Raw genomic sequence first — 144,179 nt, forward strand, 5'->3', positions numbered from 1 at the left:
ATATGTAGTTAGAAAAATAATTTAACATAATGTTTGCTGTATGATCAAGAAAAAGAATTGTAAAAGAAAAATCTCATGAAAAATTGTTTGCAAATGAGTGCATTTTTAATCAAAAATTAAACTTGCATATGAATTAAATACATTTTTAACAAATAGAAAACTATACAGTATTTTCTCAGCAAAAATACTCCCTTTTATAATTGAATATGTCCGAATACAAAATTTCTTTTGAACCAGTTTTATAAATCCCTTATCAATTTCTTTGAGAATTGAAATGGAAAATAACTATCCTTCTTAATAGTTTTCTATTGCTTAACCATGGCTGACCTATTTAATTCTGCGATGTCAGCAGGTCACGTGACATTAGTGATATGGCCTTGTATTTATGGTGGTCATGATATATGCAAACACACACCTTTACATGTTTATTCCATTTACATACAATGTAATATGCAAACTTACATGACAGCACCAAAAATGAACAAGTGTACTCAATTTCTCCTTAAAAACAAAACAACTCTTTTTTCACCTGGAACGTTCTTGTATTTCTGCTGTGTTCCAAAGAATGGCAACACTGATATATAAAAATATAACAATATATCTTTATTCTCAGTGGCAGTTATGGGTGGTTGTTTATTAGGAGAGAGATGTACACACGGGAATTCGACTGATTGATTCATTCTTGAGCCCAAATCAACCAACAGCAATATCCTCTTTGGTCGTTATTATATAAGCATTTGTGAGCCTGAAATGCCCCTTCTAGAATGGTATCGTCACGTAGCCACATTTCAAAGGCGTTTTATTAGGCCATTGTTATTTCACTGAATTGACCTGACTTTGATTACACCTGTGTAACCTTTTGCCCAAACTATTTCAAACATCATGCTTTTACATTTTCTGTACATTTTGGTACATCTGATAATTATTTCGTTGTTCCTTATATTTGTTGCCAGGTGTATGCTTTTATCAAAATGATTTCCCGCTACACATGGCCTAGATATCCATATCCCTCCATCGCTTGTGCCCAGTCTAAATTAATAAAACAAATGAGAAATTTTCTATCAGCTATGTTCATGGCACCAAAACACACATGTTTGCAAAAAACTGAGTGAATAACGAACTCAACTGATGAAAATAATTTAATAAAACAAAGATTAAGAATAAAAGAAATGAAATTAAAAAAAAAATATGCTACTAATATGGCTTTTGTAACCGGACAAAACTAACATTTTCTTCTGACTGTTTACAATGAAAAAACAAAAACAAAGATTCAATAAATAACTCTTACCAAAGGCAATAAATGTAGTTTAAGGTTAAAATAAAAAAAATAAAAACAGTTTGGATTTTTTTTTTTATTGGTTCATAAATTTGGACAAATACTGCAAAGAAATTTTAAAATTTGACTTTATTCCAAAAAACAAAAATGATAAAACTTATTTCATTAATTTTTCTGTCAGAAAATAAATAATTGTTTTTTTTGTTTTTTTTTTTTAATAAAAAGGAACATATAGTGTGTGTGTGTGTGTGTGTGTGTGTGTGTGTGTGTGTGTTTCTTGCTTTAAATGTTGTTTCATTATTTTTTTTTTCTGTTAAAATGTCTCGTTTTGATTTTGATGCCGGATTGTTCCCATCGGTTTATATAATTCTTCATCAGCAAAAGTCAATTTTGTCCAACTCAAAAGCTGAACGACCAGTGCCCCAAAAATTGGACAAAAACTGATATATATATATATTTTTTTTTTATTACTCCGCTTATTGTCCTCTTCTTGGGATGTTATTATCACCATTTCAACTAATGTACCCTCTGGCATTCTTCAAGAGTGCTTTGTCTCAGTCTGGTATCTTTACAGAATTGTGAGATGAACCGTTCATTTATACTACAGAGGTAAAATGTTCTTGTTCTGTCAGCCATAATCAGGTATATAGAATTCTTAAGTAACTTTTATTTTTATCCTTAGTTAGTATCACCTGTATTCATTACTTCACATGACAATGTTTGAATTCTCAAATGTAAAAAATAAGACGCCCCCTACCTTTTCAAACATTACAATTTTTTATTTTAAATACTGGTTATACTAATGTTCACATTTTTCAGTGTCTGATTTTTAATATTGGTGACCCTGAATGCAGTATCTTTAACAATCCAATGAAATACAAAAGTAAAAATCACCAAAAACGAATGACAACTCCATTTATAAAAGACTTTTGTTAAACATTTTGATTTAAAAAAAAAGTTCTTAAGAAACTATGGATCCATACTTTTTTGAATCTGTTACTACAGTTGGCGTCGTCTCGACGAGGTGTTTTTTGTCTTCTTCTATTTCTATAATACCATCAGCCCAAGGAGCTTTTTCAGCTTTGGTAAAACAAAAAAATACCAAAAACCCAAACGCGTTAAATCCACTGGCCAAAAAGAAAACTTTTTTCCACTGATCCAAGGTTTCCTAAGGAAGAAAAAAAAAAAAAAAGAAAAAAAAACATGTATAAGACAGAACATATAGAATCGTTATATTCAGTTTAATGCTTGTTTTGCATCTTAGACGACTTTTAGAAATTGATTTATAAACTAACCTTTCTCTAGCTAGGACTTTATATTCCTTTTTATTTTTCATGGAGCATGCTCCAGACAAAGCATGAACCCACTTAATGTAAGGAGCTAAAAAGAATGAAAGATGATTACCACAATTGGTCTTAGTCTTGAAAAGACTAAGGCTACAAGTAGGAGGAAAACAGGCAGCAGGAAGAGAGTTCCACAAGTCTGAAGTTCTTAGAAAGAAGCTACTGGAATAGAAAGCTGTATTACGATGAAGTATCAAAACAATGAATTGATGAAAACCACTAGAACAGTGAGTCAAACGAGCCAGAACAAAGGAAGCAGATCAGCCAATTCTAAAGAACATATGCCAAAACAATTTTTATATAGAAAATACAGACTAGCAACATAACATCTGTGAGAGACAGATTGCAGGGAAGAAGAAGAAAGGGTGGGTGGGGGTGGGGGGGGGCAATCAACTTGCAGATATGTTTCTTCACCTTATAAAGAACCTTCGAATGGTACAAGAGATTCACCAGCTCGAATATAACAACATTACTCCATACAAGGTCTGATAGTAGATTTGTAGCAATAGAGAATTGCCTCGGGTGTGAGAAAGTGTTTAGAGCGATAGAGAGGACCGATTCTATGTGAAGCAGAAAGAGCAATGGATCTAATGTATGAACTCCAGAGGTTTAGAGTCAATTTATCAGGAGCAGAGCAATCCATGAGAATCTCATGAACCAAAGTGACTGATGATTGAAAAACACGAGCTGAATCTTAAAATCCTTTATCTCCCAAGTCCATTTTCATCACTCTCTCCCATATTTTCTTTGTTTTAACCCCCGCAAACTAAACTTGCTATTTAAGTGTTCTTTTTCATTTTTTCAACGTGACCATACCATCAAAGCCTCCTGTTTTGCACACACCTATACTGTCCAGATTTAATCTTCTTTTGAGGTCATTCAAACTAATTCTGTCTTTAAAACTCATATTATACATCTATTGTATAATTCTCATATCATTTCTCTCCATGCAACGCATGTCCTCAACCCTCATTAGCCATGCTTCATTTCCATGCATCATCACATAGTATACACATACCTGATACTCTTCTCTTGATCAACAGTGGTAACGGTCTGCTAGTTAGTAATGACTAGTTCTCTGAACTTACTCCATCCACTCTTAACTCTTGCCAGTTGTGATACTATCAACCTTACCCTCCCTTCACCGCCCCCCACCCCCCAAAAAAAATTAGGGGAGAAAGAGAAAAAAAATTATAACAACAAAAAAGAGAAAATAACTTTATCAGATGAACAAAGGTATAGGAAATAGGGTTGGTGGAAAGAGCAATGGATAGGAAGTTGTTCACCAAGGAAGACAAAAGAAAATTAAGGTAGGATTGTTGATCAACGTGTGACGATTTGGGACAAAAAAGATCAATATGTTTGAAGTTAGTTTTAGAATTGGCAATGAGTTTTGTGATAGTTGGGAGCGGTTTGCAGACAGTCTTTGGTTTGCAATGGTCGAACACAGAGTTGAGGATAGTTATTAGTTGGAGACAGTTGAATGCAGATTGTGGCTTGTAGCACATTGCAATAAATTGATCATAAATTGACTGACAACTCGGCCTTGACAGAAAACTAAGATATGAACACTAGTGCTTAGGGTGCAGCTTCTCATGGTGGCATCATGCATGCACCCAAAGCCCAACTGACATCCACAGAATGTGTTTTCTATATTTTCTTTTGAGCTGTTTTATTTTTTTATATACCTGTGAACTCCTGCACATCCCCTCAGTACTGGCAATTTGAGAAACAACCACAAATTAAACTATGGAAACAACGTTGGGGGTGGCAGTTGGGGAGCTTCTTCATTCTTTAAATGTGACCATACCACCAAAGTCTCCTGTTTTGCACACACCTATTCTGTCCAAATTTAATCTTCCTCTGAGGTCATTCAAACTCATCCCGACTTTAGGACTCATGCTATACATCTATCGTATGAAGGTGACCCATGAATCACTAAATGCTGAGGGGGGAACAATAGATAGGAAATATCATACAAAGGTACAATGAAATAGGAAGTAGCAAACAATAAATCTGTAGGTATTTTTAGATTAAGCCTTTTAGATTTGACAATGACAATAGAAGCCTACAGAACAGATTACAAGGGAAGGGCAGCTTCCGGGTGGCGACTTCAGATACTGATGCAGAGAAGACAGTGAGTTAACATTGAGCTGCCGGTTGCAGCAGATGGGAGTTGATAGCCATGCGTATGGACAGTTTTTAGAGCTGACTGCAAAACAGAGATAGAGACGAATTACGACTGACAGACGAGCCTAGCCTTGGTAGTACGCGGGGGTTGGACTATAGTTTCACACACAGCCAGATTCCAACCAATATGTATGTGAAGCATTGGTGTTTGTGTTTTTCCTGTTTGTTTTACTCTATTCTTTTTAGTTTGTGGACCCACGTATGTTCCCGTCGATAGTCGCCAGCGAGAAAATGACGATCCGGCCATAAGAAGAATAGTTAAATGAAAAATTCACAACACACGACGTTGGGAGTCGGCGATCTGTTGGAGGTCATGCACGTGTGAGCACAGTATCAGTCTCATATCAATCACTTCTCTCCATGCAACACATGTCCTCAACCCTCATTGGAAACGATACCGTGGCTAAAATAAAGTAAATAGAAACTACATGAAAAAAAGAAAGTTTAAACGTTGGATTAGATGACAACAACTGCTGTCATTATATATAACCACAGGAAGAGTAGATTATATGACATTTACACATACCTCTACATTTGTGATGTACCCTGTCACAATGGGTGCAAGCACTCCAGAAAAGTTTGATAGACAATTAGCAATTCCATAAATTACACCTGCAAGAGATAAAGAATTAACATTTAAAATGATGAATCTAATACAGAAAATTATCTTGTCAGATTTAAAATGTTGGATCTGAGCAACATTTAAACTGACGTATCTAGCGTTAACCAATTTTCATTTGTTATTGTTGTGCCATGTTATTGGCACTATAGTAACATACGTTGCTACAGTTTAGTTTTAAATTATTTAGTCTCTACAATCTGAAAGAAAATCCAATTCCCCTAAAAATGTCACTCTGGTTTGGGATGGAAATAAAAATTATCTTTGTAGAGAAGGATTTGATGACCAGCGAGATGTTTGTTCACATTATATTTGAACTTCTACATGTCAGTACAATCAAAAAAACAGAACACAGGGCAGGAATTCCAAAGTCTAGCAGTTCATAGGGAAGAAACTATTAGTGGAAGGCATTTCGGCATCTAGGAATCTCTAGGATAGGTTGAAGAATGATACCGAGTGTGAACCACCAAGATGCTCTCAAAGAACCCGCAAGAGACCAGGTTGATGAAAGGACTATATTCTCTATGACTAAATAGGTTAACTAGGGAAAATATAGTATAAAAAATTTCCATCGACACCAAAACCAACAGTATAGGCCATTGTTGAGGCGACTTGTCCCCTGTTGACTGAGGTATAACTTTGGTCCTGTGCAGTTTTAGAAGGTTCACCCTCACAGGCTTTGCTTTCTCCCTTTGAGAAGGCATTAGTTTATTGCTAATTGCCTGAAGCGCCCCTAACCGGGAATGCCGACACAGCTTCCCCTCCTGGCATCAGAGTGCTTTTCCTCTAGGATGCTGGCTTTTCAAATGCCACTTTTTGATCCTTGTGTCACATCATCCTGGGGTGGGAGGGAGATAAATAAACCAAGCTCACCCTTTGTTTTTGTTATTTAGAATTCAACGTAATTAAAGAAAAAACAAAAATACAGAAAGATCTTTATCATATATGTATCTGTCGCGGAATGAATATGTCATATTCCAAAAATCACGTAAATTGATCAAGTAGTTTAATTTTTAACAAAGAAAATCAAATTTTATGAGTATCTGAGAAGTAACTGCCTCGTCTGCCACTATGAAAATAGTATTAAGAAGCAAAGGTAGATAACTCAACAATAACTCATAATTACTAGATTTATGTTGTAATATTGACGAATTCCCATTGATCGATTAAAAATGATTTTCTTTATAAAAATAAAACTACTTGATCAATTTATACGATTTTTGGAATGTGACATTTCCGTGACGTGACAGGTACGTACATCATAAAGATTTTTCTATAGTTTTGCTTTTTTAATTAGGTTGAATTCTAAATAAGGACCCGTTACGTTTTGTTACAGATAGAACAGACGACATTCATTTAGTATTAAAGTATGTGTAAGCACAAGTATCAAGAAAGTAAAATGAAGTGAACTTACAACACAACATCAAAAAGAATATACAATAAAAGGACATGTTACCCACCACTCGTGGTGGTTTCTACCATACATGAGCAGTTTCGAATCAAAGTCGGAGTCTCTTTATATCCAACCATATGAAATCCTGTCTAGCATGGTGAAATTCATTTTTTCTCTTCCAGTAATCTGGGCCTCTCTGCCCAAAGAGAAATAACCCTTTAGCAGCTGGTGCCATTCTATCTTGTTCCCTCTACACGCTTACCTTTAAGTTTATTCTCGATTCTCAGTTGTTTTACACCATAATCTGTTTGAGGTTATACTAAATCAGAAGATGTAAAGTTTATATGTGTGTCTTTGGTAGTCTCTGAGTTTTAGTTGAACAAATGGAAAATACAACTTCCTTCTATAATATAAATCTCACCTATCTGTTTAAATGTATGTATGTATGTATGTATGTATGAGCCACCAGACTACTCATCGGCACAGTGAGCCACATAGCAGTTTTGAGTTGCCAGAGTTAACCTGTGTCAACTGTGGGTACATGTACAAAACGGCAGGCGGTTTGAAACGGCATTTGATCCTACATAAAAAAGAACATCAAGAACGTGCTGCTAGTGGTGCACATGTCTGTACAATGTGTGCCAAGGAATGCCAGAGTTTGGCAGAGTTTAAACGCCACATTCATGCGGCCCATCACTGAATGTCTTTGTGTTTCTATATACCTTTTTTTTTTTTGTGCTATATCGAGTGATGGCACTGTTTGAAAGTGAATTTGCTGCCATCATGCACGTATGTATGTATGTCTGCATAAAACTTTCGACAGAGGCAACGGATTTTCACGAGATTGGTATCGTTTTGAAGCTCGACCCTTTGGACAACAAATATAAAAAAATTGGCTAAAATATTAATTCCTTCACCCTCAACTGGGCACTTTTGTACAAGGAAGGGTCGCTTTTTTGCCAATATTTTTGAAAGACATCCCCTCTTGGCAATTGACTGGCCTTAATTTAAACCTTCGCCACTTCTGGTTTGGCGATGGACGCAACAGCAAAGACGTCACGTTTTTTTTTTTCACATTCATTTCCTCCTTTGCAGTACAGGTTTGAGCCTGCCTGCATCCCTACTACCACTTTTTTTTTTTTTTTTTGCTCAACACACACCTCCAAACACCCAGACAATAAGGGGGCATCCAAGCTTGTTTTATATAAAAGATAATCAAACAGCATGATGGTTGAACTGTTGCAGTTATTGGTGATCATAGTCTTGCAAATCTCTCGATCAGTTCCTTTTGACACTAGAGCCCCCTATTTACTGGCTTCTCACGAGGTCAATGTTATGTAAGAGAGTGCAGACACACTTATGGCAGCAGCAGCAGCAGCAGCAGCAGCCAACATATGCAAATACCAAAAGCCAGCTATGTGCGAGGTGACGTCACGGCGAGGAAAAAGGAAAGAAAAATATTCTAATAAAAAAAAGAAAAACATGAACCTTTGAGCTTAAAGAGGAAACGTGGACTGAGAGCAATAGGAAAAGACACATCCAAAACATGGTCAGACAAAGATGCATGTTCAATGCGGCAGAGTCTTGTTAAGCACATTGAAGTACGAGAAGGCTTTTGAACACGAGACAAGACGTTATTCTGCAAAGTACCTGTAAATAAATGTCTGTTATTTCACTGAAAAAAAGAAAAGAGTGAGTCGAATTCTTTCCTTGTCTTTGTTACCTTGTGACAGTGTCTACATGTTCACATGTGTGTAACAGTTCAGTTAGACACAAGATTGTTTTTTTTATCTGGGAAATATCCCAAAACAATCACTCTGGATAGGATAAAAATCATCCCACTCAAGAAAGATTTCTCCTCCTCTGACGAAGGACAGAACAGATACTACACTTTGATTCTAGATTTACCTTGACTTCTTGAATAAAAGAAGTATTTCTTTCTGACTCTCCACAATCATTAATTCGGTCTATAATGATTTTAAACAAATAAATGTTATGGTAATTTTTAATTAATTATTATTTTTTTTTTTTTTTACTGTAACCTGTTTGAAGTTATACTAAATCAGAATATATGAAGTTTGTATGTGTATCTTTGGTAGTTTCAGAGTTTTAGCCGAGCAGATAAAAAAGACAACTTTCTTTTATATAATAGACGAATTATACAAATACATATAGGTGAAAATAAATTTCACCACAAACCTTCTTCCACAACCTGTCACCGATTTAGCAAGACAATTATTACATGCGTGCATTTTTTTGTTTTGGGACTTTTGAGATAAGAATTGATAATTTACATTGTTTGCATTATTTGGACCACCACTCTCATCTTAGATGCTATTCTCACAATGTTTCGGTCAATGTAACCTTCAGGTGCATCTTGTTGAACTCTGCAGTCTTTATTTAGAATGTCTACCTGGACCTGTGGCACAGCAGATAAAGTACTAAGCTATAATCTGTTCTAAGTGTCTGTCTTTTAGAGATTGATGGTTCAATCCTCAGTATAGGTACGATACTAAAAGTATAATTAAGAATTCCTTAAAACTTTTTGGTAAACGGAACACACACACACACACACACACACGCACACACACATATATATATATATATATATATATATATGTATAGTCATCGACATACAGTCCTGTTTTGTTGTATCACAACTCATCAATGTCGCTAGGCTAGCACCTCTCCCATTGTGTTGATAGTCAGCAGTTCTACCGATCGACCCACGGGAGCAGTGCCCACAAATAACCTCGCCAAATGTCTATTTTTAAACAAACATTCGTCCACCAATTTTATAGTGATCAAACCGCTTATTTATAAACAAACAGCGAGCCTCGCATTTTTCAGCCAATTAAATAGCGGGTGAGATTATTTATGAAAGTGCTCTACCCAAAGAGGGGGGCTCAAAATATATTTGTAGTCATCGACATACAGTCCTGTTTCGTTGTATCATAACTCATCAGTGGCGCTAGACTAAATTAAAAAAATATATATGTGTATATATAAAAATATATATATATATATATATATATATATATATATATATATATATATATATATGTCACTATAGGGATATTGTCACTATAGGGATATTGGACCCAATATATAGTAATAATTTAAAAAGTTAAAAAAAAAAAATGACTCATGCGCCACCACCGAGACTCGAAACCAAAACGTTTAGCTTACAATTTCCTTTTTCCTTTGACGTTAATGACTGTACTATACTATGAACACATGCTTACTGCAAAACTAAAAATCAAAACATGATCCAATAGTTATTACATAATGCACATTCGTTATGCCGTCGTTCGACTTTCACCTGGTAAATTTAATTATTTTAATTTTCACTTTTGCACCGATTTTCCCCTGCTAAAACTCAGATATAAAATTTTGTATAGGTTCGAATACCATATATATTAAATTTCATATCTGTAGACCAAAAACTGACAGAGGAGTTTGATAGGAAAAATATTTTAAACAAAAATATATCTGCATACATAAATATATGTAGAAAAAGTTTTGTGTTAATTATAAGCTTTTTACACAAATATTATGCAGGTATAAATTAGGTAGAATATCTGCATAAATATAATTAAACGTAATAGTTAAGTGAAGATAATCATCCCATATGAAAACTGAAAAAAAAAACTAATGAGAAATCCCATAAGAAAACTGAAAAAACTAATAGGGAATTAAATTAATTGAAATGAATGTTTAAAAGAATATGCAAATTAGCTAGATCTTTTGCAGATGAATGCAATTCTACGACCCAGATATAAGACGGTTGTATTTTCTTTTTAAATAAATAGTAGAAAGGATTTTCAATATGAATATCAATACACAAAAAAAAAAAAAAAAAATTATAGGAGTATAGATAGATAGAGATTTACAATTATTTTACCTGAATATTTTGGCGCAATATCGATAATGGTAACCGACATTCCTGCTTCTGATAATCCTCCAAAAGTGCGACTCATAATAAACATCGCGGCTACTAATTTGCTTCGGCAACCAAGAAACGTGACCATTACAAAAATCAAACTTTCCGGAAGGATACCTTAAAAGAAAAAAGAAGAGAGAAAGAAAAACAGAAATTTTGTTGAAAAAGATTTAATAAATTATAAAACAATCATCGGCAATCATACAGTATATGCAACAAACCAGAAATCGAGAACAAACAAAATGTACAACAAGTAACTTTTACCAAGCGCATTAGAATTTAGTTTTCTACCGACCTATATAGATTTAAAGTGTAGAAACTGATAGTAAGATTTACTATCTCTGGATATGTAATCGTTACTTTAACTAAGCCAAACAAAAGTCAATTAAGGATGGTACCGATTTATTGTTTAAGATAATTGCTAAATTTCAGGTTTAAAATACAGGGTGGAATGATAAATATTGTCGCCCTATTAAAAACGACATGATTCCATTTCCATTTGATGAAGTTTTCTTTTTTTTTGTTGTTGCAGACCATCTACTAGTTGGCCAGTTGTGTACAAATACCAAGAGCGATAGGAGCCTTCTATCATGTCTGAAAGTGACACAATGTTGAACAAGCGAGATCAGAGATGCGCCACTGTACAACTCATGTTCTCTACCAATTCAAATTATGACAACAGGACCATTACCAGCACCCTCAAAATGCAAATTCGGATGGTTCAACGCTTGAGGACACAGCTCAATGCATCGGATGACTCATGATTATGGTTTTTGTTGTAGTTTCAAGTGAGGGCCACATCATGCCACCTCACATCTTCGAAGTCAGCTTGAAAGTCAATGTTATTTAATAATGTGTTCTTAAGTGAGTGTTCATATTGTGGAGATAGTGCAGATAGTGCAGATAGAGACAGGTCTTATATATAAAGAGACAGGGTACATGTTAATACAAGAGAGCCAAGAACATGTAATACACAATGAGAGGAAGATATTTAGATATATAGATAGATAGACCGAGATATAGTTTGACATTTATACTTTTGACAGTTCTGTGAATGGGAATGTTTCTATAACATTGACACATATGTTTCTTAACCTATTTGTGAGATGATGATTTTCACAAAGTTCTTATAATATAAATTGACAATAACTTTTCTGTTGAATAACATAACAAAAAGACGCAGATACAAAAGATGAAGTTGTTTGTTTATTCCATTTCGACCGGTCAATGGCTTTGCATCAAGGAATTCAAGTCTTTACATGATTCTTTCTTCTTCTAACCTCCGCTTTCAAGGTTCCATGTCAGCTCTGTCTCTGATTCCTCTCTTCTCCCCCGACTGACTGAGTCCCCGACTGACTGACCAAAGCTCTCTATATTGAGACCCATGACGTCACTGCATGACCAACACGTGCATATCAGACACATGGCATGACATGCCTCCGTGTTTAAGCATGCATTGTTACTCACATGTTTCAACTCCGATTTCTCTAACCTACTTTACAAATATGTTTAATATTTTCTATTGTTCTGATTTAGATTCCTTATTTTAATTTCATTTCATTAACAGAAACAAAATTCATCATTACATTCCTTTCTCTATAAACAGATATCTAACTATTTTATGTGAACTAAACAATGGTAATTCTACATTCCATTTTCAATAACATTCTGTATTTCAATAGCATTATGTATTCTGTATTTATTTTAACTTATGATCGGAATTCTCAATTCCAAATCTAACTTTGCAAGTTTGAATCCTCGACTATCCTATCTCTTATTTACTCACTTACAAGAACAGGTGGCTGTTCTTTAACATCAACACCAAAATGTATCTGGATGTGCTGAAGAGTGTGGTGATCCCCTGGTGCAATCAGTTGGCTGCTGGCAGATCCTGGGTGTGGCAGCAGGACTTGGCGCCAGCCCATGTTGAAAGAAACCCAGGCTTGGCTTTAGAAGAAGTGCTTCGACTTTGTACCCTTCTCTCACTGCCCCCTTCCCCTCCTGCCTCGACCTGAACCCCCTGGACGACTTCATTTCGTCATACGTCGAGAACATCACCAACATGACCTCCCACAAAACCAAAGCCAACCTCATTGCCGCCTTATGCCGAGTATTCACCGAGCTCCCGCTGTTGCTTGTGGAAAAGGCGTACTTCCAGTTCCAGACCTGTATTGAGGCAGTGATTGGGGTTGAAGGTGGCTACATTGAATAGATGTCAGCACTACTACATAATCAAGTTACCTGAATTGATTTTTTCAATAAAAGTTTTAAAATAAAGCTGTAGTGTTGTTTTCTTTAGGGCGACAATTTTATAATTCTAGCCTGTATAGTAAAAAAAAAAAAAAGGATTACCTTATCATTGTGAGGAGACTGCCAGTCGAGCTAAAGGTAAGTGGTAAGACAAATAATTAAAAAAAAATTTTTTTTATGAAGTAGAAAGCCAACAATAACAGATAGGTCGGCTATATTGGATTCTAAATTATCCAAAAGCAGATATTACCAAAATCTTGAAAAAAGAAAAATTTTTTAGCCATTTTAGAACTTTAAAACTTTGTAGATCGATAGAAAATTAAATTATATTGCATTTAGTAAACCTTTTTTTGGTATATATCTCTCTATATATATTTTTTTGATTTCTGGTCTGTTAACTATACTGCATGATCATCTAATTGTCTTTCTACCTCAATGGAAAAATTTTTTTGTCTTCTTCCATTTACCTAACAGGTAGAATTTCTATGAACAGAGTTTCTTTGCGAAGGTTTCCTGTCTGTGAAACACATTACCATGAGATTGCTTCTCTGCAGGCAACAACATAATCGTCTTCAAATCAAATGTTCATAAATATCGTCCCCATAAGTGATTTTACTTAGTTCATTCCATTAATCAAAAGATTCTTGAAGTTTAATTCATTGCTTTGATAAATTTTGGCTGACAACCATTCCATCTCATTAACCCTTATCCTTGTGTTGCTTCTGGTCTTAATTAGTGGTTACCCATGACAACAGTGTAAAAAATGACTTATTTATTCTACTTTCTTTTAACTCCATTTTAATCACTTCCTCTCATGTTTTCCTTGACCTTCTTCTGTGAACTACAAAAGGTAACAAAAATTGATACAAAATCGAGATTTCATTCTGAATAGCTAGTTTATTAAAATTATCAGTCTTTGTTTCTTTACAAAAAAAATGGAATAATAATTCTTTGTTTCTTTACAAAAAAAAAAATGGAATAATAATTCTTTCACTAACATACATTTCCCAAGCTTTGACGTTCATTTTCATTGGATAATCAATAAATATAATTACTCAATGAAATCGCTCTGTTTGCTAATAACGGTGTCTGAATTCACTGGGTAAGACTCTAATATCGTTTCATAGAATATGTAATCGATGAGAGTGATTGGAATTCTATATTTATTGTAAAACAAAGACTTAAGAGAAAGAGAGATAAATAAAGACTTAACCAGAGATAGGTTACTTTAGAACTCAATTTTTTAAAGCTGTTCAACACATCCTGGCATATAAAACAGACATTAAACCAATGATGATTATAATATACTATTTTTTTTCGTCTATATAATAAAGTAAATCTTTAGAATTGTTCCTTACTGAAAGAATTATCACTACAAAATCAATATTTCATTCTGAATAGTTAATTAATTACAAACATGATTGACAAAACTAAAATGGAATCACAATCGACTTTATTGATTCCATATTACAGAAAGAAGAATATAATATATTATATTGCTCACTTGAAAACCGTTTCTTATCACTTTCAATGAAAGTCTTACCTATGGCTGTCATAAATTTGCGAGTTGTATTGATCCTCACCCCCTTGTTTATCATCCAGTCAGCAATGACTCCTCCAAGCACTGTGGTTATAATGCCAGTAACGATCGGCAAAGATGTGTACATACTATTCTGCAAAGGAATCAGAAAAGAAAAATTAAAAAGAAAAGAAAAAAATACTCTCAATGCAGTGGTGTTTCTTGTTATTAGAAAATGCATATGTGTGCATAAGGGGAACTTGGGGATGGAGTGAGATTAGAGAGTGTATGTGGGGAGGATAAACTTGAAATGTATGCAATAAGCATTTTTTTAAATTGCACTTCCCTGTGTTAAAGATAAAATGAATGATTTTTTTTTTAATTCATAATCTTTTTTAAGATTATGAAGTTAAATAATTTTTGCATAGTTTTTTAAATGTGTGTGGTTTGAAAATAATTTAAAAAAGATTTGTTTAAATTGTTTTTGCAATGCATATTGCCATAGAGATATAAGAGGCTACAGTGATATGAGCTAGATTGATAGGGAATAATTTGGATGGGGAATAAGGTGCTTGTTCACATTACATTTAAATTTCTGCATGTTGGTACGGTCTGGAAAACATGGACCAAGGAGGGAATTCCAAAGACCAGTGGTCCCAGGAAAGATGATATTAGAGTAGGAAAATCTTCCAGAATCTAACGACCTCTGCAATATAAAGGTGTGTTTTTATTGTTACTTGGATGGGTTTTGGGAAATTATGGTGAGGAGATATAAATGCTGTAAATTTGTCTGAGCACATTTCATGGAAAAACAAGCACAGAGATACAACACTGTGATGCAACCGAGGAATGACCTTGGCAGACAGTGTGGGAAAACCTATTAGGTTAGAAATTAATTTTTTCACTTGGTCCAAAACGTAGTGGTTAATGGTTGGTGCACCAGCCTAGATTTTGAAAATTGTTATGTTCAGGATGGTGGAGTTGGAGTCAGAGTAAATTCATTGGTTTAGGAGGTGAAGCTGAAGTGGGATCTTATAAAATTTTAACATGTATGGGGGGGGGCATTTGAACCACTGACTCCATTGTTTTCTGTCATGTATCACTTTTTTCGGTGCTATTTGAATAAGTTTGACTACTATTCTCATCTTGGTTGCTATTTTTCAAGACATCTCACCTGATGTATCATTCGACTTTCTTCAGGTGCATTGTTTTTTTAAGTTAGAAATATTCATGTCGCAACTGGGAACTTATGGGGAATTTGAAACTGAACCGCTTATTTACAGTTTAAGTTTTTATGCCCCTCAAAAATGCACGTTTTTTTTTATGTCCAGCAAAGGCTTTGTTTGCCGGGGTCCTCAGGGAGTTACTACATTTTAGAACTTTTTATATACTCCCTAGATTATAATATCTACGATTTGCGAAGGGACATCGTCTCTAGATTTATTTTGATCAACTTTTATAAAATTTACGCTATTCCATGCTCTCGCGTGTTTGTTTGTGTTTTTCGTATAAAAGCGAAATTGAATTGAAAGCTTCCCGACCTTTTGTGACGGGATGTCTAGAAAGCAATTAGCTTTGATCAATGTGGGGAAAACCCTTCATATCAGATAATTGCTATTCATTTGGACACTCCCTTTATTGTGGGGAGTTGGTTTTCCCCAACATCATGGACGAAACAAATAAATGATACGGCAGAAAGCTGAACTGGCCTTCGGCCAACGTTTGTTTCTGCAAGTCAACATTTTCATTGACATCGCTAAATGTAAATCCTTTCCACTTCCTATGGCTTATCCCCTCCACAAAATGGGTATATTTTTAATCGGTGTAACCCCAGAGAAATAATACATAAAATTTAGAAAAAAAGAATTCATTATTGGGTCAATGGCCATTTACATTATTTAATGTTATGAAGACGTCTTTGACTGTGATCATGAAAGGAAAAGTAACTTTTATTTTTTTCACAGAGTTATTTCCCTTCTGCCGACTTAAGTTCTGTGTGTATATGTCCAGAAAGAGGAATTAGCTAAACGAAGAAGAAAAAGGGTTGGAGGGGGAAAATGAGCTAAGTAAAAAGAGAGAAGGATAGAAGTTCCAGTCAGTGGCCCTGTTAGTCTTAAATAAAAGACAGAATACTTATTTGTTTTTCTTAAAACTTAAAATTTGAAACAGTGTTAATTTTTTTTCCCACACAATTTGTGTAGCAGTTAATGAATAACTAATAAAAATTAATTCTGAAAATAATTTTTTAATTTTTTTTTTTTTTCTTGACAGGTGATAAAACGGATATTTTTCTAACTGGTATGTATTTGAAAAAAAAAAACAAAAACAAAAAATAAAAACGTAACATAGATACATAAATATAATCTATTTATATTTATATATCTATAATAAAAGTGTGTGTGTGTGTGTCTGTCTGTCTGTCAGTCTGTCTGTGTACATTTCCGGACACAATAACTCTGTAAATTTTTAGTCTACAGACGTGAAATTTGATATACAGGGTACTGAGATTTGGGAAAGTCTTTTTAATACGTTTTCGGCCAGAAATTTGGCTAAGGGGTCAAAGTTCAACGATTTGACCTTTAAGAACTCTACCAAACTCCTCCGACAATTTTGGGTTTAAACACTTGAAATTTTAGATATAGGTTCCTTGGATATGAATCTAACTTAAAAATTTTATTTGAGCCCAAAATAAATAAATGTTAAGGGGTCATAATAGGGGTCAAAGTTTTTAAAAATTTGACCGCTTCAGTCTCTACCAAATTACTCGGACAATTTCTGGTCTAAACATTTGAAATTTTACATAAAGGGTATTCAAAGATGGGGCAAACTTTTAAATCAGTTTGGGTCGAAAATTTTTAGTTACCAATATATAAATGTATGTATCTATATATGTTTGCATGTCTGCCTAAAACTTTCGACAGAGGCGACGGATTTTACAAGATCAGTATTGTTTTGAACTTCGACCCTTCAGACGACAAATATCAAAAAATTGGCTAAAAGCTTTAATATCTTCACTTTCAACTGGGCACTTTTCTACAGGGGGGGGTCGCTTTTTTCACCGATATTTTTGAAAGTCATCCTCTCCTTTCTATTGTCTAGCCTTAATTTAAACATAAGTCACTTCCAGTTTGGTGGTGGTTGTAACAGCAAAGACGTCAGATTTTTTCCCCGTTCTTTTCTGCCTTCACGGTATGGATTTGAGCCTGCCTTCCTACTACCACTTTTTTTTTTTTGCTCAACAGACACATCCAAACACCCGGGCAACGCCGGGATGAAATGCTAGTCTCTAATAAAAGTGTGCATGTGTGTGTGTGTGTGTGTGTGTGTGTGTGTGTGTGTGTGTACATTTCCGGACACGATAACTCTGTCAATTTTCAGTCTACAGATTCGAAATTTGATATACAGGGTAGTGAGATTTGGGAAAATCTTTTAAATCCGTTTTCGGTCAGAAATTTGGCTGTTAAGGGGTCAAAGTTCAACGATTTGACCTTTGAGAACTCTACCAAACTCGTCCGACAATTTTGAGTATAAACAATTGAAATTTTAGATATAGGTTCCTTGGACATGGATCTAATTTAATAACTTGATTTGAGCCCAAAACAATCAATGTTAAGGGGTCATAATAGGGGTCAAAGTTAAAAAAAATTGACCTCTACAGTCAAATTACTCAGACAATTTCTGAACTTTGAAAATTTGAGCTACCAATATATAAATGTCTGTATGTATGTTTGCATGTCTGCCTAAAACTTTTGATAGAGGCGACGGATTTTCACAAGATCAGTATCGTTTTGAAGCTCAACCCTTCAGACGAGAAATACCGAAAAATTGGCTAAAAACATTAATTTCTTAACTCTCAACTCGGCTCTTTTCAACAGGGAGGGGGTCGCTTTTTTCGCTGATATTTTCAAAAGTTATCCCCTCTTTTCGATTTTCTAGCCTTAATTTAAACCTATGTCACTTCCGGTTTGGTGGTGTTCGTAGCATTAAAGACGTCATATTTTTTCCTGTTCTTTTCCTCCTTCACGATACGGGTTCGAGCCTGCCTTCCTACTACTACTTTTTTTTTTTTGCTCAACACACACCTCCAAATACCCGGGCAACGCCGGGCTGAAATGCTAGTATATCTATAAAAGTGAAAGTGTGTGTATGTCTCTGTGTTGTGTGTGTGTGTGTCCGTCTGTCTGTGTACATTTTCCTACCCAATATCTCTGTCAATTTTGAGTCTACAGACTCGAAATTTGATATACAGGGTACTGAGATTTGGGAAAATCTTTGTAATCGGTTTTCAGTTAGAAATTTGGCGATTAAGGCGTCAAAGTTCAACGATTTGACCTTTGAGAACTCTACCAAACTCCTCCGCCAATTTTTAGTCTAAACACTTGAAATTTTAGATATAGGTTACTTGGACATGGATCTAACTTAATAACTTGATTTGAGCCCAAAACAGTAAATGTTAAGGAGACATAATAGGGGTCAAAGTTAAAAAATTGACCGGTTTTTTTTTTCTTTGCACAACACACACCTCCAAAAACCCGGGCAACGCCGGGCTGAAATGCTAGTATATATATAAAAGTATAGTATATATATAAAAGTGAAAAGTGTGTGTGTCTGTCTGTGTACACTTTCCTACCAAATAACTCTGTCAATTTTCGGTCTATAGACTCGAGATTTGACATAAGGGGTATTGAGATTTGGAAAAATCTTTTTAATCAGCTTTCAGCCAAAAATTTGGCAGTCATGGGGTCAAAGTCCAACGATTTGACCTTTGAGAACTCTACCAAACTCCTCTGCCAATTTGGGTCTAAACACTTTAAATTTTAGGTATAGGTTACTTGGACATGGATCTAACTTTATAATTTGATTTGAACCAAAATAATAAATGTTAGGGGGTCATAATTGGGGTCAAAGTTTAAAAAAAAAAATTACCTGTGTGGTCTCTACGAAATTACTCAGCCAATTTTTGGTCTAAACATTTGAAATTTTACATAAACTGTATTCAGACATAGGGCAAGCGATGTAATCGTTTCTTTGCTGAAAATTTGGCTTCCAAGGGGTTAAAGTTCAAAAGATTTTACCTTTGTGGTCTCTAGCAAACTATTAAGCCAATTTTGGTTCTAAACATTTGAAATTTTACATAAAGGGTAATCAGACATGCAGCAAGCTTTTTAATCAATTTTGGGCGAAAATTTGGCTCCTTTGCCAATTTTGGGTCTAACCACTTAAAATTTTAGATGTAGGTTACTTGGACATGGGTCAAACATTTTAATTTGAGCCCAAAACAATAAATGTTAAGAGGTCAAAATTGGGGTCAAAGTTTAAAAAAAATGTCTCTATGGTAGTTAAGGAAGCCTATCATATAGAAAGGCATTACCATACATATTCACACTTTTTAATATATGCATATGCACATAAAGTTATGAACAGTACATAGGGCCCGAGCAAAGCCTGGCAGAACTGCTAGTTCCGAATAAAAGGTAATAAACAAAACGCAAAAGAAAATAATAATAAAACGGGTGTAATCACTACTTTCACAGTTGTAAAGATTATATAGAAATAGTTAAAACGGGTACTTGTGCAGAATTTGAATTAGACATAACTAACCGTCTGCTCAGTCTTGCTCAGAAAATGTCGTCAGGCACTCGAGTTTCACTGTAATCTGATATAAGATGCTGATCAATGCGTGGTGAGGAGCAGAAGATCTTTGGGGAAAATATTAGAAAAAAAGGAAAAATAAACGGGATCAGCTGGAAGCTTCTTGACAGTTATCTTTTTAAGTTTATGTGGAGACAAAAATTTGGTAATGATTCTTTTGTCTCCATCTTAAATCATCTATCAGAAAGCTACCCAGTTTTGTTCGCAAAGTTTCTTCCACATCCGCTGTCTCTTCTTACCCTTGGTTCTGGATATGATCTTAAACTATATCCAGTGGTGAGGCCTCAGCTTGCGGGCATTGGGGAGTGTGGAGCCACCCTTTAATTGCTATTGCTCCCAGGTCCACTCTGACCCGGATTGGTAGTACCTGTTAGGGTCCCAATTATGGGTTAAATAGAAACCGACTTGAAAACAACAAATATATTCTATTAAAAAATTTTTCTTCAAAATCACTGCATTCGGCATTAAATAACCTGAAAAGGGTTGTTATGCCATAAAACAGAAAACCAACTAACCATCTTCTTACCCTACTTTGACATCGTTTGATGTGGCTGTACAAAAGTCTACCTAATCCTAAGGGAATATCCCGGCTGTCTTAATTTAATTTAATTTTAAAAAAATCGGTTGCCCAGCCCCACCTGGCATGAAAAAATGTTAACGAAAAAAAAAAAATAACAAAAAAAAGTTTTACATTAGTTACGAAAACAAAGAAAAAAATGCAAAAAAATATTGCATGAAAAACACATAAAAAAATGCTTTTCTGAAAAAAATTATGAAAAAAACCAAAAAAAAATTTGGTTTTCTTAGTTTTGTTCAATTTTGTTTTATCAAATCAAATTGGTTGAAAAAAATACAACTTGAAGCGAGCTGGTCGCCAGACAAAATGACGAACAACTCCCATAAAATAATTTTGTAGAAAAATTAATAAAAATAAATATTCAGACTTGGTACATTAAAGGAAGTGTAAATTTATTTAACATTTCTCGGCGTTCCATTACACTCATATGCTTGTGTCCATTGAAAACAAAGAAATCCTTATGAACTGGGTAAATGTTCCTTTTGAGTGTAAAATAATTAGGAGAGAAAAGAGAAATTAATGTTTTTCTTTGTGAATGCATTTCGTGTAAAATGTGGAGCAAAGAGATAAAGAAAATATTTTTTTTTGTTTCGTTTAGAAGAAATTATCATAATGTCTTTGGTTCGGGCACGTGTGAAAAAAGGCCGCAGCGGTGAAAAGCATGTCTTACCTCATGAAGTCCAGTGGAAAGAAAGAGGAAGAGAAACACCTCAAATTTTGCGCCACAGTTTTTTTTGTTCTCTTTTTTTAGAACTCTCCGGAAACGGTGACATATCAAAAAGTCCCTGTCAAATTTTAGTTCTGGGGTAGGCGCTACAAACTTGTATTTTTTGTTGTCAAAAAATTTGTTACAGGAATAAAACAGAAATTGTTACGGTAGTTTGTTGTTTCTTATATATATATATATATATATATATATACTTGATGATGATTTTTATTATATTTAAATGTTTTCTTCAGTATTTTCCTTGAGTTACACTCTGATAATCGACAACGCTCAGCAAAAGCCGACAGTTAACGTCATGTTCCGAGCAAAGCTGAGCGGCCATTTAATTACGTCTGGTTCAAACTCTGCACAAGTACCTTAAAACGTGTACAAATAATGCAATTTTAGACATCTTTACTAACTGGCATTACGTCGAAGTCTTGTTACTGGTATTTTTGTAGTGTTATCCATGTTAATATGTAGAAACCTAATATGTTGTAGCAGAGTATGTCGCAAGGAACATAAGACAAGTCATAACTCAACTCCTTTTTTTTTGTAACAACAACATTTATTTCTGAGTATTTTTCTAAATAAAACATGATTTCGAAGTAACTCATCTTCTCTGACACCTGTTTGAACTTAAAAAAAAAGGGACATGCTTATGATTAAAAGTTGGCAGTTGTATATTTTTAACAAGATTAAACAAAGCAAACAATTTCTTACTCCAATCCATAATTTCACTCAGGTCAACTTCTAGATCAGTTGCATATTTCAACTGATCCAACATACATACTTAGAGAAGCAATATCAGAATTGCTATACAACTTATCCTGAATGTAAAAAAATATAATGTTAAAAATATGAAAAGTATCCTTACATCTTTCATATCAAGGCCGAGAATTACCTCCATATAAGTTGGCATGAATGTAAACAGAACGTAATACAGCCAACTATTGCAAAATAGTAGCACACACAGTGACCAAAGGGAGATAGATTTCAGAATCGAACTCCATGGGATTTTCATATTCTGAAAAAAAAGAAAAATAAATAAATAAAAACATGATTATTGAAAGAAAATGAATATTAATAATGTTTTGCTAGGCTTTGTTTAATTCAAATAAAGATTACAATGAAGGTTGCACATTCAAGTCATGTCGGGGTCACCATTTTTTAAGAACTAATCTTCACATGGACTGTAAGACAAACTTAAGAATCATCAAACGAAAGGAAAACAAAGACCTACTAACAACAACTTCTGTATTTATTTATGTGGCATGCACTATTGAGTGTAAGTTGCCAAAAGTTAAAATAGAATCACAATGAAGGAAGTAATAAAGCACGAAAGTTTGGCTGCCATCTTTCTTAAAGTTATTATTTCTTACAATAGTAAATAAATTTGTTTGATTGTCAAATGGACAAAGGCAGAAGAAAAGATGTATTTCTTTGCTGGTTTTAGGAATCTCTCTGGTGCTGCTATCTAAATTCCAAGTAGTTCTTTAAAACTTCTTGCATCTTGATTGGTTGAAAGAAACTGCTAATCTGAGCTTTTTCCAAGTGAGAGTGAATACAGAGTGGTACAATAAAAATATTGCCCTAGAAAAGATGACATGATTCCATTTCCGTTCGATAAAAACCGATTTTCTTTTTTTTTGTTGCAGACCATCTACTAGTTGTGTACAAATCCTAAGAGCAATAAGAGCCTTCTATCATGTTTGAAAGTGACACAATGTACATTGAGCGAGATCAGAGATGCACCTCTGTACAACTCATGCTCTTTACCTATCCAAATTATGATAACAGGACCATTGTCAGCACCATCGAAATGCATTTCTTGATTGCCACGAAAAGGATGTGCCCAGGCTGATGAAAACAAAGTTTCCGGCCACGGTTATGGTTCTTTGGTGTGGTTTCAAGAGAGGGCCATATCATACAACCTCACATCTTTGAAGTCGGCTTGAAAGTCAACACCAAAGTGTACTTGCACGTGCTGATGAGTATGGTGATCTCCTGGTGCAATCAGGTGACTGCTGGCAGACCCTGGGTGTGGCAGCAGGACTCAGCGCCAGTCCACAAGTCCAAAGAGACCCAGGCTTGGCTTCAGAAAGAGTGCTACTGGCCTCTCTCCTCCTCTGACCTGAACCTGCTGGACTACTTTGTTTGGTCATGAGTCGAGAACATCATCAGCATAACCTCCCACAACAAAGCCAGTTCTGATTGCTGCCATCTAGCAAGTATTTGCCGAGATCCTGCCAGCGTTTGTTGAAAAGCCATGCTCTCAATTCTGGCCTAGTATTGAGATGGTGATTGAGGCTGAAGGCGGCTACATTGAATAGATGTCAGCTCAAGTTACCTGAATTTATTTTTTCAATAAAAGTTTTAAAATAAAGCTGTAGTGTTGTTTTATTTAGGGTAACACTTTTATCGTACCACCCATAAGACTGCATTAGTGTTTAGAAGAACCAAATCGATTCATAGGCAGAAATTTAAATTTAATGCGAACAAACATCTTGCTGCACAACTCCCCACTTTGGATGCCTCTGATAAATCTGGCTCTCAATCACTGTAGAATATTATATCTTAGTGGCAATGTGCCTTGCTTGAGGTAAATTGAAGTAAAACTCCAGATGATATTATGGGCAAAGTGGGAGATATTTTTTATTTTTGTCCTTTAGTCCTCACATTCCATGAACGACGTTTCTAACAAAGGCTGAAAAACTGCTGTTTTCTGGGTCGTAATCTGACCCAATTGGCACTTACTTATCGTTGACTAGTTTTGAATTTAAAATATTTTCTTAAGTTTCTTAGTGGCTTCATGTTTTGCCTGGAGCGATTTTTACAAAAAAAAAAAAAAAAGGAAAAAGATGAGCTTACCTTTTCATGATCGTTTGCTGAGCTTAATGAGTTTTGTATATAATTTAATTCGGCTCTTGATATTCGTGGATGATCAGCCGGTGAGTTATAAACTATTATCATCCATAAAATGAACCACACAAAACCGAAGCCACCTAGGATAGAATAGTGAAATGAAATCAATTTTATCAACATTCAATACAGATGCAAATCAATGTAGCGACTACTCTCTATAATAATGAAAAAGTGTGTTTATTTGTGTGTGTGTGTGTGTGTGTGTGTGCGTGTGTGTGTGTGTAGTAGTTTGTAAATAATAGGTAAATTAACTTGTGGAGAAAGGGACAGATGACACAGATTAGAAATACTTTATTAAATCACATGAAATGGTTAGCCTTATTTATCTGGAGGAGAAAAACTAGATCCAATATCAAAAATATTTTTGTTCATATGTTTTGAGGGAGGTGGTGTTTGATCAACACTGCTGGGAAACCATGATTTAACATACTGTTTTGTTTTTAAATTCCTGAAACAGTGTTTCATGGTAAACAACTGATGACCCTTTTACAAACATTGGTACTATTTTTTGTTCATACAAGTAAAACTATTCAGCGATGGAGGAAATTAATTGACTTATGGACAAAATAATTTTCCAACAGAGGACATTAAAAAAAACAACTTTTTTTTTAATTTTTAATTTTTTTATATAGGTTTTAAAGAAACTTCCAAAGACTATATATATATATATATATATATATATATATATATATATATATATATATATATATATATATATATATATATATATATAGTAATTTATAAAATATATATGGCGATTAAGCTACACTGAATATTCTGCATTTCATCCAACTATAGGATTCGTCAGGCTTATGCGCGAATTCTGTCGTTGCTTCTTGTTTTTATATATGTTGAGGATTTCTAGTTGGCCAATCAGCTTTCTAGTATCCACCGCACCCCTTCCTATCAGCCAATGGGCATGCATTTTATCAAACAAAGGATCTGTTTTAGAACTAGGTTAGTGGTTTTAGGTGGCCGTTCTCCTTTTTTTTTTTTTATACATATAAATATACCTATGTGTACACAATAATGTACACATATATATATATATATATATATATATATATATATATATATATATATATATATATATATACATATATGTGTGTGATCGTTTATGTATATTCATGTTTATTTAATTTATTTATTTGTTTGTTTTCTATTGTTATTGTTAGTTTTAAAGCTATTTTGTATCGCTATCCTAGAGTAAGTTTTATTTTGTGAACACAGTTGTTTGCTATTTCCCGCCTACAGTTTAATAGATTTTGAGGTTCTTTAAAGTACAGGATAGAAAATTTTTCATGGAGGCATAATTTACATGAAAAATTTTCTATCCTGTACTTTAAAGAACCTCAAAATCTATTAAACTGTAGGCGGGAAATAGCAAACAACTGTGTTCACAAAATAAAACTTACTCTAGGATAGCGATACAAAATAGCTTTAAAACTAACAATAACAATAGAAAACAAACAAATAAATAAATTAAATAAACATGAATATACATAAACGATCACACACATATATGTATATATATATATATATATATATATATATGTATGTATATATATGTATATATATGTGTATTATTGTGTACACATAGGTATATTCATATGTATATAAAAAAAAAAAAAAGGAGAACGGCCACCTAAAACCACTAACCTAGTTCTAAAACAGATCCTTTGTTTGATAAAATGCATGCCCATTGGCTGATAGGAAGGGGCGCGGTGGATACTAGAAAGCTGATTGGCCAACTAGAAATCCTCAACATATATAAAAACAAGAAGCAACGACAGAATTCGCGCATAAGCCTGACGAATCCTATAGTTGGATGAAACGCAGAATATTCAGTGTAGCTTAATCGCCATATATATTTTATAAATTAGTAACTAGCTCTACCTATGTATTGAGCACTTTTGAAATAAATACTTAAAGTTTACGCATAAATCTATACTTTCGTATATTAAATTTATGTGAATAAATGAAGTAGTTATATATATATATATATATATATATATATATATATATATACTTCAGAATGAAATTATTCAACAATCAGCTTATATGGACACCTGTGATTATAAGATTTACAAATATTACTGGCAGTAATATTCTATAAGTATTATTCCATCTAAATAATTTTTTAAATTCATTGAATCACTAATATATATATATATATATATATATATATATATATATATATATATATATGGCATAATCGCATTGACACACTGGTTCTTGTCGGAATAAACACTCCCAACCTCCTCATGTTAAGAACAGGTTTAGGAATAAACAGCCCCAACATCTCCATGTTACGAACGGCTTTCAGAATAAACACCCTCAACCTCTCTATGTTACGAATAGCCTTTGAAATACACACCCCATTTTCTTTTCATGGGGGAAGGGAATATTTGCTTTGTCATCTGCTTCGGTTACATGCATGCCCATTATTAACTAGCAAGTTGTGAAAACAAAGTGGGTGCCAGGGATTCCATTATCTTTTACGTTGGATATCATATCTAGTAAACAACTTATTAGACCCAAAGTTAATTGTGATATTCATTGTCAGCATACCTGAAAACCTATAAAAGTCAACGTTTACAATCCAAAAACCGCCAGGAAACTGAAACCAACCAATGAAAGGTTAACACAAAAGCAATCATTCAAACATAAACAGAAGTTCTCTTGCCCATGATTTTTAAACGAAATTCAATAAATATGAATTTGCACAAAAGCAATAAATTTTATAAAGTTTATATTCATTGTCCCCATGCTGGTAGAAGTGCCAAGCGGCAGTTGCCAAGTCATTACAATATTGTAAGTATAATTCTATTCTTTCTACATCATATTCTGAAATCATCCTACACCAGAATTTTACATTATTAATATTTAATAATCATATTACTATAAGTTATCCTTAGAATGATAAAAAAGAGAGATAGGTCTAACAAAAAATTATAGTCTGCAATAAGTGGTTTATCTATCAAACAAAATGCTGCTATCCTTGGGAACCAAACCTTTGATTCGATCCTAAATTCTTTCTTTCCATTTAAAATGTGATATGAAAATCCAGCACTTCTACAATACTGCATGGTAACCACGTTTTTGGTTTTCAATTTGTAGAATATTATTATGAGGACACATTTATTTAATGATCAGTCTGCAGCACTTTTCTCAAATCACCTCCTTTTCATTGACACTGGTTCAATAACATTGAATAGAGATCTTCAATTGCACAAATTGCCATGTGGCCAGATGGTAAATTGAGTTGGGGATCTGATGATTAAGGTTTGCCTAGATATTGCAAAAGATTTCTGCAATATTGTGTGGCTTTGTGAAAGAGCAATCTTGACCCCTAGAAGTGATGCTGATGATCAATTATAATCTTTTACAAGACTTATCAATCCATTGATTGTATTATTAATGAAGGTCAGACAGTAGAATTTCCTGTAAAATTCACTACAGCCACCTGAAATGCAACCTCACAAACTGATTTTGAAGGAAGGAGCTCCAGTTATATTATTAAAAAATCTTGATCCATCTAAACTGTGTAATGGCACACGGTTAGCAATAAATTATATAAAAACTAATGTTCTGGAAGCCATTATAATGACTGGGAATTTTAAAGATGAAACTGTGTTAATTCCTTAGATTATCATTATTCCTTCTGATATGCCATTTCAGTTCAGGTGTTTACAATTCCCTATAAAAATTAGTATTAAGCTCAAAGACAAAGCCTCAAAGTTGTTGGACTTAATCTTCAGACACCTTGTTTTTCTCCTGGCTAGTTGTATGTTGGTTGCTCACGCATTAGAAATCCTGAAAAACTCTACATTTGCACACCTGTCAGAAGTCACACCCGAAATGTTGTTTATGTAGAGATTCTTTAAAATTAATGCTACAGGTACATTTACCAGTGTTCAAATATGCACTGCTTGAAACTAAATTTTAATTCTTTCATTAACAGAATAGATTACTAATGTCATCTTTATATATCTATAATATAAAGCTGAACATCTGTCTGTGTGTCTGGTCACGAATAGGCTCCTATATGGTTAACTATTATAGAAAACTGATCATATATAATGATAGAAGATGTATCGAGACACAGGAATGGGTATGTTTGATCTGGCATAATGATGATTCATTAAAATTATGGGGTCTGCGTACGCACCTGGCCTCCATAGAATGGAAATAGGCACAAACTTTAATAAAGACTTTTCATATCTATCTGTGTAAGTATACTTTGATAATTATGTTTCAGTTTGAAGAAATATGGTATAATAAAATTATGGGGTGTTCGTTCGCACCTGACCTCCATAGAATGGAAATATGTCACAAAGTTTAACAAGGTTTTTTTAATATAGATCCACAGAATATTGTGATAAGTGTTTCAGTGTGAACAGGTATGGTATAATAAATTATGGGGTTTATCTATTTTATTTTTACTTTCATCATATTTTGCTTTGGTTTTGATACCCCCAAATTCGAAGCTATCTTTTTACAACCCTTCTTTTTCATAACCTATCATACTTTCATAAATCAGAGTCCATTTTCTGTAGGCTGTTTTTGAACCTAGTCAACGACGGGTACTTTTGCTATATATATATATATATATATATATATATATATATATATATATATATATATATATATATATATATATATATATATAAAATAATAGTTGCAATTCTTACATCATATTTTGAAAGAAGGACAAAAAGATAACAGATTAAACTAGAAAAGAGGATTGGGGCTGCTGACTTGACCCCTATAAAATAAAACGCACCTACTTCTCCTACCTCATGGGAGATGAACGAAAAGGAGCCATTAGAAATTAATGTTCTGTTTAATCAATAAGATAATTTTATATGAGGACAGAATATTAAAAAATATCAAATACAGCCTGGCAATGCCGGATACCTCAGCTAGTAATAATAATAAAACACTTCCTCCTACGCATTTATGAACTAAGAAATCCTCATATATGATTTAGTTTCTCATACATCATAGCTTTGACCTTCTTTGCCCTGGCTGACAACCATTTCTACTTATGATCACTTTCTTTCTGACTCATCTGAAGTTTGGCGCAGGCCCAGGCTATACTGTAACGCTATATTATCCTAAATGTAATTTTATTAAATCTATTTATAAACAAAGATAAATGTGTGTTTTATATTTGCCAAAGTAAAAAATTGAAAATGTGAAAAAAACAAAACAAAAAGAAAAACAAAAAAAAAAACAAAAAAAAAAAACCAGACTATTCATTTTATTGAATTAGTTTGGAATTATTTTGGAGATGAGTAAATTGTATATTTTTTAATTAATTATTTGGACTATTATCCTCATCTGCTAGTTGTTGTTTTCACAACGTTTCGGCCAATTATTCCTCTGGTCTTCATCAGGTTAACCGCAATGGGATAGTCGAATCCTCCAACTATATCCATAGCAATTGCTCCCTTCAATAGCTGTTGTTTTCTCTATCCACTGTGCACTGTTGTCATCTCTATCCACTGCCCGTGGTGCAGAGGATACAGATACAGAATATCTATGATTCCAGGTGAGCATTGTCTAGAGATAGCGGTTTCAATCTCACCCAAAGCCGGTCGTGGTGAGATGACAACAGCTATTGAAGACAGCAATTGCTGTGGATGTAGTTGGAGGATTCGGCATTCGTATCCCATCGTGGTTAACCTGATGAAGGCCGGAGGAATAATTGGCCGAAACGTCATGAAAACAACAATTAGGAGATGAGGATAATATTCTAAATAATCAAATAAAATGAAACTATTCATCTATTTATTTTCATTTTTTAAATGCGTCTATAATTTTCATTTTTTTTTACTATTGAGTCACCACTTATGAAGCCCATAAGCCAATCAAGGATAAGAGCTCACGAGAGGAATAGATTGTCCCTATTTACTTGCTTCCCAATGAGAGTAGAGTTAGATGCAAGATTTGTTTTTAATGTAGTGGAAAATTCAGCTACCCCCTCTTTCAAAAAAAATATGCATTCTGGATTGAGGCAAAATAAAAATTATTCCAGTAAAAATGGATTTTCCCTTCACAGACTGAGAACATAAAAGATGAAGTGTAATATCAGAACAGATATTACACTTTGCTCCTAGCCAGACTGATAAAGAATATTATGATGAGATGGAAATTATGAATGAGAATGGTTTCTGACAAGTATCTGTTGACATTGGATACAAAATTGACCATGTTGTAGTCTGCATGAAAGCAGTCTTGTGGCAATGGGTCACATAGATGGGGAGTTTTTGGAAAGAAACTCTGATCATGAAACGATTCGTAATGGAACGATAAAGGAAAGTTTCTTTTATCTCTTGCGGCATATTATTGATCAGAAAGCAAATAATCATTGCTGGCATATACATCTTTTAGGCTTTCATAAATCTCAAACATTTTAATTTCAATAGTAGCAAAAGAATAGTTTCATTACTCGAAAATAAAAGACAACAGAAATCCACAAAAAATGTCAGAACAATATTTAGTGCTTTTCTAGTTTCGCTTCGATATTTAAAACTGCTCATAAAAGAAAATCATCAAAATGGCATAAAAGTTGATTATGTACTTACGTGTTAGATTACTACAAAATAAATTAGTACACCAAAAAATGACGCAAATTCATTTGTTTAAAAAACAAAATCAAATTTTATTGGTGAAGTCTCTCATCAGCCATTTTTGCCTTTATTAAGGTCAAAGGACATAATTCAAGCTTTAATACAAGAGTCAACAAGGAGCCCCTACCCCATGTTAAGTATGGCTTCCTAAATTTGCACCGGAATGATTTTAGTTTATTTTTTTTTACAAACAAATAATACTGAATGAATCTGTGTACATTTTGGTGTACATATTTTTTTTTAACCAAACAGGTATGTACTTAAAGTTTTCGTGCAATTATATTTTTTTAATATTGAAGTAAAAATGGAGAAGTAATCAATATTTTCTGCTTCAGTGATAGTCATGCTAAACTTTCTTCTTTTTCTTCTTTTTTGGTTTAACATCTATTTTATATACCTACATCTATTTTTGTATTGAACGGCTTTTAAATGCTGACTTCCAACACGAACCTATCTTTGCCCAGGTCTTTATTTATCCCTCTTTCTCTCAAGTTCATCTTTATTACTTGCTTTCATGTTTTATTTTGCCTATACCTGCGAACTGAGCCTGCTACTTCAACTGTTCTGTGAGTATATCTACTAATCCCAGAACTTTCATCCATTCTTTCAATGTGACGATACCATTGAAGTTTATTCTTCTGACGACAGATCTCCCTATACTGTCCAAATACAATCTTCCATTGTATCATTTTAATATCATTTCTCTTCATGCAGCACATGTCCTCAACCCTCGCTGGCCAGGTTTCACTTCCATACATCATCATACCATACATGTGTCTGCTAGACATATCTAAGGCAGTTGCTGAAACTTTAGAGAATGACCTTCAATCGGTAGAGGAATGGGGACATAACTGGATGCTAGCATTTAATGCTACTAAGACTAAGCTTCTTTCCTTTAAGAATTGCAAGAAAACTTCTCAACCACAGATGGCCATGACTAATAATATGCTACCTGAAAGCTCTTCGCACACTCTACAGCTTAACATTCACAGGTATTATGAATTGGAACAAATACATTGAAGACATTGTTAAGGCTTAAGTTGATGTTCCTTCCACTGACAAAACACAAATACACAGACTACCGCAGAAAGACTGACAATTTGTCCGCCAACATAAAAATGTAATACAAATTTAAAAAAATGTATTGGAAAGAAATTAAGTTTTAATTCATAAAGTACATTTAAAATTTTTGAAAAATTTACATGTTATTATTAACTTTTGTTCTTACTAGCAGTTCAGCCCGGCTTTGCTCGGGCCCTATGTACTGTTGATAACTTGCCCTACGTGTGAATACACTTTATATAAGATTTCAAATGTTTAAATAAACAATTTTTTAAAATTGTCTGAGTAATTTCGTAGAGACATCTGAGGTCAATTTTTTATAACTTGGACCCCAATTTTGACCCATTAACATTTATTGTTTTGGGCTCAAATCAAAATAAAAAAGTTGTACCCATGCCCAAGTTACCTACACCCAAAATTTCAAGTGTTTTGACCCAAAATTGGCGGAGAAATTTGGTAGAATCTGCAAAGGTCAACTCTTTCAACTTTGACCTTTTGGCAGCCAAATATTTTCCCCAAAACTGATTAATTTATATGTTTAGACCCAAAATTGGCTGAGTACTTTGCTAGACACTGCAAAGGTCAAATCCTTTGAACTTTGACCCCTTGGCAGCTCAGATCTTCAACCCAAACTGATTAAAAAGTTTGCCCTATCTCTGAATACCCTTTATGTAAAATTTCAAATGTTTAGACCAGAAATTGGCTGAGTAATTTAGTAGAGACCGCAGAGGTCAAATTATTTTTAAAATTTAACCAAAATTTTAAGCCCAATTTTAACCACTTAACATTTACTCCTGATCTGAAATGGAACACGTACATCAGGTGTGTTGCCAGGGACGCTGGGAAAATGGTGGGTTCCTTCTACCGCTCCAGAAGATATCTTACTACTGATGCAATTTTCTATGTGTATAAAAGCCAAGTACGTCCAAGGATGGAGTACTGCTGCCACATCTGGACAGGAGTTGCTAAAAATAGCCTATCCTGCCTTGACAAAGTACAAAATAGACTTTGTGGTTTATTGGGGAATGCCCTTTTCTCTTCCCTGCAACCTCTCTCCCACAGAAGAGACGTTGTGAGCCTGTCTTTGTTTTGTCGTTATTTCCATAGCAGGTGATCATCTGAGCTCCAATCCCTCGTCCCTCCTCGCCAATCTTTCACGAGAAACACCTGTCTGGCTGAAACTACTGTGAATAATTTTCCCCACTCTTTATCTGTGCCTAAATCCAAATGTAGATTCCATGACCAAAGCTTCTTTCTTAGAACTGCACGCCAGTGGAACTCTCTGCCGCTTGCCTGTTTCCCACCTGACTACAACTTGGACCTCTTCAAGTCCAACATAAACAAACTCCTGACAAACCGCCTCCTTAAGTAAGACACTCTATCAAAACCCCCAATACTAATGACTACTACAATACTATCTCACTGATTACTGTACACGCAATAACCCTTATCCCTGAGTGGCCTTCGGGCCTTGATAAGTGGTGACCCCATGTAAAAAAAAAACAACAAAAAAAGCATTTATTTTTGGGGGCTCAAATCAAATTAAAACGTTTGATCCATGGCCAAGTAATATACATTTAAAATTTCAAGTGTTTAAGACCCAAAATTGACGAAGGAGTTTGGTAGAATTTTCAAAGGTCAAATCGTTGAACTTTAACCCCTTGACAGCCAAATTTCTGGGCGAAAACCAATTAAAAAGATTTTCCCAAATCTCAATACTACTTATGTCAAATCTCGAGTTTCTAGACTGAAAACTGACAGAGTTATTTGGTAGGGAAATGTACACACACACACACACACTTTCACTTTTATAGATGCACTAGCAGTTCAGCCCAGCTTTGCTTGGGCCCTATGTACTGCCCATAACTTTAGGTGCATATGTATATATCAAAAAGTGTGCATATGTACGGTAATGCCTTTCTATATAATAGGCTTCCTTAACTACTATAGAGAAAAATTGGTAATGACCTCAGATGTCAAACTTTTAAAAAAACTTTCATCCCAATTTTGACCCCTTAACATTTATTGTTTTAGGCTCAAATCAAATTAAAATGTTTGACCCATGTCCAAGTAACCTACATCTAAAATTTCAAGTGGTTAGACACAAAATTGGTGGAGGAGTTTGGTAAAATCTGCAAAGGTCAACTTTTTCAACCTTGACCTCTTGTCAACAAAACATTCGCCCAAAAACTGATTAAAAAGCTTGCTGCATGTCTGAATACCCTTTATGTATAATTTTAAATATTTAGACTCAAAATTGGCTTAATAGTTCACTAGAGACCGCAAAGGTCAAATCTTTTGAACTTTGACCTCTTGGCAGCCAATTTTCCTTCAAAAACCGATTAAAAAGCTTGCCCTATGTCTGACTACACTTTATGTAAAATTTCAAATATTTAGACCAAGTATTGGCTAAGTAATTTGGTAGAGACCGCAGAGGTCAATTTTTTTTTTTAACTTTGACTCTAAATTTAACCCCTTAGCATTTATTGTTTTGAGCCCAATACAAATTATAATGTTTGGTCCATATCCAAAAACCTATATCTAAAATTCCAAGTGTTTAGACCCAGAATTGGCTGAGGAGTTTGGCACAATTCTCAAAGGTCAAATCGTTGAACTTTGACCCCTTAACAGCCAAATTTCTGTTCGAAATCTGATCCAAAAGATTTTTCCAAATCTCAATTCCCATTATGTCAAATTTCGAGTCTGCAGACCGAAAATTGACAGAGTTATTGTGTAGGAAAATGTACACAGACAGACAGACATTTTCACTTTTATAGATATGTAGAAAGATTTAAACATATATTTTTTTATGTAAAAGAAAAAAAATAAGTAGATTCTTTTACTATGTAAAAACTCATAAGTTATTATTATCGTTATTGTAGATGAAAGTCTCCAGCAAAAATTCCCCTCTAAACAAAAGTGGGATTCTACTTTTTATAGGCAATTACGAGGGGCGCGCAATAAGTAATGCCCCTGACCCACTTCCCATAGCAGTAGAGCAACGAAACTTGCCACAGTTTTAGTCTTTCTCTACATAGGAACCACCCAGAGTTATGCATTTCTCCCATCGTTTGATGCAGCTATGGAGACCGTTTTTGTAGAACACCCCAGGTTGGTTCTCCAACCACGACGTGACTTCAGAAATCAAGGCTGCATCATCTGGTAAACGCTTTCCTTTCAAAAACAACTTCATAGCTGGGAAGAGGTGAAAGTCAGAAGGTGCAAGGTCAGGAGAGTTATTGCACGCCCCTCGTATGTATGTACGCCATGAAAAAGTTGGCGGGAAGAAAAATATAAATTCCTTCACAAGTTAGAGTTTCACATGTAAATTTAATGTAAAATGAGCCCCCGCCTCCCTCCCATTTCTGAATCATTGTAGTGTTTTAAGGCAGTTAATAAAATAAATGTTATCAAGATAAATTCTGTGTTTGTAGTTTTTTTTTTTAGTGGAGGGAGGAAGAGTATCAACTTTTAAAAGTGATTATGTGTGGTTTTATGATTTTTCCAGTGGGGTTAGTGGTAAAAAGTTGGGCATGTTTTACTATAGACAACAAACATAGTAAAGAAACATCTATATAACAAATAAAAGTTTTTTTTGTGTGTTTTAACTTATTTTTAAGCGTTTATTTTATTCAAAACAAAAGTAGTACCAAATTGCTAAGTCAGAAAGAAGACTAGCTGGCCAACATTGAGACGGTCATTTGAGAAGTCTTAATAATTGCTCTAAATTTGAAAACTAAAACAAAATACTGATAGAAATCCACCCAATAAATACCACTGTGTCTTTGGTAATATTTATTTGTCATATAGTTGGGTTTTTTTAACTACTTTTTCGGTTTGTTGTCTATAGTGAAACATACCCCCCTCTCCTAAATTAAATTTATATACCAAACTGATTTTATTTTCTGCTAATTTTTTCAGGGTGTTCACACATAAACACCTAAATAGTAGAACCTCATTTTGAAAGGGGTGATTAAGTTAAGGGTGTTATTATGTGCCATCCTATTTACTTTTCTCCCCGCAGACACAAGGTTGAGTTTTAATGCACAGAATCCAGAGCTCCAAGAAGGGACACACTAGATTTAAAGAAAAATTGAAATTACCCCAGTTTAGAAGGATTTTCCCTTCACTGAGCGAGGGCAAAAAAGATAATGTGTAGCATCAGAACAGATACTATACTCTGAATTATTTATTTACTAAATAATATCGCATATAACATGGAACAAGGTAATCCAAACAATGGAAAAGTGGGTATCATTGGTCATCCTCTATCTATCTTACTTTTAGCTAAAATCATTTCATTCATCACAATAACAAAATTTAAAATATTGCCAATATGTTAAAAATTTAATTGATATATATTAGTGATGGGACGATTCCAATATTTTTCCAGATTCTGATACAATTACCGATTCCGTACTAAATTCCTGATTCCGATTCTTTATAAATCTCTAAATATTTTACTATAAAATTGTTACTTTGTCCTGATTACTATAAAAACACATCTTAATGTGCATGTATTTTCTCAAACTTCAAAAAAAAACAAAAAAAAAACACTTGTGAGGGGGATATCTAGAGATTTTAGTCTTACTGGAAGTTTAAATCAATAAATATTTATTATTTTATTATTACTACCAGCAGTGGAAGATGATTTATAAAAAAACAAAATCAAATAAAATAGATAATTAAAGGAATCGGTTTTGGCATCGGAAAATAGGCTCAAATTTTCCAGATTCGGATACCCCAAAAAGCTCCGATTTTTTCCGATTCATCGTCCCAACACTAATATATATATATATATATATATATATATATATATATATATATATATATATATATATATATATATATATATATATACTTTCGGATTCAGAGTAATATATTCCAGAGGGAAAGTAGCCACTGAAGTTTTAATGAGGTTGAATAAAGAGTGCTCAATACTGAAATAGGGCAAGATATACTTTTTATTTGTTTTGACATAAACATTAATATGTTGTTAGGTTGTTATGCATGTTTTGGTCAGCTAGTTACTAGTAACTAAAGACCTCTTCAGACGATATAGCTTATACAAAAGCTGAATCAGTAATGAAATATATATATATATATATATATATATATATATATATATATATATATATATATATATGTATATATATATATATATTCATGAAATTTTTTTAATCCAGAAAAAAATATTTTTCGTAAGATGTTCGAGAAATATCAATAAATTGTTTGTCATCAATAATAAATTAATTCAATGTCAGATATCCAAGCAATGTCTCAAAATTTCATAAAATATATCCGCCTCCATTAAAAAAAAAAAAACCCTCAGGGTTGAGAAAAAAATACATAACGGTTGACTCAACTTCTTTTGGGTAGAATTATTTGGGGTTATGGATTAAATTCTCTGGTGGCAGATTCGTAGGAAAGACCCTTATATCACGGTTATAAATGCATAAATTTTAATCATATGAAATAAAATTGATTTATCTCCAAGTTTCCCAATGTGTATTGTTTAATTTTATTTTTTTATAAATTATCAGTAAAATACAAAAAAAATGAACATATCCATTTTTTTATAAATTTTATTCCAGTGCAAATTATATACATACTAACAGGCTGCCCAGTATTGCTTGGTTGTAAAATACGCTTAAATATGATGTTTTAATTCATGCAAATTGCATATTTATTATTATAGAGCAAATTCTCTGTTGATTATTATATTGTGCCCAATATATATAGTAATGATTTCAAACATTAAAAAGACTTTAGTGCCATCAGCTGGAATTAAAATCAAAAGATTCAGCGATCCAGTCTTAATTTTTTTTTTTTTTACAAGGTAGTCACCACTTATCAAGCCCTGGAAGCCACTCTGGGATAAGGGTTATTGCGTGTACAGTAATCAATGGGATAATATCGTAGTAATTGGAGGTTTGATAAAGTGTCTTACTTAAGGGGGTGGTTCATCAAGAATTTGCTTATGTTGGACTTGAAGACATCCAGGTTGTAGTCAGATGGGAAACAGGCAAACAGAACAGAGTTCCACAGGCGTGCACTTCTAAGAAAGAAGCTTTATTCATAGAATCTACGTTTTGGTTTTGGCACAGATAAATAGTGCGGAAAATTTTTGACAGTGGTTTCAGCTAGATGGGTGTTTATCATGCAAGTGGTTTCAGCTAGACGGGTGTTTATCATGAAAGATTTATCATGAGAGATTGGAGCTCAGACGAACACTTGCCATGGAAGTAACGATAAAACAGAAGCAGGCTCACAACGTCTCTCCTGTGGGAGAGAGGTTGCAGGGAAGAGAAAAGGGTATCCCCCACTAAGCCATGAAGCCTATTTTGTATTCTGTCAAGGCAGGATAGGTTGTTTTTAGCAGCTCCTGCCGAGATGTGGCAGCAATACTCCATCCTTGGACATACTTGGCTTTTATATAGATAAAGAATTGCATCATTAGTGAGATATCTTCTAGAGCGGTAGAAGGATCCTACCATTTTTCCAGCGATCTTGGCAACTGACTTGATGTACGTGTTCCATTTCAGGTCAGGAGTAAAGGTCAAACCCAGAAGCTTATCAAAACATAGAGCTTCCCTTACACGAGAGCCATCCATTTTAATTAATGCGGGATGGGGATCAGAGCGTTGATGATGTAAAGATAGAAGCTTGGTTTTAAATGCATTAAAAGTTACCAGCCACCTCTTGCCCCACTGTATCATGCGCTCAAGATCAGAGGAGAGAAAATCAGAGAGAACTTTGCCATATACGGCCTTTACGGTCTTAATCATTATTTAGTGCTTCAGCTTTCATCACTACATTCTTAGCTATCATCAGAAGGATGAAAAAAGACTAAAACTTAAGCGAGTTCATACTAAAAATTTATGTGTGCTCAAAAGTTACTCTTGACAAGATCAACTGCTTTTTTTTTTCTTCAAATTTTGATCCCTAGTAGCTATTTCTACAGGCTAAAAACCAAATTGAAAGTGTTCTCGAGGTCCAAATGCTCTATATATCAAGTTTCAAGTCTGTAGACCAAATATTCAAAAAGGAGTTTGGTAGAGAAGTTTCGCACACACACACAGACAAGGTCACTTTTACATATATATATATATATATATATATATATATATATATATATATATATATATATATATATATAGATAGATAGATAGATAGATAGATAGATATAAAATAGGTTCATGTACTAGAACATTTTCATCCTAAATTCTATGCAATTATGCACAATGTAGAAACTATACATAAAAAGAATTAAGCATAATAGTTAAATGAAACCAATTATCTGATAAGAAATCATAAAAAGTGAATAATTAATTAATGAGTGCTCGTTTTAAAAAAGAATTTGCAAATTAGTTAAAATAATAAAAGTTGCTTGCATATCCATAACTGAGTAAATTAAGAAGTTCGTTTTAATAATTTTTAAATAGAAAAAGTAGGCTGTTAATATTAATGTCAGAGCGAGAAAAAAACTCCACTTTAAAGTGGCATAAAAAAGTTGCGAGTCGATTTTTAAAAGAATTTACTTACTAAATATAGCCCACATTACCCACCTTTTCACTTAGTAGCTATGTTCCAAAAATTCACAATGATCAGTGAAGTAGTTTAGGAGTGAATGTTTTACATAGAAATATATAAACAAATACACAAACCTAACTTTATATAAACTATTCCATGGAATAAGAAAAATATTTAATCAATAAATATGTTTTGGTAATGCTGATATTTTTCTGGATAGTGAAAAAATTAGTTTTTTAGACGGAAAAACCAAGAACACACAACAAATATGAGTTTATTAACATTTCTATGAAAATAGTGTCCATTGTATTTTAAATATAGAACTGGCTCAAAAGAAGAGATAAATTAATAAGTACTAATAAATACTCAAAAAGTAATATTGTGCTACATAGTTCAATACAAATAATACAATAACATTGTAAGACAACCTTTAATTTACGTCTTCAGTTCAGCACTTCTTAGCAGACAATGTCCTTCATTTTTGCCCTGTTTCTTCTGAATGTTCCTTTTTTATGTAACATTGGACTGACTTCTTTTTTCAGGGAAGAACCCCTGCACATCGAAATTACTACGAGTTTGTTTCTCACACCATTGCAACAATGATCATAGATTATTATAATGGTATTCGAAAACGAGACTACATCAAAGGGAGATCACTCTCATATTCTTGTCTAGCATTGCCAGGTTAGCCTCTTTCAAGCCAAATTTTGCAAATTTGGCCTTTTTTAAAAAGCAATTTGGCCTTCAAAAATTGCATTTCAAAGTTTAACGTACAGATTAACTAAGAAAGGAGCAAGTAGAATATTATACAGATAAAGAAACAAAAAAAAAGTAAAGAGTCTGCTGCCTTTACTTACCAAACACATAAAAAGGGGCACTCCAACCACCTAGGTAATCATGTTCAATGAAGACGGCTGTTAAGAAAGTTGCAACTATGGCTCCACCTGAACCTCCTGGAAAAAGAAAAGCAAATTAAATGTACTAAACTTTAGCTTTAGTTTTTTTTGTTTTTGTAACAGAAAAATGATTCAAAAAGAGATGCCAAAAGAAATAAGTCTATCGTAAAGACAATAAAAATTATTCAGTTTTGAATATTAAAGACTAGCGGGGGTACCCGGCGTTGCCTGGGTGTGTGTAGGTGGTATAGTAAGGACCCCCCACCCCACGAAAAGTGCTAGTAGCGGGGGAGGGGGCAAAACAACAGTAGGCAGCCCGGATGGAGAGGTGTTGTTAAAAAAAAGTGGTAGTAGGCAGGCAGGCTTGAACCCATAACGCGAAGGCGGAAAAAAGAACGTAACATCTTGACTGATGCGTCCATGGTGCAAGTGGAAGTCGACAGCGTTGAAATTAAACGTAGTTAATCCAACAGAGATGATGACTTGCGAAAATGTTGATGAAAAAAACGATCCCTCCTTGTAAAAAACTGCCCAGTTGAGGGTGAAGAAATGAATGTTTTTGGATAATTTTTCGATATTTGTTGCCCAAAGGATTGAACTTCAAAACGATATGTATCTTGTGAGGATCTATCACGTGCGTCGAAAGTTTTTGGCAGACATACAAACACACACACACACATTTTACCTTTATATAATAGACTAGCGGGGGTACCCGGTGTTGCTCGGGTGTTTGGAGATGTGTGTTGGTGGTGGTGGTGGGGGAGGAAGATTAAAAAAAAAAAAAAAATGTTGGCCGGGTGTTTGGAGGTGTAAAAGAAAAAAAAGTTTAGTAGAAAAGTAGGCTTGAACCTCGAACCTTTGACGCGGAGGTGGAAAGGAAATGGAAAAAAAAACCCTACGACCTAACCATCTCGACCACGGGAACAGATGAATTGATAAGTGTGTTAAGTTGACGTTTATAAACCGAAATTAGCAGGTGCGACAACGTCAAGTTGCGTGATGTTTGACCTAGTTTTGCGCTGGAAGCCAGCTTCTGTTTTCCCCGCTATGTGGCGATCAAAAACTATCTCGAAAATAGCTTGTAAAAGTCGGGTAAATTAAAGCAAAGTAAAAAAAAAACACAAAAAAAAACTAACGTAAGGCAAACGAACGATGTTAAATGTAAAAATCTGAAAAACAAAAACAAAAAAGAAAACAGAAAAACGAACGTTAAAACTTATCTGAAAAATAAAGTGGGGGGGGGTACCCGGCGTTGCCCGAGTGTTTGTAGGTGTGTGTGGTTGTTAATGAAAACCTAACAAACCCGAGCGGTGGGGGTGGGGGTAATCAAAACATCGAAAAAAAACACAACAGAAACTAACGTAAGGCAAACGAACGATGTTAAATGTAAAAATCGATAAAACAAAAAAGAAAACAGAAAAACGAACGTTAAAACCAAAACAAAAAAACATGTGAACCGGTCGTCATCACGAGAGGACGGTTTTTGTTGACCCCCCCCCTGTAGAAAATTGTCGATTTCGGGGTGAAAAAATTAACGTTTTTGGCCAATTTTTTGGGCAAAGGATGGAGCTTCAATATGATACCAAGTTTGTCAATTTTTGTTCTGTCTGTCGAAAGTTTTTAGCCGACACACAAACACACATACATACATACATACACACACACATTTTTGCTTTTATATATATAGACTAGCGGGGGTGCCCAGCATTGCCCAGGTGTTTGGAGGCGTGTGTGTTGGGGGGGGGAGATCAAAACAAAATGGGCGAAGTAATAACCCTGTTTAAAATAAAAAAAACGTTGCCCAGGTGTTTGGAGGTGCAAAAGAAAAAAGTTTTGGTAAGGAGGTAGGCTTGAACCTGAAACCTTAGGCTAAGGTGGAAAAAACAGTCTGACACCTTACTCGGATGCTAAAGAGACGGAGAACTGAGAAATTACGACGTCAAACATTAAAAAAAACACAGCAGGTGGTTAAACTAATGTCAACATTTTCTAGATCAAATATCACGCCATAGTTGTAGTAGTAGTAGAAAAGGAAAATAAAGGAACGATTTTTTTTTGCTACCCTGTAAAAAAGAGAATCATTGAGGGTTGAAGGAATTAATGTTTTTAGCCAGTTTTTCAATATTTGTCATCCGAAGGTTTGAGCGAAAATCTATCGCCTGTGTAGAAAATTTTTGTGAGACATACAAACACAGATTTTGGCTTTTATATATATATAGACTAACGGGGGTGCTCGGCATTGCCCAGGTGTTTGGAGGTGCGTGTTGAGAAAAAAAAAGTTGTAGTAGTAGGCAGTCTCAAATCCTTGACGCGAAGGCGTAAAAGAAAGTGAAAGAAAACGTGACATTTTACCGATCGGCCACAAAGGGGAAGGATTCAAAAGCAATCTAATTTAACATTGAAAGAGTTGACATGCAGAAAGTGAAAGTTAAGTGAATGAGTTCACGCAGGCGAAGAAATAAAATCACACACTTAAGTTTGGCTGTAAGCCAGTTAAGCTTTTAGCTTTCCACCGTCTCCCCCAAAGAGGGGGGAGCTCTGGCAGCCTCCTAATGAATAGCAATTGTCTGATATAAAGGGTATTTCCCCACAGTGATCAAAGCTGATTGCCTTTCAAGACATGCTGGCCATGAAGGCCAGCGAATGGGTATTTATTTGCTTCCAAACTGAGCAAATTAGGTACAAGGCCATTTTTTAATGTGGAGAGGGAAAGGGGAGAGGGGGACCAGCTCCCCCGAGAGGAGGAAAGGAGGAGGTGGTAGTGATTTCTCTCTGTATATAGGGTTGCACCTACATGGACCAGAAACTGATTGCCACAAGGGCAATGGCCTTTCAGTGCAGCATCTGCCGAAACAGATACTACACTTTGAGAAATTAAATTTTTTTTATTCATAAGAAAAAATACAAATGGGAAAATGAACAAAAAATTTAGGCACGCCCAGGCCACAAAGGCCAACGAATGGCTTTTATTTCGATTCAGTTTTGCTTTTATATGAAAAAGTCGAAAAAACATGTGAGAGGGCGGAATAGCATGAATTTTATAAAAGTTCATCAAAATAAATGCCAACATGACGTCCCTTCGCAAATCGTAGATATTATAATCTAGGGAGTATATAAAAAGTTCTAAGAAATAGTATCCCCCATCAGTTGTCTACTACTTGTTGTTTACTATATATATATATATATATATATAGTAATGTGATTGATAATTTAAAATTCATATATACATATATATATATATATATATATATATATATATATATATATATATATTATTATTATTATTATTATTATTATATATATATATATTATATATTATTATAATATATATATATATATATATTATTATTATTATTATTATTATTATTATTATTATATTTGATAACTAAAACGTTGCTATCGTTTTTACCTGTGCCAATGATAGTAGTGAAGGTACTTCTTTCTCCAACAGGGACCCATTTCCCTATCAATGACATCAAGCCTGGAAACACACTTCCCTAGAAAAAGAAAATTAATGATACATTGTAGAAAGGTAAAAGGATGTTTGTGTAGATTGGTGATCTTTTAAACCAACACATTTCAGGTGAAAACATTATTAAATACTTACATGTCATGTTAAAATTAGTATAAATAACAAAAAATATGAAAAATAATCCAGAAGATGTGCTAGTTCATCCATATTTATGTTCTGAGATTTTATCTTTTCTGTTTAAAAATGGCAGACCCTTAATTTACGTTAATGTAAAGCAAGGGAGATAAGTCAAATTGTCATAGTTAATTGCTTGCACAACCCTTCTTCGATAAAACTCAATTCAATAAATTCTATTTTTACTTGTAATTATTTTTCTACTGGATCATTTGTCGTAATTTTTCTAATTTATTACTCATTTCAACTATGAATCAGAAAAATCTTTAGAAAAAGTTAAATTGTTAAACATGACCTTTTTTTAACATGACACGTACGATAATCATATTTCCACCTGAAATTCGATAGTTTAAAAGTCACAATCTACATAAGCACCGGTAAAACTATTTGCTTTTCTACTGAAAACGACCCCACAAATCGAACTCGTGACCTCCAGATACAATTGACATAGACTATCTTTTAATACTAAATATACTAAAACTAATACTAAAACCGTATCAAGTGATAATTTTGTGATTATTCAATGCCAGCTGACAAATTTGTAATCTGTTATGGTTTAGAAATTGATGTACGAGGTGAAGAAGCATAGGAAAGTTACCGAGCTAATATAAGCTACTTCTGTTCTTTCTTTTGTATAACTTACTCTTTCTTCTTTCCTTTTCATTTCTTTCCTGGAAGTTTGGCATTGGATTTTTACATCGAGATGCGATTCGTATGAATGCTAAAAAGCAAATGTCTTGAATTGCTACACTCTTTTTTGTCTGCTTTGTTGGTATTCGCTCTTTCCATCACTTCAAAAGCAAGTAAGTTTTCACAGGAATGTGTGAACTCAAACTATTTTCACAACATTTTAGAAAAGTAAAAGTATTTTCTTTTCTACTGAAAACTCTTCCCAAATCGAACTCATGACCTCCAGATAGAATTCACTTAGAATATCTCTAAACAGATACTAAAATCTTATCATGTATAAAATTTTGTGATTATTTCAATGCCATCTGACAAATTTGTGATTAATTTATAGTATGCTGAGAATTTCCATGGCTATTCTTTGTGCATTATATGTATTTATTTTCAAATTGAAAATTGTGGACCAAACATCTAAAACACGTGAAGGTGCTTCAGGAGTTAGTCCTTAGATCTTTATTATTCCTGATATTTATAAATGACCTCCTTGATAAAATTTTGTCCGAGATGGGTATATTTGCTGATGACACCATGCTCTATAATAGGCATGAGGGGAAAAACGAATGTACACATATACAAGGTAATTGCAGAAACCTTAGAAAACGATCTTCAGTCTGCAGTGGAATAGAGAAGTAAATAGATCGTAACATTTAATGCTACTAAGACTAAGCTTCTTTCCTTTAACAACTACAAAAAAATCTTCTCAACCACCAATTGTCATGACAAATAACACCCTACCTGAGAGCTCAACTCCTTGACTTAACATTCACAGGCAACATACTTTGCAACAAATGCATTAAGGACAGTATCGAGGCTGCTGCAAAGAAGGTGGGCTCCCTCTACCATGCTAGAAAATTTCTCACACCTGACAGTATACTATATCTCTACAAAGTCACCATTCGCCCATGCATGGAGTATTGTTGCCACGTCTGGGCTGGTGCATCTACCACTAGTCTCTCACTTTTAGACAGGGTCCAAAAAGGAGTCTCAAATCTAATAGGTCCCACATTATTGGCCAACCTCCAAGCTCCAACCTCTATCCCAATGCCACAATGTTGCATCCCTGTGCCTGTTTTACAAGTACTTAAACGGAATGTGCTCTGATGAACTCATAGCACTTGTGTTCCCTCGGCATACATACTCCTTACTAACCCAACAAGCAGCAAAATTCCACCCCTTCACTGTTGAGGCCCCTAAATGCCGAAAAGCTGTTTACGCTAATAGTTTTTCCCTTAGACTGCTAGACTTTGGAATTCCCTCCTTGTTTCCTAATTCCTTGATTGCAGAAGTTTAAATGCAATTTAAATGCAATGTGAACAGACATCTTGCTACTCCCCACAGTTCCCTGTTAGACATGATCCCAAATAGTTGCCACTTGCTTCCAAGTGACAATAGGTCTTGTTGGGGTGAAAAAGAGTTTTAAAAAAGAATAGTGGGCATTTCAATTCTGGATAAGTTGAATGTTCATCACATGGAAATGGGAATTTATAATGCAAACATAATCAGGTGACTTCTTTAACTTGTGGCGCAGCTACTGGTTTCAGATATTTTTATGACAGTTACATCTTTGAAAAGTCCCAAGGATACCGCTAACAATGAATGTTATGAATGGGTCACCAGTTAGCAAGTGTTAAATTTAATGAGATTTCGTGAATAAAAGTGAGAAACCATGAGTCTTCTGTTTTCTGTCAATTTTTGGCATCTTTTCTTCCTTCAAATCCATTTGCAAGCATTAAAAAAAAAAAAACGTAAAAATTGAATAGGTACTCACATTACATGTTGTCTAGCAGATGACAAATAATCTGAGACAGATTTAGGTGAAATAGTTTAAATTACACTATTCATCTGGTGCTCTGTGATTGGACAGTTCACTCAATATAGTTATTTTATTTTATTCTTTTTGTAGGAAGTGTTTTCGATGCTATTTATTTTTTGAGGTACTAATTATTTATGTATTTATTTTTTGTAGAGTTAACAAAATATTTTTTCTAAGAAAGTTTTTTTTGCATCATTAAAAAACTCATCTTCTGAATATATTCACCCTGACAAAGCTTCGCCCCCCCCCCTCCCCCATTTGAATACTGTTTGAAATGATGCGCAAATGGTTTGAAAACTGAAAATGGAGAATTAGCCCACCCAAGTTGTTCTCTATAAATCTGGCCCATATCACATTAACCTCTTACACTTCAGTGGCATTATGCTTTGTTTGGGAGAACAAAACGAGAATTAAATGAATTGATGTTGTTTATAACATGTGGGTTTCCATTTATAAAGAGTGAAAACGAAGATGCTACATGGTCACATGTGGAGTCCTGATAAAGCCACTAGATAATAATAGTAGAGTATACAACATAATATCTTTGAGAAATGTGACAAAGTTTCAGTTACAGACAGATATCAAAGTTATATTATAATAAAATATCGTTTTTTTTTTCTTTTGTTGAGGTTTTATTTTTTGATTGAGATTTTTATGAAGAGAAATATATTTATGAACAAAAAAGTGAAAGAAAGAAGCAGGCAAACATCATTTGAAAAGCAAAAAAACAATTGAAAAACAAAACAAAAAAAACAGTTGGAAGGTAAAAAAAAAGTACACTAGACCTGAGTGATACCCATGAGACCACGGATGATGACAGTCAAGACGAAACTGGTTTCTGCAGCTACCGGAGTCACGAGGCTCAAAACGGCACTGGTAAGAAGACCACAAGCAACAGCATTTTTTCCACCCCACTTTTGAACAATCATACCCCAAGGAACTTGAGCAAAGAAGTAACCCATAAAAAAAGCAGACAACACTACTCCTTGCTGTCCAGGTGTCCAGTCGATATCCCCAGAACTCTGAAATGAGAAAGACATCCAAGAATATAATCTATAAACAAACCTCACTTTACATTAACTTTATATACGAAACTGAGCCCTCACTCTAAATTTAAAAATATTTTTTTGTTTGTTTTTCTTTTACTTTCTGCAAAATGTTTTCAAGGTGTTTAGATGTAATCACCTAATAAGATAGAATCTCATTTTCTTCTTTCTTTTTTATGTGTGTGTGTGTGGGGGGGATATGATTCAGTGAATTTTTAATCTACAAATGTACCAAAAATATCTTTATTGTTGTGGTCTTATGCTTTTATTTTTTTTTTAGATTAAGAAAAAAACATAAGACTGTAGTAATAGGCAAAACAAATAAATAAATAAATAAATAAATAATAACGAAAACAAAATTGCTTCAGTCAAAAACATTCAAAAGAAGTCATAATACCATTTGTAAAACTTGTTTGTTCATAAACTGAAACTAATTTACATGAAAAAGAAAAAACAAGATGCAACTGATTAATTCGGTATTGATCACAAAATGTGACATTTTACATTTACTTTTTTTAGAGATCACATCAGAGACGCCTCATGGGAGAATATCTTTTCTCTTCCTGCGGAACAGTGCGCAAATGAGACCACGGAATGGTTCAAAGCAGTAATTGAAGCACATGTTCCCATGGTGAAGTTCTATAACAAACCCCATTCTCCCCAATGGATTAGTTCTACTTGCGCAGCTGCCATTGCTCAGAGGCAACATGCATACTGCAGATTTATCTGGCATAAGTCCTGTACAAACAAACAAAAGTTTATAGAAGCTAGAAGTAATTGTAAGAAAGAAGTAGTGACAACTCAGAGAGACTGTTGTAGTGCGCTTATGCTGTGTTTCATATTTCTATACAATGGCCATTATTTTTAATTCCCTTGTAAATAAAAGACGATTCGTCGTCTTTAAACTGACTTCAGTTTTTTTTGTCATCCTTCCATTTGCTTTGCTGTTACCTTCCTTTGTATTGTGTCTAATATTTTAGTTGTACGGTCAGTTGGTTTAATAACCGGTTGTTTCCCTCTGCAACAAGTGGTGACCTGACATGATCATAAGACACATGCAAAAGGAGGCGGTCAGCGTGGAAGATGACGATAAAGCCCACATCATCCTTGGATGCAGGCCACAGCTGTTTGAAGATCATATTTCATTTAGGCTTGACCAACCAACGTCTATCAAGCATTTTAACCAACTCAACCCAGAACCAACACCGAGCTTTAACTTCATACGAAATGTAAAAAGTTAAGCTCTGCAAACATCAACAATATCCTTCAAGGCCTACCAACCCTCTCCAACAACTGAGTCAACAAACAAACCCTCACGGACATTCATCAAACACGTAAAGTCCACAGACATCACGACCGACCACTATGGAAGAAGTCCCACCAGTTCCAAAGAGTTAAGCTGCAATATGCACATTTAAAAGCTCAACTGGCCATTTGACTGATCAACACAAACGACGCACACCAATATCAGTACAGACCCACTTGTACTTGGCACTGCAACTCACTTGCAAACCATGTATAACTGACTTCGACCAGAGTGTACCACCAATCTTGACAATTATCTCCACAACACGGACCATACGATGAACAAGTGAAGACCCATTTGCACTCATTCAGCACTTTCAACCTCATCACTTAGACTCTGCATATGCACTTTCAGACTAAAAATGCAATCATGCAGGCCCACTTGCACTCATTCATCGCTTTCAACCTACCAAAAAAAAATTGCACAGATCCACTTGGATTCATTGATCATTTTCAACCAACCATGCCGAGATACGTACACCACCAAACTCTCATGAACTTTGAAGACCCACTTGTCCTCATCATTCTGACGAGCCTTGCAGATATATTCAAAGACATCCACAGAGGCCTTTGACATTGTTTCTTTTGGTAATTGATAATGATCAGTTATCCAGGGAGAGTGCCTTGTCGCGGTGTGCTTATGCCGTGTTTCATATTTCTACTACGACGGCCATTTTTTTTAGTGGTAAACAATCTCACAGACACCGCCTAGTAGTGAAACAAGTGGAACTACTGATCTGTGCTAAAAATAGCAACATTCACTTTTCTTATTTCGAACCGAAGAGAAAAAAACAACTAAATTCAACCCTTTCTCCATTAAATAAAAAAGCAGAGACTTTGATTCCAAGCTGAATTGAACATAAACACAATCAATTTACATGTGGAACTCTTTTGATTGTATTCAATTCGGTGGAGAATTAATTCTATTCATTTGTTTGGTTTTGACTGGGAGCATGCTTGTTGTAACAATACTTTCTCATAAATACAGCTTGTTAGCGGCCAACCTGGCAACTAGGCAAGGGAGCAGAGAGCCTCCCGAGATGACTTGTCAGGGCTACTTTTTTTCACAGTGATTCAACAAACTACAACTGCCTGTTTGCTTCCTGAGACTACTCTTCTTCAACCAGCTCACTCCAGCGCCTCCTGCAGCCTTCCAACACTTGGTGCCTCCAGCAGCCTCCCACGCCAGCTGTACCTTCCTGCAGCCTTCCAGTGCCTGCTGCAGCTTCCTCCATCCTACCACACCTTCCTACAGCCTTCCAACACCACTTGCAGCCCTCAGTAGTTTCCCAGTGCCGGTTGACAGGCCACAAATCTCCAGGTTTTTCAAATTCGTCCATTTTTTCTTATTCCTTTTTGTAAATAAAAGGCGATTCGTTGCCTTTAAACTGACTTCAGTTTTTGTAATTCTTTTTTGTCTTTGCTGTTACCTTCCTTTGTATTATGTTTAATATTTTAGTTGTACGGTCAATTGGTTTAATAACCTACTGCAACAAGACTATACCGACACCACTAGGAAACGCATTGAAGCACAGAAATTAGGAAATCATGATTTCTGGAAAATCTACAAAAGTGTAGTAAATAATGGACAATCAACAATTCCCCCCACTATCCAACAATCATGAGGTTGTTTGCACGGCAACCAAGAAAGCTAACATACTTGCCTGCCAATTTGCCTCAAACTCTAACTTGGACCCAGCAAACCATTCACTCCCTGATTTTCCTTTGCAGACAGAAACCACAATAGATGATCTGAAAAACACCCCTTCTCAAGTACATATCATAAAAACCTAGACACCTCAAAAGCATGTGGACCTGATCTCATCCCGGCTGTACTATTAAAAAAATGCTCTGTTGAGGTTGCTCGAGTTCTCTCCTAACTCATTAACAAATGCTTTAATGAATCTTGCTTTCCTGTCTGCTGGAAAACTGGTACCAAGTTACAAGAAATCTGTCGAAAGAACTGACCCAATAAATTATCTCCTCATTAGCCTCCTCCCTCTTTTCTGATCCTGGATATGACCTTAAACTATATCCAGTGGTGAGGCCCCAGCTTGCGGGCTTTGGGGAGTGTGGAGCTACCCTTTAATTGCTATTGCTCCCAGGTCCACTCTGACCCGGAGTGGTAGTACCTGTTAGGGTCCCAACTATGGGTTAAATAGATACCGATTTGAAAACAAAAAATATATTGTATTAAAAAAATTTTCTTCAAAATCTTTGGATTCAGCATTAAATAACCTGAAAAGGGTTGATATGCTGTAAAACAAAACCAACCAACCAACCAATCCTCCCTCTTTTCGCCAAAATATTGGAGTCCATAATTAATCAATCTCTAGTCCACCACCTTACAGTTGCTAAACTTCTGTCCGGCCATCAATGTGGATTTAGGCAAGCCTGTTCTACTGCAGATATTTTAACTATAATCTATGAAGGTATATACCATGCACTAGATAAGGTAGGAGAGGGAAGTGCAGTAGCTGTAGATATATCTAAGGCTTTTGATAGGGTATGGCACGATGGTCTTCTCATGAAAATCAAATCCTATGGTATTACTGGACGAATACTAAATATAATTAAATCTTTCTGAAATAAGAGAAGAGTCCAGGTTGTTCTTGATGGTCGTATGTCTAAACAATGTGATATAAATGCGGGTGTACTTCAGGGATCGATCCTTGGACTTTTATTATTCCTGATGTTCATGACTTCCCTGATAAAATTGTCTCTGAGATGAGTATATTTGCTGATGATGCCATGCTCTATAACAGGCACAAGGGGAAAACAATTGAACATATATCTAAGGAAATGACAGAAACACAAGAGGAAGACCTTCAATCTGTAGTGAAATAGGGACAAAAATGGATGGCCACATTTAACGCTGCCAAGACGAAGCTTGTTTCCTTCAATAATTCCAATGTTTCTACAATTGAATGAAAACACCCCTACACTTGTTTTAGAGGAACTAGTCCCCCCCCCCTCTTCACACACACACACATTAGAAACGACCTTGGATCACAGTTACCTTCGTAGGGAAGCAAATAACTTTATGATATTATAAAACAGAACACACATTCTATAGACCAATTCAAGAACACACACACACACACACACACACACACACACACACACACACACACACACACACACACCCTACCCTATGCACCCAGTTGACCAAGAACCAACGTGCCTTCACCTCCACTCAAGTAAGAGTAAAAAAGAAAAATTGAGAAAAAACAAAGAAAGATAAGTAGAAACACAAGAAGAGAGAAAGAGAGAGAGAGAGAGAGAGAGAGAGAGAGAGAGAGAGAGAGAGAGAGAGAGAGAGAGAAACATAAAACAGCAGTGACCACAGTCCGTCCCCAACGAACCAGTAATAAAATTTGAACATACGAATGAAGAGTTACACATGTTTCCACAGCTTGCAAACATTTCAAATGAACTACGAAAATGCTCTTTTACATTTTAAACACATCTTAAGTATATTCTAAATATTTTACATTTTAAATACTTTCTGAAGAGGACGCTTCACAGAACGTCTGAAACGCGTTAAAAACTATTTCAATGATTTAAAAACATTATTACAATGATCTAAACATAATTTTCAATGAAAAACCAAAACACGGAATAATAAAATAATGTTAAAAAATACACATTGTTGGTGACCCCCCTCATTTATATATATATATATATATATATATATATATATATATATATATGTATGTATGTATATATATATATATATATATATATATATATATATATATATATATATATATTACATGTATTGTGTTCTTACTTGCATCAGTATCGTTAGACGCAGTATCGGTATTGTAATATTTCAGAATTTCTTTTGTCAGACATGTGTTTGACTTTCAAACGTATAGTTTATTCCAGAATTAAATCTTAATTTGATTGCGTTTAGTGTTGCACCTTTGCATTGTATTGCCTTCTATGAATTTAAATTTTTTTTATAGACACACTAAACAATGCTTCAAGCAAATTTCATTAACCTCTTGTTTCAGTTTATAAAATACAAGTGCAATCAAATAATAAAGATTAGCTGAAACTGTGTAAATTATACAGTACAAGTATACATCCTCTGTAAAAAATGACGGGTATTAAATTATTCTTCTCCAGTGTTTGCACTAATATTCATATTCATATAAAATAAAATCTGAATCAGTAAAGTTTAAAAAAAAGATGTCTGAAAGAAAGAAAGAAAAAAAAAAAACGTCTCACACACGAAAATTTAATAAAACAAAAAAAGAAAAAACAAGTGAATAATGCATGATCCCCTGCACAGTGAACGAGGCATAAAAAAAAATGACTAAGTTCAGCATTGCCTCCCCCTCCCATTTAGACCCAAAAGTCCCCAGGGGACATCAATTCCTGGTGAAAATGAACAAACAGTTCAGTTTTAGGCCTTAAGATTTGTAAATTTAAGTTCTGCACCATGCAAAAAAAAAAAAAAAGAAATGGTTAAGTCCATCATTTATCCCCAAAAGTTCCCAAGGCCTTAACATATTTATATTTGAGTTCAGCACCCTGCAAAACTGCTAAATAGATATACACAGAAAATTTTGGACAAATATGGTAAAATAGTCCCAAAAATGGAGTGTTTTTATTAGCCCTTAAAGAGCCCCTGGGGCACACCCAAGAGTTATTGCGAAGTATAGACAAACAAAATTATATCGAAATCAGTTAGTTACAACTTTTCAGAAAGATTTTAAAAAATCTAAGGCATCAATTTTATTTTTAATAAGCAAAAAATACCAATTTTAGCCATTCTAACCCGAAAGGCACCCCTAGGGGGGCAACCAGAGTTTTTTGTGGAAAATCCGTTCTGTTACTCTTTTTACTTATATCATGTTTAATGCTTGTACAAAATTTCAAAAAATTCCAAGAGAAAAGTGCGAACGGACGAACAGACAAGGGTGAATTTACAGGTTCACCCTCTTTTTGTCGGGGGACCAAAAACCATATCAATCAGTGTAGAAAGGAGAAAAGAAAAAAAAAAGTTTCATTATGGAAATAGAGTGAAGAATTTCTTTCCGAATTAAGTTCAAATATTGACTTACTATTTGCTTTCATCCTACCTCACTAACTTTTGTGTGACAGGAAGGATATTTATATAGATACAATTGAATACATGTTGGTTTTTAGTATTGAGCAAAGAATTTGAAATTAATGCATTAAAATTTGTTTAGTACATCACCCATTTCTTTAAAACAAAAAGATAAAGTTTCATCATCATCATCATCATCATCATCATCATCATCATCATCTGGCATTAAATTACTTGTAAAACAGGCACAGAGATGCACCATTGTGACGATGGGGCAGACGTTGGAGCTTGACTGATAGTGCAGAGAACTCATCATTTAAACTCCTCAGCCTAACACACAGGCAACATGAACTGGAATAAATACCTTAAGATAATAGCCAAAACTGCTGCAAAAAAGGTGGGCTCCCTCTACCGAGCTAGAAAATTAATCACATCTGACAGTATCCTACATCTCTACTACAAAGCCACAGTTCGCCTATGCATGGAGTAGTGTTGCCAAATCTGGGCTGGTGTATCTACCACTAGTCTCTCACTCTTAGACAGGATCCAAAAAGGAGTCTCAAATTTAATAGGTCCCACATTATCGGCCAAGCTCCAAGCTCCATCCTAATGCCACAATGTTGCATTCCTGTGCCTGTTTTACAAATGGAATGTGCTCTGATGAACTCATAGCACTTGTACCCCCTCGACATACATACTCCAGACTAACGTGACAAGCAGCAAAATCTCACCCCTTCACCGTTAAGTTCCCTAGATGCCAGAAAGCCTTCTACTCTAATAGTTTTTTCTCTTGGTCTGCTAGACTTTGGAATTCACTACATGTTTCTTGTTTCTCTTACAGTACTAAAATGCAGAAGTTTAAATGTAATGTGAACAGGAATCTCGCTGTCCAACTCCCCACAGTCCCCTGTAGAAATAATCCTAAATAGTATTCCACCTCCGCCCATGTCTAAGTGGCACTATGCCTTGTTTGAGGTGGAAAAGAATTATAAAAAAAAAGAGGAACAAAAAATAATTATCTTCATTATATTTGGTTTAATGTCTATTTTACATGCTGGCATGTGTTGGACGGCTTTAAGAAATTGACTGCCAAACTAAGCTATCTCTGGTCAGGTCTTTATCTATCCTTCTTTCCCATTTTTATCACTTTCTCCCATATTTTCCTTGGCCTTCATGTGTGAACTGAAACTACTTTCTCTACTGTTCTACATTTATTCATATAAAAGCTCTCATCCATTCTTTCAACATGACCATACCACTGGAAGCTACCTTCTGTATACATTTTCCTATACTATCTAGATTTAGTCTTCCCCAGAGGTCATCAGAACTAAGCCTGTCTTTAAGAGTCACATTACATATCCATCGTATCATTCTCATATCATTTCTCTCCATGCAACACATATCCTCAACTATCACTGGCCAGGTTTCACTTCCATACATCATCGCACTGCATACACAAGTTTGATAGACTCACTTCTTTCTGCTTTCCTTGTCCTTCCCTTGTGAACCGAACCTGCTACCTTAACCTATTGACCCAAGAACTCATCAATTCTTTCAATGTTACCATACTATCTGTTCTGTACAACATGTCTCCCTATACTGTCCAGATTTACTCTTTCTCTGAAGTCATCAGAACTAAGCTTGTCTTTAAGACTCAGATTACACATCCATCATATCATTCTCATATCATTTCTCTCCATGCAACGCATATCCTCAACCATCACTGGCCAGTTTTTGCTTTGATAATCAGACTGCATATATATTCCTGATATTTTTTATAATGAGGTAATAATGCTTACATTTAACTTGCCTTTTCGCCTGAAGATCCTAGAAATTATATTTACATTAAATCTTTGAGACCTTTGCTTTGTAACCAAAAAGAAAAACTTTTAGGACTTAACGTGGTTTCTAATTGATTATTTTTCCAGTTTTTTTTTTATTCTCCCTCACCATATTCTTCATATTTCATATATTTTTTTAATTGTAATTCTAACTTCAATTTAATTTTATTGAACGAGGTTTAAAACTGGTTCTGGCCTTTTATTTTTAAAAATAAATTTGGTCTTTATATAGCTTTAAGTAAATTCAATACTTCCCCAAAAAATATTTACCATTTAATAGAACCATATTATTATGCAATTTGTGATGCATCTTAAAATTAGAAAAAAAAAAATATCAAGAAAGTACAACGATGTTGAACAAACCTACCAGAGAAACATTGTTATTTGAACTGTTATTGTAAGGACTTTGACAAAAACTGTGAAAATCCTTAGAGTCATTGGACTTGAAATTCTCTGCATATGTTTGGTTAACCATGGCAACTATGGCGAGAGTGAGATCGACACGGAGCATATAAGCAATAGCACCAGTGAGCCATCCGAGGATCAAAATGTTGTAACGCACTGGGAAACAAACTGAAAAGACACATGAAGTAAAATAAAGAACATAGATATACAAATGTGTTAAAATGTTTTTGATTGCGAACCAGGGTATAACCCCAATGATTCCAACGATCTTACTTATAACTTATGGTTAGGATAACTAACCAATCAGATGCCTCAAAACTTTATTATAAAAAATATTGAATTTTGGATTCAATTCAGTTTACTCTCAACTTCTGTCTTGAAATGACTGAATCGTGACTGCATTGATTCTTCGCTACCATCAACACTCGAAATCGTAACTGCATCGATTCTTCCCTGCAATCTTTTTTACTAAGAATTACTCAATGCTCGAGATCGTGACTGCACTGATTCTTCGCTGATTTGATTTACTATTGCCATCTTTGTTCAACATAATGTCTCAACATTTGACAAAATGTTTCTAACAAAAGTATCATCCTATATGAGTATGTGATCTTCATTGAAAATACAACAAAAGACCGTCACATTTTGAGACAACTTTGTTTTCACGATGTGCAGGACTTTGTATGGCTAGCCACTTGTCATTCTGCATTATGGCTCTGGTCATGAGAAGAACCAAAGATTACCTGGCTTGACTATGTGTTTGACTGCATTTCTTAACTTAAGCCGGTTCTCTTGGAACTTGACGGTGAGTAATTGTCCTTGATACTCTTGTATGAGGAGTAACAAAGATCTTAATTCAGTGCTTTCTTGAAAATCGCCACTCTGACTTTCATCTCTATGGCCAAGATCCGCATTGCTTTACTTAGATCTTGCCACACCATTCTTTTTTCTTTTGCAACTTTCTGACGAATTTCATAGTGCAGACAGTGAAAACGCCTGCTATGACCCTGTTCCTGCTAGCCACTGATTCCATATCTCCATCACAATTTTCCACCTAACATCTCACAGTCTTTAAGGTATTTAAAGAGAACTGAGTAGTAGCTTAGGGGATGGAATGGTGGCTAAGTGGTTAATGACACGGACTGACAAACCTAGGTGTGTCATGTTGCAGCTTCAACAAATTTCGTTGTACGATGATCTTTACTGTTAACCACTATGTCCACATCTCCGCCACAATTCTCCAGATCACATCTAATAGCCTTCAAGATATTCAAGAAACGCTGAGCTTCAGCTAAGATTTTACAAATTTTTAATCTTTGTTAATATCCTTCAAAAACATATAACCGGATGTACTTCCTTGGATAAAATTGTGAATACAGAGTACTACCTTCCGTGGTAAATGTCATGTCCATTGAGGACAAAAAAATCTTTTCAACAGTATTATTTTTAATAACTAATTAAAGGATGTCTGGTGTGTATTAGTCCAAATAAATTGTGTTTTTTTTTACTTTCTTTTTTTTTGTGCGCAGGTCACAAAATAACTTTAAACATTTTCTTTATTAAATTGGGCATCACAGTGAAAAATGACAGAAATCGACAGCACCCTCTTTTCACTGACGACGAGCACCATTTCTTCTTTTACTTTGTTTCCTCAGCTTCTAACAATACGTCACGCTTCAATATAGCACGTGCCTACAGCTTGCCTTCCTCCAAAAACGAACTTTTACATACTTTAAACGGCTGCTTATATACAGCCCAAGAGTGTCTAATACGATCGACGATGACATTTCAGCAAGAATTCAGCCTTAATTTGCGTGACCATTGAAGATAAAATCACCTGGGCGTCACTATTTTGTTTTTTTTCTATAATTCAGCAGCCAAATCGTGGCTGCCAAGAGAAGAAGGCTAGTTAGCTAACGCATGACGTAGCAGCATCTAGGCAAAAGAGATAACTTTAGGGCAAATGTGCATTTAGCTGCTATTTTTACAGGCTAAAAATCGAATCAAAAATGTGTTACAGGTCCAAGTACTTTACATATCAAATTTTAACTCTGTAAACCAACTATTCAGAGAAGAGTTTGATAGAGACTTTTCGCACACACAGAGATAAGGTATATTAGCAGGGAGATTCAATGTTCTCTGGGAATGAATGATGATCAGTGAATATTTAATGCTCCCATATTTTTATTGTCATCGAAATCGGTAAAATCGCCCATTTTGCAATCAAATCGATTGATTGTCTGCTTTAGTTTGTGACCCACCGTGATGCAATACATTGAGCAGAAAAGGCCATAATTTGATGGAGCACAGTCGGGACTGTAGGCTGAATGTGGCAGAGCTTTAATGCTGTCCAGCTTTTTAAAGTTGTTTTCTGGTGGTGTGACGGCTTGGCATTGTCCTGCTGCATCAATGCATGCTTTTGGTTGATCAGAGTCGGGTATTGTTGTTTCAACTTTTCATAAACCCGCTCCAGTTGCTCACAGTAAAGTTCAGCACTGATAGCACAACCATTCGGAACCAACTCAAAATGCACAATTCCCTCAAAGTTCCACCAAACGCACAACATGACTTTCTTGCCGAATTGATCCCATTTTGGAATCGACAGTGTCTCTTGTACTTTCTGGAACCTATCGCTTTTCTCCATTGGGCTGAACCAGGTAGACCCATTTCTCATTTGATGTCACAATGCGCTTCCAACTCTTCCAATGGATTCCTTCGGCTAACATTCACATTTGCGGTGACTTCAATGTCCATAATGTGGAATGGCTGACCCACTCAAATAAAACTGATGATGAGGGGAGGTTCTGTCATGATTTTGCCACTGCCTATGACCTCACTCAGATTGTTCATGAACCCACCCGTGTGCTCGATACTACCGATCAGTATGCAAGCCTTCTAGACCTTTTCCTCACAACTTCCTCTGAGCTATGTTCATGTTCCGTTCTATCTCCTCTGGGATACTCCGACCACTCCGTTGTAGCAGTTAAGATAAAAGTGAAATGTAATAAGTCTTCAGACATACCTCTCCACTGTACTGTATATCGATACTCTATGGCTGACTGGGATAGTTTCCGTACATTCATATCTGATCTACCTCTGCATTCCATGTTTAAAAAGGGTGTGTCCTCTATAGTATCAGACCTGACCGAATGGTTAATTGTAGGCATAGACTGATTCATACCATCCAAAAAATTCCAACAAAAACCTAACAGCCAGCCATGGTTCTCTCCAGAATGTGTTGCTGCTATCGCGCACAGAAATGACTTTTTCCATAACTACCAATGTAATAGATGCACTGAGACTAAAGCTGCTTTCAGGACTGCCAGCAACCACTGTAAAAGAGTAATAAAAAATGCAAAAGAGCTATATGCCCAGTCTGTTAAATCCAAAGTAGCTGAGCAGCGGCTTGGTTCCCACCAGTTTTGGCAAATATTAAACAGGATCCTGAGCAGAAGCGTGTATTCTATCGCAACCATCATCAATGGACTTGAGGTCATCTCGTCAGCATCAGACAAGGCCAAACTATTTGCCAAGAACATTGCAGCTAATTCTACCCTACACGATGAAGGTCATCAACTCCTCATATTTCCTCCTATAACAGACAACACGCTATGCAACATACAAATATCTGTGTGTGAGGTCGCCAAGCTAATCAAGAACCTTGATTCCAGTAAAGCAACTGGCCCTGACGGCATTCCAGTTATAGTGCTGAAAAATCTCCAACCAGAACTTGCCCCCATACTTACAAAACTGTTTAAAGGTTGCCTTAAGAAGTGCTTTCCAACACCCTGGAAAATCTCATCAGTATGCCCTGCATTTAAGAATATGGTTATATCTCATAGGATTAGTGAATCTCTTGACAAAGGCTTCCTTTCCAGGGCAATTGCTCTTGACATATCGAAGGCCTTTGATAAGGTATGGCATAAGGGCCTACTTCACAAGATTTCCAGCTACGGTATCACTGGTAATGTTTTCTCAATCATTAAATCATTTCTCTCTGATAGGTTCATAAGAGTAGTGGTTGATGGGTAGAAATCAGAGGCCCACAGTATTTATGCTGGAATCCCTCAGGAATCCATCCTGGGCCCAACTCTCTTTCTTCTTGATCTATATCAATGATCTCCCAAAACATATACTTAAATCATTCGTTGACATCTATGCTGATGACACGACCATCTATGACAACACATCAAAGGCCGTAAATGACAAGGTTCTCTCTAATTCTCTCTCTTCTGATCTTGAGTGCATGGTACAGTGGGGGAAGACATGGCTGGTTACTTTTAATGCATCCAAAACCAAGCTTCTATCTTTACATCATCAACGCTCTGATCCCCATCTGGCATTAATTGAAATGGATGGCTCTCGTCTTGGAGAGGCTCAATGTTTTGACAAGCTTTTGGGTTTGATCTTTACTCCTAATCTGAAATGGAACATGTACATCAGGTCTGTTGCCAAGGACGCTGGGAAAATGGTGGGATCCTTCTACCACTCCAGAAGATATCTCACTAATGATGCAATTCTCTATCTGTATAAAAGCCAAGTACGTCCAAGGATGGAGTACTGCTGCCACATCTGGGCAGGAGCTGCTAAAAACAACCTATCCTGCCTTGACAGAGTACAAAATGAAGGCCACGACAAAATAGACTTCGTAGCTTGTGGGGGATGCCCTTTTCTCTTCCCTGCAGCCTCTCTCCCACAGAAGAGACGTTGCGAGCCTGTCTTTGTTTTATCGTTATTTCGATGGCAAGTGCTCGTCTGAGCTCCAATCTCTGGTCCCCCTCGCCAGTCTTTCACGAGAAACACTCGTCTGGCTGAAACTAATGTTAATAATTTTCCCCACTCTTTATTTGTGACTAAATCCAAACGTAGATTCCATGAGCAGAGCTTCTTTCTCAAAAGTGCACGACTATGGAACTCTTTTCCCACCTGACTACAACCTGGATGTCTTCAAGTCCAACATAAATAAATTCCTGACAAACCGCCCTCTTAAGTAAGACACTCTATAAAATCTCCAATACTAATAATTACTACAATAGTATCTCATTGATTACTGTACACGCAATAACCTTATCCCTGAGTGGCTTCCGGGCCTTGATAAGTGGTGACCTCCATGTAAAAATATATATATATATATATGGGAAAATATCCTTATTCAGTTATATTTCACTCTTTATTCAAACCAATCCTGTTATTTATAAAGCTCGATGTATGTAGCGCAGAAATGATCATATGTCAATTTTTTAATATTTTCATCCCTAATTCATCAGAAGAATAAGAACTCATTAACTTTTAAAAGAAAAAAAATTTGGCATGATTTTTCTGCTTTAAGTAAGCATGCCCAAATTTGGAATATAGAATTTTGTTTTATATATATATATATATATATATTATGATTTGCATTGACCATGGAAGCGTGTTTTGCCAATGTTGTCCCACTTCATATCTAGTCTATTACTTTTAATCTCTTTTCCATTTGAACTCTATATTTAAAAAAAAAGGCTTCATGTCACTCTCTATAAAAGAACTGTTAATTCCATAGATTGGATACTACTCCCACACTACACTACAGGATTCTTCAACACAAACTTTTCATCCCTTCTCTAACCCCAGATATTTTTTTAAAGAGATTCCAAAGGATATCACTAATTGCCCCACCTATTGCGAACTTTGTTCGGCTTTTTCTGGCGCATGACGTCAACAGTTCAGGTTTTGCTGCTGTCTGACGAAACATGGTCATCAGCCAATCAAAACGCTTAGTGCCTAGTTTCAACTCGATGCGCATGTGCGCGCGTCGAGCAGCAGACGAGAATTTCAATATGGGTGTTCGAGATGGAGGCGACTAGGAATCTCCAGCGCAAATGTGGGTTGCAATCATGCCACACAATTGTGGACTGGAAGAATTTCCTGCGAGATAAATGCTGGGATTTCTCTCTCAGGAATCCCCGGCAGATAAGAGGCCCAGGAGGCCATACGGTCGAAATCGACGAGTCTGTCTTCTTCAACCGCCGGAAACACAACGTCGACAGATGTCTAACACCAGTCTGGGTCTTCAGTGGATACGCCAACCCTGCTGAAAAGGAGAGTATTTTGGTCAACGTACCAAATAGGAATGCCAAACTCCTCCTTCCACTAATAAGAAAATACATTCTGCCGGGGACCACGGTTGTATCAGACTGTTGGAGGGCTTACAGCAAAGTGGGAGAAGAAAGGTATCACCATTTAATGGTGAACCACCACAGCCTTAATTTTGTAGATCCCATAACACAGGCAACAACAAATCATGTAGAGCGTTGAAGGAAGCAAACTGCAATAAACGAGAATGTGGAACCAACCGGGAGTTTTTGAACACATATCTTTTAGAGTTAATGTGAAGACAAAAGTTTGGTAGGCAGCCGTTTGACTCCATATTAACCCACATCGCCGAAAGCTACCCAGTTGGTAAGGAGCTTCCTATCACATTCGCTATTTCATCTACGTCCACTTTGTCGCCTGATGCCCTCCAAAAGTTTGAGGAAAATATATCCTCCTGAGAAAATATGTTCCTGGCAAAAAAAAAAGAAGAAAATCCTGGTTTATAAAAAAGTTTTGTTCCTTTTCTTTTTCTTACAATTTTTACTTTTTTTTTTTTTTACGTAAATAGTTGAAAAAAAAACAAAAAGCAAAAACGTTTCATAATAAAAACAAATTATTATTTGTTTAAACAATAAAAAAAAATCATCCTACAAATATCATTTTTGTTGGTTATTTTACGTAAATAGTTGAAAAAAAAAACGTTTCATTAAAAAAAATAATTACTATTATTTGTTTACAAAAAATGTCAGAAAACAATTTCAAACAATAATACTAATAATAAAAAAAGCATAAATGAACGGTAGGTTTTTGCTTTTTATTTATTTATTTTTGGATGTTTCTACATTTACAGTTTCATTTTACAGTTATTTTGTAGCGTTGTTTTTATTTTATCGGCAACGCTCGGGTTTATTCAGCTGTTGACGTCATGTGCCGAACAAAGCCGAGTAAATGCTGAGTTACGTCTGGCTTGTTAAATGCACAAGTACCAAATTTTGATCTTTCTTTCAATTTTTCTTTCTCGACTATTTTCAAAAATTGAGCTAACAAGTAAAAATAGATACTTATCTATACTTACCTTTTGCTAACGTTTTTTTTTTCCTTTGAAGAGAAGAGCCTATCTTTGAAACTCCATGGAATAAGGAACCCTTAGCTTTATTTTGTATTCCTTGTTTTGAATAAGATATTGTAAATTCAATTCTAGAATGTCTTAACTTTTCTACTTTATATATATATATATATATATATATATATATATATATATATATATATATATATATATACCGCGTTTCATTCCCGTTAGAATTTGTCAGGCTTATGCAAAGAGTTGTGGTTACCTTGCATTTTTATATACGTGCATGCTATTGAATTTTTAGTTCGCCAATCAGTTTCCTAGTTTCCACTGCACTCATCCTAATCAGCCAATGGGCAGGCACTTTCAGGACAAAGATACAGTTGACCTTAGGCTCACCCCTTCCTTTGTGTGTGTTTTTCATGGAAAGAGTAGATATCTAAGTAACTGACCTATTTTCAACCTAGGTGTAGTTGGATATTTTTAAAAAAAAGGTGCTAATGCAGAGAGTGATCCGCGCTATTTTTTAAATCGTATTTCCACATTTAATTAAAGTTTTATGATATGTTTTTTTTATTGAATTGTAAGGTTAAAGTACAGAATAGGTACAAAACACCCTCCCCTCACCATGTTAAGAATGTTTTTTTAAATAACGTTATTATTTCAGCACGGATCACTCTCTGCATGAGTACCAAAAAAAAACAAAAAACGATGATGACATTAGATAATTGATTTTTTTCTATAATTCAGATATTTTAGTTTATATATATATATATATATATATATATATATATGAATATTTATTTTATTTTATTTTTTATTTTATTTTATTACCAGGCCACGATATTTGTGACCCCCGACCCCCGAATAACAAGAAATGTTATGTAGATATGACTTCCTTAGATTTCCAAACCTGATATTATGACCATAAAACTATGTTCAAAAACAAAAAACACCAAATGTAAATAGCACAAGCTAACCAATACTGGGAACTCAAAGAAAGCGGACGTTCGCCGATAGTCGAATAGAAAATAGTAAGACAAGCAAGCACATGTAGGGACCTAGACGATCCATGTAGATTATGCCTGAATGAAAAATTTGCTATTCTATACTTTAAAGAACCCTAACATCTATTAAACTGTAGGAGAGAAATAGCGAACAACTGTGTGCACAAAATAAACTTTACTCTAGGATACAAAATAATTTTAAAATTGACAATAACAATAGAAAATAAATAAATAAAACAAAACAAAAAATAAAATGAAATAAAATAAACATTCATATACATAAATATATATATATATATATATATATATATATATATATATATATATATATACATATATATATATACATATATATATATAAACTAAAATAATATCTGAATTATAGAAAAAAAATCACATATCTAACGTCGTCGTCATTTTTAAAAAAATATCCAACTACACCTATGTTGAAAATAGGTCAGTTACTTAGATATCCACTCTTCCCATGAAAAGCACACACACAAAGGAATGGGTGAACCTAAGGTCAACTGTACGGTCCTGGATATGACCTCCTTAAACTATATCCGATGATGAGGCCCCAACTTACGGGCTTTGGGGAGTGTGGAGACACCCTTTAATTGCCATTGCTCCCAGGTCCACTTTGACCCGGAGTGGTAGTAACTGTTAGGGTCCCAACTATGGGTTAAATAGAAACCAACTTAAAAAAAAAACAAATATACTCTATTAAAAAATCTTTCTTCAAAATCTTTGGGTCGGCATTAAATAACCTGAAAAGGGTTGATATGCCATAAAACAAAAACAACCAACTAAGGTCAACTGTACCTTTGCCCTGAAAGTGCCCGCCCATTGGCTGATTAGGATGGGTACGGTGAGAACTAGGAAACTTATTGACTAACTAATAATTCAATAGAATGCATGTATATAAAAACATGTGTATATAAAAACGCGAGGTAACTACAATGCTTTGCATAAGCCTGACGAATTTTTATGAGAATGAAACGTGGAATATTTTGTGTAGCTTAATTGCCATATGTATTTTATGACTTACTACCTAGCTCTACCTATGTATTGAGCACTGTTGAAGTAAATACTGAAAATTTGCACATAAAATTATATTTTCATATATTAATTTATGTGATTAAATGAAGTAGTCATATATATATATATATATATATAGAGAGAGAGAGAGAGAGAGAGAGAGAGAGAGAGAGAGAGAGAGAGAGAGAGAGAAAGGAATTAAATAATAATGAAATAATCTTTAAAAGGAGATTTATCAAAATATAATAATATTTATATATATAGTGTTACTGTCTGTCTGTCCGCTGATGCAAGAGATAACAAAACCTAATACCAAGATAAAATACAACACTTTCCAAGTAAATTTACCATTTTGCTTTAGGATGTTTTGCAATAATACTGTGAGATTTGTGTTTGTCCCAGAACACAAAAGACAATAATTTATTTTATCTATCTCTCGAATATTATAGAAATGATAGGATAATAATACAAATATGAGGTTCAGGGCTGGGAGTTGTGTACTCCTACTACAAACTCTGAATCCCTATTTACCATTTTTATTCTCCTGATTTCAATTTCTGTAGTTTTCATTTTTTGAATTATAAAGCAAATAGCAAAACGATTTGAAACAAATTAAAATGTTTATGGATGTCTGGCGCGAACGTAGACTGCACACTATTACTGTAAATGTATATATTAAACAGAAAATGCTACAAAAGTAATACTAAAATTGGATTCACTGTTAAATCTTATTTGAAAACACTTTGCGTTTGATAATTGTATAGAGCTTTGTTTTGCCCCAGAGAGAGAGAGAGAGAGAGAGAGAGAGAGAGAGAGAGAGAGAGAGAGAGAGAGAGAGAGAGAGAGAGTTATTTACAGATACCCACCCCATTTCTACATGCCCCCCTCCCAATCAATAATAGATAGATCTTTTAGTATTTTTCTTTTTTCTTTTTCTTTGCTATTTACCCCTCCCCTCTAATGTAGGATCTGCACTGCAGCTTTCCAACCAAATCTATTTGCTTTGCATCAGTTATACTATGAGTAATGAGTTGTACCATCTGTTTCATGGTTCTTATTTATCTATTTACAAGCAGGGAGACCCGATATTGCCGAGATTGAATGATGATCAAAAAATGTTTCACGCTCCCATCATAGTTCAATTGTGCTTTAAATAGAAACATTCATTTTGAACATACCCCATTATATGAAAGAACCTACTGTTGATTTAATATGCCAGGCTTTTCGGCTTGTGTGTTAATAAAACTTCTCAAATGCGCTTGTGATATTAGGCTGTGTATGGTGTTATTTTTTATCAAATTCACCTGTTCCTTCTTTCATCAGATTATTTCGATTAGCGATTAGCGATACTTATTAAAGACATTCTGATACAATATTTATCAAAGAACTCTGCCAGGCACATAAAGTACTTTCGTGTGAAATTTCATAAAAATAGGCCCAGCTGTTTTCGAGATCATAGGGAACACACACACATACACACACACACACACACACACACAAAGTTCTTTTTATATAATAGGCAGATAGATAAATAAATAGATAGATAGACAGATAATTACATGTTACAAGTCATCCAATGCAATTTATGGACTAGATAACTAGTTGTATTGTGGCATTTGCAATAAAAGATAAAACTGACAAAATGATAGCTTGTTTATTATTTAATGAAATATTTGCAAGATATCGGGTGAGATAATGGACATGAGAATGTAAGTTTAATAATAAGCCATATATTTGATAGCTTGAACATAACCTATATAGCTACCCCACCGTACCCTTCACAGGGTAATGCAAAGATAGAAAGATTTCAAACTATTTTCAAAAGATATGTTAGTGAAACCATAAGAAAGGAAAAATAAAAATTAGGACTTGGTTTCGAAGCAGGCACTGTTTACAATCAGATATTCAATCACTTACTTCAAGGTATTTTTTTTTTTATAAAGGAGTCACCACTTACCAAAGTCCGGAGGCCACTCGAGGATAAGGGTTAATGAGTGTACAGTAGTCAATGGGAAAATGTTGTAGCAATTGTTAATAGTGGAAATTGGGTAAATTGGATTTCTTAAGGGGATGGCTAATCAAGAACTTGTTCACATTTGACTTGAAGACGACCATATTGTAGCCAGTTGGAAAGCAGGAAAACGGAAGAGAGTTCCACAGGCATGCAGTTTTAAGAAAGAAGCTTTGTTCATGGAATCTACGTTTAAATTTAGGCACAGATAAAAATGGGGAAAATTATTGATAATAGTTTCAGCTAGACGAGTGTTTTTTGTGAAAGTCAGGCCAGGGGGAACCATAGATTGGAGCTCAGACGAGCACTTGCCATGAAAATAACGATAAAGTAAAGACAGGCTCACAACATCTCTTCTGTGGGAAAGAGGTTGAAGGGAAGAGAAAAGAGCATTCCCCACTTCATACATAATGTACCTTTATCCATAAACAATCTTTTAAAACTAAGATATAAATACATGGCGGGAAGATCATAAAATATTAATTGAACAGCAACCTAAGTTTTCTTTTGTGCAGACAAAAATAGAATACATAAAAATCAGAAGAAAAAAATCAGAGCAATAGCAGTACAGTTAAGTGTGTCAAACTGCACACCTGTGGAACTCTGTTCTATTTTCCTGCTTTCCAACTGGCTACAATATGGTTGTCTTCAAGTCCAACGTGTACAAATTCTTGATGAGCCATTCCCTTAAGTAATCCACCTTACCAAATTTCCACTACTAACCATGACTGACATGTTCCCCTTGATCATTGTACACTCATTAACTCTTATCCTTGAGTGGTCTCCGGGCCTTGATAAGTGGTGACTCCTTTGTAAAAAAAAAATAAAAAGGTCCATCAGAGACAGGATAAATGAGTTAAAAAAAAATGAATGCCTTACAGTAGGAGGGGCATAGAGTGAAACTCACTCGAGCGTCTGCCATGAAAATAACGATAGAGCAGAGATAGGCCCGCAATGTCTTTTCTATGAGAAATAAGTAGCTGGGAGGAGAAAAGAACATCGTCCACTAGATTTCGAAATCAGTTTTGTATCCCTAGATGTGGCAAAAATACTCCATCTGAGGACGTATTTGGCTTGGAAATAGGCTTAAAACCAGAATAGGTAGGGTCGAGAGTAGTAAAGAGTATGATGTGGAACAATTATCTATGAGGTATGAAATAGAAATACCCTGTGAAGGTAGCTAAGGATAATGGTTGGTGGCAGGTCCAAAATAGTGGGGAGGAGAGATGTGATTCTTGTACAACCTGGGAGAATGCATAATAAGAACCTTCATTAAGATCAGCCTGTGCACTAATCTGCTGATTCAGAGTTTTTGGTACAAAGTTGTGCCTAAGCATATAAGACGTTTCGAAAGGAACGGTTACATACTACATGTAGACATGATGGTGGTAATTTCTCCCTTAAATTATTTCATCTTTGATATTGTAATTGTTGGCTATTTAAAAAAAAAAAAAAAATGCTGATGATTTTATTCTTGTCATTTACAAGATGGAAGTCTGATAGTGATTTGAAGATAAAAATATATAAAATTTGTTTATAAGATAAAAATATATAAAAGTTGTTTATATAAATTCAAGATGGATGACAAACTCATCTTGAGAGAAAAATATTAGATAAAAAACAAATACTTTCTTGTTTTACCTAAAGTTTGAAATATTGTGTTCCCTTTTCCCTTTTCAGTGCATTTTAAAAAGTTTTCATTAATTACTGACTGTTCAACAGATCTTGGTTGCTTGTATCACTAGCATGACGCCACTTTTCCAGTAAACAGGCATTTTGAACGAAGGACCTGATACACTCTTAGGTATGTGTTGGGACTTGAGCTTAGTGGATAGTTCCTTTTGTTATCTTTTAAATGGAACAGTAATGGAGTATATGAGGACACACACCTGGGATCTTTCAGTTCTCTTGTTCAATTGCTCTCCTGTTATTTTTGCAGGATATTTTGGTGGTGTTTTATGACTAGGACTTGGACAACAGCATATTCTTTTCATTGTTTTGACTCTCGAGTATATATCTGACACAGTCAGACACAGTAAATAAACCAAGAACCACATCACTCTATATAAAAACATATAAGATATCAACGAATATATACTCAAGAGTCAAAAGAATGAAAAAAAATATTCTGTTGTCCTAGCCCTAGTTATGACATTCACCCTAAATGGGTTGAACTGAATATTAAATTCACAGGCAGTTCCCAGTCGCCTGTAATATTTGGTGCATTTTTAGTCAAAAATCAGTATCTTCAAACAGCCTGATCTTGTAGTGATAGTAATGTTACTATGCCAGATATGGTGACAGCTTGATTATAAGAAAAGCTTTTAGGTGGTTCATAGGAAATATTTTTGAGAATTCACACTAAAAAAGTGGTGGATATATGAAATTGAAAAATATATGCTGAGTCAGATTAAGGGAAAGTGTGGAGTTTTTTTTTTTTTTTTTTTTTTTAATGGAAATTGCTCCAGACAATGCATGAAGTCACTTGATATAAAGTGGTAAAAAAAAAAAACTGCTACTTCAAAGTCAAAAACCTGGCCAACGATTAGTGTTGGATGGATAGTTTCTAACCCAGAAAACAGCAATCCTTCCCTCCTTTGTCACAAACATCGCCCATGGAATGTGAAGACTAAAGGCTCGAATAAGGGAAATGAGTTACGAGGCTGATGAGAGTCAACTCAAGGCCCCAAAGTTAGTTTGAGTATGGATGAGATCTACAAAGTATTCTTACTTAAAAAGCGATAAAGATGTGAGTTTTTTTTTTTTTGGTGGGGGGGGGGGGATCAATCAGTTGGGCTTGGAAAAATTTTAAGGGTGACCCTACATATTAACTTTATTAAACCATTTTCTGTTTTGAACGTCATTACACGTCATAGGAAGTAGACGATGTTGGTTAATTTGGCATCCGCCTTATTATGTTTTACGCTTTCTTGTTTATTTAACTTTATTTTAGCACAATTTTTATACAAAATATTGTTTTTAAATATAATAAATAAGAATACCCGCAAACTGATTTTTTTTTTAATATTCATTATTTCTGCAAAAATGTATCTGTAAATTATTTAAAATATAAATCTAATATATAAACGGCTATATGTCTGTCTGTTGGTCTGTCTCCATATTTTCAAACTCTATCTCCTCCGAAACTAAAAGTCGTAGATCAGTGCTAAGGGCCTCAAATGATTGGATTTCTAAGGACCATTCTTTTATGTGTCTTTAGCTGGTTAAAATTGCTTTTAAGGGTTCAAAAATGGGTCAAAATTGAAAAAAAAAATCGTTAAACATTTTGTACATTCATCTTAGTTTATTTTTAATTTTTAATCACTTCATGTGCGTGTTACGTTGGTACAGTGGTAACGTCACCAGTTTCGGTTTCGATTCTAGCTGATGGAATCTAAGTACTTTTTTTTACTTTTGAAATCACGACTTTATAATAATATATACAAAATCTGGACTAATTAAAATATCATATTAAAGCGTATTTTACGCCCGGGCAAAGCCCCCACTCCCTAGTATGTAAATAAACATATTTATTTTTTTAAGAATGTGTAAATAAACATATTTGAAAAAAAATGTGCAAATAAACATATTCATTTGAAAAAAAAAAATGTGTAAATAAACATATTTGAAAAAAAAATGTGTAAATAAACATATTCATTTGAAAAAAAATGTGTAAATAAACATTTTTGAAAAAAATGTGCAAAAAAACATATTCATTTGAAAAAAATGTGTAAATAAATATTTTTGAAAAAAACGTGCAAATAAACATATTCATTTGAAAAAAATATATAAATAAACATATTTATTTGAAAAAAAAAATGCGTAAATAAGCATATTTGAAAAAAAAAATGTAAATAAACATATTTATTTGAAAAAAATGTGTAAATAAGCATATTTGAAAAAAAATGTGTAAATAAATATATTCATTTGAAAAAAATATATAAATAAACATATTTATTTGAAAAAAAAATGTGTAAATAAACATATTTGAAAAAAAATGTAAATAAACATATTTATTTGAAAAAAATGTGTAAATAAGCATATTTGAAAAAAAATGTGTAAATAAACATATTTGAAAAAATATGTAAATAAATATATTCATTTGAAAAAAATACATAAATAAACATATTTATTTGAAAAAAATGTGTAAATAAACATATTTGAAAAAATATGTAAATAAATATATTCATTTGAAAAAAATACATAAATAAACATATTTATTTGAAAAAAATGTGTAAATAAACATATTTGAAAAAATATGTAAATAAATATATTCATTTGAAAAAAATATATAAATAAACATATTTATTTGAAAAAAATGTGTAAATAAACATATTTGAAAAAATATATATATAAATAAACATATTTATTTGAAAAAAAAAATGTGTAAATAAGCATATTTGAAAAAAAATGTGTAAATAAACATATTTGAAAAAATATGTAAATAAATATATTTATTTGAGAAAAGTGTGTAAATAAACATATTTATTTGAAAAAAAAATGTGTAAATAAACATATTTGAAAAAAAAAATGTGTAAATAAACATATTTGAAAAAAGAAAAATTGTAAATAAACATATTTATTTGAAAAAAAAATCAGTTTATGAATTTTCTCATTTACTATATTTAAAAACAATATTTTTTTATTAAAAAAAATCCTGAACAAAAATCAAACAAAACAAACAAGAGAGCATGGAACGTACTTGGGCGGGGTCGCTGAATTAACTAACACTATCTACTTCCTATGACGTGTCAAGATGTTCGAAACAGGACATGGCTCGGTGAAAGTCAATATGTGAGTTTACCTTCTTAAGTTAGTTTGACTATGCAGAAGAATTTTGTTAAAATATGGCCAGAGTGATTATAGAATGATAATTATTCAAAGCCATCTCTGCCTATTGTCTATTTATGAAAAAGATCGGACGAAAAGAAGATATATAGTGTTCATGAAATAATGGCAAAAAGAGAAAATGTTAACTAATTTACATATTACTCTGCAAAAGGTCATTTCATTAATTCATTATTTTTTAGTATTTTTAAATTCAATACACATATACATTATAAAATTCGATACACGCGTACATTATAAATTTTTTAAATTCAATGCACACATACATTATAAAATTAAATTTTACCGTAATGCATTTCATAAATGATTACATTCATAAATAAATACATACGTAAACAAATCGACTATTTTATTCTTTTGTTAAATTGTAAATTAAAAAAGCTCCTACACCAAAACGCTCACACACACACACACACGCACACACAGTGCAACTAAGAAAACAAGACAACCTGTATCTCGCCCCCTCACCCCGATACGCACACATCATCACTGCTAATTAATTTCTTTACAATAATAAATTCCATCATAATATATTTTAATTGTGAATAAAAATTTGTATTTTGTGTGAAAGCATATTTCCGGTCTACTCAGGTCAATTTACAAGGGGCGTGCAATAAGTAATGTCCCTGACTCACTTTCATTTGTCTGATCTAGCTGAAATTTTGCATGTGCAATGATTTATATGTCCACAGGTTATGTGGCAAATTACAGCTCTAAACTAATTGTGGTTTCTGTTTTACAGGTGTTTGAACTGAGTCAGGTGTGAAATGGAGCCTGTTGAATGTCGAGCAGTGATCCGGTTTTTGTATTTGAAAGGACGCACACCACAGGAGACTTTTGATGAAATGAAAGAAACTTAAGATGATAATGCCCCATCATATGACTTTGTAAAATACTGCCATCGTGAATTCAAACATGGCCGGAAGTCTGTGGTAACAGCTCCCAGACCTGGTCGCCCCCCCCTTCTGCTATTAATGAGGCATCTCTCCGTCAAGTTGAGACTGCCATTTTAGAAGATCGACGCATTACTATTCGCCAAATAGCCCAAGATGTCAAGATTAGTACAGGGTCTGTGGAAACTATCATTCATGACGATTTACATATGCATAAGATGTCTGCCAGATGGATTCCCAGGTTGCTCGCACCATTCCAGAAGCGAGAACGCGTTGAGTGCTCAAGGATGAATTTCAAGATGTGTCAAGTAGATGAGTTAAAGTTTTTCAAAAGATTGATTACACAGGATGAAACCTGGGTCCATCACTATGATCTAGAGACCAAATCCCAGTCAATGCAGTGAAAGCACTTGGACTCACCACCTCCAAAGAAGGCAAGGGTGCAGCCCTCCGCTGGCAAGGTTATGCTTACAGTCTTCTAGGACCAGGACGGAGTAGTGATGACAGATTTCCTGGCAAAGGGTACAACAATTACAGGGGCCTGTTATGCTTCACTTTTGAGGAAATTAAGGGAAGCTATCAAAATCAAGAGGCGGGGCAAGATCAGCAAAGGTACCCTCCTCCTGCAGGATAATGCTCCAGTCCACAACTCGCATGTCGCCAGATCAGAAGCACGGGTGTATGGTTATGAAATCCTCCCCCATCCTCCCTACTCTCCTGACCTTGCACCAGCCATGAAGTTGTTTTTGAAAGGAAAGCGTTTCCCAGATGATGCAGCCTTGATTTCTGAAGTCACGTCGTGGTTGGAAGACCAACCTGGAGTGTTCTACAAAAACGATCTCCAGAGCTGCATCAAACGATGGAAGAAATGCATAACTCTGGGTGGTTCCTATGTAGAGAAAGACTAATAACTGTGCCAAGTTTCGTTGCTCTACTGCTATTGGAAGTTGGTCAGGGGCATTACTTATTGCACGCCCCTCATACTTTCTATTTATTTATTTATTTTTTTTATTACATTTTCACCCCAAACAAAGCGCATTGCCACTTTGGTGTAGGGGGCTACTATCAGGGGCAGCAACTACTGGGGCACTATGTTGGGATTTGGGCAGCAAGATTTGGTTCACGTTGCACTTGAACTTCTGCATGTCAGTACAGTTAGGGAAGCAGGAACCTAGAATGGAATTCCAGAGTCTAGCGGTTCTGGGGAAGAAACTACTGGAGTAGAAAGATCTTTTACATCTAGGGATCTCTACTGTGTGGGGGTAGGATTTAGCTGCCTGTCGGGTTTGTCGAGGGTGTCTACATCGTGGGGGCACAAGTGTCTGCAGTTCGTCAGAGCATTCACCATTAAAATACTTGTAGAACAGGCAGAGGGATGCAACGTTTCGTCGATGGGACAGAGGCTGAAGCTTAGATGACAGTTCAGGGCCTATCAGATTGGCGACTCTTTTTTGAACCTTGTCAAGGAGCGAGAGACTAGTAGCAGATGCACCAGCCCAAATGTGACAACAATACTCCATACATGGGCGAATAGTGGCCTTATAGAGGTACAGGATACTTTCAGGTGTCAGTAGTTTTCTAGCACGGTAGAGAGAGCCTACCTTTTTCGCAGCGGCCCTGGCAATGTTTTCAATATAATTGTTCCAACTCATGTTTCCTGTGAACGTTAGGCCAAGCAGTTTGAAAGATGTACTCTCAGACAGGGAGTCACTGGCCATTGCTATTGGTGGCAGAGCTTTTTGTGGACTGTTATCATCATCTTCATAGTTGTTTTTTTTCACCACGTTTCGACCAACTCATCCTCTGGCCTTTTTCAGGTGATTAACCACTACAGGATAAGAATGCCGAGTCTTGTGTCTTATCCTCAGTAATTACTGCCTTCCATAGTTGTTGTCTTACCACGTTTTGGCCAACTAATCCTCTGGCCTGCTTGGGTAGGATTGAAACTGTCATCTTCAGAAAATGCTCACCTGGAACTGTAGAGACTCAATGCCTCTATTCAATGCGCCACAAGCCCGCACCACAGTTAATCGCCTGAAGAAGGTCAGCAGATGAAGTTGAGCGAAACGTGGTGAAACAACAACAACAATAACAACAACAACAACTATGAAGATGAGGATAACAGTTCGCAAAAAGAATGAATGCACAAATTATGATTCCTCATCTCAAAGGATTCAAAAATAAATAAATAAAAATAAATAATTATTACTTCTGGTGGTTTCAATACAGTTCTACATTATAAATCACCCCCCACCCCTCACCTCACATACACACACACGTATGCATACTGTGCCCAAGCAAACAAGTCAGTGAGTAAGTTTTTTTTCCTTTTGTTTCTTTTTTATTCAATTTTCACCCCAAACAAGGCACAGTGCCACTTTGAAATAGGGGGCTACTATCGGGGACATAAGTTGCAGGAATATTATGAAGGGAGATGAGCAGCAAGATGTCTTTTTGCATTACACTTGAACTTCTGCATGTCAGTACAATTGGGAAAGCAGAATCCCGGAAGGGAGTTCCAAAGTCTAGCAGTTCTGAGGAAGAAACTATTGGAGTAGAAGGCTTTCTTACACCGAGGGATTTCTACTATGAAGGGATGGGAGTTAGCTGCTTGTCGTTTTTTTGGGGGGGTATTTACGTCAAGGGGGTACGTGCTTGTAGTTTGTCAGAGCATTCACCATTAAAATACTCGTGGAACAGGCAGAGGGATGCAACATTTAGTCGATGGGAGAGAGACTGAAGCTTAGATGACAGTTTAGGAACTATCAGGTTGGTGACTCTCTTTTGAACTCTGTCCTGGAGTGAAAGACTGGTAGCAGATGCCCCAGCCCAAATGTGACAACAGTATCCCATACATGGGCGAATGACGGCCTTGTAGAGATACAGGATACTTTCAGGCGTAAGTAGCTTTCTAGCTTGGTGGAGAGAGCCCACCTTCTTCGCAGCAGCCTTGGCAATGCTCTCAATGTATCTATTCCAGTTCATGTTCCCTGTAAACGTTCGGCCGAGGAGTTTAAAGGGCGTACTTTCAGGTAATGTGTTTTTGGCCATAGCTATTGGTGGTAACATTTTGGGTGAAAAGAGTCTTTCTAATCCTTCTAGTCAGTTTATATCTGGGATTGAAATTCTTGGTTTATTTAATTTTCCCGAGCAATGCCTGGATATGGGTCCCACCAGTATACATTCATTATTATACCAATATACATTCATTATTATACCAGTATACATTCATTATTATACCAGTATACATTCATTATTATACCAGTATACATTCATTATTATACCAGTATACATTCATTATTATACCAATATACATTCATTATTATACCAATATACATTCAATATTATACCAGTATACATTCATTATTATACCAAAGCTGAATTAATCAACGATTTGTATTATTTGTATTAGTGGACAACTGTTCTCATCTTGAATGTTATTTTCACAACATTTCAGTCGATGTAACCTCTGACCTTCTTCAGGTGTATCTTGTTGAACTTGGGAATGTTTCTGTCGAACTCAGGAATTTGTACGGATTTTCGAATGGAACCCTTTATTTACTTCAATGGGGTAGCATACTCTCGTTCCATCAGCCATGACTGGATAGAGGTCCTAAGTAATCCACAATTGTATTTTTTTTCGGTCGCCCACGCTGAGAATTGAACCTTCAATCTTCAGAAGAATATCGCTTTCACAATTGATTTTTTCAAGTACTCTAACTACTTGCGGACAGTTCTAGTACATCCGCAACTATCTACAAGGACCCGTGGCACAGTGGTTGGAAAAAATCAATAAAGGTTTCCGTTCAAAATTCTGTTCAAATTCTCGAGTTTGACAGAATACACTTCAAGAAGGTCAGAGGTTACATCGACCGAAACGTTGTGAAAATGATACTCAAGTTGTTCGAAGAATCCAAATACGAATAATCAATCCTCATCTAAAAAATTCAGAAACATTTTCAACGTTTGTTTCCTGAAGGCTTTTTCTCCTATATTTGTTAATTGCACAAAATACATATTAAAAACATATTAAAATATTCCTGGGTGCTGGAATTGAGTTATGTGTGAAAATTGTTTAATTGTCCTGATTAACCCTAATTTCAAATTTACTTATCAAGTCACTCATCTCGTAGTAACTTTTCGTCTATTAGTCTCATTCTCTCTCGCAATAGGTAGTGTGACCCCCCCCCCGTCTTTTCTTTTATTTTAAGCATTTTTTATTATTCTCGCTCTCGTCACACACATACTCTTTCTTTCTTTCTCTCTCTCTCTCTCTCTCTCTTTATCTATCTATCTGTCTATCTATCTACTTATTGAAAGTAACAAAACAAAAAATTGAAATAGTGCGTTACAAACAATAAAGAATATCATCACAATTATTAATGCTATTTAAACCTTAGTTGAAGAGAGAGAGAGAGAGAGAGAGAGAGAGAGAGAGAGAGAGAGAGAGAGAGAGAGAGAGAGAGAGAGAGAGGTGGGGACGAAGAGACTAATTTATGATTTTGTCTTTTAATTTTATTTGAAAATTTACCTGGCTTTTTTTTTTCTTTCTTTTTTTTTTTTTTTCATTACAGTCAGGGTAATTTTTGGCATCATTCTGATAACCGAGATATGTTGTCTTGCCTACCGAAAGTTTGAAACAAAATCTAATTTTTAAATAAAAAAATAAAAAAATGAGAGAACAGTTTCAGAAAGTTCAAATCATGCAGGTCGGCAAAAAATTAAATTTTAACGCGTTTGGAAAAATTTGTTTGTTGTATGTTTTTTTGTTTTTTTGTTTTTTAAATTTATTGATTGCTGTTTTCTCGGTTGTTAACTATACTACACTTTCACCATTATTTTTTACTGTAAAAAAAATAATAAATAAAAAAATAAATAAATATATAATTACCTTTTCGTTGCCAAACTCTGTCCTCAATGGAATTGGAATGAGAAACAGCTGAAAGTTCATCATGTTTTTCGGTCAAATCTGGATCCATTTTTATGTCCTTTTGTTTTTATCACAATTAAAATGGTGGTTAGAGTTGATTATTTTAAATAATGTAATTCCGCAATTTTTTTTTATTTTGTTTTATTTTTTTCTGCCTCACATTAATTCATAAAATATCTCTCGCGGACAAATCTGAAAAGAAGGGGCAATAATTGACTTTACAGGGAATAAATAGAACCGAGATCCTTCGGGTTATAGAGGCCATATATATATATACTTTTTTTCTGTGCGCTTTAAGTTTGTTTTACGTTTCTTCCTTTTTTTTGTTGTTGTTGTTTTGTTTTTAAGATCATGAAAACTGAAAAAAATTCAGTAAGACAAACAACAAGTGCGACGAATGCACTTTAAACAAAGAGACATGCTCTTTATATTATTTTTTAAATATATATATATATATATATATATATATATATATATATATATATATATATATATATATATAGAGAGAGAGAGAGAGAGAGAGAGAGAGAGAGAGAGAGAGAGAGAATAATAGCTTATTTACTTTGATGTTGTTGCTATTATTAGATGAAATGAGCGCAAGTCGATATTATTGTTGTGCGTAAGAATATCTCCAATCATTCGATTCTTCAGTGACATTATAGTTTAAGTCACACGAATAATGACATAATAACAAACTCGTACACAATTATATTACAACTTTTTTCATCAGACTCTCTCCTCTCTTACGGTCTCTTGCTCTCTTTCACTTTCTCCCCCCCCTCTCTCTCTCTCTCTGACATTGTCTGTCTGTGTGTCTAATTACTTCTAAAGTGCAATATCAAAGCTCCCTCACTCTCTCTTACCGTCATGTAGTTTTTTTATTCTAAATAATATCAAATATTCCCCCCCCTCTCTCTCTCTCTCTCTCTCTCTCTCTCTCTCTCTCTCTCTCTCTATATATATATATATATATATATATATATATATATATATATATATATATATATATATATATATATATACCTCGTCCCTATTGGTTATGTGTTTGTGTGTCTATTTTTTTCTTCTCCTTTTCCTCCTATCCTATTTATTTCCATTTTGGTGAAAAGCACTTATTTCTTAGTTTCTGTTTGATCTTTTCTTCGCTTTTATTTTATACGACCATTGGGGGTGGGGGTGGGGCGGTTTTACCCGGTCGTAAAATACGCTTAAACATATTTTAATAAGTGCAGCTGCAGCTTTCGTATTTATTATTACAGAGCCAATTCTCTATGGAATATTATATTGTACCTAATATATAGTACTGATTTGAAAAGATTGCAAGAAAATGACTTGGGTGCCATCAGCTAGAATCAAGACCAAAACATCCAGCGGTCCAGCAGCTGTGTTCCCTACCATTTGAGCTAACCCGACAGATGGATAAGAAAGATGTAAAATGAAACCACTTCAAGCTATGAATGAATTTGCCCATGCGCAAAAGTAATAGAAATATGTCTGCAAGTTGAAATGAATATTCTGCATTTCAACTTGCCGACATATTTCTGTACGCGTTATTCATCCATCCAAATAAAGATTTTACTTGGTTTAAACAATCCTTAGTGTAAGATTACTATTTCCTGTTTATTTCAATGTTATATGACCAATAGTTTAAGAGTTTATTGGTTAAATAGTTTCATACAGACAAGCATACATCTTCTGTTTTCTTTTTATATATGTACTATTCAGCCCGGTTTTGCTCGGGCCACTGTTCATAACTTTATGTGCAAATATATATATATATATATATATATATATATATATATATATATATATATATATTAAAAAGTTTGACTCATGTCCAGGTAACCTACATCTAAAATTTCAAGTGTTTAGACCCAAAGTTGGTGGAGGATTTTGGTAGAGTCTGCAATTTGACCTCTTGACAGCCAAATTTTCACCAACCGCATTGATCTATTAATAAAGTGGCACACTGAGGACAACCTTATATTACTAAATACTAGCGGGATCTATGGAAATTCCACAGTGGACTTATTCATATGTAATTTTTTTTTTTTTTTTTTTTTTTTACAAGGGTGTCACCACTTATCAAGGCCCAGAGGCCACTCGAGGATAAGGGTTAATAGGTATACATTAGTCATTGTGATTTTAGCATAGTAAACAGTGGGAATTTTGTAACTTGGATTACTTAGGGAGACGATTTAATTAGAACTTGTTCACATTGGACTTTTTCTTTTTTTTTTTCATAGGTATCAACTCATTATCAAGGCCAAGAGGCCACTCAAGGATAAGGGTTAAAGAGTGTACAGTAGAAATTGGACAATATAATAATCATTAGTAATGAAAATTTGTTAAATTTGATAACTTATATGGAACGGCTCATCAAGAACTTATTTACGTTAGACTTGAACACAACCATATTGTAGTCAGCCGGAAAGCAGGAAAACGGAAGACAATTCCACAGGCGTGCAGTTCTAATAAAAAAGCTTTGTTCATGGAATCTACGTTTAGGTTTAGGCACAGATAAAGAGTGGGGGGAATTATTGATAGTGTTTACAGCTAGACGAGTGTTTCTTGTGAAAGTTTGGCGAGAGGGGACCATAGATTGAAGCTCAGTCGAACACTTTCCATGAAAATAACGATACATCAGAGACAAACTCGCAACATCTCTTCTGTGAGATAGAGGTTGCAAGGAAGAGAAAAGGACATCTCCTACGAGGCTACGAAGTCTATTTTGAACTCTATCAAGGCAGGACAAGTCCTTTCTAGCAGCTCCTGCCCAGATGTGGCAACAGTATTCCATCCTTGGACGTACCTGGCTCTTATATAGATAGAGAATTGCATCAGCAGTGAGATATCTACTGGATCGATAGAAAGATCCCACCATTTTTCCAGCGGCCTTGGCAACAGATTTGATGTACGTGTTCCATTTAAGATCAGGAGTAATGGTCAAGCTCAGAAGCTTGTCAAAACTTGTGGCCTCCTGAAGACGAGAGCCATTCATTTCAATTGATGCCAGATGTGGATCAGAATGTTGATGATGTAAAGAGAGAAGCTTGGTTTTAGATGCATTAAAAGTAACCAGCCACTCCTTTCCCCATTGTACTACATGCTCAAGATCAGAGGAGAGAGAATTGGAGAGAACTTGGTCGTTTACTGTCTTAGATGTGCTACCATAGATGGTAGTGTCGTCAGCATAAATGTCTACAAATGATGTAAGGATGTGATTTGGAAGATCATTAATGTAGATCAGGAAAAGAGTTGGGCCCAGGATATTGATATCAATATATTGATGTTGGCATTCTGTAGATATTCAGCATAAATGCAGATGTTCTGATATTATTGTACCTATTTACAATGCCTCCCCACAGGACAGAGTTCGACACCAGGGTCGTTTTTTAATGTGGAGAAAAGGAACAAAAATAAAAATTGTTTCAGTCGTGAAGGATTTCTCCTCCATTGACAGAGAACAAGAAATTGAAGTGCAGCATTTGAAAAACGGATACTACACTTTGACCTTGACCCAAAGGCCAATTGAAATTATTGTAGCTATTTCGTTAAAACTGCAAAAGTATTTATCCAAGCTAGCAGGGATTTCAAAATAAAAAAAATATATCTATATTATTTGGGTTCGTAAGCTTGAATGGAAACCGAATCCCAAAGTTAAGAATATATATATATATATATATATATATATATATATATATATATATATATATATATATATATATATATATATAAGTTCCTTCAACTATAATCGAAACAAAAACTTATGAAGACTCCTCGATAAAATTATTTATAAAAAAAAAAAATAGATTACTAACGAGTCATCAGCTAAAATGGAAACCGAAACCAAAATTTATGAAGAATTCTTGATAAAATTATTAAAAAACAAATTAGATTGTTGGAATGCTATTAGCCATAATTGAAACCGAAACCAAAATTTATGAGGAATTCTTGGTAAAATTATTTATAAAAAAAATAGATGACTGAAGTGTCATCAGCTATAATCGAAACCAAAACCAAAACTTATGAAGAATTCTTGGTAAAATTATTTATTACAAAAAATGGAAATACATAACAATTAAACGACCCGGATGTAAGCGTGACACAGAAAATAACACACGCGATTGTATTAATATATAGATAAAATAGCAAATTTCATTACTACTCTATCTATTTTAAATATAAACAACTCTATTTCTTCTAAATAAATATTAGGCTATTTATTTCTTTAAATTATTTGAATATCATAATAGTGGATAAAAATTGATTTATAATAATGATTCTGATGGTGCTTATTTCAATCAATAAATGTTTGTTTGAGCCGAGATATGAATTTAAAAGTCAAAAACAGAAAGAATTTTCTTGTCATATATGCATTAAAATTGCTTGATAGAAAATTGGAAAAAAATACTTATTCAATGCTCAGTCCTTTAGAGCAGTTTAATTTTTAAACTGCTGCAAATGACTGAGCATTGAGTAAGTGAATATCGGAATGCTTGCTTTTCAGGACTGTCGTCTGACTATTCATATTACTTTAATCATTCTTCAGAATGTTTGAATAAATTACCGAAAATTATTTCATCTCTTCTTTGAGAAAGATTAGTTATCTATTTGTGTTATCACATTTTGAAAGCCAGTGTTTATGAATCATTAGTGGTTCGCAAAAATGGTTACTCATGTTCTGTTTAAAAATTAATTCATATATTGGTATTTGGAAGGAGTATTTATATATTAGTATAAAAAAAAAAGCAATATTTTCTTCCTTCGGCCGATATTGCGGTGTTTCTCACTTCATCAAAGTTTTGTTCATTTTCAAGTCCAGCATGATTAAACTAAGCAGCAAAAATTATTTTTTAAAAATTTCCAAAGTTGTATTTATTTTGTTTATAATAAACTTTTACGCTAATTCTTATAAAAAAATTATAGTTTTTTTATTTGTGTTTTTAAACAAATTCCTTTTATTGTAGATATTTTTTCTGTAGTTAAATCATTCTTTTTTATTCCACACAAGAAAAACGCTGGGACACAGATTCTACTAGTTTAAAATAAAGTGAAAAACATTTACTTATATTACAGACTAACAACAAATAAAAACACATCAATAAAGTTCAAATTCGTTCAACGTGATATACGATATCCAAAACAGTTTGTCAATTTAAATATTTCCAAGTTATTGTCTAGTGTTTCTTGCAGGAAGTAATACTTTCTTTTCTTCCAACTGAAACAAAAAATAAATTCTCACATGACAGTATATTCAATATAGTTCGTCATTTCAAAGTTATTAACGTCAAATAAAATATTGATAGAAACTATATTCGATTTTATAACAGTTTTAAAATGTTTATGCCGTGCCACTAGCAAGCTGACCTCCTAAAAACGTATCTTTAATTAAGATTTGTGTCGATTTAACTGCGAAGTGATTCCTATGAACGCTCAAAGGCTATAATTGCTTGCACTCTTTCCTTCTCTGCTTCGTTGGAATTCGCCTTTCTCCCAACTTCCCAAAGCAAGAAAATTTTTACATAGACTTGTGAATTCAAAGGTATTTTCAACCAATGGAAATATTTCCAAACCCCAAAAAGGTAACACATTTATGTGAACATAATAAGCCAGTGCGAGGTTGGAAACTCCTATAAAGCAGAGGAGACAAACAACCAAAACTGGAGGGACTTCACCAGCCGGCTGAAATTAATCAAAGAGGTCGGGAATGGTAAAAGAAAAAGAACTCAATGACTCACAGTCCAGCTTCATCAATGCATGCACATCTCTACATGCACTAACGAGAAAAAGGTGAACGAACATATGTATACAATGCCACGCTGCCAAACACTTACACATGCATATTCACTATGTGGACATATTGACTTGTAACTACTATTCATTCAACTTTTTTTACCCAGACAAGTGTTGCACTATGAACATTTACTAACATGAAAATAACTTTTATGTTTTTACATCTTGTATATCATCTTGTATAAAAATGTTTTCTTATCAAATTTTGTTTTCTCAATTTCTCTTTTACAAAATTCTGTTCATGTTTTACTGAATGGTGACTTTTATCATTTCAATCTTTTATTTTTATTATGCATATATGTTCCATATATATATATATATATATATATATATATATATATATATATATATATATATATATAGTTATATCTTTTGAAAAAAGGATTTCAGTAGAGTGCTGTATAATAAGAAAATAAAAGATTTCAGTCGAGTGCTGTATTATTCCGAAAATAAGAGCGTATTATTTATATTTTTATTTTCAGAAAGTTTAGATGAAATAAGTCATCAGTACCGGATATAAGGAAATGTATTCATAGCAAAAGACTTTATTGGTTTGGTCACATTAAAAGAATGGTTCTAAGTGCATGTTTCTTTTTTTTTTTTTTTTATGTAGAACAGTTGAGATAGCAGTGTCAGTTGGCAGTGCAAGGTAGGTACATAAACTTATTAAACGCCACAGAGCCATGAGTATCAGATGTGACACAAGAAGCCATCTGGACGGATCTAGGTTAGTATCTGTTCTGAACGGTCTTAGGAAGGTATCCTAGTAGGTAAGGAAGCTGGTTATTGGTTAAATACTTCAGTCGATCGCCTATGACACCATAACCGGGAAATGCCAAAGAGGAAATTTTGCATCCATCCATATTCCCTCCTTTTCAGTCGGGGGTTGGATTCTCTGCTATAAACAGTGCCTGTTTTTAACTTTGCTGTGGTGCAAGGTAGGTTTTTAGTTCTCCCCCACTGCATGTACCTACCTTGCACTGCAGAAAGTTAAAAACAAAGGTGATTTATAGCGGCTAATCCAGCCTCCCACTGTCAAGGAAGACATGGTAGGAAGTAATAAGTATTGCTTTAATAGTAATAGGGATAAATAAAGATCTGGTTAGAGATAGATTAGTTTAGAACATTTAACACATGCCAGCATGTAAAATGGATGGTTAAACAGCAAAAATGATTTTTAAAAAACTTCCAAAGTTGTATTTATTTTGTCTATAATAAATTTTGGCTAAAATTAATATTTGTCATAAGAATTTATAAACTTACATTTCGAGTTGCAAGAAAACAATGATAAAAGAAATCTGTTAATCAGTTGGCCATTTTGAAAATCCATTAATAATAGATTTCACCATAATGTGTTTTACTAATTACTTCGTGGTTATCGAAATTTGAATGCATCTTCTGGCTTGAATTATGGTTTAAAGTCAAAAGTCAAGTATTATGGTTCATTTGTGCTGTACTTGAATTTTTACACACGCCTCTGTTGTAATAAAGAACCAATATATCATTGTCCCTATTTACTTGCCTCACCACGAGGGCAGAGTTGGAAACCAATTTGGGTCTTAATGTGTGGAAAAAAGGGACACTCTGGATTGAGATAAATATAAATTTTGTCTCAGTCGGGAAGGATTGTTCTTTCACTGACTGAAGACAGAAAAGACGAAATGTAGTATCAAGATAGATATTAAATTTTTCTCCAAATGAAAAGGCTAAGGCTGATCACAAAGGCTATCTTTTCTCAATGAAACGGGTCAATTAAAACAAGGACAATTGAATTCTTTCTTATTTTTTTATTTTTTTTTATGTTTATTTTTCTTCCTTGTTTTTTCTTCCTTCCTTTTCTTCTTATTGTTTTCTATTTTTCACTTTTTTCTTCCTTTTCTTTTTACTGTTTGTTTTTGTTGTAATATAGCTTTACAGTTTGTTTATTCATTAATGGAGTTGTGGACCAAATCTTACTCTAATGGAAGTAATATAACATGATGTTACTAAATATGATACTTTACATGCATCTCCACCAGGGCTGGATGTGACACAATTCTGCACTGAATCTAAGATATGCCTACTTTTAGATGTTCATGTCTTTGTGGCATTTAGTAAATTTGTGTATCTTGCCTAGGGATTCTTATCCTCAAGTCTCCAAAATCAATAAAGATTAGACCATTCCTGTAATGACCTAGTCCCCGTTGATTGCGGTGCAATGCTTGTTCTGAGCAGTTCTAGGAAGTCCACCCTCCCAGGCTTTACCTTCTCTCTGAGAAGTGGTTAGTTTATTGCTAATCGCCTATGCCACTGTCAAGGCACATTTTGCAGATCAGAGTGTCCCTCCTTTGGGGGAGGAGTGCTGACTTCTCAATTCCACTTTCTGACCCTGGTGTCTAAGGTCTTGCAGTGGGAGAGAACTAAAAACCTACCTTGCACCACAGCAAAGTTAAAAACAGGCACTGTTTATAGTAGGGAATCCAACCTCCGACTGAAAAGGAGGGACTATGGATGGATGCAAAATTTTACTCTTTGGCATTTCCCGGTTATGGTGTCATAGGCGATCGACTGAAGTATTTAACCAATAACCAGCTTCCTTACCTACTAGGATAGCTTCCTAAAACTGTTCAGAACAGATACTAACCTCGATCCGTCCAGATGGCTTCTTGTGTCACATCTGATACTCATGGCTCTGTGGCGTTTAATAAGTTTATGTACCTACCTTGCACTGCAGAAAGTTAAAAACAAAGGTGATTTATAGCGTCGAATCCAGCCTCCCACTGAAAAGGAGACACTATGGATGAATGCACATCTGACACAAGAGGTCATCTGGATAGATCAAAGTTAGTATCTGCTTTGAACGGTCTTAGGAAGCCATCCTGATAAGTATTACACTCTCCTTCAATTATATTTATATCAAGTTATATTTATTTCATCAGATCAACATCTGGTCCACAACTCGAGTAATGAGTAAATAAACGGAAAAACTTGTGTATAATGACTTCTGGTCAGAAGTAGTGTTCATGTTTATACTTGATTGTTGTGATGTAATATATAACAAGCATAAATGGTTCCGCTCGAAATAATCATCATTAATATCGTCATGATCATTATCATCATCATCATCATCATCATCATCATTAGGGAGGTGATGGTGACTAAATGATTAAATGACACAAACTGACAACCTAGGAGTGCTGAGGTTTGAATCCTGTTTGTTCCACAGAAGTACTTTCACTTAGGGATGTTGATAACCTTCACACAATCGCATCCCATGAGTACCCAATGTCTTTGTAGAAAGAATCCCAACTAGAAAGATATCGGGAAAATGAATGTCAACAAAAATCATCTGATTCATATGAAAGGAATGTTGTTGTTGTTGTTGTTGTTGTTGTTGTTGTTGTTCTTCTTCTTCTTCTTCTTCTTCTTCAACAACAACAACAACCATCATCATCATCCGCTTAACGCCATTTGACATACTGGTATGCATTCGATGGCTAAGAAATTTTCTTCGAAAGTAACGTATCTTTGACCAGATTTACATTTATACCTCTTTCATTTTTATCACTTCCTTGCATGTTTTCCTTGATCTTCCCCTCTAAACTGGACCTGCTACCTCAACTGTTTTATGTCTACTAACCCAAGAACTCTCATCCATTCCTTCAATGTGGCAATGCCATCAGAGTCTTCTGCATCAAACACATATCACTATACTATCCAGATTTAACCTTCATCTGAGTTCATCAGCACTAAGCCTGTCTCACATTCACACTCACATTACACGTCCATTGCATCATTTTCATATCATTTCTCCATACAACGCATGTCTTCAACCCTCACTGGTTAGGTTTCATTTCCATACATCATCACACTGAATGCATATGTTGGTCAACATAACATAACAAATAAGTGAACTTGTAGCAATTATACAGAAATGAGACGAGCTTCTATATCTTAGTAGTATGTAACGAAAGGAAAAAACAAAACCTTTTTTTTTTTATAATAACAACGAAAGAGTTTCTACAATTACCTAAACCATTTGGGTTAGGTGGAAGACAGTTGGGTATTGTCTAAATGGAAAAAGGAAATATTGAAATTGGGGGGGGGGCTGTCGAAGGTCTGTCAGCAGTTATCTTAAAGCAAAGATAATCAATGCTTGAGTAATCCAATGGACAGAGACATCAGTCCTTGTTGGTTTCAGAATTCTCTCTGCTGACCGACCCTGATTCCCAAAGGAGGTGAAGTAGTTTGTATCATCGATGTTTACACTTTGGTGTTTAAAATTAAAATGCTTAAACTCGTTTCTGCATAACCGAATTCGTATAGACCTGAATTAATAAAAACAAATAATGATATTTTGGGCTAATCAGAGGACTTCCTGAATTTAATCAAAATGGCCTTTCTGAAAGCCACCTCAATCGTTTAAAAAATAGATTTTTCTTACAAGTTGAAACCAGTTGATCCAAAACCCCCAGACCAGGGTCATCAGCGCCCCTCCCTTGGGCCCTGAGTGTGCTGCAATGCCTCAACTCACACCAACATTAGCGAACATACAAACACACAGCTCATTGACTCATTATCATCTGCCAATATGTATAAACTTACTCGTTGAAACATTCCCAATCTTTCTCATTGAACTTTCCTTCCAATATGAAAACAACTGAACATTGACTTTTATTAATAATTTTTAATGCAATATAATTTGTATAATTGAGTGGAGAAGTTTTGATTACGATTTTCAGACCCGTGGATAATTCATGTCTCTTAATTATCAACTCTGACTTCTTCAATATCTCAACTAAAGAATCACCTTTATCTCACGAGGACTCTAAAATATTCACAAATATTCTATGCTTTTCCTATTGCTGTAATCTACCATTTTAAAAATATATAAAATATCTCTTCTATGAATGTATGTCTTTTAACTCATTATTGTCTTTGTTTATCGTATAACATGTGCCTCGTTTTCTCACATTTAATTATATACCTAAAAAGCTTTTTCCCTGAAAATATTTCTCTGAAACCGGCTCATCCCAAAATGCTTTACCCAAATCAAAACCCTTAAATGTAACCCTCAAAAACTGGTGACTTCCTAAAGTAGGGATATTCCCTGAAAGTTCTTCAGGGGACAGATGAAATCAATGTGCCCTGCAAGTTGATTGGTCAATGTGTAACCAAATCACCTAGCAGGGACATTTCTCTGAGAGAGAAAATAAGTATTGATTTATGACTGTTACATCTTTAGGGTGATAAATTATTATTATCTTTTCTTAAATTTTTTTTTTTTTTTACATGGAGGTCACCACCTATCAAGACCCGGAAACCACTCGGGGATAAGGGTTATTGCATGTACAGTAATCAATGGGGTAGTATCGTAGTAATCATTAGTATTGGAGATTTGATAAAGTGTCTTACTTAAGGGAGCGATTCATCAGGAATTTATTTATGTTGGACTTGGAGACATCCAAGTTGTAGTCAGGTGGGAAACAGGCAAACGGAACAGAGTTCCACAGTCGTGCACTTCTGAGAAAGAAGCTTTGTTCATGGAATCTACGTTTTGATTTAGGCACAGATAAAGAGTGGGGAAAATTACTGACAGTGGTTTTAGCTAGACAAGTGTTTTTTGCGAAAGATTGGCGGGGGTGGGGCAGAGATTGGAGCTCAGACGAGCACTTGTCATGGAAATAACGATAAAACAATGACAGGCTCGCAACATCTCTTCTGTCGGAGAGAGGTTGCAGGGAAGAGAAAAGGGCATCCCCCACTAAGCCACAAAGTCTATTTTGTACTCTGTCAAGGATAGGCTGTTTTTAGCAGCTCCACCCAGATGTGGCAGCAGTACTCCATCCCTGGATGTATTGGCTTTTATACAGATAGAGAATTGCATCAGTAGTGAGATATCTTCTGGAGCAGTAGAAGGATCCCACCATTTTCCCAGCGAACTATGCAACAGACTTGCTGTACATGTTCCATTTCAGATCAGGGGTGAAGGTCAAACCCAGAAGCTTGTCAAAACATTTGTGCAAACTTATGCTCCCACACTAAGTGATTTATACATTATTCAATCAGAACACTTTGAGTGGTACTGAACTATTTGTACTGTTTTCCTGGTTTTCATTGTTGGATTGTAAACATCAAACTGAACGGATGTGCAATGTTTGCATCCCAGTCGACCCAAAGATATAAAACCTATCGCATGTTTACCATGTGTGAGACAGAAGTAAAATCCAACCAAGGCAGATGTATGCGCACTCGTTCAACTCTGAGTATTATAAGATTTGTTCTTAGCTTGCTCTTATTTACTTGCATCTCCACGAGGACAAAGTTAGGCAGAGGGTCGGTTTTTAATGTGGGGACAATCCAGCTCCTCCAAGATTAGAACAAAAATAAATATTGTCTCTGTAGGAGATTTGGTCGACATTCACCGATGCCTGGTATCACAGCCGTGGTGTGAGCATAGGTAAATTTCTCCCAACTCCTAACAAAAAATAAAAATAAAAGATGTCAGAGTCAGCGTAATGGCGAAAACGAATTTTAACATTTATAATAAAGTTTTACTTAACATTAAGATAAATCATTTTGTTTTGTTGTGTTTTGATATACGTGTGCGGTGTCGACATGCAAGGGAAAGATTAAGTTATTAAATGATTTACGAGATGTTCAGAGTTCGTGGAAATAAATGTTAGATTTTTAGAATTATGCATAGTTGTGAAGACTTAATATGTATTCCTTACATAGAGTCAGTTAGAACTTGATTAAAAACTACAACAGATGAAAAGAGAAAAGCCTCCTCCGACTGAGGAAAATGTTTTTTAAGAGAAAAATATTTCTTATTTCAAGAAAAGGAAATAAAATTTGTTAGATTTGTTAGTTCAGTATTGTGATAATTTTGCACCATTAATATGTCTAATGTGACAAAAGGTTATTTTTGGGGAATAAATCCAGTGAGATTTGAGAATTAATATCAGTTCCGAAAACATATTTTCCTTTTGTGTTTGCGCTATGTGGCTTATCCTGGGGCCAAAGCCCCCAGACGGTTTGCTGTCAGCCCGCAGGAAGAAAAGAGGCAAAGAGGAAAAGACGCACGAAGTCATTTTGGTTGTTTAACATCATACACAAGGATGGAGCTGGGCGGGGAGTTAGTTGCTTACTCGTAAAACTGCATCTCGAACTGGTTTGGATTTCGCGCGCAGTGTGTTTTATGCGATTTGGGTCGGCTCCAGCGAAGGTTGTTAGGAAAAGATTTTAGAAAGTGTTTTCTTCGAGTGTTGATTGGATAGAAAGTGGATACCCTGTCACGTGGTATAGTCTTGTGCTACGTCCGCACGAAGAGGCATTGGTTATTTTTTTCTTCTACAGAATGTCGTGGGGGCAAGAAAAACTACCTTCCTCTTTCCACCACTCCACCGTTTTATATACGATAAAATAAGCATGCGTCATTTCTAGCATGAGCGACAGAAGAAAAGAAAGGAGAGTGGACGAATAACCACACCTAAAAGGCAAGGCCAGTTGACCTACTTATGTCTCCTTTCTCCAGCATCCTCGCTGTTAAAGGAAATATACATAAAAATTAATCTTTTATGATTAAAAGCTAAATGATTGTCTTTTTGTTTCCGACGGAATGAATTAAAATACAATTCTCAAACTTCTAAACTAAGTTTGATTTGTAAAAATTTCGTCTGGAATTAATGACCTTCATTTATTCATTTTCCGAGAGCGACGTCACTTTTAACACCCTGTCTCCACAAAGAAAGCGCCTCTCGGCCAAGCCGGCTAGGGGGCTACGAGAATTTGGAGATCCACTCACTGCCGAAGGATCTCATGCTGTAGCAGCAGCAGTCAGGAACCACTCCAGAACCAGAATCAGCGCCGATGCAGCAACAGCAGTAATTCAAAGAGCCCTTTTCAGAGCTAGGTTCCTACGAAAGACCTACCACTTTGTTTACTCTGTTAGCCCTCCTCATCACAGTTCCAGCAGCAGCCTTTCCAGCCCTTGGTGCCTCCTGCAGCCTTCCCGCTCGCTCCAGTTTCCCGCCTGCAGCCTCCAGCATCTCCTGCCTGCAACTTCCTGCATCTCCTGCCTGCAGCTTCCTGCACCTCCTGCCTGCAGCCTCAGCTTCCTGCAATACACCTGCAGCCTCAGCTTCCTGCACTGCACCTGCGGCCTTCTGCATCTCCCGCCTGCAACCTCGCTTGCACCTTGCACCTCTGGTCCGCTACCTCACTTGCGCCTTGCACCTCGCTTGCGCCTTGCACCTCTGGTCTGCTACCTCGCTTGCACCTCCAGTCCGCTACCTCGCTTGCACGTTGTTCCTCTGGTTCACAATCTGGCTCCCTACCGGTCGTCCGTTCTTAAACACTGATCCCTCCGTTCTCAGTGTCGTCCGTTCCTAGACACTGATCCCTCCGTTCTCAGTGTCGTCCGTTCCTAGACACTGATCCCTCCGTTCTCAGTGTCGTCCGTTCCTAGACACTGATCCCTCCGTTCTCAGTGTTGTCCGTTCCTAAACACTGATCCCTCCGTTCTCAGTGTTGTCCGTTCCTAAACACTGATCCTTCCGTTCTCAGTGTCGTCCATTCCTAAACACTGATCTCTCCGTTCTCAGTGTCATCCGTTCCTTAACACTGACCCCCGAGCTCTCAGTGTCCACCATTCGTTCCGGATTGCTCTGACGCCCAGCTGACCGTTCCATACCCAGCGGGCACCCTCTACACCACACTACGTCCAGAGTACCAGTCCGGACCTCCAGACCTTGCCTCCAGTGACGTGCGATCTTCCAGGCGACCAGCACCCAGATTAAACGATTTTGCTTCCTTTATACAAAATAAAAGGCGAACCCTCGTCTTTAACCAAACAACCTGTGTCTGTCATTCTTCTGTGCCTTTTTGCTGTTTACCTTTTTGCCTGTGTCTATCTTGTTAGTTGTTGGGTCGATTGTCTCCGGACGACCGGCCCCCGCAACAAGAATTTGCGTAGGTGGATACGACAAATGTACGCGTAACTGAAATGTTATTTTATTTATTTATTTATTTTAATGTCTTTGGCGTAAAAACACTTCTTCATTCTTCACTTACGGAGGACAGAACAGACAAAAAAAAAAAAAGTTTTGCAGATATTACAGTGTATCCCTAGCCAAAAGGCTAAAGAACTTGAAACATGTTCATCGTCTCTTGTTATTTGTTACCGAAGTGGTATATGAATAAAACTGATTTAGGTATTCCTCCAAAATAAGGATTATACTATCGCTGCAATATTCGAGGCAATTTACGTAAAACGCCGGAAAGTGCCAAACGAAAGTTTCGTATTTTTTTGTTGTTGTTTTTGTCCCCCACCCCAAACACCATCCATTTTTTTTTTTTAGTTATATTATTTCTGTTATTACGAAGACAACTCAATGAAAAATGAAAACTATTCTTTTTGTTATTAAGAAGAAAATGCAAAAATTAATGGACAATTTTTACGAAACTTTAAGAAAATTCAAATTCAAATCAAGCAAAAAAAAAATGTTTACTTTAACTACAACAGAACACTGGCCAATAAAATTTGTTTTTTTAACCGGTTTTCGGGGTCACTGACAACGAATCTGATATTCAAACCTGTTGCAAATATACTCTTTGTGTGGTATTAACCCTTGAACCCTCGCACTGTTTTGTACCAACTCATCGTCATCGTTTATGCTATTCTTACATGATGCGTTCGCGCATGGACGCGCGTAGTAAGATAGGGCGATGGAGGGGCAGAGGGAGGGGGACACCACCCGTGGGGGGACACCACCCGTCCCCCCTGCCCCTCCATCGTAGAACAGAAACAGAATTTTTGTGAAAAATTAAACAGTTCTTCTGCTCGGTGTACTATGTCGGCGTGTTACGGAAAAATGGTAAATTAAACTGCAGAAGCACCTGTTAAATATTGTACAAGTTTTATAATTGAACCCCTCCTTCCAAAAAAATTTAAAAAAACGAAAAATAAAAATGCTTTTGTAAGACCGCTCGTGGAAACTTAATTTTTTAGATCAATTAAAAAAGCATCAAAAACTACATAACACAGAAAAATGAACCACATTTTGTTTTTGAAAACTTTCTTGTTATTTTAAATGTCTGCTAAAAAATTCTTCCGCGATGTGACGTCACCTTACTACGTGCGTCCATACGCAAACACATCATGTAAGAATAACATAAACGATGGCAGTGAGTTGGCACAAAATAGTGCGAGGGTTCAGGGGTTAATACCACGCAGACGGTAAATTTGCGACGGGTTTGAATATCAGATTCGTTGCCAGCGATCCTGAAACCCTAGAAAGAACAAAATTGTATTGGTCGGGGTTCTGTTGTAGTTAAAGTAAATATTTACCGTAAGTTTCATAAATAAATATTTATTTTTTGAATGACAAACAAAATTTTTTTTTATATAATTTTTTACTTTTGGGGGGATTTTTTTGTTCAAATCAAGACAAATATTTTTCTTATAAAATAAACCAGCAATAGCAAATAAATGTTTTCTTAAATAACGTTAGCTGCTGCAGTGCTGCAGTGCTGCAATTTCATTGGCTCAGCATTTTGGCACTTTTCGGCGTTTTATGTAAACTGCCCCCAAAATTCTAACGATTGCAGTTCTTATTCTGCGTACATACCCTGATTTAAAATGTAGAAGAAGAGTTGGTCTTTATAATTAAACTAGTGGCAACTCCCTTTCTTCCTAATAAATAAACTCTTTCATACTCTACAAATCTAATATACCGACACCAATAACAAACATATAAACTAAAAATAAATAAAAACTAGTACAAATAACATTGGCATGATTTCAAATTTATTTATGTACACGATAACATATAAAATAATGTCCATCTGATAAAAATGTCAAATGATAAATCCATAGGCAATAGAATAGTGATGACGATGACGATGATGATGATGATCATCATCATCAGTTTATGTTTGCATGTTTAGATCATATGAAGAAATTTTATTATCCACTTTGTCCCGTGGAAGTTAATTCTTCTTAAACAATTAATCGTTACTACTAACTCTGAAACTGAAGGAAAAAATTACAAACAAAAAGAGAAAAAATAGGAGAAACAGAATTTATTAACAAAGATATCTAAAGAAAAAGTAATGACCTCTATGGGCTGCCAAAAATGTCCATCTGGCTTACAAGAGTCTTGTCTTGTAGTAGTAACCAAAACGGGGGAGAGAGAGTGAAGGGAAATAGAAGGAAAGAGAGATAGAGAAGGAGGAAGAAGGGGGGAAAAAGGAGGGGATCACTTACTGGAAGCTTCTGGGCGCCCTTTTACGAAAGGAACATTTAGAAAGTTCGTTTTCTTGTGGGTTTTATTTTTTTGAGTTTGTGTTGTTTAAAAGTTCCCTTTTTCTTTTTTTTCCCGGAATTTCTAGATAAGGACAACATTGTGGATTCTGTTTTTTCCCATATATTGGGTATAGAGAAGTTAAGCAACAATTTAGTAGCAAAGAAGTTCTTGAATTCTGTTAAGGCTCAGGTTCACGAATTAAATAGTTCCTTCAGTTTAAATTTCTTGGAGATGAACTCTCCCGGAAACAAGTTGTTAAGTCATATTGTTTTTAGTAAGCTGCCCACTCTTTTTAGGTCTGAGTTGATACATAAAATAGGAAATAATTACCCTACTCTGGAAGACATACTAGACCACAGTTTGGAAATATTTCGAACAATTGAGTTTTGTAAAAATAAGGACACATATCCTCGGAAGGTGGCTAGTATACCTAAGAAAACATTTTCCCCTAGGTTCATGGGCTCTCCAGATGCTAAAAAACCTTCTACACTGGAAAATTTTCATATCCAGTCTACTAAGATTGGATTTAAGTGTAATTTTTGCCGAACCAATAACCATAACGGTTATTCCTGCAAGTTTTTTCCTTCTCATGCTGCCCGGTTGAGGAGGTGTAAGGAGATTGGCTTATGTAGCAAGTGCTCGAGCCCTTCTCATGCAGAAGAGTCATGTATTTGCAAGGGTAAGGAGTATGGAATGTGCTGGCTATGTAATAAGAAGGGTCACTGTAGAGTTCTGTGTCCTTCTGTTGGGGGTGAATCTACTGCTTCTAATGCTTGTTGGCACTTGAATAGCTCTTCGTTACTGCCTGTTGTTGAGGTTGCCGTCGACAATGGATCTGGTGAAAGTGTATCTTTCAACTGCCTTATCGACACTGGTAGTGAGCGATCCTATTTGTCTGGAAAAATGTTGGATGCCTTTTCTGATATTAATACTCCCATGAGAGATCGTAAGTTTCTGATTAAGACCTTTTTGGGAAAAGAAGTTAAACACTTGAAGGAAGTTAATCTTCAAGTGAGGTTTCCAAATTCATGCCATTCTGTGTTGTTCTTGGTGGATGATGATATGGACCTTTCGTTTCGTGTTCACGGATTGAATTCTGTGGTAGAAGACCTTAAGAAACATCAGGTCAAATTGGCTGCTAATTTCTCGGAGTTGAGAGATGACACTTTGCCTGTATATGGCTTACTGGGTGTGGACGTGCTTAGGTTTTTGGGACCTATGAATTTAAAGGAGTTTAGAGAGGGCCTTGTGTGGGAATTTCCCCAAGGAATGGTTTTGTTTTGTGATCTGGCGGATTTTGGGTCTCCTCCTCCCAAAGACCTGGAAAGGGGGTTGGAATTGAATTATGCTCAAGTCGTCAAGGAACACTCTGTGTGCGACCTCACTCATGTATATTTTGCGTTGAACCCCAAGTCTGTGTATACTGATCCGTTCAGTTGTTTTGAGGAGTCTTCTGTTGAGAGGACTGTGGAAAAAATGTTTAGTTTGGAAACCATAGGTATTGTTGAGGAGGAATTCAGTGATTTCGATAAGAATATGATTGAGTCCTTTCGCTCCTCCATTCGCTTCATAGATAACTCTTACTATGTCAGTTTGCCTTGGAATGAAGAAAAATTAAAATCGGTGCCTGCTAATCATCAGGTGTCTTTGTCAGTTTTGAATCGCGTATCGAAGAAGCTGACGGAACAGGGGTTGTACGAGGATTATTGTCAGGTCTTCTTAGATCAAGAAAAGGAAGGAATAATTGAAAGGATTGTGGTTACTCCTTCCGATTTTAACAAATATGTATGGATTCCTCATCGACCGGTGATAAAACAGGATTTACAGTGCACGACCAAGATTAGACCGGTCTTCAATTGTTCTTTGAGAACCGGTGGGAAACCTTCTTTAAATGACTGCGCTTATTCTGGTGTCAATATGTGCACTGACCTGCTGGATTTGCTTTTGCGGTTTCGGATGAACCAGTATGTTCTACTGGCCGATATTCGGAAGGCCTTTTTAATGATTCGTTTGAATGACGAATGTGACAAAAATAGATTCTGCTTCTTTTTAAGATTGGGTGATGAGTTGATCTGCTTTAGATACAACACTCTTATATTTGGCTTTGTATCCAGTCCTTTCATACTGAGCTACATGGTTCGATATCATGTGGAGAAATACCCTCCTGGTCCTTGCAGGGAGATGCTTTTGGGCCACTTCTATGTGGACAATCTGGTGAAAACTCATAATTCTGCTGAAGTTCTGATGCAGCTGTACTTGGAAGCTGTTTCTGTCATGGGGGAAGGTGGATTTTCCTTGAGGAATTGCTGTAGCAACAATGAAGTGCTTGCTAAGCGAATGTTGCAGGATAACAGTCTCTCCTCCCACGGTTCTGACACTGAGAAGGTATTGGGCTATTTGTATAACCCCTCCTCTGACAAAATGCGAGTAAGTTCTTGCATTGAAGGAAGATCAGTATCCTCTAAGAGGGATATTTTGTCTGTAAATTCCTCTGTATTTGACCCCCTTGGCTTAATGCTCCCTGTTACTATTAAAGGTAGGATCCTTCTTAGTAAATTGTGGAAGTTGAAGGTATCCTGGGACCAGCCGGTCCCACCCGACATTATGGTTGACTGGGAGAAGTTGTATAAGGATCTGGTACGTATTGGGGAGCTTGAATTCGACCGTTACTCCGTGGCTTCCGATTCTTCAGCCACGTTGATAGTGTTTTGTGATGCCTCGAACCTGGCCTATGGAATCGCGGTATATTTACATCAGCATGGAGAAGCCAGACTGATATTCGCTAAAGCCAGGGTTGTTCCCTCTGTTAAGAGAATAAGAGAACCTTACCCACCTTGGAGCTGTTAGTGGTATATTTATGCATGAAGCACATTTCTGTTCTGGTGAAAATACTCCCTTTGGAAGTGCTCAGTTCTGTGATTATCGCTGTAGATGCACAGGTAGTACTGTCCTGGGTTTTATCTGACAATGTCCATACGAAATGTCAATTCACTCGTAACCGGTTAAAAGATGTAAAAGCGATGGTAAAAAATCTTAGTGATAAAGGTTTGACAGTGAAGTTTAAGTATGTGAAGACTGATGACAATCCTGCTGACTTTGTCACGAGGGGTATGTCCCTGAACAAATTTAAAATGATTTTTACTCGTTGGTTATTCGGGCCTGAATGGTTGAGAGGAGATAACTTGATCTGGCCTAGTTATGACCTGAATTGTCTTAATCCGGCTAGCCAGATGTTGATCAGTACAGTTACTGGTTGTGAACCTGTCTTTCAGGGCAGTTATATAATTGAAGTAGAGAGATTTTCTTCGCTGAAGAAGCTCATTGGAGTTTTGATTGCTGTATTCCGATTTATATCAAAAATGAGAGGTATTGTTCTCGACTCTAGTATTAAGGCGAGATTGTACTTGCTCAGAATGACACAAGGACTGTTCCTTTCTAAGGAAAAGGATTATTTGTCTAAGTCTGATGGCGGTGAAGCCCCCCCTTTGGTTTCTAAATTTAATTTATTTTTGGATGATGAAGGATTGATTCGCTCACGAGGTAGAATTGGTAAATCTACTTATTTTTCTGATGCAGTCCTTCATCCTATTCTGCTTCCTAAGTCTTGTCATGTTACAAGTTTGATAATCATGGATTGTCATTTGAAGTGTAAGCATCTGGGAATTGCTGCTACGCTTAGCAAAATCAGAATGTTGGGATTTTGGATACCCAAAGCTAGACAAGCTATTAAAACGGTGATATCTTGTTGTGTCGTTTGCAAAAAATATAACACTCTTTCCTTTAGATATCCCAAGCTTACAAATTTGCCTAAGCATCGGGTTAATTTTGTTAAGCCGTTCTTGCACACCGGGATCGATTTTACTGGCCATTTGTGGGTGCATGAAGGTGATGAAACTAAAAAGATGTATATTTTAATCTTCACCTGTTTTAGTGTGCGAGCTATACACTTGGAACTGTTGCCTGATATGACCACTCAGTCTGTGGTTTTGGCATTTTTGAGATTTTTCAATTTTTATGGGGTCCCTTCTCACATTTATTCGGATAATGCAAAGTCCTTTGTGGCGGGTTGTGACCTTGTTAAACAGGTTTATTTGTCTGACGAATTTAGAGGGACAGTTGATGCCCATCTTATCAAACACCAAACGATACCTTTATATTCTGCTTGGTACGGTGCTGTGTGGGAATGATTAATTCGAGTTGTTAAGAGTTGTCTTTTCAAGGTTATAGGACGTAGGAAGTTAAGTTATTCTCAACTTTTGACCGTTCTGTCAGATGTGCAAGGATCTGTTAACGATCGGCCCTTGACCTATCGTTGCTCTGATGACTCTGGCTTGGAGGTGATTACTCCTAATGCCTTTGTGCATCCCTTCCATAAAAACTCTGTGTTTTTGTCCTTAGAAGAAGATTGTTTCCTGAATAACCCCCCTAGTAAAGAAGATCTTATTGAGAGTCTGGGATGTAGAGATGAATTCTTGAATCGTTTTAAAAGGCTATGGTATGAACAATATCTCTTGGGTCTGAGGGAGTTGTCGCAGGATCTTTACCAATCTGATTTTGAAAATATGATTAAGCTGGGTGATGTCGTTTTGATAAAAAACCCTATGAAGTCTCGTCCTTACTGGTCCTTGGGAAGGGTGGTTAATCTAACTTCTGGATCGGATAGCTTAGTTCGGTCAGCTTTAATCAGAAGGAGTGATGGCAGCACTCAGGAACATTCCTTAAGGAACTTGTGTCCTTTAGAACTTTCCATAACCCACTCTCACCAAGCTTCTAACGATGGAGAGGGCAATTCTCTGAGCTCGGGCACTAGTCAGGACAGGGAAAACTTTCAGTCTAGGCCTGTAAGGTCTGTTAAATCTTTAAATGAAAGAAATCCAGAATACGTTTGGTATTAGATTGTTGTTTGAGGATTTTTTCTTTTTGTCTTTTTTCTTTTTAGGGAGAGTGTGGAAATTATCTTCCACCATCTTTCTTTCCTTTTTCTTTCCTTCTTTTTGCTGCTCTGTTCTTCCTTCCTTTCTTCTTAACCCCTTTCCTACCCCCTTCCCTAGCTTCCCCCTTTTTTTTTATGTCACCTGACTCCCTTATGCCCGTTGATTGGATGCAATGTTTTCGCGCTAAATTGAGGCACGTGTGTGATATTTTGAGTTAAAATAGTCAGTTGTGAACAAGGCTTCGAGGGGACCAGAACGGTCGAACAGTCGGTCTCGGATAAAAAGGGACGCCTGGAATTTACTAAGGCGTTGTACAACTCTGTCTTGACGAGACATTAAATTCGTTGAAAAGAAGCACCAAGTTTTCTAAGACACTTGAAAACTAATACTATTATCGAGAGAAGATAATAGAAGTTGAAAAGAAGAATCTAGTTTTCTAAGACACTTGAAAACTAATATTATTATCGAGAAGATAATAGAAGTTGAAAAGAAGAATCTAGTTTTCTAAGACACTTGAAAACTAATATTATTATCGAGAAGATAATAGAAGTTGAAAAGAAGAATCTAGTTTTCTAAGACACTTGAAAACTAATACTATTATCGAGAGAAGATAATAGATGTTGAAAAGAAGAATCTAGTTTTCTAAGACACTTGAAAACTAATACTATTATCGAGAAAAGATAATAGATGTTGAAAAGAAGAATCTAGTTTTCTAAGACACTTGAAAACTAATACTATTATCGAGAGAAGATAATAGAAGTTGAAAAGAAGAATCTAGTTTTCTAAGACACTTGAAAACTAATTCTATTATCGAGAAAAGATAATAGATGTTTGAACAGAATAGTCGCCGCAGGGAAGTTTTTGAAGATACCAGAAAACACCAGAATATACAGCTTCAAGAAATTTCGACCTTGCTGAAAGGACTACGAAAAACGAATTTCCAGGAAAAAGAAAGAAAAAGGGAACTTTTAAACAACACAAACTCAAAAAAATAAAACCCACAAGAAAACGAACTTTCTAAATGTTCCTTTCGTAAAAGGGCGCCCAGAAGCTTCCAGTAAGTGATCCCCTCCTTTTTCCCCCCTTCTTCCTCCTTCTCTATCTCTCTTTCCTTCTATTTCCCTTCACTCTCTCTCCCCCGTTTTGGTTACTACTACAAGACAAGACTCTTGTAAGCCAGATGGACATTTTTGGCAGCCCATAGAGGTCATTACTTTTTCTTTAGATATCTTTGTTAATAAATTCTGTTTCTCCTATTTTTTCTCTTTTTGTTTGTAATTTTTTCCTTCAGTTTCAGAGTTAGTAGTAACGATTAATTGTTTAAGAAGAATTAACTTCCACGGGACAAAGTGGATAATAAAATTTCTTCACATAGTTTAATACAAAACTTAAAAATATGATAGCTTCTAGCATATTAATAGGAAGTTCAGTTGAGGTTAGGAGAGCCTTCCACATTTTGATGGCATGGAGATAAAAAAAAAAAGGCTATCTACAACGGATGTACTTATGGTTATTTCTCATAGGATTAGCGAAATTCTTGATGGAGGCTTCCTTTCTAGGGCAATTGCTCTTGACATATCAAAGGACTTTGATAGGGTATGGCATAAAGATCTACTTCACAAGATCTCCAGCTATAGTATAGCCGGAAATGTCTTTTCAATTATTAAATCATTTCTGTCTGATAGGTTCATAAGAGTAGTGGTTGATGAGCAGAAATCAGAAGCTCATGGCATTAATGCTGGAGTCCCTCAGGGGGCCATCCTGGGTTCAACTCTCTTACTGATCTATATTAATGATCTTCCAAATCACATCCTTAGATCATTCATAGACATTTTTGCTGACGGCACTACCATCTATGGTAGCACATCGAAGACTGTAAACGATCAAGTTCTCTCTGATTCTCTTTCCTCTGATTTTGAGCATGTGGTACAATGGGGAAAGAGGTAGCTGGTTACTTTTAATACATCTAAAACCAAGCTTCTATCTTTACATCATCAACTCTCTACTCCCCACTTGGCATCAATTGAAATGAATGGCTCTTGTCTTAGGGAGGCTTCATGTTTTGACAAGCTTCTGGGCTTGACCTTTACTCCTGATCTGAAATGGAACACATACATCAAATCTGTTACCAAGGTTGCTGGAAAAATGGTAGGATCCTTCTATCGACCCAGTAGATATTTACCTGCTGATGCAAGCCAGGTATGTCCAAGGATGGAGTATTCTTACCACATCTGGGCAGGAGCTGCTAAGAAGATCTGATTCTGTCTTGACAGAGTTCAAAATAGGCTTTGTAGCCTAGTGGGGGATGCCCTTTTCTCTTCCCTGCAGCCTCTTTCTCACAGAAGAGACGTTGTAAGCCTGTCTCTATTTTATCGTTATTTTCATGGCAAATGCTCGCTTGAGCTTCAATGTATGGTCCCTCCTCCCTCACCAAACATTCACAAGAAACATTCTTCTAGCTGAAAACACTATCAATAATTTCCCTGTCTCTTTATCTGTGCCTAAACCTAAACGTAGATTCCATGAACAAAGCTTCTTTCTTAGAACTGCACATCTGTGGAATTCTCTTCTATTTACTTGCTTTCCAGCTAACTACAATATAGCCGTCTTCAAGTCCAATGTAAACAAGTTCGTGATGAGCCGTTCCCCTTAAGTAATCCAATTTACCAAATTTACACTTCTAACGATTAGCATGATACTGTCCTTTTGACTACTGTACAATCTTTAGCCCTTATCCTCAAGTGGCCTCTGGGCCTTGATAAATGGTGATTCCCTTGTAAAAAAAAAAGGGGAAAAAAGTGTCTTACCATGTCTTCATTTCAATGTATAGCAATGATATTATTAAACTCAATGTCTACTTTTAAAAGGTCAATCGTATTGAGTGTAATATACGTGACACATGTCTATTGATAACTATTGAGTTTAATATCTATCTAAAATGCCAACGCTATTAGGCTTAGTGTTTATTGAAAATTCAAATATGATTCAGCTTAATGCTTATCCAAGATGATAATGTAATTGAGCTTCCTATCTCTACAATTATATAAATGCAACTTTATGTGTGTGTGTGAGTGAGTTCCTTCCTTATAGACTCCAAAACGGCTGAACAGATTTTCTTTAAAATTGACAGAACTTTAGTGTATGTCTGGGAGTGATCTTAGTTAAGTTTTGTCTTAGAATACCCCTGATAATTACCTAAACGGCTATTTTAATCTATCTATCATCGGTAAAGTCATTTTTTCCATGTCGTCGCTTAGCAACAATGATAGAAGAACGGGCTGTGAAAATTCGACTGTGGGTAAATTGATTGCATGTTTTTTTGTTTTTTTTTGCATGACGTGGTCTGTAGGTTCAAACTCCACACGTAAATTTCTGAATTTCTTTTTCATTAACTGCAAAGAATTTTATAAGACTTGAAAATTTACGAGTTTTTTTTTTTTTTTTTTGCATAACATGATCTGTAGGTTCAAACCCTGCACGTAAATTTCTTAATGTTTTTTTTTTTTCCATTAACTGGAAAGAAGTTTATATAAAATAATTTTATAAAAGAAACAGTAGGTTCTCTAGAGTGCAATGTAGAATAACATATATTTTGGACTAAGTTTCTGCATGGGGGCACGGGAAGGTTCCTCCCGGGCGATTTCACAGATTTCGATGACAATAAAAATATAGGTGTGAAATATTCGTTGATCATCATTCAGTCCTGGGCAATGTTGAGTCTCCCTGCTAGTATACCTATAAAGTTGAGATTTTCTTGCCATGATATTGATATTAAAAGTCCACTTTTTCTATTGCTATTTATTTGCTTCCCCACGAGAGCAAAGTGTGACACAAGGTCGTTTTTAATGTGGGGAAAAACCAGCTCCCCCAAACAGGGGTCCTCTAGAAGTAGGCAAAAATAAACATTGCCTCAGTATAGAAAGATTTCTCCCTACATTGACTAAGGACAAATAAACTTAAGTGTAGCATCAGAACAGACAGAGCTCAGGTTTACTTTCTCTATTTAAAAATTATTAAAACAAACTTTTTAATATACTCAGTCATGGATATGCGAGCAACTAAATGAAGGTTAACTAATTTGTATATTCATTTGAAAAATGAGTGTTAATTAATTACTTATTCATTTTTTATGGTTTCTTATCAGATGATCATATTTCATTTCACTATTACGCTGAATTCTATTTATGCATAGTTTTTACATTCTACATAATTGTGTAGGATTTAAGATGAAAACGTTCTTGCGCATGGAAATATATCTATATAATAAAGTTCAGCATCTGTGTGTGTATCTGTCTGTACACAAATAGACTCCTATATGGTTTACTATCATACTAAATTAACCACATTGACAGAAGAGGTATCAAGGAGCAAAAATGGGTGTGATAAAGTAAACCTTCACTAACAGGGGTGTGGCTCCAGGAGGAGGGGGCCTCTATGCACACTTACACCGTTTCATGTAAAGCTACCAAATTTGGCAAGATAACCCACTTTGGGGAGGGGAAGGTTTTGACGGGTTATGCTGTTCACCTTCACCAATGGCGATGAAGCCTCAGGGGGTTGTAACTGGAAACCCTGTGCATGCTCATACCGTTTGATTTACACTCATAGAGTTCCCAAATATGGTAGCATAATCCACCTTTGGGTGAGGGGAGGTTTTGACGGGTTACACCACTCACCTTCACTAATTGGGTGGAGGTCCCAGAGGTGTCACTTATAAATGGCAATCCTATGCACATTCACGCCATTTGATCTAGAGCTACCGAACTTACCATGATAACTTTACCATGGGAAGAGAGAAGTTTTTACGGGTTACATTGCTCACTCATACCAACACAGGTGGGTCTCAGGGAGATTACTTATAATAGGGAACCCTAATTAGTGTACATACGTTTGTGTCAATAAAGATTCCCATTACTGCCCCTCTCATGTTCGTTTGAGGAGGTTGCTTTGGTTTTGATACAAAACTATCTCTTTACGGCCACACTCTCATTTTATAAACTTTTATATTTTCATAAATCAGAATCCATTTTTTGAAGATTTTTTTTACTCGGTCATTGGCAGATACTTCTGATATATATATATATATATATATATATATATATATATATATGATGATTGCAACGTCTTGTCAGACGAGTGCCACTCCCTCAGATACTTAAATTCCATGAGCCCAAAAATGACTTCCATCGCCACAGGACCATTTTAATAGACAAATGCCTGAGGGAGTATCTATACACAGATGATGTTACAGAGTCTTAGCTTTGTATGACAGCTAAGTCTCTCTCTCGGTTCAAAATGTTGAGATCCAGCAACAAGCAAGAGCAAGATAGCCAGCAACAAGTTAAACTGCAGACCAGCTTAATGCGGGTACTGGTCTCCCGCTTTATGTTTTTTTTTAAATCAGAGATTTGCTTCTCCTATAAAGCTTGCCTTCACCACGGCTTACAGGAACCCTCTCGACCCCAACACACACATACATACACATAAACACATACGGTGCTAGTTGGCCGTTGATCCCCAAAAAGGGTTCATTCGCCCTTTGGAAGGTCTTGTTTTTAATCCTTCAGGGAGACTAGCCACCCTCCTCACCAAACAAGTCTGGTGGGGGAACCAGTTTAGTCGCCGGTGACTCGACCATGAGGCAGGTAGTACTAGGTTACATGGTACCAGTAGCATATGACATGACCTGATATATATACATACATATATATATATATATATATATATATATATATATATATATATATATATATATATATATATATATATATATATTAAATTTATTGATCTTTATTTTTATTCAATTCATTTTATTTTATTTTTTTTTTATTTTTATTTTTACATTTTTTATAATTTATATTTTATATTTTATATAATTTATAATTTATATTTTATTTTAATTTATTTTAACTTTAAATTATATTGGAAAAAAAGGAAAAAAAAAAACAGGAATATAATTGTAAGAGTTTAATATAGTATGCAATCCCTTAGGCTAAATAAGCATTCTACCCCAGAACAAGACTACATTAAATTTTTTACATTTTAAATGTAATTTCAATATGAATTAAATAGAAATTTAATTATATATTGGATTGATTTTTAAATTAAAATCGGAAAGTTTTAATTTTAAATTTAAATTTGGAGTTAATATAAAAGTTTACCAAAAAATTAATTAAAGTTAGAGTTGGGCTTTAAATTGAATAAAATTGTCCTATCTGATTAAAAAGGGTTTTATAATAAAATGTATGTGATAGGTTTCTTCAGACTATTTAAAAGAAATTCACATTTTACCAATATTAAATAGGGCTGTTGAAGAATATAAACATGGTATACAATATATATAGTAAGAAGAATAAAGTTAAATAAAAATATAAAATAATTAATATCAAATTTAAAATGGCTTTCAGAACTTTGCAAGATTATCTTGGACTGATTAATTTAGAAAAGGTTCCGTTTGGGACCGAAAGGGTTTTAAGTTCATAGAATAAAAAAAAAACATATTTTTCATAAGGGACGTGATAAACAGTTCAAATATATTAAAATAATATATAATGGAAAAATTTTAATCATATAAAATTCCTCTTTTTCTTTTCCTTTTTTCCCCCCTTTCTTTTTCATTTTCTTTTTCTTTTGTTTTCTTTAGCGTTCAAAACATTAACGGACAATTTGTAAAATTTTATTTGAATTTTAAGTTGATCAGAAAAATGAGATTAACCAGTGTTTCTGTACATTTGAAATGGTGGAAAATCAGCACACAGTGAATCTGGTGGCAGTTTGAGTAGAAAAATAGTAGCAAGTAAAGTTGATGCTACCTTCTCACTGGAAGGCTTGTTTGAGAGTATATAGGAGAACGGATAAAATATAATAAATATGAAATGAAGATGATTTGAATGCAGAATTTGTGAAAGCACCTTTGAGGTTTTTTACTAATTGCTTTGCAAAATAGTTTATCATGGGAAGTGCTCTGTTATTTTCCTATAGTAATTAAAAAATCAACTTTACTATATTAATATAGAGAATAAATGACAGTGCTATTTTCTTTGCTCAAAAAGCCTATGTGATTGGGTTTGATGTCTGTTCAAAATGACAATGTGATAAAGTTACAATATTTGATAGTCACTTTGTCATGTCAGCTGACCATAGGTTTGGAATAATTATCTTCTGTGCATCTGGTAATGATTGTTCATGTCATATTCTGGCTATATCGAAAAATATGCTTATTCAATTATATTTCACCATTTATTTACACCAATCCTTTAATTTATGAAGCTTGATGTAATTACAGAGCATATACAAATAAATGACAAAAAGTCTATATTCCAAATTCCAAGATGTTGTCCATCTCACCGTTTATTTCTTTTTGAGTTAGGGTGGAAAAGATTCCAAAATCGACATAATAATTACATGAATGGTTTTGCACTATGAAACAGATGATGTCAAGAATTGAACATTTTTGCATGCTGAAAGAAATAAACGATAAGATGGATAACATCTTGGAATTTGGAATATCTACTTTCTGTCATGCATTTATGTATATATATATATATATATATATATATATATATATATATATATATATATATTTGTATAATATACAGGAATTTACATTTATATCGGTAGTCGGTACCGACGGTTTCAAGCCCGGTAGTTGAGGACTGCTCTTAATGTCCGCCTCAGGCTCTCTTCAGCCGACTCTCATCTCTTAAGAGCAGTCCTCAACTACCGGGCTTGAAACCGTCGGTACCGACTACCGATATAAATGTAAATTCCTGTATATATTATACAAAAAAATATATCGCTCTTATTTCGAGAAAGGTTTTTTCCCTAATAATAGAGCACTGTATGGGATTTCTTTTTCTACAAAAAAGTACAAGTATATATATATATATATATATATATATATATATATATATATATATATATATATATGTGTGTGTGTGTGTGTGTGTGTGTGTGTGTGTGTGGCTGAAAATTATAAATATTTAAAAAACAAATAAAATATCATAATAAAATTATATATGAGAATATTAAATAATAATTGTTAGTGTGATTTTTTATCTTAATATTTATCCCTTTTTTATTATAAAAAGAATTTAGTTCTTATTTAGAATTATATTTATTTTAAAAAACAAAAATATAAAAAATTCAGAAAAATCTTTATAATATACAGATGGTGTCAAAAATTGAACATTTTTATATGCTCAAAGAAATAAATGGTAAGACGGATAACATCTTGTAATTTGGAATATAGACTTTCTATATGTATGTCTGTCTGACGTAATGAACATTTAAATTAAAATGTTTAAAATTCAACGCTATTTCACACGGTTAATGGTAGCCGAATGGATACGGCCTCCGCTAATCGAGCCAGAGATGTCTCGTGTCGCAGGGTTCGAATCGTTCGACTGGTAGTAATCGTGACACCCTGCACTGAAGAATCCCGAAAGGATGAAACACTAGTGTCTGTAGGTATTTAATTATTATAGTAAAAAAATAATTATATATATATATATATATATATATATATATATATATATAAAAGTGTAAGTGTCTGTCTGTCTGTGTGTGTGTGCCTGTGTGTGTACATTTCCCTACGCAATAACTCTGTCAATTTTTAGTCTACAGACTCGAAATTTGATATGCAGGGTACTTGGGAAAATTGATGTGATCAGTTTTCGGCCAGAAATTTGGTGATTAAGGGGTCAAAGTTCAACGATTTGACCTTTGAGAACTCTACGAAACTCCTCCGACAATTTTGAGTCTAAATACTTGAAATTTTAGATATAGGTTCCTTGGACATCGATCTAACTTGATGTGAGCCCAAAACAATAAATTTTAAGGTGTCATAATAGGGGTCAAAGTTAAAAAAATTGACTTCTTTTTTTTTTTTTTTGCTCAACATACACCTCCAAATACCCGGGTAACGCCGGGCACTCATGCTAGTATATATATAAAAGTGAACGTGTCTATGTGTGTACATTTCCCTACGCAATAACTCTGTCAATTTTCAGTCTACAGGCTCGAAATTTAATATACAAGGTACTGAGATTTGGGAAAACCTTTGATCGGTTTTCGGCCAGAAATTTGGCTATTAAGGGGTCAAAGTTCAACGATTTGACCTTTGAGAACTCTACCAAACTCCTCCGACAATTTTTGGTCTGAACACTTAAAATTTTAGATATAGGTTCCTTGGACATGGATCTAACTTAATAACTTGATTTGAGCCCAAAACAATAAATTTTAAGGTGTCATAATAGGGGTCAAAGTTAAAAATAATTTGACCGCTGCGGTCTCTACCAAATTACTCAGACAATTTCTGGTCTAAACATTTGAAATTTTACATAAAGGGTATTCAGAGATAGGGCAAGCTTTTTAATCGGTTTGGGTCGAAAATTTTTAGTTACCAATATATAAATGTATGTATGTATGTATGTTTGCATGTCTGCCTAAAACTTTCGACAGAGACGACGGATTTTTACAAAATTAGTATCGCTTTGAAGTTTGACCTTTCAGACGACAAATATCGAAAAATTGGCTAAAAACATTAATACCTTCACCTGCAACTGGGCACTTTTCTACAGGGGTGGGGTCGCTTTTTTCGCTGCTATTTTTGAAAGCCATCTCTCCTTTCGATTGTCTAGCTTTAATTAAAACCTACATCACTTCCGGTTTGGCGGTGGTCGTAACAGCAAAGATGTCACGTTTTTTCGCCATTCTTTTCCCCCCTTAGGGGTACGGGTTTGAGTCTACCTTCCTACTACCACTTTTTAAAATTTTTTTTGCTCAACATACACATCCAAACACCCGGGCAACGTTGGACTGAAATGCTAGTATATATATATATATATATATATATATATATATATATATATATATATATATATATATATATACACACACGCTCACCCGTTTCTGTATATATTGAATACTAGCAAAAGTACCCGTCGTTGACTAGGTTCAAAAATAGCCTACAGAAAATGGACTCGGATTTATGAAAGTATGATAGGTTATGAAAAGGAAGGGTTGTAAAGAGATAGCTCCGAATTTGGGGGTATCAAAACCAAAGTAAAATATGATGAAAGTAAAAATAAAATAGATAAACCCCATAATTTATTATACCATACCTGTTCACACTGAAACACTTATCACAATATTCTGTGGATCTATATTAAAAAAACCTTGTTAAATTTTGTGACATATTTCCATTCTATGGAGGTCAGGTGCGAACGAACACCCCATAATTTTATTATACCATATTTCTTCAAACTGAAACATAATTATCAAAGTATACTTACGCAGATAGATATGAAAAGTCTTTATTAAAGTTTGTGCCTATTTCCATTCCATGGAGGCCAGGCGCGAACGCAGACCCCACAATTTTATTATACCATCCCTATTTAAGTTAAAAACATACTTATCAAAGTATTCTTATGTACATTTATATCAAAACACTTGTAAATGTTTTTTTGTTAATTTTTACATTTTTTATTTCCATACTTGGTGGACCAGGCACGAACGCAGATCCCACAATTTTAATGAACCACCGTTCTGCCAGATCAAACATACCCATTCCTGTGTCTCAATACATCTTCTATCATTATATGTAATCAGTTTTTTTTAAAATAGTCAACCATATAGGAGCCTATTCGTGACCACACACACACACACACACACACACACACACACACACACACACACACACACACACACACACACACACACAGCTTTATATTATAGATTATATAATAATTGTTAGTGTAATTTTTATCTTAAGATTTCATCTCTATTTTTTATTATAAAAGAATTTAGTTCTTATTTAGAATTATATTTATTTAAAAAAAAACAAAAATAGAGAAAATTCAGAAAAATCTTTATAATGTACATACTTGTCATGGAACAAATATATCATATTCCAAAAATTACGTAAATTGATCAAGTAATTTATTTTTTATTGTTTAAGAAAATCATATTTCAAGCTGGGCCACATGAGACAGGCAGTAACTGTCATATTTTTTTAGGATGCATTAAAATTCAAGGGCGGACAACTCGATTCTACTAACAAGACATCTATTCCTTCATAAGTAAGAAATTATCAATGACTGACAAAAATAGTTAATTGCTAAAACTTGTAAAAAAATAAAATAAATGAAATAAAATAAACTACTTGATTAGTATACATGAATTTTGAATATATCTTCATTTCGTAATGAGTGTAGAGCGGAATAATAAAATTGTCTACCTAGAAAAGACGACATGATTCCATTTCTGTTTGATGAAAACCAGTTTTCTTTCTTTGCTGCCGACCACCCACTAGTTGGCCAGTTGTGTACAAATCTCAAGAGCGATAAAAGCCTTCTATCCTGTTTGAAAGTGACACAATGTTCAACGAGCGAGATTGGAGATGCTCCACTGTACAACTAATGCTCTCTACCGATCCAAGTTATGATAACAGGACCATTGCCAGCACCCTAAATATGCAAATTTAGATGGTTCAACGCTTGAAGGCATGCCCAGGGTGATGAAAACAAGTTTCTCGTGACGGTTATGGTCTTTGGTGTGGTTTTAAGTGAAGGCCGCATCATGGCACCTAACATCCTTGAAGTCGGCTTGAAAGTCAACACCAAAGTGTACTTGAATGTGCTGAAGACTGTGGTGATATCCTGGTACAATCAGGTAGCCGCTGGCAGACCCTAGGTGTGGCAGCAGGATTCGGCGTCAACCCACATAGCACTCCTTCTGAAGCAAGGCTTGAATTTCTTTGGAGATTCAAGCCTTGCTTCAGAAGGAGTGCTATGACTTTGTACCCTTCTCTCATTGACCTCCTTCCTCCTTCGACCTGAACCCACTGGACTACTCTGTTTGGTCATATGTTGAGAACATCACCAACATGACGTCTCACAGCACTAAAGCCAGCCTGATTTCTGAGTATTCGCCGAGCTCCTTCCAGTGCTTGTAAAAAGGCACACTTCCAATTCCAGAACTGTATTGAGGCGCATATTGAGGCTGAAGGCGGCTACATTGAATAGATGTCAGTTCTACTACATAATCAAGTTACATGAATTGATTTTTTTCAGTAAAAAGTTTTTATATAAAGCTGTAGTGTTGTTTTCTTTAGGGCGACACTTTTATCTAGTGATGGGACGATTCCAAAATTTTTCCCGATTCCGATACAAATACCGATTCCTTTCAAAATTTCTGATTCCGATTCTTTTAAAATTTATACATATTTAATTAGAGATTAATTTATATGGGCTACTAACTCTCCATCCTAAATTCTAAAATAATTTTGTTTTTAGTGGGTTCACAAATATGCTCAAAAGTAGAATTTCAATGCGGGTGTGGGGGTACTTTTAAATGTAGATATAATTTCTTTTTCAATTTGAAAAATTTCTAAATGTTTTCTCTTCATCTATTTTATCCAGACTTTTATTAATTCATTGCGATACATTCATGTATATTTTTAAGAGAATGATACCATAAAAAAACAGCCGGTGTCAGACAAAGTAGCTCCAGGAAAATAAAATAAAACTCGCCCAGTCGTTTGAAATTTTCTAACATTAAACTGTGAACTCCCTGGGAAGCGGCCTGTAAACATTTGCGAAAAAATACTTGACTGTTTTAAACCGTTTGATAAGGGGGTGGACAAGTGACCTCTAACATTTAAAAACATTTACTTAAACCAATAAAAAATTAAATGAAAGTTGAAAGCGATTCCCCTACAAAAATACAAAACAAAATTAATTGTTTTTTTTCACCATTCCTTGTCATATTTGCCAATGCCGAGTAAGGGAGCGAACCAAAACCTAACCAGACAAAATCTAACACCATTATATTCTACTTTTGATTTAATTAGCAATAATGTTTGATATGATTTTTTTGGCAAAATATTTCTTTAAATTTAAACAATTTTTTCAATACTTTGAAAATAAACTGCATTCTTCTAAAGTTTATCTAGCGAATTTTCGCAAAGTTTCAAGTTTTATTTTGTTTATTTTACGCAGATAAAATGAATTTAGATCTTCTTTTAATGTTATCATGATCTATAGAGAGGTTAGTTTTACTAATGGTTTAAAAGGAATAAATATTAATCAACAGTATCAGCAATGAAAAATTAACATAATAAAATATTAAAAGAATCGGTATTAGAATCGGAAATCAGGCACAAATTTTTCCGATTCCGATACCCCGAAAACTACCAATTTTTCCGATTGCCGATTCCGATTAATCGGTACAACACTACTTTTATCGTCCTATCCTGTATGTACACCATAAAGATTTTTCTGTATCTTTTTTTTAAAACGGGCCCAGGATGGACCCCTGAGAGACTCCAGCATTAATACTCTGGGCCTCTGATTTCTGCCCATCAACCACTACTCTTATGAGCCTATCAGAGAGAAATGATTTAATAATTGAGAAAACATTTCCAGCTATACCGTAGCTGGAAATCTTGTGAAGTAGACCCTTATGCCATACCTTATTGAAGGCCTTTGATATGTCAAGAGCAATTGCCCTAGAAAGGAAGCCTTTGTCGAGAGATTCACTAATCCTATGAGATATAACCGTTAGCACATCTGCTGTAGATCTAGCAGAACGGAAACCGTATTGCATGTCACTACGAAGGTTATTTCTGCTGAGGTGGTTGTCAATAATTTTCCCCCACTCTTTATCTGTGCCTAAATGAAAACGTAGATTCCATGAACAAAGCTTCTTTATTAGAAGTGCACGACTGTGGAACTCTCTTCCGTTTGCCTGCTTCCCACCTGACTACAACTTGGATGTCTTCAAGTCCAACATAAACAAATTCCTGATGAATCGCCCCCTTAAGTAAGACACTTTATCAAATCTCCAATACTAATGATTACTACGATACTATCCCATTGATTACTGTACGTGCAATAACCTGTATCCCTGAGTGGCTTTCGGGCCTTGATAAGTGGTGACCCCCCCCCATGTAAACAAAAAAAAAGGTGTAATTCTAACTATGCACCAAAGAGTTTTATGATAAGGGTTTGTTTTACAATGAACGTAGTTATGCAAAAATTATCAAAGCAAGTTTTCTAGGAAATATCCCAAAAGAGTCGCCAAAAATAAACAAAAAACTACCATTGCAAAAAAAAAAAAAAAAAAAAAAAAAACTGGAAAAATGGGCCAATCAACCTGGAAAAATGGGCCAACTAACAGTGGCCCAAGTATTTTCTGGATGAATTCACCCAAGACTATATAGATAAGGAAGGCTCTATAGACTGGCTAAAAAGAGGATTGCTTCATTCTGATCAGGAGAAGATTATAATGCCTGCCAAAGATCAAGATTTGATGACCAATGCTTTTAAAAAATGAGTGGTTTAAACAATGACAGCAAGTGCAGGTTCAGTCACACAGAAGTAGAGAGTGTGCACCACTTGACATCCAACTGTAAGTTTCTGTTGGGGGACAGCTACCTATACAACACAATGGAGTATGCAAATATCTTCGCTGAACAATCTGTAAAAAGTTGAATATCGAATGCAGCAATAAGTCCTGAGAATATATACCAGAAAGAATGTATACCAGAAAGAATGTATACCAGAAAGAATATATACCAGAAAGAATGTATACCAGAAAGAACAGTTAGAAATAAGCCATACACCATCCACTACGACTATGCAATACTTACAGCTATGTACCCAGAAAAATGAAGCCATAAAACCTGACATAGTTACATGGGTCAAGAAGAAGAGAGAAGCAAGCTTAGTATGAATTGGTGTCCCCAATGATGCTGGGGGTTAAACAGAGCTGAGATGGAAAAGATAACGAAACACCAAGGTCTTATGTACAACATGAAAAGAAACTGGAATCTTAGGAAGATCTCCATCATTCCAATAATTATAGGAGCAACTGGACTCATGAAAACGATTTTTAAAAAATTACCTGTCAAACATACTTGGTGAACAAAGTGCAAGAGAGATTCAAACAGTTGCACTTACTGGACGGTCAGAATCTTAAAAAGATTTCTTTTGGTTGAAATATCTGAGATAGCGGGTGAATGTTTGGCATCCGATAGGATGCTCCATCCCCAGCTTGAACAAACTGATGTCAAAAAACAAATACATAACAAATAAATTTTATCAAAGGCAAGATAAGCTACTCTTCTACCTAGCTGAATAGTGTTTTTACTTACATTAAAATGCGTTGCAGAGGGGGGGGCGAAAGGTGATAAAACCAATCGACTGTACAACTAAGAATATTAGACATGGAGGTATAAATAGAACGGCAGTAGCAAAAGGAAGAATGATCAAAAAAGCTGAAGTATGTTTAAAGATGACGAAACGTCTTTTATTTTCGAAAAAGAAATAAGTGGGAATGGTCAATTTGAAAAGGCCTGGAGATTGTGGTCAGTTCAAGTATATTAGGATCAGCCTGACATCGGAGAGCACAGCAAGGTGAGCTGGACATCAGTGGGCTCTGAAAGGTGAGCATCATTGGGTTGCTAAGCTGGACATTAGTGGGCTCTCGTATAAATAACTGGACGTTGTCAGGCTTTAGAGTGGGTAGCCTGACGTCGACCAGCATTGGAAAAAGCTGCAGGAAGCTGCTAAAGGTGCTGGAAGGCTGCAGGATGCACTAAGGGCTGCTGGGAATTGATAGAGTGAGCTGGAGTCCGCTGGTTGAAGAAGGGTAGTTTCAGGGAGCAAGTAGACAGTAGTAGTCGCATGGTAGTAGTTTGTGGATTGCATAAGAATAGTTTGTGATTCGCATAATTAATGTGGAAAAAGGTAGCCCTGAAAAGGCTTTGAACTACTGCTGCTGATATGTGTTGGGCTGTGTTTATTTGCTTCTCCACAAGAGCAAATTAGGCATGAGGCCGTTTTTTAATGTGGAGAGGGGGGGATAGGAATGGGGACTAGCTCCTGAGAGGTGGGAAATGGGAGCTGGATAGTGAGTCTCTTGGTATATAGGGTTACCTGGAGCTCACTGCCATAAGGGCAATGGTCTCTGATTGCAGTATCTGTTCCTGCAGATACTACACTTTGAGATATTAAATTTTTTATTCACAGGAAAAAAAAAATACAATCGGGAAAATGGACAAAAAATTTAGGCACAAGGCCAAATCAAAAAGAAGGGGGGATGGTGAGGTTGGTTGGTTCATCTCGTCTCTATTGGAAATTTTAAAAGATGTCTCTCTCAGCCAGCATCTTTTGTCATGGTTAACCTTTTAAATTTGTCTTTATGTGTGTGTGCGGGGAAAGGGGGTATTCTGGCTTAAACCCAATTTTAAAACATACTGCACTTTGATCTTGGCCAAAAATACCCCCTGCAAGAGAGGTTGTATTTATTTGTTTCCCCACTGAGCAAATTAGGCATGAGGCCATTTTTTAATGTGGAGAGAGGGGAGGGAGAAGGGAAAAGGCGACCAGCTCCCGAGAGGTGGGAAATGGAAGCTGGATAGTGAGCGCCTCTTGGTATATAGGGGTGCCTCTACATGGACCAGAAACTCATTGCTACAAGGACAATGGTCTTTGATTACAGCATCTGCCGGAAGAGATACTATGTATTTATTTGCTTCCCCACTGAGCAAAGTAGGCACAAGGCCGTTTTTTAATGTGAAGAGATTGGGGAAATTGGGACCAGCTCCCCAGGGAGTAGGGCAGCTGGATAGTGACAATTGGTATGAAGGGTTGCCCCTAGATTGACCAAGGTCTTATATGTGGAGTTGCCCTCACATATGGTATTTGCTTGCAGTATCTGCCAGATGGTATTTATTTGCTCCCCCACCGAGCAAATTAGGCACAAGGCCGATTTTTAATGTGAGGAGTGAAGGGAGGGGGAAGGGAAAAAGGGGACCAGCTCCCGAGAGGTGGGAAATGGGAGCTGGTTAAAGGTCAGAAATGTGGGGTCGCTAGTCATAGCTTGCAGTATCTGCCCGATGCTGTATTTTGATCTTCACACACTATATTTATGAAATAGCACTATTACAACAGGCGCTGCTCTCAGTCGAAAAACAAATGAATAGAATTAATTTCTCATCAAATCAATCACAATAAATAGGATTTCCAATGTAAATTTATTGTGTTTATGTTCGATTCAGCTCAAAATTTTGTTTAATGCAGAAAAGGTTGAATTTGTGTCTTTTTTTTTTTCAGTTCACAATGAGAAAAGAGTTGTTTGCTGCCAGAGATTTAGGTTTTATTTAATTTTGACAATGTTATCATCATTGAAAAAATGAAAAATGGCGTAGCAAAATACAAACCACAACGTATGCACACTGCGAGAAGCGTTTATTTGGTCCAGAAAACAAATACATGTGTCGAGCGTTGTGTGAGAACAAGAAAAAAATTGCCACAATTTGACATTTACATCTTTGAAGTCTTGATAATACTGTAAAATAAAAAATAAAACAAAATACTGTTAGAAACCCACCCAATAAACAGCACGGTAACATTTATTGGATGGGGTTCAAACAGTATTTTGTTTTGTTTTTTTTTTATTTTAAGTCATTATCGAAACTTCAAATATTTATGTGTCAAGTCGCGGCCATTTTTCTTGTTCTTATGTAACGGTAGACATTTGTTTTTTTTTTCGAAATGAATAAACATTTTAAAGTGAATTAAAACACTAAAACCTAATCCAGTTAGGTAGAAGAGTAACTTATTTGTTTTTATTACTTTTTCGTACGTGTGTGTATTATAAAACGAACGCTATGATAATATCTGAATATAAAACTTTTATGGAAATGTTTTTTTATTTAATTTTTTTATTATTCTGGGGTTGTTTTCCGCCAGGCGGTGTCGCCGGTGTACGTGAAAAAATGAAAAATGGCATAGCAAAATACAAACCACGACGTCCCACACAAGCATTTGTATGGTCCAGAAAACAAATAGTGTTGAGTGTTTATAATATCATATACACCGCTACACCGGTTGTGTCACTTGCTCCTATCACAATGATTATTTCTTTCAGAGACTATTGTGTCACTGTACTCGAATAGTTATGTACAAACTCTTCGCTTAATCACATGCTGACATGATGTTAGTGCTATAAATTATGCATACGTATTTCCTTACAATAAGTCATCACGTATAGAGATTTAGGTGTCATTTTATGTTGGCAATGTTATCATCATTATTTTAATTTAGTATTTATATTTATGTCGATAGTCTTTCATGGTGACTGGGTAATTAGAGATGGGGTAGGAGGATGGATAAACAATACTGAGCAGAAATGTTGATTGGGTCAAGGGTCATATGTATATCGAAGAATAATACTTCTTGTGATCTGTTCAATTAAACGCACGGAATTACAGAAATATTTGAACGAACGTAGACCATCAAACTACCAACATCACAGTGACTAATGTAGTCCTTACGAAATAACTTACAGCCATTTGTATTTTTTAGATTCTTCGGACTACTGTACTGCTCTCATTTTGATGCAGGAGAAAAAGGAAACATCTTTCCTCGTTACTTCTAGAAATCTCTCTGATGACTGCTCTCCAAATCTGAAGGGATTCCTAATGTTGAATGTTTTAAGTTGAGAAAAAAGAATTATTTTCTACATTCGCTAAGTTCCTCAACAAGAGTTCTCCATCCCGTCGAGCCGACAAAAAAGAAACTTGATCCAATTCAAGAAACGCTGACTTTTTATATTGTATATTGCCAAACCCGACCGCGTCTCAATTTGCATTAGACACGCTTTTGTCTCATGTTACTTGGGTTCTAAGTTTAAGAGTTTCTCTCTCTCTCTCTCTCTCTCTCTCTCTCTCTCTCTCTCTCTCTCTCTCTCTCTCTCTCTCTCTCACACACACACACACACACACACACACACACACACTCTCTCTCTCTCTCTCTCTCTCTCTCTCACACACACACACACACTCTCTCTCTCTCTCTCTCTCTCTCTTTCTCTCTCTCTCTCTCTCTCTCTCTCTGGTTTAAGCAAATTACACCTGCTGCGCTAACCAAGTACGCTACGAGTTTCCCTACAATTCCCCCTGATCCATGATCACAAATGGGGTAGGGAGGTAGTATCTGTCTTTGTCAGGTACTTCTTCGAAGAGAAATGATGCGGACCTCACTCTCATGCGTACAGCGTACTTTCGTGTCGACTTTCAATAGACACCTCATTAGTTGAGGGTTAATAGCATTGGAATGACTGTCAAGTGGATTTGAATCCAAATAGATTAGCCACTCACTATCCTCAGAATCACTTTCGCCACTTGAAAAGTACGTCCGTATTACTGGTCAAAAGTCTTTAACGTGCCGAGGCACCCCATCCCATCAACTTTCACAGACTTCTTACCATTGTGGTGGGTTATGTACATCGCTTATCTACCCCAGTTGTTCTTCATGCTGTTTTCCTTGTTTCTAACGAACAGGTACCAGATCTATCCATTGACAGGTTTCACAGGCTTTCACAACGGATTTAGCAGTTTCTTTGGACACCTGCAGAGTGCAGGTCAACAATTCTGTCAAAATATAAAGTTCATTTCATGCCTTTGATGATGAATGGCCACTGTTGCGCAACTCCCAAGCACCGGCTCTCTTCCTCCTTTAGTAGATCTATCCACTTGCATGGTACTCTGGTGAGACTATCTGCATGGTTCTGACAAGACTTAAAAATTTTTACATCGACGGTCAATCCATATCTTTTACCAGCAATTGCAGGATTCCTAACTATCGTCTGATGAGCAGCTCACCAGCTACTGTCGTGTTCACACGTGCTTTTCCAGTCAAAGTGTCAGTTGGAATTTGCTTTCCTCGCAATCCGATTGGATGCAAAACACAACATCCCTGTGATGTAAAATGCCTTCAACTATGTCAGCGAAACAAGAGTTCAGTTTTGTGTTCGTGGAAATTGCGTATGTGTAGACAACGGATGTACGCAGAACCAAAATATTGCTTGTACAATCACTTAATATTTGTAGCAAGTCGCTACATTCATAAACTGATTTTTTTTTTTAATAAATATGTTTATTTACTTTTATGAATTTTTTGCATATAATTTTTTTTTTCCAAATAAATATGTTCACTTGCATATTTTTTCTAATGGTTATTTACGGACACATTTTCACAGAATAATCCATACTACATGTAGTATCATGTTTTTCAATAAATTTTTTAAATAAATGTTTATTTGCTTTTATGAATTTATCACATATAATCTTTTTCATCTATCTATCTATCTATCTATCTATCTATCTATATATATATATATATATATATATATATATATATATATATATATATATATATATATGCATAGATATGCATATATATAATTTTCAGAATGTGAGATATAGTATAATTATTTCCACAGTTAGACTGCGTGACATTGCTTGCAAGAGTTATGACAGCCAACAAACCCAAAGTCCAAGACTCGAGTTTCATTGTCATTTAGGCTCGTCAGTTGAATATATCCTATCTAGGGTTTCAAATTGATGAGCCCAAATGAGGATCTTAGACTTCCGGTTTGTTGGCTGTCATGACTCTTCTAAGCTGTGATGTTGTCTAACTGTGGAAATTATTATATGTGTGTGTGTGTGTGTGTGTGTGTGTGTGTGTGTGTGTGTGCAGGCACATTTTCACAAAAATAAATGAATGTTAACAGTTCTAAAATATGAATTTGGAAAAAAAACAGTTTACGAATATTCTTATTTATTATATTTAAAAGCAATATTTTTTATTAAAAAAAAAATGATTGTGCGAAAATGAAATAACACAAACATAATCGAATGAAGTAAAGATTTAGCTATACGGCTATGATTTTTGTGTGTATATTGATATTCATATTAAAAACTCTTTTTGCTATTTATTTAAAACAAAAACACAACTTTGTTATATATGGGTTGTGAAATTGCATTCATCTGCAAAAATCTAGCTAATTTGCATATTCTTTTAAACATTCATTTTAATTATTTCCTATTAGTTATTTTTTTTGTTTGTTTTATTATGGGATGATCATCTTTAGTTAACTATTACTTGCAATTATATTCATGCAGATATTCTACTTGCGTAATATTTGTGTAAAAAGGTTATAGTAATCACAAACCTCTTTCTATATATTTATATATGTGTATATATATTTGTTTAAAAAAATTTACCTACCAAACTCCTCCCAGAGTTTTTGGTCTACAGATATGAAACTTAATATCTAGGGTATTCAAACCCATGAAAAACTTTATACATGGGTTCAGGGAAAATCAATGTAAAAGTGAGAAACTTTTAAGAAAAAAATGGTATTTGCCAGGTGGAGGTCGAATGACGGCATTACGAATATGCATGCTTAACATAATAGCTATTAGTTCAGGTTTTAATTTTTACCCTTGCAGTAAACATATTTTTATAGCTCAGGCATTAAGGTCGAAGGAAAAAGTAAATTGTAAGCTAAACGTTTTGGTTTTGATTCTCGGTGGTGGCACACAAGTCACTTTTTTTTAAAACTTTTAAATCATTATTATATATTGGGTCCAATATAATATAATAATAAATACGAAATCTGCATTAATCAAAATATCATATTTAAGTGTATTTTACGACCGGGTGATACTGGGCGGACTGCTAGTTTAAAAATAAATCCATAAAAGTAAATAAACGTATTTATTTTTAAAAAATCATATTGAAATGAAACTATATTTTAGTGGGGATGCCAAATTGGTTGACAACGTTTAATTCCTATAAGGTGTCATGAACTATAGCTTGAGTATGTTAATATCGATAAATACTAAACATCTATAGATTTTTATTGCCAAGGCATGGATTAGCTTAACTTATATTTATATTCTATGGCTTATCTATACAATAGATACTTATTAGCCATAGTTTGTATTTAGATTTCAAATGATCTATATTAAGTAGCAACTCGATATCTTTCTTTCCCTTATATGGGTGAAAGTACTGATGATTGTCTTTACATGAAAAATAACACCTAAACCACATTTCGAATCGTAGCCTAACTTTTTATACAATAATTTTCCAATGTATTTATTAATCCACAAACCATATTTAATCCTAGTAGATATTAACCTTAAATGTACATACCATATATCCTAGTAGATATTAACCTTAAATGTACATCCCATAATCATACATGAATAATCCACGTCTTCCAATCTTATTCCTATTTTGAGGAGTATACATTGTCGGACCATATAACATGTTTCCAGAAGGCAGCATCTTTATCAATATGGTGCTTTGCGAACTCTAGCCTTGCTTTCAGATGCACAGGTTTCAATAAGGGAGTCTTCCTCGGGCGACATGCTTTCAAACCAGCTCTCTTCAAAACTCTGTGTGTTGAGACACATTCAATCCAGAGCTTCTCTGTTCCTTGCAGTGATCCTTGGGTTTTGGTTGACATGAACTATTTATTGCTCTGCTCTTGCGGGCAGAAGCCTTTTTCTCTCCTGACCTTCCAAATTCATAACGTGACCTTGTGATTTGAACTTCTTTACGATGACTCGAACGGTAGATTTAAAATCTTATCATAGCCCTCTCCTTTGGAATGACATGCAATCACACACTTCCTGGGGTCTTCACTATGTTCCTTAGTCTTAACCATAATGAAAATTTCTTTATTTAAATTAATTCAAAGCAAACGCTGTCTAAAAATTATCTGAAAAAGAAAATTTTTTTAAAATTAACCTTAAATAAGCATAATAAGGCTACAAAAAGGTAACGAAACCATGTCAAACATGAAAATGGTTGTAATTATACTGGTAATACATGAAAATTATAAGCCGTGCCAATAATTTTGAACACGGTAATTTAGAAATTTCGTTTGTAATTTCTTTAGTATTCAATTTTTTGAAATTCAATTGTTGCATCAGAAAGAGCAGTTCAAAATACATATGATATTACATAATAACCTTCGATTCTGACCATTTTTATGAGATTTTAACAAAATATGATTTTTATTGGGCCGTGCCAATAAATATGATCATGACTGTAACTTCAAAGCAGATACTAATTATCTTTGATACTAACTATATTAATCCTATCTACCCATGCAGGAGCATAGAAATATCTGGCCAGGGATATCCCTCTTGGATCTGATGGACCTATGGATCTAGTTAGATCATCTATCTAGGAGAAGGAAAACTCCGATATGTAAACCTGTGCCACTGGCCTCATACGTTTTGACACTAAACAGGGGAGGGAGGCCTCCTAAGTCCTGGTTGACAACCTCCCTAGAGCTGGTGACTCTATCAAATCACCGGTTTGCAAGCCTAAACTGCTTAAGGAGTAGATAGGCTCTGCCTATCACCCGGCTTCCATACTCCTTCTTACTGTCAGAGGGGCGATCACAGAGACTCATTAGAGATGCCCAGTGCTTAGCCTTGTTTCCTGACTAGGGCAATGAATGCCGTCCTCCACATCCGCCTCATTCCCTTCCCCTAAACCTGGGCATTTTAGAGGTGGTTGTTTACCATATGTGCTAACATGATTGGACTGGAGCACTCTTGCCTCACAGGTTTGATGGTTCCAGTTTGACAGTTGCTGGTTGCTGTTTCTGACTGACAGTACAGGAGTACTAACTCTTTAGTAGTGCTTAGGGCGACTGCTCTATCATCAGTTGTATAATATTGAGAGGTTTGTAGTGCCATGTCATGAATGGAAAGAGACCCTGCACTCATCTCTGGTAGGCATTCATGTGAATAAGGAGTCGGCTGATGGTCTACTTGTGTCGCATGATGGTAGCTATGCACATCCGCTTTGTCTAGCACCTCTCACCCTAAACTGAAACTACGAAATAAAATGCTCAATCCAAAATAATACTCAAACAACGATTTGCCTTGAGGCTTGCATTTACAAATATCCGTGGACTTGGAACTTAGGTGATGTAGAATCTAGCAAACTCCCTGAATATCTTAGCATGTGAAACTAATTGCACTCTTCCATCCCCTCTAACATCTTTAACATGTTTGGTTATCTTCCACTTTGTTGTAAGGACTCTGACAGGCACATGCACAGACTTGGGGTCTTTATTCGTAACATCCTCCCCATGATTAGAAAATCTGAACTAGAATAAGATGACTAGGTCTTCATGTGCTTTAAACAAACTTTACAACATAACATTAGCTACCTATATTTTCTTTATTGTTCTCTTTTTTTATTTATTTATTTTTTTTATTACATTTTCACCCCAAACAAGGCGCATTGCCACTTTGGTGTAGGGGACTACTATCAGGGGCAACAACTACTGGGGTACTATGTAGGGATTTGGACAGCAAGATGTCGGTTCACGTTGCACTTGAACTTCTGCACGTCAGTAGAGTTGGGGAAGCAGGGACCTGGAATGGAATTCCAAAGTCTAGCGGTTCTGGGTAAGAAACTACTGGAGTAGAAAGATCTTTTACATCTAGGGATCTCTACATCTGGGGGTGGGATTTTGCAGCCAGTCGGGTCTGTCGAGGGTGTTCACGTCGTGGGGACACAAGTGCTTGCAGTTCATTAGAGCATTCACCATTAAAATACTTGGAGAACAGGCAGAGGGATGCAACGTTTCGTCGATGGGACAGAGGCTGAAGCTTAGATGCCAGTTCAGGGCCTATCAGATTTGCGACTCTCTTTTGAGCTCAAATATGACAGCAATACTCCATACATGGGCGAATGGTTGCCTTATAAAGGTACAGGATACTTTCGGGTGTTAGTAGTTTTCTAGCATGGTAGAGAGAGCCCACCTTCCTTGCAGCGGCCCTGGCAATGTCTTCACTCAGGACTGTACTCTAATCAACCATGTCTCTGACAGCATAGATGTCGCACTCTCCCTTGACACTAGCGCCCAAATACATATGTTTGGTTATTTTAACGCCCACCACAATAATTGGCTTGGCTTCTCTAACTACACAGACACAGCGGGTAGCATCATCCATAACTTTTCTATATCTCACAGACAGCAACATTCCTTACCCCTCTCCCAGATCGTCAGGACCAGCAAGCCTCGTTTCTGGCAACAGTTCCTGAGGATTGTGTAACAAATGCCTATTGCCGACCCAGGAATGCTGATCATGCTGTGATAATGATAGACATCACTCTAAACTCTCATCAGTTGAAAAGTCATTGTTCAAAACCACAAGGTACTACAATAAAGTTGACTGGGATACCATTGGAGATCACATCAGAGATGCCCCATGCTCTTCCTGCAAAACAGTATGCAAATGAGACCACTGAATGGTTCAAAGCAGCAATTGAAGCAGAAGTTCTATAGCAAACCTAACTCTTCCCAATGTTTTACTTCTACTTGTGCAGCTGCCATTGCAAAGGGGCAATATGCATACTGTAGATTTATCTGGCATAAGTCCAGTACAAACAAACAAAAGTTTATAGAAGCTAGAAGTAATTGTAAGAAAAAAGTAGCGACAGCGCTAAGAGAGAATATACAAAAACCACCAGAAAACGTGTTGAAGCACAGAAATTAGGAACTCGTTATTTCTGGAAAATCTACAACAGTGTAGTAAATAATGGGCACTATCCAACAATCATGAGATTGTTTGCTCGGTAACCGAGAAAGCTAATATGCTTGCCCGTCAGTTGCCTCAAACTCTACTTTGGACCCAGCAAACCACTCCCTCCCTGATTTTCCTTTTCAGACAGAAACCACACTAGATGATCTAAAAATCACCCCTTCTCAAGTACAGTAGAACCTGAGATATCGTGGCCCTAAGATATGTTTTTTTTTCAGATTACGATGTGGAATATGTTTTTCCAGCCCCTGGTTACGTTATTTGCCCAGTTTGCGATATTTGCCCTGCCTTACAGTGTTATTTATAATGTTATTTGATTATATACACGTGTATTATATACTGTACTGTATTTTGTTATTCATTTTTAATGCCGTATCCTGGGTTCTACTGTACATGATATCATAAAAAACTTAGACACCTCAAAAGCATGTGGACCTGATCTCATCCCGGCTGTACTATTAAAAATATGCTCCACTGAGGTTGCTCCAGTTCTCTCCAATTTTTTCAATAAATGCCTTAATGAATCATGCTTTCCTTACTGCTGGAAAACTGTTTCTGTGATACCAGTTTACAAGAATTCTGATGAAAGAACTGAGGGGTAAACGAATGAACACATCCAAGTCAATGGCAGAAAACCTAGATGAAGACATCCAGTCTGTAGTGGAATGGGGTCAAAAATGGATGGTAACGTTCAATGCTGCCAAGACTAAGCTTGTTTCCTTTAATAATTACAAGAATCCTTCTCAATAGCTAAAGATACATTACCTGAAAGTACTTCGTTCAAACCCCTTGGCTTAACGTTCACAGGGAACGTGAGTTGGAACAGATACATTGAGAGCATTGCCAAGGCTGCTGTTGCGAAGTTGGTCTCTCTCTACTGTGCTAGAAAGTTACTTATGCCTGAAAGTATCCTGTACATCTACAAGGCCACCATTCACCCATGTATGGAGTATTGTTATCACATTTGGGTTGGTGCATCTGCTGCTGGTCTCTCACCCCTGGACAGAGTTCAAAAGTCGCCAACCTGACAGATCCTGAACTGTCATCTAAGCTTCAACTTCTGTCCCATCGACGAAATGTTACATCCGTTTACCTGTTTTACAAGTATTTTAATGGTGGATGCTCTGACGAACTACAAGCCCTCGTACCCTCTCTCAATTTAATTTCCTCCGACAAACCCGACAAGCAGCAAAGTCCCAACCCTACACAGTAGAGATCCCTAGATGTAAGAAAGCCTTCTACTATAATAGTTTCTTCCACAGAACTGCTAAACTTTGAAATCCGAATTCCTGCTTCTCCATCTGTACTTACATGCGGAAGTTCAAGTGTAATGTGAACAGACATCTTGCTGCTCAATTCCCTGCAACTTATGTCCCTGATAGTAGTCTCCTGTATCAAAGTGGCACTGTGCCTTGTTTACGATGAAAATGTGAAAAAAAAAAATATGCGTGTTTACCAAATAAATATTTTTCATTAGAAGTAGAGCGAAAGAAATAAAAGGAATTATGTTAGTAGGTTAGTAATACCGAGTTACTTCCATTTGGCCTATCACGCAACTTCGAGGAATTGTTTTTTAGTTGTCTTTATTTTTTTATATACTTTTCTTTTATAAGAAAACGCAACTTTGAATATTCCTTTTTGCCTTCACGAGCATGAAGGAGGGGGTGGGCTGTTTCTCCAGTTCTTAGTTTTCACTAAAAGTGGTAAAAAAAAAAAGAAAGATTATTAAATGTAAAAAAAGTTAGATTAATAACAAAAAGTGGCGCTTTTGCAATCGCCGTCATTGTGCCTGTGAAAGATATTTGTTTAATTTTTCATACGAAAATTTAGGACGCTAAATTGATATTTTCAGCAAAAATTATCTCTTTGAAAAAAAATAAAAAAATTCGCATCCTAAATTCTTGCATGAAAAGGAACGAATCTCTTAGTAAAATAGAGTTATCTCCCTTACCACAATGACGACGATTACAAAGGCACTAAAATATAACATTAAAAACAAATTATCGAAATTTTAATCGTAAATGTGAAACCGTGAATAAAATACCACTATAGAAAAATAATGATGCTGGTGCTATTGTGAATTTAGTTTTTTGGGACTATTCCGTAGTTTCATTTCGGCAATTTCCGAGACTAACCTCATGCAGTTATAATTTAATCGTTAAGTTGTTTCCTTTTTGTAGAATGTTTTGGTAATTTCTGGGACTCGGCTATAGCATTCGTGCAATCATTTCTTTCATTTAACATTATTTCATTGTTTAACTGATTAGTTAGCGTCCCTAATTATACCTTGCAAATATGCCTATTTTTGCTATGTTTATGTTGGTTATCTCCCCTAGATCAGAGTTTTTGTTGCCAGAAGCACCCATACCTAATTGTAATTGTCAAAAGGAAGGCATCAAGGAAGATAACTCTAAATTCACAATAGCACCAAGGAAGATACTTCTGCCTTTTCTAGGAAAGAAAACCTTGGTACTTGTATAGATTGGTGAGCTTTTAAACCAAAGCATTTCATATAAAAACATTATTTTGTTCCTTGGTCTTCAAATTCCAGGAGCGATGTTTCAGGGTCAGAATCTATCCTATCTAACACTTATCGTTGGCATATTTTTGACCTTGAAGTAGTATTTTTTTGGCCCTCTTGCACTTTAGGCAACTGGAAATTAGGAAGATAGAAAAGGAACAGCAGTCGTCTGACACCGGTTGAAAGAATGCCATTGATTGGATAGAGAAATTATGACGTCATTTTATAAATAAACAATTTCTTAAACAATTTTTTACGCGTAATTTTAATTAATTAGAAACGATAAAAAGATACGATATTGAAATTGACAGTATTAGAAAACAATTTAAAAAAAAAATAAATTATAGTTTTAGAAATAAATAAATACATGCATGATAAAAAAAGTACTTTTTTTTTATTTAGTATAAAACAGTTTTTTTTTCTTAACCAATCAAAGATAATTATAACTGATATTGTTCTCTGATACATATTATACGCGGAAATATTTGATTTAATATAAAATATAGTTTAAAATAAAAGTAAAATAGTTCACTATAAGTCAGCGATCGAATTGCTTCTACATTAATTATTTTTATTATCAAATACTTATTTACAATACTTTCAATTCTTAAATTCTATCTGAACTTTAAAAAATTCTTTTAACTGGGGAGCTAATTAACGTTTTTTAAATTTAAAATAAAAGTAAAATAATTGTTACTTAAATAACTAACTTTTAAAAATGCTACATTAATTATTTTTATACTATTATTAAATGCTTATTAAATTCTTTTACAATAACTTCAATTCTTAAATTCTATCTTAACTTAAAATTTTTTTTTTTAATTCTAAAAATAGTATTAATTATTAAATTCTTTCCCAATTCTTTTTTAACAATTTCAATTTTTATCAATATTTCCTAGTAATGACGTCATAATTTCTCTATCCAATCAAATTGCATTCTTTCAACCGGTGTCAGACGACTGCTGTTCTTTTTCTATCTTCCTAATTTCCAGTTGCCTAAAGTGCAAGAGGGCCTTTTTTTTTTTTAAATCCTTACATCAAGTGACTTTATGCCTTGTCTGAAGCGATTTCACTAAAAAAAAAAAAAAAAAAAAAAAAAATGAATTTAAATTCCAAAAATTATCTAGTGGAAAAATAATTTAAAGTAAAAGTAAAATTTATTGAATCAGCGAGTTTTATCATATTAAAACATACATATGGAAGAGTTGTGTGACCAATTCAATATGACAAACTGACTTATTACCTTTGACTTAAATTGACTACAATTAAGGGTACGCTATTCTTAAACAGGACGCAATTGCGGATGATTTTTTGTTAAAAATACATTCATAACATCTTCTATTGAATCATTTTTTTTATAATTTTTGGAAGTTATTCTAATTTTAACATGACATGTAAGTATATAATGTTTTCACCTGAAATGAGTTGGCTTAAAGATCACCAATCTACACAAGCATCAGAAAAATAACTTTATCATGTCGAACTTCGGAATTTTTGTCGGTTGACATGGATAAAGTACTTGGTAAAATTCAGTTGTAAAGTTACACTCTTCTGGAGGTTGAACGTTCAATTTTCAGTGTGGACGATACTCAAAATATAGATTGAAATTACTTAGGACTTTTACCCAGGTATGACTGATGGAATGAGAGCATGCGACATCTGTGGATTAAACAAAAACGTTCCGTTTGAAATTCTGTGCAGATTGCCAAGTTCAATAAGATATACCTTAAGAAGATCGGAGGTTACATCAGCCGAAATGTTACGAAAATAACACTCAAGATGAGAACAGTGGTTCAAAGAATTCAAATAATACAAATACATTAATCTTATTTTTCGGAGAACAAGCATTGTAAAGTGATTGGATCACACAGTAACCAATCAGCTTTTAGGCAGATTTAATTTTATCTCTTCCTTGAAGGACTAGATCAGATTTGAAAGCAGTCATCAGAGAGACTCCTGGAAGCAACAAATTAAGATGTTCTCTTCAGCTATCATTACCTGTAGGTAAACTCTTTGTAGACCAAGAGGTTTCTTATTTTCTGTATTACTTTATTTATTCGGATACTGTTCAATTTTATCCAGCCTTCAGCCAACGATGTATGTAATTGAAATAAATAAATAGTTTTGTCATTATAAAAAGGTTTTGTTTTTCTTTTTGTGTGACGACCGTTTGCATTATACAAATAATACAGTGTAGCTGCTAGAAAAGCAGGACATTTGAGGTTGTAAATGTATTATTATAGTTCTCATAGATTGTGACGTAAGCAAAGCATGCACCAATGTGGATCTGATAGATACATTGGATACTGCCTGACGATGACTTAAGATGGAGTGAAACGCTATAAAGATGATGATGATCGTTATCATAGTTTTGAATGTGACACTGCTCGATGTTTTATCGCATATCCCTCCATATCTCCATTAATAAACCAGAAACCAACAATGGCGACGCTAGGACAAATCTGTTAGTTGGTACAACGCAAATGAACACAATAAATACACATGACAACTTCAAATCCCATTTCTTTAGATACATACATCATTAGAATAACTCGCACCTTACTTCAACAAAGAAAACCGCGAGATAAAGCCGCACAGTAAAAGAAAAAAACCAAAATACAAAACACAAACATCACAGTAAATGCAACTCCTAAGCATATAAACACCAATATCTAATTCACAAAACATTGCAACCTCACAACACCGACTAGATTATATTCACAATTTTATTAGCTTCAAATCGATATAACACATGCATACATACACCAAACAGACGGTTCACTACAACACATTACAGCACGAAAAACAAACACAATCAAAAAGCAAACTCAAGCCAGCGATTAAAAAAACTTTCTTTGCTCCTTACTACGTCCGCTTCATGACTACAAAAATACCAGCCTTTTCGACAACCGATAGATCAGCCCTAGTGTGGCGCGCTCCGTCTTCAACCAGTATCTGACCCCTTGCCAACGACATCAGACGCGGAGCTTACTACGCACAGCCAGCATCGCCCACCGTTATCATTTCACCCATGATCCTGATACAGCCCCTTTCCTTCTTCGGCTGATACCAATGCATCACCTCTCACCAACCCCGCACTAAGCGACATCAGCTAACAAGGATCGCCGCACACACTAAGCCACATTTCTGCCATCACCGCCCCGTATCCAACCAAACCCAAAGAAACTTTGATCATTGACGAGTTTATCTCAACGCCCGGCCAGCCATCCTAATGACGACGCCTTAAATCTGATTTGGTGAGAAATAAAATATATATATATATATATATATATAACCTTACTCGGTCGTCTGTATTTTTCTTGCAACCATACGCTTGTTTATTTCATCGACAACCACTGACCCCAACACTGTTTCCGTGGTCTTCTCTTTTATCTTGAATTCTGATTGTCGTATCATCGTCTCTCATACTGGTGTCTGCTGAGGTGTGTGCAGTGGCTCACAAATATAATAAAATAGAATAACATAAAAAACAAAGACAAAAAAATATAGATTCAGACACATTTTCATAGATATGAGTTGGGCTCTGCCTGTGCACGTATTAAACAATTGTAGAAAACGATCCTATGAATGCTAAAGTCCATATCTACGTAGTCTGTTGATGCCTCTTAGCGGTTGATGTCAGCTCATTTTGATGTGTCAAACTATAAACTGTCCTCAATTGTCACAAACCCAAGACAGTTTGTAAATTGTTTCTTAACTGTCGCAAACACAAAACTGATCATAAACTAATTCTAAATATATGGACCTCAATTGTCCGATCCTTTTGTCCCAATTATTGCAATACCTTGACTAACAATTCTATTTTAGCTCCCTTTTGTGGCCCTTGGTGAACAACTTCTTATACCTTTGTTCTGCCGATAAACTTATTTCCTCTCTTTGTTAAATTCTTTTTCTTTGTACTTCCTAACACTTGGGATAAGGACGTATCACAAAGGTCTGGAAAAAAAAAATAAATAAATAAAAACAGGTCAATTGTTAAGAGCTTTGTTTAAAAATGTTTCATCCTATCAGAAATATAACAGATGACAAAACATAGCCATGGTAGCAAGATGTTGCAAAGGCTTACACAGCAAGAGTTTCTATTCAATTTCTTCAGCAATCTTTTGCTAATTTCATCGCACTGGAGGAACGGCCCTCAAAAAATACCAAGACTTATATGTCATGGACTACTATATTTGGAGCTTGTTATAAACAGGAACTTAGAAATGCTGATGCACCATGGACTATATTGATGATTTGAAAAACATGTTTGGCAAAAACTTGGAATGATATCCCTCAAGTTACTCTTCCAAATGCCAAGCGAGCTTGAATTTCTAGGTTAAGACACAGATGACATTTTGAATATCTATGTCTTGTATTATAACATTAGTCATTGAAAAACTTTATAAAGTTATTCTTTGTAAAAATAAAGTACTGTTTAACAAATTTCCCACTTTTCTAGCGACCACTCTGACAATGAAACCTCAACAGACTATGTGGATATGGATCTTCGCATTTAGAGGGTCGTTTTCCATAATAATGTTACATGTGCACACCCAGCACCCAACTGATGTTAATAGACCACTTAAGAATAGCTATTATTCATGTAAGCTATACTATTTCATTAGAATAGGAAACAAAGCAAAAATTAATCGAATATTAAACAAAATACCAGTAAAACATTACATTTTCGCATGATTCTCTATGTTTGTATTAGTAATTTGTTTAATTTTTGATTTTTAAGTGATTATCAAGGCTTGACGATGGCTCTAATGAAACCATTTTTTTTTGTGTTCTAACGTAAGTAAAGTAAAAAAAAAAAATACTTTAAAATAAGTTAGAATACAAAAAAAAAAAAAGAAAAAGGAAACCTATCCAGGTAAGTCAATGAGGAATTCAGTATGCCTTTGGTAACAGTTATTAGTCTGCACATTTATTTTTCCATTCCTTATGTTTTTTGTTTTGTTGGCTATTCTAATAAATGTCTTTCTTAAACTAATTGAAATAGGTTCTAGTTATTGCTAATAAACTGCAAAATACGGTTACATTTTTTTTTCTCATACATAGTTAACCTTTATGTTGTTTTCGGTTGTAGCTTGCATTTCCCTTTTACATGTCAAAAGAGGCAGGAAATTGTTTGACCCCCCACCCCAACCGTCTGAAAAGGATGATAATAAATTTTAGGATTTCATGTTTTCAAACATTATTAGATTTTTTAGTTAAGATTTAAAGTTTGGTAGCACCGACATTGAGGCCAGTGTTTTTTTTGTTGTTTTAATTAACACAGAAAAGTGTGAACCTATTTCAACTTGATGCGAACATGATTATGGATCACTTTCCTCGCCGATGGAAGAACGAAATCTCTGTAATTCTTTCCTTCTTTTTTCTCCTATCCATTTTACTCTTTCTTTTTTTTTTTTTTTTTTTTAAAAGCCTTTCGTCATTCTTTCTGAATACAATTACTTGCCCGATACTCTCCATGCGCTACTCTTAAGATTTAATTTGCCAAACAAGAACACAATCTCAAATTCCATTACGAGACCTTGGCCATTGTTAAGATTCTTGCAACCAGATTAAAATTGCGAGAAACGGCTGTGATAAACTGCTCCTTCACCTTTCGCACAGTAGACTTTAGTTGCTTCTGCAATGTAGTAGCTTAATTTAAACTTGCAAAGCATGAGATCTGGAATTAGACAACATTTCACATGTGATACTGTGAAGATCTGAGACATTAAGTACTGAGAGGCGGGGACAATAGACAGATAGTAAGTGTCTTACAATGTACAATGAAATGGGAAACAGCAAACAATAAATCTGAAGGTATTTTTAGATCGAGCCTTTTAGATTTGACAACGACGATAGAAGCCTACAGAACAGATAACAAAGGAAACCAATGACACTTGATGGGGGGGGGGGAGATCAATGGGATGCCTGGGTAAGGAACTTGATATCGCAATGCTGGGTAGTGAGTAAAGAGTTCACACTGAGCTGCCGTTTGCGGCGGATGGGAGTTTGTAACACCACTGAAGATGGATCATGGTTTGACCCAGATCGAGAGCAACAACCAGAGATGAATTAATCAAATAACCGACGAAGACGGCCTCGACAGTAGAGATAACTGTGAACCTCAGTATGTAGAGGGTAGTTCCACACACAGCCAGATTCCAACCGATATGTATGTTAAGAATTGGCGCCTGCGTTTTTCCTATGTTTGTTTTATTTTTATACCTGTGGACCCACGGGTGTTCCCATCACCAGTCGCCAGTGAAAAAGATGATGATCCGGCAATTAGCAGAATAGTTGACGAAAAATTACGGCACACAATGGTTGGGCCGTGGTCTGTCAGGGTCACACACATTTATATGTGCAGCTTTTAAAACACATACGAGTTGAACCAATCATCATATTCAGTTTAACATTTGTTTTACAGGCTGGCCAATTTGGCATAATGGTAGAGTGTTCATTAATAGTCCAGAAAATCAGAGTTCAATCCTCGGCTGAGTCATTCCAAAGATTTTTTTAAAAAATGGTACTTGATGCCTCTCTTGCTAAAAGGGAATGAACAATGGCAAATGGGGTAAGTCTGAGAATGGAGTGGCACCCTCCACTTGTAGTAGTGGTGTAATAGCTAATGAAAAGGGAGCTTTTGGGTTATTCTCGACTATACTTGATCACATAGCTTTTTTACATACTGACATGTATTGGACAATGTTTAATGTATATCTTCACCAACTACATCAATGTTTTAATGGGTTCAGTCACATCCTTATGTATACAACAAATGAGCACATATATAAATATTACAACATTTAGTTCTCATCCAAAAAATGTCATATTCCAAAAATCACATAAATTGATCAAGTAGTTTTTGTTTTCAACAAAGAAAATCATTTTTAAACTATTTTAAGCGATTAATATGAACTCATTAGCATTAGCATCTCATACATTTAAATTATTGTGGAGTTATCTGCCCTTGTTTTTTCTTCAAGGTGGCACGGCGAGACAGTCCCTTTATGTTTACTCATAAAATTTGATTTTCTTAGATAAAAATAAAATTACTTGACCAATGCACATGATTTTTGGAACATGATATCTTCATTCCATGCTGAGCATGTACATCATGAAATAGTTTTTTTTGTATATTATTTTAATTGGAATTCATTGAGATAAGTATTATTTATTAATTTTATTTATTGCGGGCTATTATCCTCATCTTTTCTTAGTTGTTTCACAATGTTTCGGCCAACTATTCCTCTGGTCTTCGTCAGGTGGTAACCGTAACGGATAGGAACTCTGAATCTCCTGACTGCAATTACTGCCTTCAGCAACTATGGAAGGCAGTAATTGCAATCAAGAGATTCAGAGTTCCTATCCGTCGCGGTTACCACCTGATGAAGGTCAGAGGAATAGTTGGCCGAAACGTCATGAAACAACTAATAAAAGATGAGGATAATAGTCCGCAATAAAAAAAATTAATAAGTTTTTTTTTGTATTTGTTTTTTTAATTAGGTTGAATTCTAAACTTGCACCCAGCAGTTTTTGCTCAGCCTTGTATGATGGACAAAGTGCCAAGCAACCCTATGTTGGAAGAAGGTTTTTTGTCGAATGAAGCATATCTTGTAAACTTGTGAAAAAAGATAGACAAAAAAAAAGAAAAGAAAAAAGTTCATAAGTCCAACAATTAAACTCTTTATTTTCAGGTACAAGACATACAATGATTAGATAAATATTCCACATTTACAGGTACAAATTTTTTTCAAAATTTAAAAAAAAAAAAAAAAAAAGAAAGGAAGAAATCCACTTTTACGAAAGGTGAAAAATGCATTGCTTTTTTACAACAGGAAATATATAGATAATAGATATACCTCCATAAATATATTATGTTTATTAAAACCTTTTTTAATTGAAAAAAAAAATGTTAAACATAACTAAAATGTTTCATAGGCATGTCAAGTTATCAGGGCCCCTGAACATGCATATTGGAGTAATTTGTAAATAAATTACAATCAACTTTAATGAACAACTGTCCATAACTAAATGAAAAATAAAAATCAACAGCAATAAAGTTGATTTGAAGATTTAAAATTATTAACAACAGCACCCTGATTTGCGTTTAAAAGAGAATAAAAATTAGTGTTAAAAAAAAAAAAATGTAGTAATAACAATATCAAGAATGTTCCATTAAGGTGTTAAAATGTAGAAGCTATTTCATGCTGGAGAGAGAGAGAGAGAGAGAGAGAGAGAGAGAGAAAAGAGAGGGAGAGAGAGAGAGAGAGAGAGAAAAGAGAGAGAGAGAGAAAAGAGAGAGAGAGAGAGAGAGAGAGACTCTTAAAGAGCTACTGTTTTTTTGTTAATTTTTTTTTAAGTTACTCATGATTAGACAAGAAAAGAAAAACTTATCAAATTTTTAATAAAAAAAACTTAGTTAAAGCTCATATCTGAATTATTATGATTGTTTATGTATAAAAGTAATAATACCCCCTCACCCCCCAGACCAATGAATATAAACATATAAAGTCCAATAAGAAAGAACAAAACTTGTTAACCTTTTTTTTTAAACTAATTAAACGGTTTGCTTTTCTTTCAAGTAAAAAAAAAAAAAAAAAAGAAATTCCTTCAAATCTACATAAACCAGTCCATGTCCTACTCTTTTGCAACCACCAGCATTTAAATTTCATTTTTAACTATTTGTTTTTTTTTTTGCTTTTGTTTTCCTTTTTTGTTTGATTGTTTTTATTGGTAATTTTTTTTTTTTTTTACAACAAGGGACGGAAATGTCTACAGTCTACCATTTGTGTCTGTGACAAGTTAAGATTCCTGAAGCTAACTTTTTTCTTTTTTTTTTATGCTGATTTCGTTGTCGGTTGAAATGGGTTGGGTCTGAGGAGATGAGAGTTTGTCAGAGTGCAAAACAAGGTTGCACCAAATAGTTTTTCGATTTCATTTAATTTTTTTGCAAACCAACCTCTGTGGCTGGCTCTCAAAAAGAAATAAACGGATTCACATAAAATGCAAGTTTCGGCAGATGTGGAGAAATATCTACCCACTGCAAATGTGAATGGACATGCTTTATCAGCAAGCCTCAGATGACCACAACCATCATTTTTCTAATATCTTTGCCTTTTACATATATATTAACCCGCAATTTTTCTTTTTTAAAGAAAAAATATTAAGATATAGATGCATATGAAAAAAAAAGGTGATTCTCAGCTGTTTATGCCGTAAATGTGAGTCTAGTGGTGAAATAAAGAGGAAAAAAGCATAATTTATACTTGTGACTAACAGTTGGTGGCATTGTAATTGCAACACAATAATGGAGACAAAAAAAAAGTAAAAGTGCAGACATTTCCCCCAGATTAAACATTTTTTTGGATGGGAGAAAAGGTGATCAAAACAAAAAAGTTAATTTACACTGCTGTGCCTTTTCTACTGTTTAATATATTATTTCAACATTTTCATTTTAATAAATTAAAAAAAAAAAAAAAATTATGAAAAAAGTAATGGCTATCTGGTGAAGACAATCAGTTATCCTTCCCTAACTTTTCTTTCACATAACAAGGTTGGACTTATTTTGTCATTAATGTTAAATTATATTGGATAAAGTGTTGTTTAGCTTAAACAGAAGGTCTGTTCAACGTATATCTTTTGATGTGTTCAGATTTAAAATATTAAAACAAAAAAAAAGCATTAAAAAAGTCATATTTAAATCCACTCTAAATCATTATCTTCAAATATATCTGCTCAAAAGTAAATGTATATTTTTTAGACATTTCATTGTAGTAGAATTGATTTCATTTAATTTTTAGTTTTAAAAAGTCTACATAAGTAACTTTTTTTTAACACTTAAAACAGGAGCCATTTAAAAGTTGAATTATATTTTCTATTCAAATACTATCATTAATGGATTTGGATTCTAACCAAACTTGCATGATTAATTTCTTATTTAAAAATTTATTTGGAAAAAAAAAAAAAAAAAGAAAAGAAAAGAAAATAAATAAAAAAAATTAAATTAAAAAACAAATAGCATTAATATATTCTGATATATATTTTCTTCTTAAATTGAAAAAGATTTGTAAATTTAGAATTAAAAATACAAAAAAAACAGATGAATAGGAAAAATATGAACAAAGTGCATCATGAAATACAATTGTTTCAATCACAAGGGAGTTTTGTTTTGTTTTGTTTTGTTTATGGGTTTTGTTTTTGTGCAAGAGAAATTTCCAGAACTTACTGGAGTGGATATGAGTGTAACAATATAACAAGGAAAAAAATTGTTTTAAAAATGTGCTCAAACGCAAGATAGCAAAAAATGACGTATGTTTTACTTGTGTGTGTGTGTGTGTGTGTGTGTGTGTGTGTGTGTGCACGTGACTACAGACGATGGTGCAGGTAGCCAAGGCACAAAATTTTAGGCAATCTTGAAATGAGCAAAGTCAACAAGCAAAGATATAAATCATCATTAAATTAAATAATTCACAGTATAGCACTTCAACAACATAATTTCTCACATAACAGGCCATTGTTTCATTGTTGATCAAGACCAAATTATATTCAGACATTCATATGATAAAAACATTGAAGAGAAAAGAGATTTAAAATTAAAAAGCTAAAAACTGATTACAGATTGAACTAAGAAAAAAAAAAAAAGAAAACTAAAAATAAATGTAAGAAAATGCAAAAATAAAAAAAATGCAAAAACAATAAAAAAATTGAAAAATAAAAAAATTGTGTAACATGAAAATCGTTTAAAGAAAAAAAAAATCGCACATACAAGAATAGAATTTATTTTAAAGATACTAAAAAATAAAGTTTTACTTAATGTTGGTTTGAATTTTTTAAATTTCAAGATAAAAGATTGAATATATTTTTTTTTCAAGATAAAATTAATAAACCAACAAATGTAAAAAAAAAACGGAAACTCAATAAAACAGATTTTGTTTTTAATAATTAAAAAATATAAAAAAAAAAAAGGGGAGGGGGTGAAATATTCAAAATTAGAAATCAAAGTGTTTATATGTGCATGTGTTTAACAAGAACATCCAGATAAAAAGAACAGAAAAAATTGGTTGTCAGGAAACACTCAGATAAAAAGGGAGAAGGGAATATACCTTTTTGATGTTGTAGGTTTATAAGTCCATAAAATGTATGGGGCACAGTGGACAGAGGGCCTTGAAAGGCTTGCTTCTCAGAGCAAAAGTCAAGCCTATCATTCGAGAGATAGAGCTAGTGAAAGGCAGTATAGCTTTCGCAAAAGAACAAAAAAGAAGCTAAGCCACGGCCCAAGTTAAGGAGGAAGGGAGAGTAGATAATCAGAGAGGTGTAGAATGTGATTACAAAAAAAAAAAAAAATGTATTTTGGGATAAAAAAAGGGGGTGTATGTACAAGTGTGATAAAAATGGGAATGCCAGATCTTTACTATTACTAGAAGCTGAAGAAGAAAAAAGGGTTACCCTGGGCCAAAGTTCAACCACCAGGTAACTCATAGCGAAAAAAAAAGTTAGTAAGCATTTTAAAGAAAAGCTCAAAAGAAAGAGAATGGTTTAATTTATGCACACATGAGGAAGAGAGGAGAGGGCACGAGAGAGAGAGAGAGAGAACGATGAGGGGGTATGTGAGAGAGAGGGGACACAAGAGAGAGAGAAAGACGAGGAGACACAAGAGAGAGAAATGAGGGGAGCAGAAAACAGAGAAAGAGAAGGAGTATGGTGGGTGGGTAATAGACAAAGAGAGGGGACACAAGAGAGAGAAAGACGAGGGACACAAGAGAGAGAAAGATGAGGGACACAAGAGAGAGAGAGAGAGAGAAAATTAGGGAGAGAGGAGAGAGAAATAAGGGGAGCAGAAGACAGAGAAGAGAATGAGTGGGTGGGTAATAGACAAAGAGAATGAGAGGTGGGATAGGAGAAAGAGTTATAGAGGGGATGGAAATAGAGAATGAGGAAAATATTTAGGACTAGGAAAGAATTTTCTTTATTCTTTAAGAAAGTCAGTTCAAGTGTCAATCGTTTTTTTTTTATTTCACACAGCAAAAAAAAAAAAAAAAAGAAAGATTTATAAGTAGAAATCCCCTTTTTTTTAATAGAAACACAATAAGAGACAGAAAAGTTTTTTTTTTTAATTTGTGTTGATTTTCTTATTAACATTTTTTTTTTTTTACTTTAAAGTATTCATTTCAAAATGACATGGGCCAAAAATATTTTCACCCAAAAACTTTTGATATAAACTACTGTCCGACTCTTGTGCTGATTTTCTTGCTGTGCCATTAGTGCTCTCAATTGCCAGGTTATTTCCACTTCTAGCTATAAACAACCTGTATCCTCTTATAATGTACTAAAATTAAAAAAAAAATATATATATATATATATAAGAAATGCGGCAATACAGCTGAGATTAAAAAAACAAACATCCCCAATGGTAAATAAAATGAGAAGAACGTATCATCGTCTGCAAGAATTCATTTTCGGACATCTCAAAGTATTTATACCATTTGGGGTGGCGGGATGTTTTGGCTTTTTTTTTTTTTTGTTGTTGTTGTTTTTGAGTTTTGGTGGCAAAGAGAAATAAAATTCCTACACTATTAAAATCGGTTTCACAAAAATCATTGTCTAACTAAATGAGAGTGGTGGTGTGTGCATCTTTTTCTCAATAAATAAATTTAGACGCCAACGAATCCAGCATATAGTCAGCTCCAGGAGAAGCACAGGGAGTGGGGGGAAGGCGTAAAAGTTAATTTTTTTTTGTTGGGTGCAGAGTCACCAGGAAGCACAGCAACACAGGAGATAATCAGAGTCGGACATTTCTATCTCTTAGTTGTTTTCTAATAGCTCAAAAGTTACGAAATTCAAATGCAACAGGATTTTTTTTATGCCGATTGATTTATGTTGCACAAAACATTTGCGATGAGATTCGTGTTTATTTTTTTCATGAAAAAGAGTGAGCGAGAAGGGGATGAAGAATTTTTTTTTTTTTAATGTAGAGAGAATGAAAGGAAAGAAGGAAGAAATGGTAAAAAAAAAAGAAGAAAAAAAAAGAATATTATCCAACTCAATTGAGTGGTAAAATAAAAGTTCATGATCTTAATGCCGAGGTCACTTAAATGTATTTTCCATGTAGTTATTTTGGGTTTGTTTTTTTTTTTTAGAAAAACGAAAGATGTTTTTGTTGTCCCCCCCCACTCCTATTCAATTATTAGTTTCATCACTATCGAACTGATAGTCAAATATGATCTACATCATACATCTTCAACAATAGGGACACATATAGGATAACGTTGGTGGTGGGGGGACTGAAGGGGGCATGGGAGTAGAGGACAGTTGATGTTACAAGTCACTGATACTAGATAGTAAAAGGAGGAAAAAGTCTTTTTTTTTTTTCTCTCTTTTACTTATCAGTTTAAAACTGGGGAAGAAAAACAAAGTTCTAGCATCATCAAAAGTTTTATCTGTAGTTAGACTTAATATCATTTGGATATTACAGACTTTCTTAAAAGTGCAAATTTAATGGAGATTTGTGGCATCTTGAGTCATGACCTAGATTCTTCCATGCAGAAATTTCCTAATCAAATAAATGACTTTATCATCAGTCTATAATTTTTTTTTTATAAACAGACTATAGACATCTTCAGTGCAAAGTGAAAACTGTATTTAAAATTTTATCAAATTTTCATAACTATACATCTCTGTATAAGTTGAAACAAACTTTCAGACTGACAGTAATCATTAATCTTGGATAATTATGTTTTTGTCTAAATCTTTTCTTGATTTATTTTTAGTTGAAATCAGCATTAATTCTTTCATTAGAAAGAAAAAAAGAAATGAACATGAAAGACTCCAACCCTGAACTGGCTTGTAACCCCCTTCTAATTTCTTTGTTATTATTTCATAATGAAACTTGGCATTTTTATGCTAGGAAGATATTGTATTAACACGATTCAACTGTGTATTAATTGGTGGAACTTATATTATAATGTAACTTTTAAGTCGGCACTGAGCAACTTCCTTTAAAGTTGCTTTAAAGATCTGCAACTATTCTTTAGATTATACATTGCTCATTTTAAATATTTACAATTTATTCTCAAATAGAAAAATAAAGTCCAGTTCTTTCTTTTTTTTTTTTTTTTTGCTTACTGACTAAGACCCATCTTAATATCACAATATTTAAATCATTGGTTTTTCATATTATCAACAGGTAGAGTCATTGTGTTGAATCATTTAATGAGAGAACAAATAATGATAAGGATACATCAAAGGATAAATTTTAGAGTTGCACTTCTTGCAGGTCTTTGTTTAAGTCATCTTGAAAGAGGTAATATTTCATCAAAAATAACCCCAGAACATCCAGCTCATTTTTCTTCTTTCTTCTTCAATAAACAATAAAATTAGTTTCTTCTTTTCTCACAGTATCTTGATGGAATGTGTGAATGGCATTTGTCATTGACAAAAGACATTTTTTGTTTAAGATTAAAATGAACAGAAAAATGGAGATGCTGTTATCCATGATGATAAAGCTATATTTCAAAGACTAAATAAGTTACAGATAGAAAACTTTTGATGACCTTAGTTATAACACAGTTTGGTGGTGGTGCCACTAATACTTGGAAGCATTAGAAAAGGAAAAAGACATTATTTCTTAAGTTCAGTCAAAAAAATATTTTTAAAATAAAGAATGCAACAGGAATATGCAATTCTTTCCAAAAATAATTCCATTGCTTTTACAGCAAAAAAGAAACATTTGGAAAAGATGTGAATGATGAAATAGCTGCCAAGTTGCTTGTCTTATTTTATTTTAAGAGAGAAGGTATTCAGAAATTTGAAGTTAAAGAGGAAGAAAATGCATTTAAATGCAAATTTAAGAAATTGATAAATTAAAAATAAACATTAGAGATAACAGAATAATAATAATAATAATAAAGAAACAAACTTGCAACTAGGTTTTAATAAAAAAGACTTAGACTAAGATTCAACTAGCATTTAAATGGCTACATCCACAAAACTAGCAATTAACTACATTTATTAATAGGTATAATCTAGCTACTCTAACAACTTTCAGGCAGAAAAGAAAACGGTTTTAGATCTTGACATAAAAAAAAAATGAAAACTTTGTACATTCGAAAAGAGAATAATGTAAAATATTTTTTATTTAAAAATCTTATTCTCTTTATCACAGATGAATAAAAAATGTTGCATTGAGAAATTAAGATTAATTTCTTTTCTTAATTTGTTTTATGTTTACAGCTTCTAGGGCGTCAAAATCATCAAAAAAATGGAATTAAGCATAAGAATGAATTTTCAATGAACTTATATAAATTGGGATGAAATATAAAATTAAAAATGAGTGACTTAAAAATGTACAAAAAGGTTGATCAAAAAGAGAACAGGTTGCCTATGAGGCAGAAGCACTACTAATGATGTTAAAATGCAGATAAAAAGCTGACTACTAATGCCACCTGTTAGTTTGAATGAAGGAAAAGTAACTCAAGTGGTAAACATTTCTTTATTAACTTATAGAAATGTTAAACAATAAAAAAAATATTTTTGACAAAGATGAGATTGTAAAAATGTAGGGAAATTTTTTTTTTTTTAAATTCTATTTTTTTAATAGTTTAACTTCTAATGTCTTCAGAGTTTTTGTTCAAATATTTATTTAATTTTAATAAAATTGAGTTTGATATTCTAGCAAATAAAGATCTTTGAAGAAAAAAATATACTAAAATTAAATGAGGAATTTAAACTTTTAAGTCCTCATATTCATTTCATGTAACCAGAAATCAAAACTCCCTGGGGCTATAAAAGCAGGCCCTGAAAACAATGCCTAATATTTATGTTTTTGAGATGTGAGATAACCTAAGCTTAGTTTAAAGTTAAAATAGAGCACCCAATAAAGTTTTAAATCATTTAAAAGAAATAAATGTCTACAAGACAAGCATGTTTTAACCATTGCAGTAAAAGTATCCTTAAAATAAAAAAATGTAAATGTCAGCTTTAATTAAAGGGAACAGGATAAATGCTTG

The 144,179-nt window shown here is 34.8% G+C and overlaps 4 protein-coding genes across 6 annotated transcripts in view; 2 read left to right on the forward strand and 2 right to left on the reverse strand.

Annotated features, from left to right (window-relative positions):
• Window positions 1–1,386: 1,386 nt before the first annotated feature.
• LOC145293962 (sialin-like) lies at window positions 1,387–78,389 on the reverse strand. 3 transcript variants are annotated; one of them, XM_080140836.1, is made up of 11 exons: window positions 78,157–78,389; window positions 56,290–56,495; window positions 47,454–47,690; window positions 43,932–44,019; window positions 40,484–40,579; window positions 24,340–24,473; window positions 22,346–22,495; window positions 14,558–14,687; window positions 10,726–10,881; window positions 5,336–5,421; window positions 1,387–2,444 (listed from the first exon to the last, which is right to left on the reverse strand). In XM_080140836.1, exons 1-11 carry the CDS (start codon window positions 78,242–78,244, stop codon window positions 2,238–2,240), a joined length of 1,578 nt encoding a protein of 525 aa, XP_079996962.1. In that variant the 5' UTR covers window positions 78,245–78,389; the 3' UTR covers window positions 1,387–2,237. The 3 variants fall into 3 exon arrangements, with proteins under 3 accessions (XP_079996962.1, XP_079996961.1, XP_079996963.1); XM_080140835.1 differs by lacking the exon at window positions 78,157–78,389 and adding an exon at window positions 59,350–59,575; XM_080140837.1 differs by lacking the exon at window positions 56,290–56,495 and having other exon boundaries at window positions 78,157–78,363.
• A 17,346-nt stretch (window positions 78,390–95,735) lies between these two features.
• Window positions 95,736–98,126, forward strand: LOC145294192 (uncharacterized). Its single transcript, XM_080141302.1, has one exon. It carries the CDS (start codon window positions 95,736–95,738, stop codon window positions 98,124–98,126), a length of 2,391 nt encoding a protein of 796 aa, XP_079997428.1.
• A 782-nt stretch (window positions 98,127–98,908) lies between these two features.
• On the forward strand, window positions 98,909–99,466 carry LOC145294193 (uncharacterized). Its single transcript, XM_080141304.1, has one exon. It carries the CDS (start codon window positions 98,909–98,911, stop codon window positions 99,464–99,466), a length of 558 nt encoding a protein of 185 aa, XP_079997430.1.
• A 42,747-nt stretch (window positions 99,467–142,213) lies between these two features.
• Window positions 142,214–144,179, reverse strand: part of LOC145293967 (calcineurin subunit B type 1) — a 113,309-nt gene continuing 111,343 nt past the window's right edge. Inside the window, exon 6 of the mRNA XM_080140842.1 lies at window positions 142,214–144,179. This exon is cut by the window's right edge and continues 740 nt beyond it. The gene's annotated coding sequence lies outside the window, so the exon portion shown is untranslated.

This window comes from Euprymna scolopes, chromosome 15 (assembly GCF_053919585.1).
Source record: "Euprymna scolopes isolate OS-2025 chromosome 15, ASM5391958v1, whole genome shotgun sequence".
NCBI classification, from domain to species: domain Eukaryota; kingdom Metazoa; phylum Mollusca; class Cephalopoda; order Sepiida; family Sepiolidae; genus Euprymna; species Euprymna scolopes.

Excerpts from the sequence above, each read along its gene's own strand:
- LOC145293962 (XM_080140835.1), bottom strand. The coding sequence starts at position 59,506 with ATGAATCAGTCTATGCCTACAATTAACCATTCGGTCAGGTCTGATACT. Across the intron at positions 24,474-40,483 it reads TGCCCCTTTTTATGTGTTTG|GTGGCTTCGGTTTTGTGTGG; the intron begins GTAAGTAAAGGC and ends ATTCTATCCTAG. Across the intron at positions 10,882-14,557 it reads CAAATTTATGACAGCCATAG|GTATCCTTCCGGAAAGTTTG; the intron begins GTAAGACTTTCA and ends TTTTCTTTTAAG.
- LOC145294192 (XM_080141302.1), top strand. The coding sequence starts at position 95,736 with ATGGGCTCTCCAGATGCTAAAAAACCTTCTACACTGGAAAATTTTCAT.
- LOC145294193 (XM_080141304.1), top strand. The coding sequence starts at position 98,909 with ATGGATTGTCATTTGAAGTGTAAGCATCTGGGAATTGCTGCTACGCTT.